The sequence below is a fragment of the Excalfactoria chinensis genome, chromosome 15 (genome assembly GCF_039878825.1).
Source record: "Excalfactoria chinensis isolate bCotChi1 chromosome 15, bCotChi1.hap2, whole genome shotgun sequence".
Taxonomy (NCBI): Eukaryota; Metazoa; Chordata; class Aves; order Galliformes; family Phasianidae; genus Excalfactoria; species Excalfactoria chinensis.
The window spans coordinates 12,361,109-12,478,257 of record NC_092839.1 but is presented as its reverse complement, the minus strand read 5'-3'; the positions used below and the strand labels follow the sequence as shown (position 1 = coordinate 12,478,257).

General features: G+C 47.1%; 1 protein-coding gene and 1 long non-coding RNA gene across 7 annotated transcripts; one reads left to right on the top strand and one right to left on the bottom strand.

Annotated features, from left to right (window-relative positions):
• Nucleotides 1-22,696: 22,696 nt before the first annotated feature.
• LOC140259211 (uncharacterized) lies at nucleotides 22,697-27,141 on the top strand. The gene is made up of 4 exons (XR_011905368.1): nucleotides 22,697-22,752; nucleotides 24,975-25,169; nucleotides 25,987-26,202; nucleotides 27,012-27,141. It is a non-coding gene; the product is annotated as an uncharacterized lncRNA (long non-coding RNA).
• Nucleotides 27,142-31,388: 4,247 nt separating this feature from the next.
• On the bottom strand, nucleotides 31,389-107,376 carry NFATC2 (nuclear factor of activated T cells 2). Of its 6 annotated transcripts, none has more exons than XM_072350303.1 (11): nucleotides 100,288-100,364; nucleotides 99,613-99,854; nucleotides 92,030-93,041; nucleotides 91,514-91,682; nucleotides 79,929-80,131; nucleotides 78,418-78,590; nucleotides 68,887-69,027; nucleotides 56,086-56,141; nucleotides 55,057-55,183; nucleotides 52,786-53,481; nucleotides 31,389-31,528 (listed from the first exon to the last, which is right to left on the bottom strand). In XM_072350303.1, exons 2-11 carry the CDS (start codon nucleotides 99,755-99,757, stop codon nucleotides 31,473-31,475), a joined length of 2,778 nt encoding a protein of 925 aa, XP_072206404.1. In that variant the 5' UTR covers nucleotides 99,758-99,854; nucleotides 100,288-100,364; the 3' UTR covers nucleotides 31,389-31,472. The 6 variants fall into 6 exon arrangements, with proteins under 6 accessions (XP_072206404.1, XP_072206408.1, XP_072206407.1 ...); XM_072350304.1 differs by lacking the exon at nucleotides 100,288-100,364 and adding an exon at nucleotides 34,799-34,884 and having other exon boundaries at nucleotides 31,392-31,528; nucleotides 99,613-99,977; XM_072350305.1 differs by lacking the exons at nucleotides 31,389-31,528; nucleotides 100,288-100,364 and adding exons at nucleotides 33,389-33,502; nucleotides 34,799-34,884 and having other exon boundaries at nucleotides 99,613-99,977.
• Between the last annotated feature and the right edge of the window lie 9,773 nt (nucleotides 107,377-117,149).

The window sequence follows — 117,149 nt, the reverse complement described above, 5'->3', positions numbered from 1 at the left end:
TGGTGCGTGATGCCACAAACTCAGAAACACGAGAATGCTCAGCACTGCTGTCATGCAGCTGCTGTGTGCCTGCTCTGCATGAGCTGGAATGGCTTCATTTGTGTCAGAGAGAGAGGGGCTGCTTAACTTTCCCTTCTGCATTCCTCCCTTCCTGTAGATGGTGGCTGTTTTGTCATGGGAAGGAACTGTCTAGGACCATTATCTCCTTATTTGGCACTGTGTGCACCTTGGAATTGCACTTATCATGGGGTGCAGAGATGAGAAAATCCTTACAGACTGAAGGAGGTAGTTTTTCTTCCTGACTTGCTGTTTAAAAATGAAGTTGGGAAAGAACCTGATTTCCCATCCTCAGAAGATATTTTCATTGTGGCAGAAATGCAGCTGAGCTGTGCTTTAAGGTGGGGTTTCGAACTTCATGTCATGCAAATCTCAAAACTTCAGTGGCTGCCTGCCTGTCTGCAGCAAGGCAACTGCCAGGGTGCTGGGTGCTGCTTCAGGTTGATGTAGGGAGAAAACGTCTGCGAGTGAGGGCTGCAGGCAGCAAACATTTCCCTCTTCTTGATTGCTCTGGAAAGTCCCCACATGTTCTACATTTTTTGAGATGAAATGTCTATAAAATTTGACACATGACTTTGTGGAGCAATCAGCATTTTCTGAGGCTTTTTTCCAGTTGGGCCAACGATAATCACATTTTGTTGTCAAGCCAAGGAGGAGTGAGACTCATTTTGAAGGCAAATATATTAGTTGTGCAGTGACAAGCATTCCCGTTTGTTCTGCAGTATTTATTGTGCTCTTGTTTCCTGGTTCTTGTTAGTGTGTGTTCAGTGGGAGCTGGGAGCCCATTGCAGTGACAAACTGCTGATTCCCCAATGCAGGCAGTGCAGAGCAGCGTGAAACAGACATAATTCATAAAACCAATTAAAAATATTTACCGTACTGTATTCCTTACATAAATTTCAATCACAGCCTTTTCATCTTTCTGGCATTCTATTTTGCATGAATTGCTGGCAGCCTCTGTAGGACAGACACACACAGACACAGCCTGGCTTTTCTTTTTCTCCCGCTGCCCACTTCCTCACAGCCCTGTTCTGCCATTCCCACCTTGCTGAGCTTCTCTGTGCCTCATCCTCACCTTCAACTGATGCACAAATTGCTCTTCATTCTGAACATGAGATATACTGCGGTACTAATCTCTGTGCATGGATATGAACTGCTGTAAGATGTAGGACATGGTACTGGTGTGATGTGTACTGGTGTGTGGTGTTTGAACTGTTGGTTCCTGCAGCACTCCAGACCTCGGCTGTGCTGCCGTGTCCTTGAATGCACACCCTCAGGGCTGTAATTTTGTGGGAAGGATCCACAAGAAGCGCACAGAGAAAGCAGCTTCTAGTACTCAAGGAAAAGTCATTTCTTAGGGACAAACTTTGTTTAGGGACAAACCTCTTTTGCAGGCAAAGATTTGTGACTGGTGATGCTGTCACGTGGTGCCATGGTCAGAGTCAGATTAATGCTCTCTGAAGAGGAAAGATCACGCTCCACTGAGGAGTGATGGCCCCGTGTAACTGTCGGCATAGTTCTGCTTGTACAAAGTTTGGTAGAAAATGCCCAGAGTCTGCAAAAATATGAGCTGGATTTGCCACTGCTTGAGGAATTCAGCAGCGTTTCCCTCTAAGTCTGCACCAGAAGTGGCTTGCACTATGATGGGAATTGGTTTTCATCTGACTGCAGCAAAACTATGAATCAACTGCAGCCCGTTTTTAATAATGAGGAACTAAAACATAGTCAGAAATACATTCACAGTGCTGCAGCTTTCAGCGACTGTGAGCAGTAAATGGTGCCCACGGCCCCTCTGTGGGCTCAGCTTCTCTCCAGCCTTTTTTTTCCAATCCAAGCATTAAAAAGAAATTTAGCATTTAGAGCAGCTGAGTTGGCATGAGATGGAGCAGAATGCAGGAATTGATTCTGCTCCTCTCTGTGCCCCAGTGCAGCACTGTTTGTGACACAGTGCTGGAGGGCAGCCTCCCCTCCCTGCTCCCACAGCGGGCAGCACGGGCAGTATGGGCTGTATGGGAAGTATGGGCTGTATGGGCAGTATGGGCTGTATGGGCAGTACGAGCAGCCAGGCTTTGTTAAGCTGTGATGTTCCTCAGAAGCACTCCTGGAAATGGTGCAGTAACCTTCAGCACTGATTGTGGGAATTTTCCCTCCCTTGACTAAAGGAAGAGATTGTGTAGTATTAACAGATGGGTAAGTTACTATGGTGATGCAGGCAATATAAATAGATAGAAAAAAATATATGTATAGTACCTTTCAGATGCAATCTGACAAGAAGATTGTGACCCGTTTCCATGGGACTTTATGGAGGAATGGAGTGTGTTCATATTAATGCTTTGTGAAAGTTTGATGTGACACCAAAGACCTTGTTTTGTTTCAGACAAGAGCTGCAGGAACTTTGTGTGCTAGATCCACGCCTACAGAATCCCAAATTCCTCCCATGTTTGCCGCAGTCCTCGCGCGCTCTCCCCTCTAACTGTGAGGGCTGTGGCTGTAGTATTAACAGCTTCCTTTTTGTCCGTTGTCCATAGGTGCAGGGTTTGACTCAGGTCAGATCAGCTTAATAGGGCTCTCCAATCTGCGATCTTCTTCCTCAGTTGTAACAAAGCTCCCCAACAGATAACACGATTTAATGCACTCAGACTCTGCTACACAGAGTCTACACATCCTCCATGCGGGATGTGGAGCTGTCTGACTGCAAGCCGAGGGACGGGCAGGGCAGGCAGTGGGTGTCCCTGAGGCAGAGGGTCCTGCAGGAGAGGCCATGCCAACGCCAAGTGGAGAGCTGCCCTGGGCTGCAGCTGGGTTAGTGGCTGCAGCATTGCAGGCTCTCAGAGTCTCTGGGCACAGCTTTAATTGAACAGGTAAAAAGCCCTCAATGAGAATAGAAGGGAGTGTGGGGAAAATGCAAAAATGTACAACCTTGAATTTTTGTTCAGAATTTGTTTCCTTGTCTGGGTGCTCAGGTTTCAGGGCAGACAGACATTCCGATGGGGAGGAAACAACATTTTGTTGTTTTCTCTGTTTTCTCCACCTCTCCTTCCCCCACGATGCTGGATAATGTTCAGCTAACCCTCAGTATTGTATGGCTTTTCTCCTCTCGTATCTCTGCCTACGGGCTAAGGCAGCTTGGCCAGTTGGACTCTGAAACATCCCTTATCTTTATCTGCGGAATGCCAAAGCGAACTGCAGGAAGGATTTAGGCAGCACTGGTGGTGATGTGATGATTACTTAGATTAATTTTAAAGCCTTTTTGGCTTTCAGAATTTTGCTCATGACTCATGTCTTCACAAGATATGATTAGAGAGGTTTATTGCAGCAATGGTGTGTGCGCAGCCTTGGAGAGCCTCTTGTGTTGATTTAAAGGCAATCTCTCAAATGAGAAGGTGAAAAATGAAACCCTGAATGAGACATCAGGACCTGACTTTGCTACCAGCTGGTATTTGTTTGTCTGCATCTGCCATTGCTCTGAAAAAGCTGCTGCCAGCAGGAGCTGTGCTGCTTCCCTGTGCTGTATGCAGGGGAGTCTGCTCCCTGCCTTGGTTCTATGGCACTGAGAAGGTAGAAAACTTGATTTTTGTCTGTAAAACAAAAAGTTATGACTCAAAGAGCAAAGCAGGAGCTGAGTAAGGCTGTTCTGATGCCAGAGCAAGATTGAATGTGGGCTGTGAAAGCCGTGAGTGACTGCCATGTGTTCACAGCACACAGACATTGCGACACACTGTGCCTGCTCTCTTGGTTTCCAGTGCTCCCCATACGCAACCATGGGTCAGTTTACCAGAGATGGCAGTGGCTGAGAGGGAACACATGGGACCCCAGAGCTGCTGAGCTCCATCTCGATCAAAGTCCATCACATCACCCATGGGTGCACATTTGTCTTTGGGTATAGTCCATGTCTCAGTTCCCCACTTGGATTTTTTTGTCTTCTCGGCACTGTTCCTGCAGTGCTGTGCAACGAACTTTTCTGTGTGCTTCAGCCCCAGCACTGCTGTGAGCCCTTCTGCTCTGCAGTGCAGTTGGTGGCACGGGGCTGCCTGCTGAGGGCCCTAAGCAGAGCCAGCTTTTCACATCTCGCTTCCTGATGGTGTCTGGCTATGGCAGATGCACAATTTGCACCCAGTTTCATGCAAGAACCCTGGGTGCCAGACGGGCTCCTGGCAGCCCCGTGCTGAACCTTAGCAGGCTGTTCAGTGAACTCGAGACAGGATTTTAGTTCAGGGCAGAAGATGGCACCTGGCATCCAGCTCCCTTTTTCAGTGGTACATTTCTGGAAGGTGTGTATTTAATGCTTTGCGTGGCTGCTGTGATCACACACATGGACTGGTCAGCAGTCACTGTTCCGGCTGCCCTGGCCATGCCAACGGACTGCTGTACTGCTGCACTGGCACTTGTTGGGCATATGAAACAGAAGCCAATTTGCATCTCCCAAATTTAGTGTATGCATCCATGTATCTGGTCTGTGTGCACAATTTGGGCATGTTTTCATTTGCATTTTAGCACATTTAACTGAAGCGGGTTTAGAAAAGCTGGTTTAGATCAATCTGAGTTGAGCAGGACCTCTAGTGGGCCGCAGTCAGAACACCAGCACTTCTGTACCCTTCAGCCATCCTTGAGAGCTTGCTCAGAAGGGAAATATTTCGATATTTCCAGTTATAAAGTTACAGTAGCTGATATAACATTTTCCCCTATCACATGGAGGTTTATACATTGTGTATAATCCTACCAGCCTGAATTTGTAAACCAGCTTAATCCCTCTGCTTTACCCAGTGTGAAGCTTTTTTTCAGTCCATAATATCATGTTTCCACAGTAGTTTTTTCCCATATACTCTATGAAATGTATTTACTTGACGTTAGACGAATGATGTACCATACATCCACCCCGTAGCTGATCTATGCCCAGTGCTTGTGGAGAGGCCCAGAGCAGTGCAGTGCTGGAGCCGCACCAGGCACAATACCCAGTGCTGGGACTGCTGCCCTGTTTTGTGGTCCCACTCCTGCCCAGAGCCCAGAGGCATAAACCCGCAGTGCTGCTGCACTCTCACGCCATGGGGGAATCTCCGCTCCTTACTGTAAATGCAGGGGCACCCAGGGGAGGAGGAGGCTGAGAGCAGCCACATCCTGGAGCTCTGATTTCACATTTCCATTTTTACCGATCTTTTTCTCACTTTTCTCTATTTGTTCTCTTGAAAACAGAAAAAAAAGCTCATAGGGTCTGGGTTTCTGCTTGTGGAAATCGATACACAAGTTCATACACATTTACTTTCCTGGAGGCGATTCAAGCAAAGGCAGAGTAACACCAGTGTTGGAGTTCATCAAGAATTTACTCCACTAAAATGAAAACTTACCTTGGGGTGTTAGTTCCAAATTGGAGCAAAGCAATTTATGTTATCACCATCGATTCTGATGCTCGTTGTGTTCTTCTGTTATCTTCCCCAATCAAAGGAACCAAGAAGCAGGCAGAGAGCTGGGAACAGGCTGGGAGTCTAGGAAGCACCGCTCCATCTGAGTATAGAGGCAACAGACCTTAAAGAAAATGCTAATGAAGCTTGAAATCATATCTGCATTGCAAATAACATCATTTGTTCCGCCTTTGTACAGAATTAATTTGAGTTGTTTGCTGTTCTGTTCTGGTTGTACAGGTGAACAGTGCTGCCTGTTCAGGTGCCTCGGACCCCCAAGATCTCATTGAGAACCAAAGCAGGGTAAGTGGAAAACCTGGTGCTAACCAATGGATTAGGTGGTGACTTTCCTAAACACGTGCACCTGTCTCAGCTGCAGCTCCCATACTCTGTGAGGACATTTTTGGATAAGTGTTCGGTTGTTCAGCTTCATCCGTGTACAGAAACAAGAGCTTTTTTTGGCGTCCTGCAGACAGAGGCTTCAGAACTGTCACATCTACAAACTATTTCACTTTCAAAGGCTCATTAAATCCTTGGCTCCTTCTGCAGGCTGTGCGAGTGCCTCGTGCAACATTCTGGAAGGGAGCTGGGAGGAGGGATGGGATAAAAGCTGTGTGCCCTTCTTGCCATCGCACCCCACAGAGCACTGCTGTCTGGCCACACACTGCTGCTCATCTGAGGCACCCTGTGCAACACGCAGGGTGTGCTGCGGTGTGTGGCAGCGCAGGTCGTTAAGCCCATAACAAAGCTTAACTCGTGACAGGGTTGGCAATGCTTCGTAGGTTTGTTTGCACCAGAGCAGACTGAAAGGAGGCTGATACTTGAATGCATTTCTGTGCTTCACGTGGGAAAAGCAATGAGAAATAGGTGGCGTCTGATTTAAACCACAATTTTCACCATCCAAATCTATTTTTTATTCCTGCTGCACAGTTTTAGCAAGAAAAGTGAGTGAAAAATTGCTGTCATAAAAGAGTCATCTGCTTCCCATTACACTGACATTTAAGGATTGCACACGCTGAAATGTTCCTGTGTGCCAGAGAGAGTGACAGGGAAAACAGAAGGTTGAAATTCACAACACATGGGGGATTTTGTAATTTGGCTGCCCTGGAGATGGGTGAGGAGCCGGGCACGGGGAGCCATGCAGCCTCCTGCACCTCAACCCTCCCACCTCCCTGCTGCTGTGTGCTGAGGGATTCCATTGCAGGCACAAAGGAGAAGCGTTACTCCAAGCGGCCTTTGCCCTCTGCCTCCTCCAGATGCAAAAAAGGCAACGCTGGTGTTTTCAGCCAGAAGTCAGAGGGTTGGGCTCCCCGCAGGCGGAGCTCTGAAGGCAGGGATTCACGGCTCTGATGGTTCCCTTCTGGTCTTCGCTCCAATGCAATTGTTAACGTTCTTTGAATTGGGAAACTGATTTTCCTCCTGTGCAGATTTCAGCCAGCTGATGTCTTTTGGTTTCTTGCAAGTTGAGCAGCGGTGTTTTTTGTGAGTGAGGTTTCTAAGAATCCTGTCTGTCTCAGCAGTCAGCAGCAGGCAGGCAGCTCAGTGCTCCTGGTGCAGCTGGACTGTGTCTCTTCGGATGCAGCAGCACCGACGTGCAGTACAGAGGGGGTCTCACCTTGCTGTGCCTTTGGATGGCCCCACAAAGCTATGGGAATGGCGTAGTTCTGACAGTACCTCACACCTGTGCTGGTGTTTGAGCCATGCAGTGTGGCTCCAGGCCTGAGGGTCCTGATTGCAGTGGAGTGGTTTCTATTCAGATCATCTTCTCAAAGTTTCAGCTGTTAAAATATTATAAATCTATTTCGAAAAGTAAAAAAAAAAAAAAGTTCCTATAGTCAGAGTGCTGGGCTGTGGAAGCACAAAGACGAGGCTCCTTGTTCTCCAGCTGCCTCTTCTGTATCACATATATTCAATTTACAAGTCCAAAACAGTCGTTGGTTTTTCCCTCTCTGTAGGGCTCCATGCTCAGTCCTCTCCTCATGTTTGCAGCTGTTTGCTCAGTCCCACGTTAGCACTGCTGCCAGCAGGGAACCTGGGTTCAGCTACGCCTGGCTCAGAGCTCCTGCTGCTGAGAGCAGAGATGTACTTTCTCACTTACTGTTACACCACTCCTCTTCCCAAGCATTAAAACTCAGTTTAAAAGTAAACTGTGTGTTTTATCTTAACAGGGAAACTGCAAAGAGAGACGCCAGTGGGTTTTATAGGATTCAGCTTGCACTGTTATTCATGATCCTTTGAAACCCACAGCATTTTTTCTAGCTCTGTGTCCAAACCTGGACTTTTCATTTAGCACTGACCCATCCTGCAGCTGCAGAAGGAATGTGTTTATTGCTCTGCAGCAAAGAACAAAATAGCTAAATGCCCATATTTGAATAAAAACATTCTGCTTCTCTTAGAAATAGAGCTGTGCTTTGCATTTCCAGCTCCCGGCTCCTTCCAGAGTTGGAAATCCCAACATTGGAGCACACTGCTAAGGAAGGGAATTGCCTTCAGCTCTGCAGAATGAGCCCTTCAGCGCACCTAGCCAGGTGGAGAAAATCAAAGAGGAAAAATCACACTGCAAAGTGTGTTAACAAAAAACAATGTTTAGGGGGGAATACAGGTAACACGGAGTGTGTAGGGTAGTGCTTAAACTGCATGAGATATCAAGAGTCCTAATTCTAAGCTTGAGAGCAATGTTACTAAATTACTGTAGTGTAAACCTAATGTGGGATGGGAGGTGTAGATTTAGGTTATTTTGTGCTTATTTGGTGAAGGACGTGCTGCATTCGCCACTTGGGAGACCACGTGCTCAGGAACCCCATCAGTCTGCAGCTCTCTGAGGCTGATGGCACTTTTTAAAGAATGAATTCAGAAATACAAAGCGAATGGAAGTGGCTACAAATACTCCCGCCTGTGCATTGGGCACCACCTCCAGCGTTTGGGTGTTTATTCTTCTCTCCCCCACCCCCTCTGGCAACTCAAGCTGCTGAAGTTTTATTAATAGTGAAAATGCTTCACAATTCCAATCTGCTGCTTTTTTTTCCCAGGCACAATCATTTCCCAAGTGCAGTGTATGGGTTTATGCTCGTTTCCCCACCAGTTTCACAATTTCTGTCCTCTGAATGTTGGCATTTTGATATTAAATGTTATTACAAGCCCTTGTTTTTATGGGTTTTTAGAAAGCCTCCAAATGTTTGCTGCACTGATGTTTGTTGCATTCAGATCTACAGCTTCCTAGCTGCCTACCACAAACTGCATGCTTGCAAATGGTAATTAGATGCTCTATTTTATGAGCATCGTGAATTCAAATGAATGTGCTTACACAAGGCCCTGAGTCACAGAGCAGCCCGGGGATGCTGATAGCGGTGATCAATCAGGGCTGGGCTACAAGCCAGCAGCAGCTCCAGGCCCAAGTTCCCTGCACAGCTCCTGGCTCTGCAGAGCCCCTGGGATTTTGATCTGGGGTTGGTATTCCTGTGCAGAATGCAAAGAAATCGCTACTCACACACTCATCTGGGGCCCTTTGTGTTCTTACGATCCCAAGTAAAACACTGTCCAAATGTGGAGGTTTTAAAAACAGATTTAACCAGGAAAGAGATCTCCTGTTTTCCCTTTGTTTTCCCTAATCAGCCTCACAAACCAGAAGTTTGAGATCACAGTCCTTAGGAAGATGTGCTCGCTGCTGACGTCTCCGAATGCTGTTCTTCCCCAGTTGGTTCTTTCATCAAACTTTAGTTCTAAATGCTTTTCCCCTTCAATCCTAGTAGGACATCTCATGCAGGTACATTTTAATCTTTAGCATTAATTAACTTGGGAAAGCGTAAAGTAGCAGAAGCATAGATGGCAATTGGAAGGAAAGTAATAAAAACTGATTGATGACTAAAGCCAAGGAAACAGAACTGCAGCCTCCCTGCAGATGTGGCTATTAATGAGATTTCCTCCATTTCTGCCTGAGTGGGGGTCATTTCTCACCCCCTGCCGATCACTGCGAGAGTTTCCTGTCTCTGTGCCTGGTCCCAGTTAGGGCTGCAGGCAGATACTGGTAAATACAGCATGATATTGTTAGAAGCAGGAATTTCTGACCTCATGTGCGGATGTGACCCACCAGAGATCTTAATGGTGTGTTCCTGAGGTGGCCGAAGAGGGGGAGGCAGCTTTGCTTTTGGCTGTTCATGCAAACCGAAGCTCTGAGTTTGTGCTGCATGGGTAGGAAACACAAGGGAATAATTTCCCAGTCCAGCTTACTGGGGAATGTTAAGTACACAGAACCATGAAGGGAAGGAAGCAATTTAGTGAGGTCCTGCCATGCCAGCTGCTGGCCTGTCTGTCCTCTCAAAGCAATTGGACCAACAGTGTCTGTGAGGATCTGTTAGCACAACGTGTAAACACCTGCTGGGTATTTTGGTCCTCCCAGCTCACAGCTGGTTTACTGCACCCTTCCCTCATGTGATCACAGCAGGAGAAACAGAAATTAAATTGTCTTTAATGGTGACAGTGCGGCCTAAAATCGCAGAGTTGGTCTGCCCTGTTTCTGGAGAAAAGCACAGTGATGGACTGAGAATTACAACAGCAATACCCTGTAGCACACAGACATGCCTGTGAGTGCCTTCTGCACAGGGAGCAGAGCGGGCTGAGCAGCAGATTCCTTCTGCTAATGACTTGTGATCCTGCAGCAAACCCAATTTGTATCCACAATAAGACCTTATAACGTTAGTGGCAGTGTTAATATCAGTGTAATTAATAATACTATTTATACCATCTAGAGACAGTCACTAATTACGCAGGATACCTCACTAGGCAACAGCGTGAGCTTGTTTTCACTCATGTAACCCATTCAGGGATGTGCTGAGAAATGCTGCTGGGGGTGGGTGGGACAACTGTGTGGGAAAGCACCCGGATCCATCACTGCAGCTCTGTGGGGTGGCACCGCCTGGGGCCGGGCTGCCCGTAATTAAAGCTAAATATGGTTTCACTGCTAAATAAAATCCTACTGCCCTCTAAAAAGGCACCTGGCTTTCAGAAGTAACACGGTGCAAAATCACTGTGTGCAAAGCAGTTTGTTTTGTGCTGCAGTTTTCCTGGAGCTGGATCGCTCCATTACCCCACGTGCACAGCTCTTCCATCCCTCACAGGAACCAGCGGTGCTGCAGCGCAGAACAAACTACCAACGAGATGGGGAGCAAACCAAGTTCACCCATTCCCAGCAGAAACGTTTCTCTTGGTCAGTCGGGTTTCACAGGGGTGAAAAGTGTGTGTGAGCCATTCTGTGCTTTCTGTCTCACTAATGTGGTGCTATTTAAAGAATCTCCAGCGTTTTAAGCTCTTACGGTTCTTCTCCCTCGCTCTCTTTCTCATCAGACTCTTTCTATCCTGATCACTGATAACTGGTGGGACGATGAAGTGAGGCATATTGTGCCAATAGAGCCCTGATCCATTGTGAGGAGCAGAGTCTTTTCAAACTATTTGAAGGATTTGGGGGCCTCGCTAGTTCTGCTTTAACTCAGGTTTCTGACACTCTGAGACATAAAGATGTCTTTGTCAAAATTCATCACTTCTTCCCTTTATTCAAAGGAGAAACAAGTCTGACTCAGACGTTGTTGGTGAGTTGTATGGGAAGGTCAAGATTGATAGCAGTTGTAAAGAAGAATGAAACCACTTATATAGCTTATCCCTTCCTGGTGATAAAGAATATGATCTCAATTATTTTTCTCTTCTATGGACCTGTTTTAAGTGAAGATTTTTCTTGCATGTAGTTTTACATTGGCAATAAAAGCAGTTCTTTTGGGTAAGCTTTGATCCATAGACTCTGACAGCCTAGCAGTCGAGGCTGTGTTTCTCCATCCACAGCCTTGTGATTTACACAGCACAAAGGGCTGTACATGTGTAGCACACAAGAATGACATCCAACAACTGGTGAGCTCCCGGTCTGTGGTAAGCCCACCCTCTGTGGCTGAGCGCTCATCTTCGAACCGAATGACGTGGCCTTTCAGCAGAAGCCCCCGGATTCCGGTGAGCACAGCCCTCTGAACAACAGCCCTCTGAATAACAGCCCTCTGAATAACTATCAGCCCTCTGAATAACTATCAGCCCTCTGAATAACTATCAGCCCTCTAAGTAACAGTGCGGGGTTTGCTGACGCTCTCACACGATAGAAAAAAATAAATAAATAAGAGCTGCAGGCTTCCACATGCGCTGATTTTTCGCGTAGGAGTCCCGGAACAACGCGCCTTTAACGTGCACACGGAAATAATTAGCGCGGTTATAAGTCGGCTGGTTTCTTTTTAATTGACTGCACGTGCGTGCGCGGAGCCGGGCGGTGCCGTCGGGGCGGGGATGTGAGCGGAGCGCGGCCGGTGAGCTGGGAAGGAGGAGGGTCCCCTCTGGCGGCTGTGCCGGAGAACGGCTCCCATCTGCGGCGTTCAGCCTTCTCCCGGCACACGATAGTTACATCCACGGGTTCGGTGTGTCCCGCTCGTCCCGCAGCGAGCCGCCCGGCCGGCCGGGTTTGCCTGGGACACAGCGCACGGTCGGACCCGACGGATTTAGGCCGTGTGAGTGATCAATAAAAGTCACAATCCAACCGATCCACCAGAAGCATTTGCTTCAGACATCTGAGTTAAGGCTGCTTTGCTTTGGTGCTTTGTAAATGCTTTCTAGTGTTAATTTTGAAATCCTGGATGCAGGTGGCTTGTTGTGTCTTCTCCCCGAGGAAACATCTTTGGGCTCAATGTTTGGGCTGTTCTGGAATCAGTAGCTTCTACCCTGGCAAAGAAAACCAACCTAGCAAATACAGCTTGCAGGGTGGCTTGTTTCGTTTCCAGTTGGTGTGAAACTGCTTTTGAATAAAAGCCAAAATTTCACTTGAAAATGACAAATGCAGCAGTTTAAAATAATTAGCTAAAAGCTGCCTACCAGCCCTTCAGAGCCCTCAGAAGGAAACGTGCAGCCACGCATGTTTCATAGTCAAACTGGATGCACTCAGGACAGGGGGAAGCTGTCAGAGCACAGAACCAATTGCTTTCTCATCACTGTGCAGCCAACGTGTCTGAGCCAACAGCTCTCAGCTCTCACACCCATTGCTGTCCGTAAGCTGAAGAAATCAAACTTCTTTGCTGCTTCATCCCCTGGATGGGTTCTACTGTTGAATAACCTCACTGAGCACAACAGTGCTGTGCTTCAGTCCTCTGTGTGAATACGGCTCCATGTGGAGCTCATTGCCTTATTTAAGTGTCCAGTTTGCTGGAGAATAACTGCTTGGCTCCCTTTGCAACAGCAGAGGAAAAGGGGTGTATAGGAAAAGTGCACATGAATACCAAATTTTCATACGCTTATATTGAATTTTTATTTCGATATAAGTTTTTATCTCAGATTTACTTTAAAAATTCGGTTATTTTTAAAAAGAAACATACAAATATGTCAAATAAGCTGATTTTTATTTAAATCTGTTTTATCTACTGCAGGGAGGCTAAAATTACAGGAAATGGTCTGATGAGGGGATTTCAATGGAACCCACAAGAAAACAGTAAAGATTTGGAATTCAGGGCCAACAGCCAAAAGGAAATGGAGGGAAATGCAGCTCTGGACAAAGGCACCCTGAAATCTGAACTGTTTTTAACGCAAATAGAAAGGATTTAGAGTTCAGATTGAACCCTGGTGCTATTTTTATGTTAGAAAGAAAGTAAAATTGGAAAACTTTCTTTCCTGTAATGAAACCCCAAATACAAACAGTTCCTTTTTGATTTCTAAGGCAAATTTCTCTGTTGAGGACTTCTGTCTTTATAACTCGCAGTATCTCTCATTATGATATTAATAAATGATCTCCACAGTGCAGTACATTCAGCCTAACGGTTTGATCAGCGTAGTAGAACCATGCCCTTTGCATTCTGGAATTAAGCCCTGCTGTGTGCCCTGTGATGAGCAGAGCTGCATTTCGCCCTCCCAGAAGACCAGAGATGAAACTGCTTTGTGATTTAGAGCAAGCACGGGAAAATTCCCAGCGTCAGCTCTTCTACCAGATGAGATTATCAGCTGAGGACACGCTCTGTGTGCTCCAGCACCAACCAGCGTGACTGTGGTCAGGCAGGATCTACATGTCCCCATGGCACGATGCCTTCAAGCTCCTTGGAGCTGTGCTTGATTGCCAGGAACTGCTTCTGTATACACAGAGAGAAAACAAACGCTTCTGCCTGGCAGCTCACCAGCTGGGCAGTGCAGAATCTGCACCCTGGGAGATACAAGCATATGTTTTATGAATGAAAATTGGAGCAGGCAACCTAGAACTCAGCATTTATACATTTCAAATGCCTTGGGCTGAAAATGAAATTAAAGAGAGGGGACTGGGAGTTTTAAGGAACATCAGCAGGTCTGAAGGATGCAGCAGTGTCTGGGTTACGCAGAGAGGGGTAAGGTTATGTCTGGGAAGAGATCTGTGGATTGACAGCCATGGAAGTGATCTGTCTGTGACCTGAAAAGGAAAACCACCACCCAACCCTTTACCCTGTGGTTCACTCTCCCCATTACAGACAGGGCTGTGGTTCTGGATGAGCGTAAGAAAATGTAGCATGCTATTGGCTTTGTCCACACTGGACCAATTCCTCTCAGCAAAACAATCTCCTCACACTACAGCAGCCTGGCTTTGTTGTGCTGGGAGAGCTGCAGCAGCATCCCCGTGAGAACCCTGTCCCTCCCCCAGAAATAAAAATACATAGAAAAATAAATCAGAGGCAGCTTTCCGATTGATTCAGTAGTTCAAAGTTTCAGCTGCCATACAATGATGAACCCTACAGGCTTCCTAGTGGGAAAGACCTCTCTTATGAATGAACGAGTGCGGTCTTCTGCAAGGTGGTAATAACTGGAGTGACTTTTCAGAAGTGGATGTTCAAGCACGTGTCTGAATTGGCTTCCAGCAACACCCAAAAGTCTGTGTTAGAAGAAATAACCTGGATTCTGCTCTGTACTGTGATGGTTTTCAGGTATCATCCTTTAAAGTTGTCGTCTTTACTTTTCTTCCATTCTTCAAGATCAAGTTTTTACCCTGATCTCTTGTGGATACAACTGACTTGATTTACTATCAAAACAAGCAACAAAGAAATTCACTTTAGGAAGGAAATCAGTACCATAAAAAAATGAGTGAAAAACCTGCAATTCTGAAGACCACAATTTTTGGAGAACAAATGACGATGGAAGTTAATTTAGGCCTTTGGGTTAAACCAACAGCCAGCCCTATTGAACCAATGGAGCATTCCTAACCCGACATGCTGACAGGGACACCCCTGCCTATTCCAAAAGAGAGTTTGGATGAAGCCAGATTTATCGCGTGTTCCCAACAGGGGCTGGGCTGACTCTAAAGGAAGCTATGCAGGCCAAAAGTAAACAAGATACACATGAAGTAGTTTGTGCCATCAGGAAATCTTCCAGGGGATATGTGCAGAGGAGGAAGAAAGCCAGCAGAAAGAAATGGCTTAAGCTGTCTTTCCCCTCTCCTCCTTATGCCCCGTCTCTGTATTTTCAGAGGATGTAAATGAAGGTCTCCTCCCCAGGAGAACTCTTACCTTTTATGCACTGTCTTTGCCCCTGCTTCCCTAGGAAAGCAACTCTGTGTGCTGCTCCCTCCCAACACAGCAACCCCCTTTGTGGCAGCTGCAGGGAAGTGCCCCCGGAGATGCTCAGTGCCACAGTGCTGCCCCTGCGGCTGTTAGCATTCATGCTTGGATATGGACTCCTGCAAGAGCAGGCAGGGGCTGGACAGCCGTGCTTTTCCCAGGAGCATGTGTGAATGATTTGAATTATGTAATTCTGTAAAGAAAATGTAGCCTTTTCCAGCTGCATTTACTGTGAGCAGACACGCAGTCACAGTAATTGCAAATATCGGGACAAGAAACTTTCGCATTTACATTCTGGCAAACCGGAGCCAACATTTTAATCTGCTAAGAGACCCCAGGAGAGCTGTGCTGGTGGCACACATTGTTCACTGCTGCATGTCTGACCAGAGTCTGACTTGAACTTTGTAATTTGCTGGAGTGGAGTCACTAAATTACACACTGCTATGAGATATACAATCCCACATGAGACACAGAGCAGCTCCTTAATACAACAGCCTTCAAACAGGCATGAGCTCAAATACCACTGCAGAGAACAAAGCTTCCCAGTGTTAGATACAGCATTAGAAGTTCTACCTCGTGAAATGTTATGGACTTTATTGTCAAAGGAAATCCATATTTGTGCCCATAATAATAGTGTGCCTGGAACTCCCTGCCAAAGAAAAAGTCTGTGCAGCAATGTATAGACAAGCAACAGCGCACACAAAAAGGAAAGTTGTTGAGTGTCTGCTTTACAAATGCAGCCCTGGGGTTTCAGAAGTGCAAGATATACATATGCAGAATGGAGACAGTTATAGGCTGCTTGGCAGTGCAGACCGGCGTATAAAATATGGGTCTCAGAAGGTTGCTTTATGGCCTGAACCGAAGATTTTGCAGCAGCCTTAATGTTCTGTTTGCTGTATTTTGGAAATCAGAATCCTGCAGTTCCAGAGATGTGTGTTGCCTTCCAACCTGCATTAACATTTGAATTTTCTGTGAATCTTTCATCATCAGAATGGCAGCAGTCCGGCTCGTCCAGCGCGGTGCTATTGGTAGCGATGGGGGATTGCAGTGCCGTGGGTTGCAGTGGCTGTGCATTACCCGTGTCAGTTGCAGCAACAACTGCTTGTGCCAAAGCAAGGCACAGATAGAAAACTGTTGGCACAGAAAACTGGCAAGAGATGATCAATGATTGTACATGCACATTCACCACAGTCACGCTGGCTTTAATAGCTGTTGCGTGTGCTCAGCCAAGGAAGAGGTTTTCATTAGATAGATGCAGATAGATATAAATAGACTTATCTGTATCTATCTTGGAATAGACAGATCTGTGCATGTGTGTATAAAACACACAGAAATCGCAGCTACTTGGTCTTGTCCTTTTGCCATAATGTCTGACAGCGATTTGTCCCAGTAGTAATTACACTATATTCTTTGTGTGTACCAAGTTATTTACTCATTTTTATTTGAGGCATCGGGAAGGAACAAAGGCAAAAATCTGAGGCCAATCAGATCCAGATTTCATCCTGAGAAGTGCAAAATATACGGCCAGGTCACTCCAACAGCTCCAGTGCAATCACCGCTCTCATCTGTTTGTAAATGTCCTTTGACTTGCTCTTGATCTTGGCAGCAAGCTCACAGTTGAAGCTTTGGCTCTCCATCCAAGTAGGAATATTTAGGCCAATACGGACACTTGAATCGCTCAGTCCTCAAAGGAGCTGATAAAATTATGGACAAGTTCCATTAAACAATACTGCTTTGTGCTTATTGACTTAGAATGAGGCTGTGCATGAGGCTCTTTATCTCCAAGGGGAGTGAGAAATGTGCCGCAGGGAGCAGAGGCGCAGAGCTGGACGTGGTGTCACCACCCACCTCTCCCCAGGCCCAGACTTACAGCTTTACCCACTTTGGCCAGCAGCAATGGAGCCTCTCCCATGGACAGAGTGTGACTCAGAGGGGTGTCTGAATCATCAGGGCTTCCCCTGGGCGAGGCCCCTTGTGCGAACTGCCTGTCCACATGTCTGGGCGTGGGGATGGGAGGGAGGTGTGCAATACAGGGATAGCCCTGTTAGGGAGCCTACAGCTGCAGAGCAGCCACAGGTGGGAAGCAGCATGGAGGGGAGATACGGCATTGGCAAATATTGCTGCTATGACAGTTTGGTGTTTGCATTCAGGGCCTGTTTTCACTTCACTGGTGCTACAACCCATGGCTGCTTCCCTGCTAAGTTAACAACGATGTGAGGACAGAAATGAGGGACTGCTGCAGCCGACATTGGCCTTCTGGCATTTTCGGCTCTTTTCCACCCACCCTTGAAAATCATCTCAGGCCCCAAATGGATTTGTGAGCTGAACCACATGCTTGGAATGAAGTGCTAATTAAATGCTTCTACTTGATGTAGACAACATTTCTTTGAAAAGATGGTAATGTGCTGCAGATGCCATGCATTCCCATAGGGATGGAGGAAGCAAGCAGTGCTGGTAGGTCGCCCTGCTCGAGGAAAGAGGGATGTAACATGGGCTGCTCATGGCTGGCAAGGCTGCATGCTGACACTGTACTCATCTGGACCTAAAACCCTCACGTGGTCCCTCATTGTGAACATGGTGTCACAGATGCCCCACGTACTTCCATACTTTGACACCTGGGCAGTAAGTGGTGGGGCCCTATAGTTTGGCACTCAGTGCCCAAAGTCAGGCAGGTTACAACTGGTGGATGGTTCAGAAATAGAGATGAATCTTGCTGGGTGGAGGCCTGGCCATGCTTTTTGGGATGGCAAGTAGTTCTTGGCTTGGGCTGTCCTAGTGCAGGACAGAGCTCCATAGCAAAGAAACAGAAAGGATTTTGGTTTAGCACAAGAACTGATGTCCATTCTGGCAAGAGGAGGAGGGCTGATGTTCCAGTTCCAGAGCAGCTGGAAGGCTCTGCTGAAATTATTGCCGTTGAAATCATGATTAATCTTTATATTTCAGGGTCAGCAGGCACCAAACACAGAAGAGCCAGATCACCCAGGCCATATGTTTGAGTCCATTTCTAAGTCCAGACTTGCAGATGAGCAGCTTGTTGCAGGCTTGAGGCCAGCTCTTGCTCTGTCTTAGGGGAATATTTGGGGCAAAATGGGTGTCTTTGTAGAGACCCGGGCTCTCCTCAGCATAATCTGGGTGCATTAGACAAAAGCGGCGCTGTGCATGTTGGAGTTCAGTTTCCCAGTGTGAATCCTGAGCTTGGATCAAACCATTCTCTGCACACACTGGATGCAAATTACCAGCAGCCAACAGCCAGCTAAGTGGGCAGAGATTGCACATCATGGGGCTCATCTCCTATAAGATATTATATATTATATATATATATATATATATGCTGTGGAGCAGCACAGTTCATTTATCATTCATTTGTTGTGGGATGCAAAGGAAGTTTCAAGGTGGGATTGTTCTGTCACATGGAGGCGTTCCAGGAGACACCAGTCTAAAGCAGAGAAATCTGTTTTCAGAGTTACAGGCCATTGAGCAGTGTTAACTTTGTCTTTAGCTGGGGCTGATAACAGAGATGGCTGGATAAGGTGGAGATAGCTTCAGAGCTGTTATCACCAGAAAAATGCAGTGTCTTATTGTGTAAAATATATGAAAGCTGCTCTTGTAAACATCCATAGGCTACTTCTGTGTTTCTGTCAAGGGGGTTCTGCAGAGCTGTCGGTGCTTTTGGGGATGGGTGCTCTTGGGAGAAGAACGGAGGTAGAATCCAAGATGATGGAGAAAAAAAGGAAAAGGAGAGAGGGGTGAGGGCGGCTGGCTCAGCAGAGAGACCTCTTCAATGAGATGTTACACACTGAGAGCAAGAATTCCATTGCCTCTTGCTATTTACCATGACTACATACGAATCAAAGTATTCGGCATTTGAATAGTTATAGGTTCAGAAATGAGTCATGAACCAGAGCTGATATTTTATCCATGGCTGTTAGCAAATGGTTTTCTAATGCAAGGATCTTTATTCCACCCTTCCCACTTTACTGGTATTTCTGTTCTCAGATTCTTTTGCTGCAGAAGACCAGTGCTTCTGGGGCTGCCCATTATTATATCTATATATTTTTCTTAAAGCCACGCTGCCAGTCAGTACTGCAGAGATGTTCCAAGTTCCCACTCCCCAGAGAGAGCTAATTAAGGCAGAGAGATACCTTCTGGCTCTGCTTCTATAGGAAACTGTGAGAACACATCGAGCCGCTGGTGGTGAGCAGGTCTGAGTCAAACCTCATTCGGTGCATTGTTGGCCAGGAGGTGACACATGGTTTGTGTGATGAGCACGGCAAGCACTGTGAGCATGGGCACAAACTGGGGAAAAACAACAAACCTGGTCAAGTTGCGTGTGGAAATGGCTGTGTTTCTCAGTGCTTCACTGTAATTCTCCTGGTATTTCTGGGTAGGGCAAGTTAGAATCATCTGAGATGTGCACAATAAATGGAATCATTCGCATACAATTTATTTGGATACAAAATGTTTTCTCCTGCTCCAAACGCAGCCAGCCTCCCCAGCAGCCTGTCTGCCCCTGAAGGAAGTGATACAGAGATTGTAGTGGTGATACAGGGAAGGAAAAAAGTACTTTTCCTGCAAGGAACATCTAAGTTTGAGAGCAGACAGCTCCTGGTCCCGGGAAAGTGTCGCTGATGTGAGCTCTGGACCTCAGGCAGCGGCTGGTCTGGAAGGCGCATGCTGAGGGTTGTTGCTGCTGGAGGGGGAACTGAGTCATCACATCATCAGTTCTCCTCCGCCAGCTCGGCACAAACCATCTCTTATCATCACACGCTCTCTTTCTTCAGCACTCGTTTTTAGTTTAAGGGACCTTCAAGCTCTGCAGCGCACTTTGCTCCAGCTGCTGTCGCATGCCGGGCACTGCAGCCCTCCCCGGCCCCGTGCAGGAGGACCGCCCCCTCGAGGCACAGCCGGGGACAAACCAGGCCATGAGTTCCTTGCCTTGTGCTTTCGCTCTTAGCACTGAGCTGCACACGTACCCTTCAGCTGTAAGAAAACTAAGCTTTCCCATCTGAGCCCTTTGGTCTTGTTCCGTGCTGCGGAAAAGCGCTGTTCGTCCCGACGGGGACGGGATGGCCGCACGGGGGCTGCGGGGCGGTCCGGGCGGTCCCGGTTTGCACCAATACTCTGCTGAGATGTGCCAACAACGAGTGGCTGCTGGGAGAGCTGAAACTGCTGCTTTTTTCTGTCCACATCTGCATCTGATTTTCAATCAAGACTCAGCTGGTGAAAAGCCAACTAATGTACAGCGCTTGGGCTTTTATTCTTGTTTTCAGGGGGCTGCTGTGAGCCAAGTTCAGTACCACAGAACTAGTTTCTAATAGAGCTTTTTTTCCCCTTGAATTACAAGTACTTTGGGGCACTTAAATGGATCTTGTGGGAAAATTGTTACCGGCCGTTATTTCCCTGCAGTAATGCCTCTGTGTGTCTGCCACGAAGGACATGGTTGTGTGTGTGTTTAATCGGAGGCTTTAACAGAACTCAGAAAGGACCCATCTGTGATTCAACCATCTGCATCTTGGGGGGAATTATGGATGAGAAATTCCTGGAGTTTTCAGGCAATATTTTCAGTGTATGACAGCTGGACTTGTGATGGCTGTGTCTGCTGGGGCCCTTCTGCTGCTGCTCACCATCCTTGGTGTACGAAGGCTCACTGTATGTGTGGCACCTGTGGTAGAACTGCCAGCTGACTGTGCAGCTCCTGCTGCTGAAAGGCACTGAACTGGCAGCCCTCTGCAACCACAGCTTCCTCCTAACATGGGGAAATGGCTGGGCACGGCTGGGTGAGGAAGACGGCAAGCTGCACCTATTCACTAAGAACAGCCCCAAGGGGTCCAGGCAACCAGTGTTAGGCCTTGAGAGCCCTGTGAGCCTTTGCTGCACTCCTCAGTGCTGCACAGCCGTGTGTCCCTGCGTGGCAGGGAGGGACCTGCTCACCCTGCCGGAGCAGCCCCATGTCTGCACACACTGCCATCCCTCTGCCTTCCCCACCATGCTGCTATGTTGGCTGTGCATCTCACCCAGCACCAATGGGAGATGAGCAACGGTAGATTTGTGTTGAAGTTTCTTTCCCTCCTCCATGTTTGGCCTTCTGAAAATGGGCTTTTTTTTTTTTTTTTTAATTCTGGAAAGAAGGAAAAGTGCTGAACTTCTGTTTACCTCCTTCTGATTGAACAGAGCCCTGTGTGTTAACCCTCCTCCACACAATGAAACTCTGTACAAGTGAAAATTGGCTGAGAGGGTCCTTATTCAGCATCATTCATCACCACGGCATGGCCTCATGCAAATATGGCAGATTTACATCAGTAAACCTGAGGAACCAAAACAAAAAGGCCCACAATGTGAAGGAAGGGCCAATGTTATTTATGAAGTGCCAGGAATGTGCTGAGGATGAGATGAAGATCCAGCAGCCCGGCCCTTGGCGTGGTGGCAGGGTGACACACAACTCAGGGCCCCCAGTGGGCATCGGCTCCCCCCACCTCTGGGGGCAATGCCTGTGGGGACTTAAGTGAGTACAGACTGTGCAACTGCTGCCAGAGATAGCGCTAAAGGAAACAGTCCTATTTCGTGATGTTGGCCTGTGACATCAGAGGTGGATGCTGGTGGTGTGGCAGCAGGTACTGAACCTTCCCACCAATGTCCTGTTCCAGCACCGCCCAGCCCTGCCAGCCTGGCCCAGGCCATGCAGCGGGTGGGTGCAGCACCACATCATACCCCACTCATTCACAGATTCTCAGCTTCTTCATAGCAATGGCAGTGCTCAGTGCTTGCTCAACAGCCCACTGCCTGGCCATGAGTGTGCCTCAGCCCTCTCCCCGCACCCTGGTGGTTTATGTTAGAGGGGAACTGCATCTCTTGGCACCAAGAGGAGAGTTCTGGTTTCCGAGGCATTGCTTTTCAGTGAGTGTCTCCAGCTGCAGCACACCCCTGCAGTCAGGGCACTGACTCATCCTTTTCACCATCACTATCAGTCTGTTTTCATAAACAAAATTAAGTGCACTGTGTTTATTCATTAGGGAGATTTAGAGTCAGATGTCTCTCAGCAACCAAGGAAAACGCTTCATGGGATGAATCTCCTCTCCTTCCTCCCCCCCCCTTTTCTCTTTCTACAGCAGAACAAAGCTGCTGTGGGATGCTGCCCCAATGCTATCTGCAGCTCTGTGCACACTGCGGTGCTGCTGAGAGCAGCGCTGAGTTGCTCTGCTAGGGCCCATCAGTGCCACTGCTCCAGACATGGGCACTCAGAGCTACGCAGAGATGAGCAAGAAGAAATGGCTGTAAGCTGCTCCATGTAGGCACAGCTCAGCTGAGGGCTCCCAGCTCGTCAGGTGGAGCAGAGCCAACCTCAGCCCATGAGTGACAAATGTAAGGTTGTCTGGGTCTGCAGCTGTGGGATGAAACCTCTGTGCTGTTGTAAAGGGTAAATGCAAAGGAAAGCAGGAACCAAGGGATGGTGTGAGGTGTGTGGAAGCAGAATTCGATTAAATTAATAAATATGCCCCTGTAATTCATACAAGTTTTAACTCCAGCACTGATTGAGCACCTGGGGAAAGGAGCCGGTCAGCCCTGGGAGCACAGGTGGAGGTAATTCAGCTTTGGGGTGGAGCCTGGCAGCACCTGCCTTAGACCTCATTTAATGGCTGACTGCAGTGGGGAAGGGTCATTGTTTGGAGATCCTTCCCTTGTGGAATCTTTCCTCTGAGCTGAGATCTTTGAGACAGGTGAGCACCTTTACTCTTCCTTACATATCTGTGCTGATCCCTTTGTTGTTGTACTCCTGTATTGCCCTTCCACTGCATTAATCTTTCAGATTGTAACAAGGCTGAAGGAAATGAGCTGGATTAGAATTAGCAGGTCTGTACAGGGACCTCTGTCTGCTCACGCAGGTTTACTCCTTCATGTATGTTGCTTATTACCGTGCTTGTCAGAGTCCTGCTTTGATAGAGTACTGTTGCTCCCTTGGAAATTTGGTTTATGCTATAGAATCCAAATCAGGGGCTGCAAAGCATCCTCTGTTCTGAGCTCATGCTTCCATTCAGATTGCTTTAATCCTGCAGAACAGAATCTGGTAGAAGAAACCCCCAAAGCAGCAGTGAGCAGCAGCAGGTATAATGTTAGCGTGCTGGGAGAGGACCTTCAGCCCTTAAAGAGTGAGATCTGGGGCTGAACATTGACAAGACCACATTATCACAGAGTGGAAAACAGACCTTGAATATCTGCTCCTAACAACTTCCCCATGCTGTCTTTATTAGCGTGCAAATTTTGTACCTATTGAAGAGGAAATAAATGTGGAATTTGCTGCCTTTGCAGCAAACGTAGGAGGAGGTATTTTGGCCAGTCCTGAAATCCCACTTTCTACCACAAGTGAATACCTCTCACTTTTACTTTAGAGGGAGCTGTAAATCAGAAACAAAGGACAGCAGAATAACAGGGTTGTGTTTCTCCTTCTCTGCACCAGGCACCCGGTGCCAACAGCAACGTCAGTGTGAATGGTGGTTTCTGTGCCAGACCATTGTAGGGGCCGGCAGCACGGCAGCTGCTCACCTTTCAGGTGCCCAGAGCCAGCCCACATTTGCCAGCCCTCAGTCTTCCTCTGGGACTGTTCCTCAGTACGGGATAGTTGCAGCCTACCGTAATTTTGTGAGTCTGTGTGTTTGCACCCAGAATGCCGACAGAACGCTGGGCTGCATCAGCAGGGGGCTGGCAGTGGGCAGGGAGGGATCGTCCCCTTTAGCTCTGCCCTCACTTGGTCCCATCTGGAGCACTGCATCCAGGTGTTGGTCCCAGCACAGAGAGATGTGAGGCTGCCGGAGTGGGGCCAGATGAGGGCATGGGGGTGCTTGGAGGGCTGGAGCTCCCATGCCATGGAGGCAGGTTGAGAGAGCTGGGGATGTTCAGCCTGCAGAAGGGGAGCTTCCAGCAAGACCTCACTGCGGCTAATGCTAAAATGCTCTAATGCTTAAAAGGAGGGGTCTGACTTTTTACAAGGGTTGACAGTGACAGGACAGCAGAGTGGCCATTGTCTGAGTCTGTCCTTCCTATGCTGGTGTTCAGCAGTGCTCGGCTGAGGCTGCTGGCTGCTCCCAGTATGGTTTACCCATCTGTGAAATGGGGCTGCACGGGAGCATGCAGTGCTGGGAAAGCTGGGATGCCACCCACTGCCACAGCAGCTGTGCTAACACCGATTTAATAAAGAGCTGCTGCAGCTCTTAATTCCTGTTTTATAATTGGAGAGGCATCACCCACTCATTACTGGCTGCACAGAGCACAGCAGCAGAGCTCAGTCCTCTGTTTTCTTAGCAGGGAGCCGAGCGGTTCGGGGCTGCCCGAGTTGCGTGGGGGACAAAACCCACGGCTTTCCGTGTACGATAGAGGGCACAGCCATGACGCCCTTCTGCTCTTGGCATTGCGAGAGCTGGGAAGGAGGCCGTGAGCCGCGGCGGGGCCACGGGAGCGGAGCGGTGCGCTGTAGGGGCTGCCCTGCAGGTGGCAGCGGGGCTCCGCTCCGCGCACAGCCGCCGTGCCGGCCGCACTCTGCTCGATCAGGAGAAGGAAGCACCTGAAGAGCCACTTTGGTACGGACTGTGCTTCGGCCCCAGCCCGCCGCGCAGAGGGAGCAGAGCCGTTGTGAGGCACGGTGTTAACGATCCCCTTCCTGTAAGGAAGAGTAGAAAATGTAAGGTATGTGGGCACGGCTCAGTCGTGTCTATTCCTCCCATTTATGTCTTATTCTACGTGGCCTTTTTAAAGGTAAGTGAAGCCAAAGTGTTTTATTGCAATGCCATGTATAGGTGGCCAGTGAGGATCCTGATTTATAGAACTGTTTTAGAATTGGGAAACCGAAAAACAACAGGGAAGGCACTTTGCTGCTAATGCCAATCTGAGCTGCACGGCGGCCACTGTAACTGAGAAAGGAAAAGGCTCTGTGTCCCTTCTCTTCCAGTCAGCGAATCCAGACATGAAAGCCAAGAAATTAAACAGCTGCCAGCCTCAGATCTCAGCGTTCCTCCATGCCGACCCCAGCAGCCTCGTGGCCACACAGCTCCCAGCCATGTTACAGAGAGTGACTATGATACGTTTACCGAGGTGGACAGAAACCCTCTGGACTCGTCGTCTCAGCAGCTTCCATCACCACCAGGTACCTGGGGAAGGGTCACAGTGGGGAGCTCAGTATCACCAAGTGCCAAAATGCCGAAAGGATCCCCTCCTTTTGCCCTGCCTTTAGCTTTTCTCAAGATACCGACATGCTGTGAGCCTCATGTCACTAAGCTTGGGCCTCTGGGTCTGCTCCACTCAAAAGCCACGGTAGGCTCTGGGAGTTGTGGCCATGAGGCTGCAGTGCACAAACAGATCGGTGTCTGTGCATCTTTGAGGCAGGCAGGCACTGCTCCAGGCACTGCTGTGTGCTGCCTGGCTGAGCTGGGATGGGGCAGGACAGGTGGGGGTGGCTGCGAATCGCTTCTGAGCGGCCGCCTGAGGGAGACAGTGGAGGTGCTGTTAGAAAAGGATCTGGCATGAAGCTGAAGGGCAGCTTCTAAAATTGAGTAAATTACATCTGTATTAAGAAAGAACTTGTAAATCAGATATTTACACAATTGAGCACGCGAACAAGCGAGTCCTCATACAAAACCCAGATGTTCATTAGAAATGTGAGTAGGTCTCCTTTGCTGCTACCACAAGAAAAAAGCTGGCTGTGCTGAAGGGGCATAAAAGAATGAGTGAAGTCTACAGAATCCAGGAAATTTCCGGTTAAAGCTAAAAATGTGGGGTACTATTGCAGTCTTTTCATTTGGACCCAAGATATAAATTAAAGCCAGAGTATCAGCTCAGGTGCTCAAGCCCTCAGCACTTAGCTGTGGAATTTCCAGGTTAAGTTACTTAAATTTTCCTGTTGCTGAATAAAGCTAAAATCCTGTGTGCTGTATATTTGCTCATCATAAAATGTTCTCCCCCAGTCAGCAGCAGCAGCTTCTTTGCTGGCGAAGCCTTTCTGCTTTATGAGCTTCCCAGCCTTTGAATGGGGCACTGCGAGTTAAGAACTTCCACATGGCTCTTTCTCTGAGGCTTCTGTGAATAAGCGAGGCAGCGTGCTTGCTCCATGTCCAACAAATGCATCAAATATGGTCTGAAATCTGTTTTTAAATGCAAAGGATAATATTGATTTTGTTAAGGTAAGTGTCTTTAATTGTATGCTGTATAAACTTGACTCTTACTGAGGCATAATGGGCTCTGGGCATCCTTCCAGTAGTATGAAATGCATTAGAGTGTCTCCAGTAGAGAAATACAGAATGAAGATTTAGATGCAGAAAAACTAAAGAGAGCACATCCCTGTCTCCAAAACCCATATAGTGCTGGGGAAGGACATTTACTTGTTGCTATGAATGAATGCTGTAATGAGGGAAGCCCTGCAGAGTGCCTGTTGGTGGGCACTCTGCTGCTTTTTGCTGGGGTGGCGGTGAGGGGTGGGGAATGACATGAGGGAAAGCGGACAATAACAGCAGATGAAGAAGTTCATTGAGGTACTGTTGTACAAATCAAACTCATCTACAGAAACAGAATGGGGTCTCAATTCAAAGGGAGGCCGGGCATTGCATTTCCAAGGATGCTTTGTGTGCTCTGAGAGCCTTATGCACATCACTGTGTTCTGGGGGGATGGGGACACGTGTGGGGCACTCACCCCCTTGGTATCTGTTTGTCGACGGAGAGAAAGGTGTTTAAGAATACACCAAACGCTCATGCAGCAGATGATATCCTCTCATTTATTGCTAAACTACCACAGTACAGGCAATATATAAAAATATTTTACAGACGATAGCAAAAAAAAATTACATTGGAGGTTAACCATGTTGTTGTAGGAATGTAAATGGTATGAGCTCTTTTTCAGTTCTTAAAGTTAGGACTTTGAACAGTTTGATTAAAAAGACATCTGCTAGAATGATCTGAGAGATGATTGCTTACTTGTGTGTATTTCTGCTAACAGGGCTTTGTCTGGACACAGAGAGTGTCAGCAAGGAGACCTGGGCGACCTGAGCCAGGGGAACACACTGTCATCTTGCACTCACACACAGGTCCCAGCCAGGCCACAGCAGGACCCCTGTGTGCATCCCCAGCTCTCACCACGCTGCTGTGTACTGGGCTGGAACTACAACGGCAGCACTTCAGTCCTTGCAGCTGTGGAGGATGGGGGAACAGCTGGGGATGGCACGGAACGTTATTCAATTGGTGACTCAGCTGTTCTAGAACTTTCTGCCCCATTTGGCTATTTTAAGAGAGTGATTGGAAAGAAACAGGAACTTGTTCCCCAGGTGACCACTCATTTGATCTATTAGAATGTCAGCATCTTCACTTCCAATTTGCACTGCAATGTTGGTTTGGTCCCAATTTGTTTATTTCTGTACACCAGGAACAAGGAAAATGGTGCAACAAATCTTAAACAGACCAGAGGGGTGAGATACTGACGGGCTGTTAAATTGATTCTTACTGGCTGTCACCTGCTGCTCTGATAAAAGCAGCAGACGTGAAGGACAGATGCCAACATCCAGAAAGGTGGATTACGCGTTCTGAACTGAGATGAATAAAGGACGACAACTTCCCGTGTGTCGCAGCGGGCGCCGTGCGATGCCTCACTTGCACACGTATGAAATCAGTGTGATGTAAACAGTGAGGAAAACAGTCCGGTTCTGGGAAATCTGCAGCTTATGTGAGTAACCAGGAGAACTGCAGGTGAACGGGGACAGCAGGTGATTGCACGGGGCGTAAACTTTATGAGGATGAGAATCAATTCAAGATCTGAAAATCAGATGAGAGCCATTTTCTTGAACCCCATCTGGCAGATAATTGTTCCCTATTAAAAACCAATTTGGAAAGAAACACGGGGACAAAAAGATTGAAATATTTAGAAAGATGCTTTGGAAGTGTTTAAAGCTGTCTTTGAAGTCTGTGGAAAATGGATCCAATACGACTTTGGGGGCAATAACAATTCCACAACAATTGCATAGAAAATCAAAAACCAAAGATCCATCCTTTATAAATACCATCCTTACTCCAACAGGCGTTGCATATTTGGCCAGACCAAAAGCACAGATGCTTTGTTTGGTAAAGATACGGTTTACAAAATACACTTTAAAAACATGCTAGCTAATTTGAGAACTGTTTTAGATACGTTATCAAGCAGCAGCATTTTATACAATAGAGAATAACATAGTGCTGTTTTGGGAAATATCCTACATTCAGAAAATGCCGTATCCGTACAGGAAGAATGGAAGTGATACATATTTACATGGATACAAATAAAGCAAGTGCAAAACCCATGGCTCTTCTACATTCTTTCTCCCAATAAAAACACGTACATTAGACTCCTTCATCCCATCGCAGCTCAGATCTTCCACTTTGCTTATTCTCATGGAGAAAAACAAAAACGGGACTTTGTACTTCATTGCATCTTCACGAGCAATTCCTCTCCTGGCAAACTGTGCTTCCAACACTCATAACTGACACAGAAACATCTCCCTGGTATCTGTCCACTCCCATTCCGCTCTCAGACTGTTTACACATCGTGAACGATGGTTTTATTTTACGCATTCATATATTTGATGCAGACGTTTATAGAAGCTCATCCTGTACTTGCAGCCAAAGCTCGGATGGAAAAAATGAAGTAAAAAAATGCACACACACACAGAAAAAAAGAAAGAGATGAACTCTGAGTTCCAATGAGCCCCACGTACTTCGCATGGTATAACTTTGATGGAAAATGCATTAGAGTTGTTCACCCTGCACACAAGGAGGCCTTTGGTACAATGGCAGGAAGGCACTGTGGTGAAACATTCAGATAACTGAGGAAAGACAGAATTTCCTCATGTGCAAATATGGCTATCTTCCAGATAAAGTGAGAACAAATTGCTCACGGAATGGCATTAACTCTTCTGAGGTTAATCTAATGCTTGTACAGAAAAGGAGGGAGGTGTGTTACGCCACAAAGATTAATACTGGAGGAACACTGCTCAGCGAGAACAGGAAATAATTTAGTACTGCATATTCTGAAGTTCTTCAGCCTAGCTATATATCTGTAACATATCTGTTTTCTTTTGAAAGAGAGGCAGCGACGTACGACGCTACGTCTGAGGATGCTCCTCTCCGGAAATAAATATGAAGTGGTTAAAGCTGTTCTATGCAACTAACAGTTGACGTAAAAGCAGGTGAGAGTAGCACAGCCTGACCTGACGTAGCTGTAAATAAAACCACTACAATGTAGTCTGTATTATGTACACGATACGAACCCTCGCTCCAGCAGCTGGCTCCGTGTGGCAGCAGGTCTGTGTGGCTGCAGCCAGCTGTAGGACTGGTGTGTGTGTTCAGAGAGAAGCACAGATGTGTATACATATATATATAACCATCTACACTTACGTGGTTATAGTATATAGATAGACGTGTACGTGCCCCTACACTAACACACATCCAGATTAGTATCTATGCCTTTAAAAATGAGGAGGAAATACAGCTAGTGAAAGCATGAATAAAGCACTTGTAGCATATATTAAATGTACATATAAAAAACACCCTCCTGCTCTCCAAAGCAAACTGCCCAAAAGAACACCCCAGAGCAACCAACCTCCCGGTTCATGCTCAGGTAAGGACACATCCTGCTCAGGAACCCTGCAGGGCTCGGGGTCAGCCTGCGTGGCTCCTGCTGAGGGCTAGATGGCCACTTCTGGTACTTCCAAGCCAAGAGACCCATTTGGGCTCTTCTTTTGCTCGGCTGCAGTAAAGAATTTCTGTCAGGCAACTGTTGGCATTAGAAAGTGTTCAAAATGAAAAATCCATAGAAGTGCAATAAAAATACACAATGGGTGGCAGATTGCAGCAATACGACACTAAGTGGCTCCTCTGAGGCGTGTGAACCTGCTGTGCAGTGTAAGTGCTGTCAGTCACTGAGCTATGCAGAAGGCACTGCAGCCTCAGTTCTATTCCTGCAGCCTGTGGGATTGGTGCAAGCATCTTCCTTGCAGTACGGGGGAGCAAACCAGGCAGCTGCTCTGCTGGTCTTCAATATTCACACAACCCAGTGGCTGCTGTGAGCACGTGGGCACACTGCTGAACTCTGCTGGGAAGCAGCTGAGCACAGGGCAGGACTGCTGTGTTTTCTACAAAGAGCTCAGGCTCAGAGCCCTAACAGTACAGCTTTCCTCATTCACAAAACCACTGCTGCCCACAATGCAGCAGCCTCTTACTGCAGAGATCAGCCACTCCAGGTGTCCTTTCATCCCACTGGGGAAACAGAGATGCACTGAGACATTACAAACTTGCTGGCTGTATGGCTGCAGGCAGCTCTTACCATGATAAGCATTTGTCAGTACATTACATTCAAACACACAAAGCAAAACATAACATGCTAACTCACATGGAATTTTAACCTCTCCCGAAGCTGCTGGTAGCTTTGCAGTGCTAAAGAGACAAAGCATCTATAAGTGAGCATATACTTTTTCTGGAACATACAGCTTCTGTGATATGCAATTATTTCCCTGTGCAGCTCGTGTGGTTAAACATTACAGCTGCTACATGAGACAAGGTACCAGTCAACAGCGGGTTCTATGTGAGAAGAAACAGCAGCAATTCATTAGAGAGAAAATATGTAAGATGCGCTGACACACTGCCTAAGTGAGGGTGGGTCATGAAATCTTTGTGTTTACTGTGACTCCTTTGCATTCATCTGTTTACGTGGGTTTCATTTACCTTCAGATAGGTGTAACAGCTGCTGAACTGCTCTTTCCACTGGCTCTCTGTGAGCATCCTTCTCCATCAAATCCCTGTCCATTCTGACAAGAAAAAATGGAGAGAACTCCGAGATTGGGTTGAAGTCTACTGCTCGAAATACTGATCACAGCGTCTGCTCCCGGAATGGGTCCAGGCAGAATAAGCTTGAGCTGCCTCGGTTTCCTACAACAAAATTTTTCAGAAGGGCTTTGCGACCTGGAAGGCAAGTCATTGTTAGTGAGCTGCAAGTGCTGCTGCCCTTTCACACAATATATTACTCTTTCTTCCCTCGCTTCCCACCCCACCCAAATAGAGACTAATATATAACCTCCCTTGCTTTGTGTGGCGTCCAGGAGTGCCATCTTACTTCTCCCTTACTACTGAGATAGATGCATCGATACGTAGCTAGATTTTTGCAGCAGGCTTGAAGTGTTTCCTCAGACAGATGCTCAGTTACATGAGAACAATGCGATCTTTGGACGAAAGGAAGGGTGCCCTTTTCGATGTTTACAGAGAGAGGTGGTGAGTTGCTTAGTCAAGGCTGTCAGCTTGATGCCAATACATTGTTCCTTGCATTGAACTGGTGCCTTGAGATGAACAGTTAAGGAAGCAGGAGGTTGCAGGGGCACTGGAAGGATCTAAGAGGTCAGTTATGGAAGGATTTGGTCGAAGCTGTCTCACAGATCTTCTTCTATGTCTGATTTCTGGCAGGGAGTCCAGAAAATTCCTTCCTGATAATTTCGTTAACTGTGAAATAAAAGCAAGAGGAAGAGACGTTAAGAGCACTTCCAAAGTCACAAGCAGTAAAAGCAGTCTGCCATGAATTCAGAACATCCTCTATCTGCTCTTAGTGTCACTTTTTGATTAAAACTAGAAAAAAATGTTGGCCGAATAATCCACACCAAGCACTTTTGGTGAGCAAGAGGGAAGGAGAGGAGAGAGGGGGCTGAGCTGGCTTGGCATGCTTCGAGTGCCATGAAAACACAACTGACAACCTGTTCCATGTCCCTGGCACACACTGCACCCCCTACATAACACAGCTCTTCTCCTCTTTCACAGACAGCTCCTCCGCCTGGGCAAACTGAAATCAAGCTGTATCTCAACATTTCATCATTTTTCACTAGGATGAAACAAGAATATCCTGAATGGAGAAGGGCCTGACTTGGAGGAAATCAAGCAGGAAGTGCTGAAAAGACAGAGGCTGCAATTCACCTGCTGACATTTCTTCCCCATTGTTATTTCAAAGCTAAGGCACAGACTGATTCAAAGCAAAGCAACTCCTCACCCAGGCCTGGCTGACAGGTGTGCAGCTGTAAGACTTCACAATTCCATCAATAAACAAGAAATGTTTACGAAAAGTGGCAATTTATCACAGTCATAATATTGCGCCCAGCCTCCTACTACCTCTGGGAGAGCTCGTGCAATAGTTTTTAAGAGGTATGACTATTAGTTTGAAACCTCTCTATAAGCAATGGATCTTATCCCAGAAAAAAAGAAAATATCTGCTTAAAGTGAGGCTCCATGTTGTTGCTGTACAGATATCTGCCGTGGTTGCCTGTACTCCTCACGGACTAAGAGCTGCCCTGGTCTCTGCTGCATGCTGCGACACAAGGAAGGCACTTTCCACCCTCTGTGCTCAAAAATCCCCCCGTGAACAGCCTGGATTTCAGCTCTTCTTTCTCATTCCAGCCAGGAAATGCCTGATTTCAGCTCGATGGGTGCCTGCTGCAGAGCACACCTACCAACAACAGGTGGCTGCCAGCCTGCGCCCTCCTGCTGCACAGCTTTCTGCTCCAGCCCGTGGCTGCACCCGCGCACACGAGGCACATCCCGGCAGTGCTCGGTGCGCTGCAGTGCAATCAAGCAACCAGAGGGAGGTGAGGTTGGTCTACTTTCAGGCCGAGCCCTCCTGCGGCTCACTCCGAAGAGCTTCCTGTTTGCTCTACCCAGGAAATGAGAGGAGCAGGTCTTCAATGGAAATTTTTCAGCGTCTCGGCTAAAAATAGCAGTGAGGTAAAAGAAGTGGGCACCCATCTCACAGGGTCATTTCCTTTCTAAAAAAGAGTGGGCTGAGACTGCAGGGCGATCTATTTATTGACATGCCAGCGTACCAAGCATGCTGTGCAAGTTTCCCTTCTTCTAATACAGCCATGACTAATGGAAACGTCAGAGGCAACAGTCACCTTGGTCTAAGAAGGGTTAAGTATTAGATGAAGGAGCAGGTAATTAAGAGGGGCTTGCTAAGCCTTCTGTGGTGTCCCTTTTTGGTTCTGCTTCTCAGCCTGAGCATGGGGTGAAGTGAAAGCAGCAGCAGCAAACCACGAGCCCACTGAGTGCGGTCCAGCTCACAGACCCAGGCAGCTGGGACAGTGCAGTGATGGGCTTACACAGCCTGCAGGCTTCACTTTCCCTCCTGTGTGCTGCACTGGAGGTTAGCAGCAGGTTTTGTGGGTTGAGGTTATAGAGGGGCAGCAATCTCAAAAGAGCTCCAGTTGCAACAGGCCGGTTGTAGCTGGGCAACACTGGAGCTCCAAGAGAAGGCTGTGTAAATCCAGCAATCCAGTCCTGATTTACAACCAGAGCCCCTATCTGATGACAGCATGCATGCTTGGAGAGATGGATCCCAAGTCTGCTTGGAGTCAATACCACACAGTCTGGTGGCATCACCCATCTTCAGATTTTGGGAGCACATGGATCCAGACTAAGGTGTAATTCAGTGATCTGCATTTCAAAAGCAGGGCAAACAAAATGAGCAAACTGTTGTATCTACACTTCAGAGGAAGCTGAGATCATGCACTGAGCTTTCTATTCTGAGATCCCCTAGATCTCTTTTCAGTAGCATGGTTAAAATGTCTCTCAAGAATGAGAATCACAGAACAGCTTGGGTTGGGAGGGACCTTAAAGCCCATCCATCCAGTTCCAACCTCTTGCCACAGGCTGGCAGCCACTGACCAGATCAGGCTGCCTAGGGCCACATCCAGCCTGGCCTTGAATGCCTCCAGGGATGGGACACCCACAGCTTCTCTGGGCAGCCTGTGCCAGCACCTCACTACCCTCTGAGTAAATAATTTCCTCTTTACACATAACCTAAACCTCCTCTCTTTTAGTTAAAAACCATTCCCCTTGTCCTAAGCACTCAGCTTTGATGGGTTAGAGTCAGTCTCTCAGGCTCCAGTCCTCAGAGATGTTTAAGACTCTAATTTGCATCCTCTCGGATAGAAATCTGGAGCATATTCACTTGTGGGATGATAGTGGGCTGTATTAAATACCGAGCTTCAACTAGTAGTCCAGAGACAGAAATCAGTCTCCAATTTTAGCTGGCAACAAGTCAGGCTCCTTGTAATTGATTATAGATGCACACACACTCATATGCATGCGTGCACACACACACATCCACACACACATTGGAATAACAGCTTTACTGTCTCATTCCACATATGTGTCTGGAATAACACCAATGGAGTCAACACTGTCACTGCACTGTATCCATGGCAGACTGGGGTTTTAGGATCCTACAGCAGTGAGGGTCCCATTAGGGGCATAGCTGACCTCCATGGGTTCCACCCTGCACCGCACTGCTGGGCAGCGATCCCAGGTATTCCACATCTGCTCTGCTAATACAGCCAGGAAGCGTTTTACATGCGTGCAGCACAAGACACGTGGGGAGGGCCTGATGGCACTTCAGGGACTGGAAAGTTGAACCCTGAGCTTTCAGTGTGCCATGAAGACATGAGCAGGCAAACCATGTCCTCGCTGCCACCTGGGAGCAGCAGGATGCTTCAGCCCCGCATGCACAGCCCCGTCTCTCCTTCCCTGCCCACCAAGGCCCAGCTAATTCAAGACAGCTCCGTGATACGCATGTGGGGAAGAAAAAGAATGAGGAAAAAAATTAAATGAAGTGGGATTTTAAACTCTCTAAGCCAAACAAAAAGGGGCTTTTGAATCGAAAAAATAAATAAATAAATAAAGGTCAAGAGAAACACACAGCTGGAGAAAAGGCAGAAAAATACCAATTACCTTTCTTTTTGATTGCTTGGATCAAAGATCAGTCATTCTTTTTCATATAATGTTTTGTATCCAGCTAAGGTGTGTATCTATCAGCTCTGAAAAAGATTTGCAAAACCATTTTTGAGAAAAAAAAGTAACTTTTGACCTATGTTGCAAGGCCAAATGCCAGCGTTCAGCTACTCTTTCATTTTGTGTTTTAACTTATTAAAAGGACATTTCACCATATACAATACATAAGGCAGAACTTAACCGCTGACCTTTCTGCTTGCTCAGATCCAGCACAAGGTTTTACCTTTTCCCCCCATCTTTTCTCAACTGATATTATCTAAAAATAAGCATGCAAAAAACAACCAACAAAAACACAGACCTGCACTGGTCACAACACAGCAGAGCAGTGCTGGCAGTTTGGCCCGAGGCCTCAGGAGTGCAGCTCCTAAGCCAGGTCAGGCAGCAGTCACTGCCTCTGGCAAAACTCACTGATGGGATCATCCTCGTGGCCCAAATAAAACGTGACACATTTATGCCAGACCAAAAGTCAGCCCCTTCTTTTACACAAGAGATCTAAGCACAGTGGCTGTGTAAATTCGACGTGGCTTTGATTGTAAAGAGCAGGAAATATGCCGGTCTTTCCTTCAAACACAAATCAAGTGATTTTTTTTTTCCTCATCAAATGGCAATATTAAAAATTCTGATGCTTTTTTCTGTCTCGTCTTTTCAGATTTCTTTCAAATTTATCATGAAAGCATTTGGCACTTCCTGCCAAACCACACGGAAACTAACAAAAATTGCAATAATAAGGAGGAAAAAGTACATCTTAAGAAGTGAGCTGGTATTGAGAACGGGACTGAGAAGTGTCTTTGCTGCTGGATTTCAGGTGACTATATATAGAAGAGAAATATTTTAGTTGGCTCCCTTGGACTGTGCAGCCACGTATCAAGCACTGGAACCTACCACGCAGTACACAGCCTATTTTATACCCTGCATCCTGGAAAATCAGCCTCTGCACATGCAAGCAGAGCAACTAATTGACTGGTAAATACAAACGTAGGTGTATCGAGCATAAGGAGCCCAGGTCCTACAAACTGGGGAAAAACAGGAGGGCTGGGGGGTGCTTTCATCCATTAATGGCAATGAAAGGCTTTTTCTGGAAAACTGGGCCATGTAACAGCTGCCACGGGGCGCTCAGCTGTGAGCTTTAACTGCCATTACACGTCTGCCACTCTGAAGGCTTTTACTCCTTATTAAAATAACATCAGTTGAAGCATCCTGGAACTTTTCTGTCCTCTTTGTAATCTATGAAATCTGGGTAAACTAGAAACTGCTTCAGCGCCAGCCGACTCAACAGCAATTGTGCCATCTCCATTACTTATAAGATGGAAGAAGTTGGAAGAAGTTACTGATACCAAGACAAGAGAGCTCCAGATCCATCTGAGTCCTACAATGGACGCAGGCTACAACAGTTCCAACAGTCTCAAAACTCATCAGCATCTTGCCATGAATTTAACATTGTAATATAAATATCTGATGGAAAACAGAATCTAAATCAAATACATATTTTTATCCGAAGCCTGTCCCAACTGAAATCAACAGCTAAACTCTTTGTGATTTGCAGGATCTAGACTGCACTCATAACATTCAAATATCCCACCCTTATATTTCAGTGTGGTTCCAGAGTGAGATGCTGTGGCAGAAAAGCTGAGTCACAGCCTGAAGCAGTGATGGAGCACCTGGGGGGAAGGCAGGGCCAGCCCAGGGGAGCCCTGGTATAAGCAATGTACCTGAGTGATGGAAGGGCTGGAGCCAGGATCCACCCCTTGCCAGGCCTCATTTAAGGGTTGGCAGCCCAGATGAGGGCATCTCATTGGAGATCCTTGCATGCTGGAGGCCTTCCAAATGTAAGCAGTTTTTCTTCCTTTGTTTCTGTGTCCACAGCTGCTGCATTTGGGCTTGTTCTCATTTGCTGAAGCCCAGGGTTGTGCCACTCTGCCATTATTGCTGTGCTTTTCACATTATAGCCTTACAGATGCAAAATGATCAGTATCTGTGATACCCAACAACTCTAACAGGAAGTTGGGTGCGTCTGCAGAAAAAGAGCATTTCGCATTTCTGCCAAAAATAACTACCCAGTGTCCTAAAAGCCCTGCACATCAAAAGTATCAAGAAGGAAATGCTCAGTACACAGATCAGCCTGTCACACCACCCCAGAGATCTCATGGGTTTTCTGAGTGCTTCCACTGTACAGTTTGTTTCCAGAAAATACCAAAAGCTTATTGCTGTGCTGCGTCTGTGTTAAAACTGAGGAGAAAGCATGGCCTAGTGGCTGGCGCATGGCGGGACAGCAGGACTGCACTGCTGGGAGTGCTGCAGAGCCCCCACCTTGCTGTGGGGCCCTGGCCATGGCCAGCATACCCCCAGAGGATCAGATCTAGACCAGGTCTACTTGAAGCTGAGAAATGCAGGAAGACTGTGAAGGTCGCACTTAAAACTGAAATATCCCATGCCTAGCTAACAGAAAAAGAGCTTGAAGTGATGATGACCTGCACAGTATGAGCATACACTGAGTGCATGGACATAGTGGAGAGCATTAAAGGAATGCTTTCCCTTTAGGTAGCTTGAATCCCAGCCTACCAAAGGCATGAGGTTCTGAGCTGTCTAACATCCTAATAGGCACCAGTGTAAGACACCAACATAGCATCTATAAACCCATAATCATCAGTCAAGACTGGAATACTCAGCATCTCTAAAGAAACTTAATTCTGAATACTTCAAAGAATCATAGAACCATTGAAGCAGGTAGCTTCAATGAGAAGCAGGTAGCTTCAATGAGAAGCAGGTAGCTTCAATGAGAAGCAGGTAGCTTCAATGAGAAGCAGGTAGCTTCAATGAGAAGCAGGTAGCTTCAATGAGAAGCAGGTAGCTTCAATGAGAAGCAGGTAGCTTCAATGAGAAGCAGGTAGCTTCAATGAGAAGCAGGTAGCTTCAATGAGAAGCAGGTAGCTTCAATGAGAAGCAGGTAGCTTCAATGAGAAGCAGGTAGCTTCAATGAGAAGCAGGCAGCTACCCCAGGACCAAAGGCAGCCCGGGTATTCCTTTCAGACAGACATCCCTCTGTGTTTGTTTATTCCCACATAATCCTTGGGCAGAAATTGTTACTCTGCATATTGTTCCCTCCAGAAAATTCTTCCTCAGCAATACAAAGCAAAGCGGGGTGTAAGGGTGGAGGTAATGGGAGATCTGTGCTGCTCTCCCTGCACCACATGCCACGCATTGAGCTGTGGGGTGCCTGTCCTGTTCTGCCATGCTTCACTTCATCTTGTTACACAAACGGTTACAATCTTGTAAATCAGTAATAAATTGCATCTGAACCTGTAAGTGATTAGTAAGAAATCACTCTGCTTCCACAGCCAAAGGTCTTTCACACAATTAATCAGTAAGGAGAGAACTGGGTGTTAACGCGTTCTTGAATTCCCTGCTAGACCAGTTTATGGAGACCCCCATAACAAAGGAGCTGAAACCAGGAGTGCAAAAAGTGTATGCCTACACACCACACACTGTCCTGGAGGAGCAAGAGCCAAACATTGCATTATGGTGAGCTGAAGGAAGGGACTGTGAGGCTGATCAGGTGCCCCCGTGCCAATCTATTAGAAACCTGAGCTGAGCTTTCCAGGCACTGTTTCCAGGGAACGGATTATGTGATCCTTGCAGGACATATGCACACATGCCCTGGCTTTCTTGTTCTGTGTTGTGGACTGGAGCAGTGAGAGAAACAACTGATTGTGCTCCCGAGTGTGATGTCCTGTTTGCTTGATGGATTTCAGTACTTAAATAGTTGGTTTTTTTATCTGAAGATAGTAAGGTCGGTGCAAACCCTGTCTGCATTAGGGAAGAAGAATCTGTACCAGCTGCCTGTGAGAGAAGTATACCTTCAGGTGTCAAAAGGATGATAGATGTTCTGTTTAGTTACTAGGTAAACCCTTTGTCTGCTCAGTCACTAGGTAAGGCACACAGGGCTGGAGCAGGGCCTGGCAGCTTTGTGCAGCTCTTCTGTGTCAATAGACACTTTGGGTAGCATACCTTGAAAGTGGAAAACTAGATCAGCCTGGGTGTGATGAGGAACTCCAGGCCACTGCGGGTTTGGTTTGTAGTAGCTTTCCATAACAAAGTCTTTTTTTAACTGACTTTTTCTGCTCACATATATTTAGATATGACTTTCATTCTGCAGTACTCCAATGCCAGAGAGTTTTGGCTGAGATTGTACGGGAAGGACACGTGTTTGAGTCATGCAGTTGGCTCTTTCTAGTTGATAGTAAGTTACTGAGAAAAGATGAAGTTTGTATTTAGTTTTAGTGAACGTGCAATGAGACCGAGCAAAATAATCCAAGCAGAAGACTCACATCATAAATAAAGAACTGATATCAGAAGGAGATGGAGTTCATTTTGTTAAACAAGGTTAGTTGGCTAAACAAATACAGAAATACTATGCTGATGGACTGAGCCTTAAGAAATACCAGGCAGAGATCTCTGCTTTCTCACTCCTACCTCCTGAGCTACACAACTGCTGAGGAAAGCAATGCCACTCGGTACTAGCACACATCTCTTCTAGATTAAAAGCAGAAAAACCAAAGGAGGTTGGAGATGAATTTTTCCTACAGCAGCTTGCACCTCATGGTCTGAACACTAATGAAATCTATAACAGATACCGCAGTGCCTCTAAATAGTAACTGCTGGCAGGAAAGGCAAGCAAGTGATAGCACTGCTCATTCACATCACTTTGCAGTTTCATCATTCCCCCAGATTTAACCTATTTACTGATGTGAGTCATTCAGTGAAATGTTTAAAAAAAAACAAAAAAGAATGGACGGGAGAAAGCTATATCTTTTTCAACAGGAAATAAATGGGGGGGAGGGAGGGAGGAACTGAAGAACAGTTACAGCCTGGTCAGGATTAGCTGAAAGTAACAGGAATAGGCAGTGCTGCTGCTTTTCATATTTCTGTCACAAAGGAACTACCAGAACAAATATTTAATTGGAGGGAAACAAGCCATTTAACAAACATTTAATTGAGGGGAAACAAACCGTGTTACCCTTCCCTTCAGGCAGTTTTGTAGGGGATAAACAGTCAATAATGTAATCTATTTTTCTCCCTTGAGCACTAGTGCTTATGTCTATTAATCCAGAGAACTATTTACTGGCTCAGATTCTCTGGCATCTTATCTTGTGGTGTGTCTTAACTTTGCAGGGCTTGTGGATTCTTGCAGAATCTGCTCCTCTCCAGCAAACCAGGTTTCCCTGTGAACAAGTCTGAATGTTGAAGCTGGTTCTAAGGAGAAAATAGCAGAGGCCAGAAGCCTCTGATGGGAAATAGCCTGAATGCATCAGAAAAATGTGCATGCATCATCCATAGACTCACATCTTTCAATCTGAGTCAGCAGCATGAACGATAAAAATTTTGTTTTCAGAATGAGAAGAGAAAAAGGAGGAGTGGAGAACAGAGGGGCTATAAGTTACCAGGCGTGGAACTGAGCTCCTCTATATTCAATGGCCGTTGAAGTGATTAACTTCAACTGAAGTTCAGCCAGGTCTATTCCTATCCTCATCCCAATAACCTACATTTGTTCAGAAATAAGCCCTCAGTTATTTGCAGACCCCCATCCCAATTCTAGATCAAGATGTAGCAACAACCACCCAAAGAGACTGCCCGAGGGAATCCTTCCCAAGATCTAATGAACCAATGAACCATCCCAGATTTTCCTGCTGTGGGGTCTCTGGGCTGTTCGCATCCCAACACAGCTCAGGCAGGATGCAAAATGCTCTGTGCAATGCAGCACGATGCAAGTACCTAGCAAGACTGTCCTAATCCTTCCCAAGTTCTCATCAGCTGTATGACAGCATTCTCCTCTATACAGGATTGTACACAGCCAGCTCATGAGCTCTGCATCTGTAGCTCATATTGAACCTATTAGTTTGTATTTAACCATCCATTGCTACACTTCCTGGGTGAATTCCAAGCCAACAAGGAAGGCTTTGGAACCACGCTATGATAAAACACCCTCTTGCCTAAAATAAAGATAAAACTTTCTTATGTGTGATGTGATCTCATCTGACTACAGAACACATTCAAAAGCAATTGGCAGGCCGTTCCTTCAGCTAGGAACACAGACTGAATGGGAATACTGTTTGTCTTGCAGTTGGAGAACTAGCCACAGACAGCTGGAAGATACAGCAGTAGCAAATTTGAAGGCCAAGATCACTGCAAGTCTTTCTGAGTGGTCTCAGAAGGAGAGTGACTGCCAACGTGAATGAAATGCCCCAGCTAATAAACACACAGCATAAAGAAACCATATGAAGCCTCTGGTATCTTCTGCAAGGCCAGATTCAGTAAGGTATTTCGGTTACTTAATCTCAATTAAACCACTGTAGACGAGACATCTGCCCAATTTAAAGGAAAAAAAAAGAAAGCACAGAGACAGAAGCAGACATTGCCTCTCAGTGAAACTGCAAAACCTCAGTGAGCCTGCTCTAAGCCGGACAGTCTGTGTCCAGGCCAGCACCTTGAGCTCCTGGGGGCAGCTTCCTCATTATCCTTATGGGAACTCCATCATAACCACACCAGAGAAGAGCGGGTCGGTCAGGACCTGCACGAACAGGCATCTACAGCAAATAATATGGCAGAGAAACTGCAAATAATGTGGCAGAGAAAACATCTTAGTGGCAGCCACCTGCATCTTGACTCCAACATCAACTGCTGTTTCTGAAAGTATGGCAATGCCTACACTGTGCCTTAAAGGGCAGGAGAGAGCACTGAGGCTTACCTCCAAGGGAAGAACTTTTAACAGGGTTTGGATTTTACAATGATTAAGTGAGGTTAACAAACAGATAGATAGGGCTTTATTTCTTAAACCATCCCTCCATTTGACAGCTGAATCCTAAGTCTCCAGTTCTTGTCTGCACAACTCTAACTCCATACTCAGTAAGTCAGACAAAATCATCCACGACTGAACAGCCAGGCAGACAGAAACACCACTCAGTGCAGCCTGTGCTGAGCAATGAGGGAAACAATGAGAGGTGATTAATAACCCCAGTGAGCTTCAAAAGAAAGCATAAGCTCTACAACAGTGCATTTGTTGCAGAAGGGGCATTTAGAAGAACGCCAGGGAAGGGCTTGGTGGAGGGTTTACAGCAGGAAGGGAGAACTGGGAGGGATGGAGGGGAGCTGGGATCCTGGACACAGCTCCTTGGCCACTCACACCCATAGGGTCTGCGAGGGGCTACAAAACTCAGCACAATCCTGCAAACCAACGTGAGAAATACTGGGAGCAAAGAAAAAGACCGAAGTCTGTGGGGAAAAGGAGTGGACAAAACCCTCTTAGAGAATCCCAGATTCCTGCGATGATAAAGTGTATCATAGCTGAAGATAAACAAAGTTGCAAAGTAAGTGCACAAATATACAGTGTGGGCTGCTTGGAAGGTCACTAAACCAGAGGAGAAGGGACTGCTTTAATTTCCCCTTTTACCTGGAAACAAAAATAAACCAAGAAAACAAAACAACCACACCATCTTTTTTAAAGGGTTGGAAAAAGCCTGTCTGAGAAGGGGGGCGGCCGGGAATGCCTTGCTGAAGGGCTGCTCTTCTCCACCCCCAGCAGCAACACCTCATGTGTCTGTTACCAGGCTGCTGGATGCATGCACAGTGTGGGAGAGGCGGGCTGAGGAGTGAGAGGACGTGAAGTTTGCTGTGCTGTCCAGAAGACGAAAACACTAGTGCTGTTTATAGAGGGAAACCCGATTCGTCAGCCCAAATGAATTCCTGTGCTAATCCATGCAGGCTTCATGTTTTCCACCAGCCCTAGCCACTGTAAAGACTATCTTTAGGAGGCACAGTGTGTTTGGAAAGGAGCAGCTGGAAAGAGGGGACGCTTATGCCATCTTGGAAGGCTTTCTGGTATGGAAAAAGAGGAATGCTCTCCTGGGTCTCCCCACAAAATTAAAGCATCTTCATCCAGAGCAAAACAGTGCCAAGCACAACAAACAAAAGCGGCTTTCCCCAATTCTCCTGGGCAGCCTTGCTGCAGGATTCACAATGGTTTCCATAGAACTTGTTTTGCTATCAAAACAAATTCCATCCATCCAGGCATGATGGTTCGCACCGCTTTCTGAAGACAAGAAAGTTAATTTTCTCACTTCTTTGTCTGCCAAAGCATTTCTGCCTGTGTGCCACAGCCAGGGACTCCCTGGATCACTGTGCATCTGCCGCTGGCTGAAGGCAGTGTGGGTCCTGAACAGAGACATCTCGAGAGGTGCTGGTGAGGACACACAGCAAGCAGAGCGACCTCTGCAGTAAGGCTGGGGCAGACACAGCCCTTGGTTAACCATTCCCACTCCTCACCCCAGAGTCACCGAGTGCAGCATGGTCATGTGTGGCAGTGGGAGGCTCCTGCAGGAGCCCGGCCATCAGCTGAACGCATCTCTCATTGCATGGGAGGAAATGAATGTCTTCTTATATTGACCACAACATGACAAAACACTTGCAAATATTACAGTCTAACTGGGATCGATGGCTACCCGGTTTGCACTGCAGAGGGGATGCTGCCTATCGAGAATGCTGAATGCAGAAGGGGTTTCTTCCAGCCCTGTGCACAGCCAGTCACACTCAGTGGTGATTTTGGAAGAGCAGAGATGCTTTTCTGCATGACAGAACTGGTAGAAGCACTAAAAGCTACTCCTCCTCCAAACCAGCCCTCCTCACAGGCAGTCCCCTTGGCTTGTCTGCTGGCTGATAGCCCCTTGGTACTCATTCCAAGGAAGAAGACAGCACCCAACTCAAAGCCAATGCATATGTGTAAAGAAGAAACCAGACAAGGAAAAACTAATGGAAGTTTAAAGAAAAAAAGACACACAAGACATAATGTAGTTAAAAACTATAAATCTCAGAAGTCTTCTCTGACTTGCCCAGCTCCTCATCTGATTCAAGCCATGCCAGTCTGCTCCGTGGACCTGCCCAGTGCCCACGTTTTCAGACAATTTCCAGCCTTTAGCAAACATCAATCTGTACAAATACATAGTAACTCCATATCCAAGGACTTGAACTGAAGGACACACCTAAGCCAACAGGACAGCTTCCTCGGGCAGTGCCTGCTACCTACAGAAATGCCAAGCCTTATTTTGGGGTGGTGGGGCAGACCTGTGACTCGTGTGACTGAAGCTGTGCACCCACTCTGTACACACAACATCTGAGGGCAGGAACTGCTCAGCACCAGAATCTCCACGCTCACCTTCAGAGCCTGCTCCCTCCACATAGGAATGGGAAACCCCAGGGGGCTGCGAGCATCCCCCAGGCAGTGGGAGGTATCTGACTGGACAGGAGAGCAGCACTGGGTGCATCATTGTGCCTCCTCCAGCCATGGGGCTACTGAGCCTCCTGGAGCTGGGCTCTTACAACATCCCCAGTGCTGCATTGCTCATAATGACAGCCACCGAACCCAGGGGGAGGTTAACTGTCACAATACTTTCACCATTGACTCCCCTTCTTTTGAAGTGGCTCCCCCCTCATTTAGTCATTTTCACTCTTTCCTAAGAAACTTAGAAACCACCTAAATAAATCAGCACTGATTGAGACACTGCAAATGTCATAAGAGTCATTCATGTGTCTCACTATTTGTCCTACGTTTGACTCGATTCATTCACGAATGAAGTCATTCATCATTAAGAAACTGCACCAAACCACACCGCCATTTGGGAATCTTTGACTAGGCTCCCCTGGCACAGATAATCAGAGGGAATGATTGCAAGTTCACACTCCTCTAATTTAGTGCTTTTGCCCTGCTCCAAATTATCCTCTGCAAGTTAAAAACGAAGGCTCCTTGCACAAAGGAAGAGCAAGTCAACATGGAAGCACTGGAAAAAGATGAAGCCATACAGTGTCACCTGGTTGTCCCTGCACAGCTACAAAGTACCCCTGCCATGAGGTGCACCGTGGTGCATGCCAGGTCTGCTGAGTACCTCCCCTGCCATGAGCCAAAGCGTGCCCAGAGCACGGGATCGGACGCTGTGCCCTGCCCTTCCCTGCCACACCTGCCAGTTATCCACGTGGGAAAATTCTCCCTCAGATGCAAACCTATCACTTGAGTGTCCATGGGCAGAAGGCAGTCATAGTCTTCCTACTGAATCTAGTTCAATGGCAATTTCATCGTAAATAAATGGTGTTTGTTCAGCTGAGGGCAGATTTTAGTCCATTTTGGAGTGCAAACAGTTTCCAAATTAAAAACCCACAAAAAGACGTGGCTTGATTAAAATGGGAACTGTGTGGATTAAGAGAACCTGCAGGGAGATGGAGAGTATTAGGCCAGTTTCTCACTTAGTGAATTAGTGCTGCTCCTCTGAGTCACATGGGCATCACCCCCGAAGTCCTTTGATCCTCAATGCTTCTGCTCTAAGTTGTAGTAGCTGAAGATTTAACTCCTTTATATCTAACATAATCCACTGCTTAACTCTAACTCGGGTCCAAGTTTTCAAAGTCAATGTTATCAGACCATTAGTCATATGAATACAGAGTGGTCAGAGTTTTAATTGCCAGACTGTAGTATTTGTAGTAGACGTGCACCTACACTGAAGAACAGGACAGTTTCCAAAGCTGGGAAGACTTGGATTTGGGTTTTTGCACAGACCCCTTTCGAAAGAGGCTCCATCTGTGAAACTCACAGCTGGATATATGCCCAGATTTCTGTGCTTGCAAAATTGAAGCATGGGGACTTAGAGAGATGATTCAGACACAACTGCATTGTTTACACATTTTAGGTTGGCTTTTACCTTTCTCTGGCTTCTTCTTGGCAAACACAGAAAAAGTTATATTACAAAACGAGGGACTGTGACAGTTAGCAGCTGGTTGAAAGCTCACATTAGAAGCAAGTATGCTGGGAAGGGAACTTTACGGTCTTCGAGCATTTGCTTTCTTTCCCCTATCTCTGACGTCCCTGCTGGCGTGACTACAGATGTGCTGCTTGTTTTTCAAATCACAGAAGTAGTACTGACCTATTAGGTCATTTAGTGCCTCTCATAGCCAATGCATGATTGTCTTGTGCATTTGTCCAGTCTGCTTTTACAGCTCCTCTAAAAGCACACTCCATCCAAGCTAGAGCGTAGAAGTCTCTTGGAACTGGTGAGTAACCAGCAATATCAAGTGACCCAGTACTGTAAGGCCACACCAGCTTCTGCTGGGCAGAAAAGTGGCTCTTGCTGCTCAGAGTTGTGTAAGAACATTGCCTTTGACAAGGAAATTCAGATCATTTGTCCCTTTTATTTTAAATTGCTAAAGATTTATAAATAATGATAGTATAGGAAATAAAGCATGAAAAGCAAGTGAAAGAAAAATGAATTTTAAGTCATTCACCAACAAGGCTTCATTCTTGTGAGGCACAAACAGCTACATGGGCCGCAGGTGCCCCAGCAATTGCTGTTCTGCCTGCCAGCAACTGCCCTCAGCTGCAACAGTGCTGCTGGTGTGAAACATGCTGGGAACCCTGCTGTTCTTCTATAGCAGAAGGCTTTGTAACTGCTTTTCAGTTTGCACCACGAGCAGGCTGTGTATCTTTAAGACTTTTGCCAGGCATCTTATTTCACAACAGTTAAATAAATGTGCAGATGTTGTCTCAACTTTCCAATGCAATGGAGCTCTACAGCTGCCTGCAAGATTTCGGAAGTGCAGTTTGAAAACTGCCGGAGCTGCCTGTTCCCTGACCCACACAGCAGGACGGGAATCCTCCCACTGTACCGGGCTTTCAGGGGAGAAAACATCTCTACCCTTTCCTCACTTTTATGCATCCTTAACACTAACAGCACCTGTACCAAGTGAAACTGTGAAGAGCATCAACACCCCACACGGGTGCTGAAGGCTCGTGAGTGATGCCCCTAATAACCATGAGGCTGGTTTTAAAATCAGGCAGTCAACCCCTGCTGCATCCTTTTGCCTGTCTGGATTCTGGGAGACCAAGACACGGTCCCAGTTTTAATGTTTTGTTGCTTTTCTTGGATCAAATTGAAAAAAATCACTGAGAGAAAAAATCTCATTCTGATGCAGCTGCCTGCACAGGGACTTTCAATCACTACCAGCATTCCAAGACTCACAATGAAATTGCAAAGAATTAGCAAAACCTTCAAGCTGCCACGTGGACGCAGATTGCTGGTTACACTGACACTCAATTGCAAAGCATTGATCTTAAAGGGGAGATAACAGGATACACTGTGAAGACAAGAGAGCACCCAGCTGCTGGTGTAGCTCTCGGGGGAAGAGTTCCCCCCCCACAACACATCTTTCTAATAAATGAATCCAGCACGTTGCATCATCTTTGTGGGAAGTAATGGCATCGGGAGTCATTTTGAGGTGGTAAGCTGAGCTCATACGATTATTACCCATATGAGAATCCACTCTATGACACAGACCTCAGCTACCTCTACAAGTTAACCAGCTGAGAGGCACTGGTGCTGCTGGAGACACCCTCCCTGTGCAGCCATGGCCGTGCTGGTACAGAACACTTCCACAACGCAGCTGGTGGTGCTTCCCTGCCTTGGTAGCAGACATGCTGATTGCAGCGGTTTTGCACCAACAGAGCTGTGTCTGTACAAGGGCTCTTACCATAATAGCTGCGTTAGCAAAAGAAAATCAGCCACCTCAACCAGCACAGTTATGTGGTAAGCTGCCTCAGACCAGCCTTGTGAAAGGTTTCCAGAAAGTGCTGCTCCAGCTCAGTGCAAAATGGTAACTCTAGGAATTAACCCCCATTCCCGCTTTGCACAGTTCTGTTAGAAGCCATTTCCTATCTTCACATTGCTCATTTTCAACAGCCTCCATTTAAAAAAAAATGTTGTCCAAGCAGTTATGACTTGGACTGAACTGAAAAACTCTGTGCAGAACACTCAGTGTCACCCCCAGATGACAGGAAGACCCCTGACTCTCTTTTCCTCACACCCCGCACTTGATTTACAACAGCTTTGCTCTTTCTTCAGGCTGTGTCCTAAGAAATAAGACTAAAAGGAGAGAGCATCTCTGCCAGTCCTCCTGTTGGCACATGTGAGCAGTGGGTCACACCTACACTGTGCCTCATTGCTATCCCTGCACCTGCACACAGGATGTGGCTCGGGGTCCTGGTAGCCTGGGATCCCTCAGGCCAGCTGCCGTTTTACCAGTGACATTCTGCATCACCTTGGGCAAATCACTCAGCAGCGCCGTGCTCCACTCCATCCATCTGTATGAGCAGGGGAGAAGCCCTGCCTGCTGCTTTCTGCAGTGGAATTATTTCAGCTTGTTACTGTTCCTCTGCACTGAGCGAATAGTGTCACTGGACTGAAAAATGTTATTGTTGTTATCCTTTTAAACTGAAAGTGGATAGAGCCTATTTTGGCAGATGTCTTCCAACAGATGGGTGTCTATGGTCTTCTTTATAAGAGCTGTCTGCTGTCTGTGATTCAGACCGTCTAAGGAATGCCATGAGCGTGGAGTAAATGGACAGCAAGTCTGGGAAAGGACTTTATTGTGGTTTAGAAGCTTTCAATTCCTAAATGCATGAACAAGTTCTTTTTTTCAAGTGACTCTGCCAGCATTTCAAAACTATCACTGAGAACTGCTTGATGCCTTCCGAAAACTAAGGGCTTTCTGCTGATAACTGTCCACTGGTTAAACCTTAATACAGCAGCACATCGTGCAGACCAGGCTTTATTGTCCTGGTGCATCAGCTCCTGGTGGGACTCTGCCCATTGAGGCACCAAGAGAGCATCCACGCACCCATCCTGCACTGTCAGTTCTTGGCAGCCGTGCCCGTGGTCTCCTAATGGAGTCTGCATGTTCTTTTGAACAGGAAATGCTTTGTAACACAACTTGCCTGTGGGCACTTACTGCACCAATTACAGATTACTGAGCTCAAGAACAAAGAGGTGCCAGTGGAACTATGGTTTTAATCACTTGATTCATTTTCTTCCTTCCTCCACTGCTGATTTGAGATGTATGGGTTTTTCTTTTTCTCACTTAGTTTCCTTTTGCATGTTTTTAGGCAGCAGGACAGACACTCAAAGTCTACTGGGAGAAGGGCAGTCTTGAAAAGGAGCTGAATTTTCAGTGACACAACACAGGAGACCTGCTTCCCAATACAACCATCCTTCTCCTTCCATCTCTTTGCTCTTTTTTTCATATCACACCCAGCAAAGCAGGTACCTGGCATGTGACTGCAAGACTTCAGTCCTAATGCAACACACACAAGAGCAGCAATCCAAAATGAAGCACGCAGTGTACCCTATGAGTGGCATAAGGTCCCAGCAGAGAACAGAAAGTCTGGAATAAAGTCAGAGCATCAGGGATGGGTCTGATGAATACACAGCTTTGCTGGTGTGCTTGAGCAAAATGCTTCAGAGAACAAACGTGCTTCACGTTTGGTACAACCCTGTCTGAGCAGAAATGACCACACCTATGAAAAGCAGTTCTAATTAAAAACAGAGCATGGCTTTTTGTGATGCAAATTGCTGCCCTCACTGAGCCGACGCTCATTTGTAACATGCAAATTCACTCCTGTCTAAAACACGGGGAAACAGGGACATTTCCCTCCCTGCCCTGGGTCACTCTTTTTCTCTGTGCATTTGTCAAGTGCAGACACACGATGAAGACAACTATAAACCAAACTAAAGCACCCTGCAACAGCCCCCACCTTCTGCAAGGAGAGAGAAAAGCTGCTCAGAAAAAAGTCCTCCTGTCCGTAGAGGAAAGAATTGCACTTGATTTCAGACTCTGGATTTTCTAGTAGTTGAATGACAGAACGCAAAAAGAAAAAGTAGAGATCATACTCCCAAGTGAGGGCAATGGTTACTCTGGTGGGGACGAGCACTTTGCTCACAGCAAAGAGGGTGCGGGTGAATTACAGACACGCCATTGCACACATTGCAGATGCAGAAGAAACTTCTCAGACCAACTGATCTGCAGTTATCTCTGGAATACGTGAGTTCACAATGAAACACCTCTGCCAACCATCAGTCTGATTGCACTGCACAAACATCTGCCTCGCTTCTTCCCATTAAAGATTACTGGTGCACCAAAAATCACTTAAAGATGCTGTATCGCGCAGACAGTTCTGAGTGTCAGATGTGGTTAGATAGTTACCATCTGAATAATGACAGCCTCTTTTCTTTGTAAAGTAAAAAGCACACAGTGTGACAGCTAAAGCCAAAACGACTAAATCTGGTGCAGGCAGGTTGATAAAACAACAGCTACACGTCCATTTATTTGTATGTGGAAAAACCTAACACCACATCTACACCGAACCTCTACAAGATGCTTCCAGATCATGTGGCATCTGAATGCTTTGCCTGCAATACATTCACACTCTTCCTGCTCTTCTCACACCACCCCAGTACCTCTGTGTGACAGATGGGAGCTGTGGCAGGCAGCTGAGCAGCTACCCAGGGCTGAGCAGGAAACCTCTGGTTCTGCAGCAGAAGCACAGCCAGCGCCCCGGGCCACAGCCACTCCTGCTCTCCATTCTGCCCTGTGCAAGTCAACACCGATGCATTTGGGATGGAGTTGCAAATAATCAGTTTTTATTTACAACTTCTACTGCAGTGGTTGGTTTTAGTGACAAGTTTTACAAAATTGAGGCCTTGGCTGAAACTCTACCTTCCTATTGTCTTCACCTGCATTTGAAACAAATTACCCAAGGTGAGAACTGATGGAGCAGGGCCTGTCCGAAGGCACACAAGAAATTCATGGCAGAGCTCAGAACAGAAGCAAAGTTCAGAACATTAAGGCTGTGTGTTAACCATGAAGGCAGAGGACAAGAGGTGATAAGAAGAGGTCAGAGATGCAGAAGGGTTGAAAGCTGGACTGTCAGCAGAAATATGGAGAAAGAAGAACAAAGAGGAGGGAGGAGGAAGATGGGGGAAGGGAAAAGGAGAGAAGGGAAGTGAAAGACACCAGAACAGTCACTGCCTAACATCTGAACATCAGCGACAGGGCAGCGTACTCATGCCAAGCCAGGCTGGGGAACCATCACCTCAGTATCTGTCTCTAAGAGATCACAACAAGACCTAACGGCTTGCTTTATCTCAGAAGAGTTTTCTGGATAAAAGGGATTTGAGGCAAAGCCTCCATAATCCTCTGGGTTTGGTTTCTTTTAGTACTATGAAGCACAAAAATAAACTTTCTAGTTAGGAAAAATATGGCTTTTGTTAAGTTCTGAGTCACTTCTCCCCAGCAGCAAACAAAGTGGCTTTTCAATTCAAGTCTTGAACATTTCAGAATCAAATGTTTTGCAAAGTCCTAAAGTAAATCACAGTTTTCCAAGTCACACTTCTAACTGATGTAGACTCACTGAAGTCAGTAAGGAGCTGGATGTGACCAGTGTCACCTTGCTTGATTTGTGCAGCAGAATTGATAAATTCATCTCTAACACTCAGGCAGAAGCCTGGAATTTCATTTCTAACTTGCTGCTTTTCTGCTTAGTGACTCCTCATAGCACAGAGGTCAAGCGCATCCCTTTGTAAGCTGTGCTGTGTTTACATGTTTCTGGTCTGATTCAAAATCCATTGAAACTCATGTTGTGGTCTGTTTTGGGAGCTCATTTAAGTGAATTTGGGCTTGACTAAAGTTTGCTAGCTTTAACTTCGTCTTTCCTCCTTTCTGTTTCCTTTACAAGGTTTGTGCCAAGTATTTCTACACAGAACCCCTCAGCTAGTCATATTAAAAGTACCTTGCAACACTGCATTCATTTTTATCACCAGAAAGATTATCTTGCTTTGCTATCATGCCCCATTCTCTGAACGGGAAGTGGATTTTCTTAGCTGTTTTCGTGCAGGTCTAGTAAATTTCCTAAATCAAATTCACTGTTGCAGCCCAATTTGACACTTCTCTTCAGACAAAGAGATGACTGGCAAAAACTCTGTATTTTACTGTCACGGCACCAAAACTCTATCAATCACATTTCAAACAGAGACCAATGGAGTAAACAACACATTCTACCTTGTCCACAAAAGCAGCAGAACTGTGTATGACGCAACCACAGAGCACTCAGTACCTCAACCTGGGAAAAGAATTCTTTCATGGGCACAATTTTACACCTCCAGTGGGTTTCTGAAGGAGAAATCTCAAATCATGCATGCAATTACCTAGACTGTAAGGATACGACCAGTGAATACATGCAAAAATCAGGTCTTTACTTTGTAAGAACACTATATTAGCAGCAATACACCAAGCAATCTCACTCTGCTCCAGTAAAATCAATGTGACTAGTGCTAGTGGCCTTCATGACTGCAACAACCAGCAGCTAGTATTAACTTTGCATTGATTTCCTCTTGAAAGGAACAGTCCTACTATTTTATTAAAAGAACCGACCAACCAGTTTGCCAGTATCTGCCTACCTAAGAATAAGCAGGATATGTTCAAAGAAAGCTTTACTCCAGCTTATTTTCATTCCTAAAGGCTAAATCTGCAAAGCTCACAACAAAGAAACAGCGTTGTTTTGCTTATCAATGTCCTACTGTTCATCTAGAACATCTGCAATAGTTTTGCCTGCAGCACAACCCCATTCATTACAGGCCTTGATAGACTGTTCAATGGGGGTTTTTGGTACAAAATGTACAGAAGCATTTTACAGAGTGGACTTTGCCCTGATATGAATAATAAAAAAATAATTTAAAAGTGCATTTTGTCTCGATTTCTCCATTTTCCAAAGTAATGCTTGGCAAATGGAAACAAAATGGCAACAGCTCGAAACCTGACAGCCCACTCCATGTCACAAAGCAAGACAGAGGGTTTCTGCTGAACACTGCTTTTTGCACAGTAGCTGTAGTGCATTGCCATCTACCAAAAATGCAACCGATTAAAGACAAAAACCATGCTTATATGAGCAAACAGCAAATACACACACTCATCAGAAGGAGGCCACATCATTGTTGTACCAAGGTGGGATTTATAAGCCACCCCTTCCTCCAACCATCAGACCCATATAAGAGAAAAGTGGTGCTTACCGTCATCCAGGTATGCTTGGTCCAGATTCTGTTCCTGCTTAATAGTGACTCCAGCTGGTAATACTTCTTTCTGGTCGCTGACTGGTGGTCCATTTTTTGCTGCCCGTTGGCCTGAAGCTGTCTGCTGCTGGATCACGGTAGGATATGAACTCGGACTTAATCTTTGTGCTTGACTGACTTGGGGCTGGCTTGGTCTTGCAACACTGGATGTAAAATTTTCACAGCACATGATGTGCTGAAATTCCTGGTGACTTCCACACCTCAGCTGCTGGTTGGTTGGAGAGTAGTGAATCACTGGAGAAGACTGCTGGTTGCCTGGAGAGTGGTGGAGCACAGCTGACGTTTGGCCTGGGGAACCAGCATGTACTAGCACTGACCTATGGGCATCTGAAATAGCAACAGGTGTAGCCATCAAACTGGATTGCTGGTAGCCCAGCTGGCTTGGGCTAAGGCTCTTGCTTCTTTGGTACACTACTGCAGCTGGGTTCTGCTGATGGTAACGAGAATCAGGAGAAGAAAGGCCCGAGCGCAACTGCTGGCAGGGAGCCATAGTGGCCACAAGACAGGAAGGGGATTCGGTGACCATTGTGTGCTGTGAATAGTACGGCTGTGTTACTGTTCCCAGGCCACTGTGTACTGTATTGCAGATTAAGGCTGGATCATAGTCATCAATGGGCTCTGTTTTGATTGATGGTACTACAATAAAGCATGCAAAGGATGTTATTTGTAACAAGCTGATGAGAAACAGAGAGCTTTTCCTGAAGTAAAAAGAGATTTAAACAATTCACAAGACCTGCATTCGCAGGCTCATATCACACAGGCATTAAGCTTAACAAAACATACACACGCAATTGTGAGAGGCTCTCACTTGAAAGCATTTTGTACTAAGATGTTCCAGAAAGTCTTTAATCAATTATTTAACCATAAATTTCTGAAAATTGAAAAATACAATATTTTAACTCTCATATTAATTCATTTAAGAGTCATTCTGGAACATAAGCAAAATAAGAAACACCCACAAACAGGTGTTTCATGTCATATTTGCATCTGAAAAGAAGAGTGAAAGAACAGGCATTCTGTGATAGGTACAGCACTTCATTTTTCTGCTTAACATTTAGCCAGTGACCAAAGGCAGTGCTGAACTATTTCACAGCTGTCTTTCAGGTCTTTTGCTACAAGTAACATTCTCAGTACAAAGACCACCACTTAGAGAAAGCTGCCTGAATCTTGGTAGGGGTAAATGATGGTCTTCTGGTCTTCTATAGACAAATTCTGACATTTCTAAGGCCTTTTTTTGTTTGCTTGTTTGTTTGGTTGGTGGGTTGGTTCAAACCTTTCTAAAGCTCAGTACAGAAATATCATACAATGGAAACTACATGATGGTTAAGCAACAGCGTAACCTGTTTGGGAAGTATAAGCTTTTCTACACCATATGGTCTGTTTCAAAGGTTGTGCTTAAATTGTACTTTTCAGTATTATTTAATAGGAGAACAATTTAGCACTACGTGAAACCACTGTATCAGTGATATCCTACACAACTCATATAGCTGAGGAGAGGATCAACAACTGTTAAATTGCAGCAGATTAAAACAGAACCAGGATGAATGTCTGCTTGTTCTTAGAAACCAGTCAAATTAAGACATCATTCTGAAGCTTGAAAAAAATCTGGTACTGTTATTTCATGCTTTCTGTTTTCACAAGCACAATACTCTGATTTTCTCACAATGTTTTTCTCCCAGCCAAAGCTAAGAAATTCTGGGAATCTCATTAGTAATCCTGTTGCGTTTACTGTGAGATTGCTCACCAATTCCCAAGAGTTAAAACATCACAAAAGCACTTGTATTTTTCTCAACAACTTCCATTCTGAAGAGTATATATTACTCTTCTTCCTCCATACCAGGCCCTTGTTAATTTTCCCAGATCCAATGTTTTCTTACTGTTGTACACGTCAGCAATGCTCACTGTTATCACAGGGTCAAATCATGTCACAAACTGAGTCTGCTCCCACTGAAGTTGTTGGCAAACTCCCATCAGGCGAATGAGGCAGAAACAGTCCACGGCCTATATAACTGTCCCCTTAAGTTTATGGGAAATTCTCAATCTGAAATCACATGCATCCTTTAAACCAAACAGATATTGAACACTTATTTGCAATTAGCTGAATCAAATCAGCAAAATTTAGATCCTCATATAATAGGGAAACAACATAGTGGAAAATAAAATCTTGCTTATGAGAAGTAGGCAACAACTTGCTCTGTCCTTGAGAATTACCTGGGTGATAGGTAAAGTGCTGGGGTTGGCTTCTTTTTCTTTTACCATTGATGACATAGAAATTCACCTTCACAGGTGTGCGAATGTGCTTGTTCCGGTACTCCGGTATTTCTACAAAGAGCATGCTCTGAAACAGTGAAGGGTGACAGCACAGAGTTAGTAACAGAGGCCAAGAACAGACTGCTGCGTGCATCTCCCCCACTGCGTGCCCAGGGATAAAGGAAGAGAAACCTTCCAGTTCATCCCTAGAAAGAAGAGTATGTGAGGAAGAAAGAAAAAAGAACAGACGGTGAAAAACAGGAATATTTTTAGCATTAGGAAATTGGTTTGTACGTGCTGTATCCTCTCCAGTACTTGATGTTGTCCTCAATTTGCAGAGAGAGATCTCAGCTCCAAAGAAAAGACACAGAATGGGTGCTTGATAAACAAATGAGTATTGTAGATTTCCCTCTCTGTGTTTGAATAAACTGGGTTATTCTATACATTTCTTACTTACAGCCAGACCGTGATTCCATGGAAATTAACAGTGAGTGCCCCATTCTCTTCTGCAAGGGCAGGCATGGCCCATGGCAATGCAAGTGCTAGCTCCTAAACGTGCTGAGCTACTACAGTACAGTCCCAGTAGCAAAGTGAACAATGAGACTCATTCCCTTGAAAGACCAACGTTAATTTTAAATACTGCAGTGCAAATCCTGTCCTGCACAGTACAGTGCACCCAAGACTTCCACATAGGCAAAAGGAAGTCAGGACAGCCAGCATCCTGCAGAGGACTCTTTCAAAACTGGGCTGATACAATAGAGTCTTCTGCGAGAACACAAAATCTAGCAGTCATTCAATTTGCTGTGGGTTACTGCTAAATGAATAGTTTCTTTTTGCAGCACATCTACTACTGAAGCATTTGACATTTGTTCCTCAGAGCAGTCAGATAGCAGCTCTTTCTGTTGAGACACTCTTTGGAAACTACCCCTTGAATACAAGCTGCTGTCTGAGAAGCTCAAGGAGAGGACATCCAGTGTTTTGCATACTTACAGGCTGGCTCTTATCTTTATCCACTGTTGCTTCCATTTCCCAGATCTGCTGCCCATCTAGAAGAACATTACAGTATTAACCTAACAGTATCTTCTTAAAATCATATGGCTTACAAAGAGAAAAGCAACAAATGAAGAGCAAAGCTTTCAAAATTGACTTAATTTCAACCAAAAGGAACAGCTTTTAATTTAAATACATCATTGAACACTTCTGTCACCAGGAAAAGGCTGACATATTAAAATTAAATGTTTATATAGAAATTAAGCAAACCGAGGAATGAAACATTCCACACAGGTGCAACATCTGCTTTTTAGCAGACTTGATTTCAGACAGCTTGACTGAGGGAGGGCACCAGAAGGTCACATACCTCGTTAATGGTCACACTGGGTCAGGGGTGCAGCAAACTTTCTGCTGCTTTAAGCTAAGACCACACAGTTCCCCACCAGTGCAATAGACACAGTGGGGGTGAGGAGGTAAAGGAAAGCCCAAGTAAAAATTCAGCTCTGGTTCACAGAGACCGTAGCATGCAAAATGACTTCTAGAGGTGCTGGACTGTGAAGATGGCACATGCTCTGAGCGTAGGGTTTTTTTCTAGAATTAGTTCAACAGGGACAGATTACTGATATAACTGGGAAGTCAGCTACAGAATCACGGGACCTCAGAAGTTGGAAGGGACCTCTGAAGGTTACTGAGTCCAACCTTCCTGTTAAAGCAGGTTCCCTCCAGTAGGTTGCACAGGAAGGCATCCAGATGGGCTTTGAGCATCTCCAGAGGAGGCTCCCCAATCTCTCAGGACAGCTGTTCCAGTGCTCTGCCACCCTCACAGTAAATAAGATTTTTTTCTCATGTTCATATGGAACTTCCTATGTTTCAGTCTGTGCCCACCTACCCTTGTTCTGCTGCTGGGCACTGCTTGAAGAGCCTGGCCCTATCCACTTGACTCCCACCCCGCAGATATTTATCAGCATTGGTAAGATCCCTTCTTAATCTCTTCCAGGATTAACAGTTCCAGTTCCCTCAGTCTTTCCTCATAAGGGACATACTGCAGGCTCCTATACATCCCTGTAGCCCTCCGCTGGACTCTCCCTAGAAGATCCCCATCTTTCTTGAAGTGCAGAGTCCAGAACTAGACACAGTACTCCAGGTGTGGCCTCACCAGGGCAGAGTAGAGGGGGAGGATCATCCCTCTCACCCTGCTGGCCACACTCTGTGCAATGCACCCCAGGGTACCATTGGCCTTCCTCACCACAAGATCACACTGCTGGCTCACGGTCAGCCTGGTGTCCAGGGCTTCCTCTGAAGAGCTCCTTACCATAAGAGCGTCTTACTATATATACTTACTTCTTGCATGTGCAATATTAAACTTCAGCACATGATAATAAGAAAAATATCTCCTCTGACATAGAAACAAGCCTAATACCTTCAAAACAAGAGCCTCTTATCTTTCTGAAAGTTTCATTTTAAAATGAATAGGGGTCATCTATACAAAATATTATGCTCTGAAATACTGCAGTCATGGGGCTGGATCCGCATTAGAGAGGGAGGAATTGCAGGGTTCCCCTCCTGCATGCCCAGGCCTGGTAGCACAGCATAAAGTCTCATAAAAACACTTCTTCTCAGAGGACTTGTTATTTTTCCTGATTCTTGGAAATGCTGCAAAAGCTGCTTTTGTCCGCTGTTATTTAAGTACTTCTGCTTCTGGCAAAAAGGGAAATGAAAGAGTATTTTTAAATGCATTTTGCATTTCTTCTCTTGCTTTCTCTTTGTTCTCCCCTCCGCAGACACTGAGCTAACAGATGTGCCCAGCTCTCAGGCTATCATCTCCTCGGGAAGGGCTCACGCTGCTGCTCTGCATCACAGCTGCCCCACTGTTTCAGCCCCTGGGTCCCGCTGTGCCCTGTGAGCCCGGCAGGACCATGCCTCCCCTGCCATCCCTTACCCAGGAAACCTCAGCTACACTCTGGCCCCTGAACACTCACAAGGAGAAGGAGGGTTTCCCTGGGTGCCCAGAATGTGCCCCTTCCTCCCTTTGACCCCGATGGGTCCCCCTGTGTTTCTCTTGGCTTTCTGTGTTACTTCTCTCATGCATACACACACACACACACACTTTGGCCACTGGTCTGGGCTGATGCAGGTTAAATCTATACCCCAATTAATGCAGCTAATGCTTTACAATGGCCGCAATGGTAAACACGTTTGGGGAAGCGGGAGACTGTGGGTTTAATCCTGCAGATACCAAATACATCATCTGATGACAAGGCATAAATACTTAATGGGGGGATTCCCCTTCGAGGTAACCCTTGTGAAAAGAAACCATCATAGTAGGTACTAAGGAACCTTACCACGTATGCCAAAACAACTCCAAAAGAACCATTTTTATGGCCCTCTGAGGAAGAGGTGATAAAAGAAAACAGAAAGATAGGAAACAAGAAGATATGACATAAAAGTCCTAATAGAGACATGCATCAGGAATAGTCTCAGCAATGAAATATGAAGACGTCTTGACAATGCCAGCCAAGTGGGAATAGTTGACACTGCATTCCCTCCAGGCAGCATTTTCATCTCTATTTCTATACTGTTAAATTCAAACAGTCTGTGCAGATGCAACAGCACTAACTTTGCATAGAAGGTAGATATCAAAAGGATTTGTCGGTCCAAAATGCAAAAAATAAAAGAGAAATAATTCTGAAAGTCATCTGCCACACTCACGAGGCCTGTGAAGCATATGTAACCGCAGTCACAGTTGATTTGATTTAGTAACCCAGCCACTGAAACTGCGCTAAAAGCTAATGAAGCCAACCATAAAAATCAAATGATGTCTAGGCTGAGTCCAAAGTCTGGGGAGAGTAAGAGTGAGACAAAGCCCAACCAAACAAGAAATAATAGTATCTGGTGTTATCATTCTATCAATGATGGATGCTTCTGTTTGGATATATTAATGCTCGCAGCATCCGAACAGGATCCTAACAAATCTGTCAGCAGTGTCAATTCCTGCTCTTTAGGCACCAAAGCCGTGTTGAATATAAGCACTCCGCAGCTCACTTGCTGACCTCCGTGCTTAAATTCCAATGATATGGCTCCATCTGTCTCACCTGTCACTTCCATAGCTGTGAATGTATGAACTTTACTTCAATTTAATCAATATCCCGTTTCCTTTGAATCCCTGCAGACAGGCAGATTACAACGAGCTTTAGGCAGAAGGAAACGCTATAGTGCAATAGTGCAATAACTGCAGTAGTGCAAAAACTGCAATAGTGTGACAGCATCATTTTTGCTGAAGCATTTTCAAGAAGGCAAAGTGCAGAGCTGTGTTGGCAGCAACACGCCATGCAGAGCACTGCAGGACATCCTGGTACGAACATGGCCCACATGAGAGCTCAGTGTCAGCTCCACGTGTGTGGTGCATCTCAAATTCCACCTCCCCAATGGGGAATTCAACCCCTGTCTCTGAATGGAGCGGTGGTTCCACTCAAGATGATAAAATACTTTTGGATGTAGACCCTGAGGTCTTACCAGCCATGGCTGCCTCATGCAGTATTTTTACTGTTGTGGTTCCCTGCTCATTTAATGGTTTGTCTTAGTTGGCAAGTCTTTAACACCACAGGTCAGTGAAATGTTCAGGAAATAGAGATTTTTGTGCTGCTTCAGGGTTATGAGACGTAGCGTTAAACCCCAATGAGAGATCTGATTGTGTCAGCACTCTTTGGAGGAATGAATGAGTTGCTGGAAGAAAGTAATTCTACCCTATCTAGCTCAAACCGTGATCGTACCAAAAATCTTGCTTCAAACTTTGGGGAAAATCAAAACGTCAGTCTGCATTAGGAACACTTGGGGTGATTCTCTGCAGCCCCTTAAAAGGCTTTTTTTAACTAGCCAATTAAAGGTTTTCTGAACCAGTTACAGCATTTGCACATTATTCATGATCCTTTACTCATGACTTTGGGGTCAGTAACTAGCAGAGAAACAAACTTACTGCTTTATTTGAACAAGTATGACTGATGGACTGAGAGGCTCAGGAAATTTTCTTTGCAGCTCTCTCCAGCTGCAGACTAAGCGCACTATTGTGCTCATTCTGTATGGGATCCTGCGCCTGCATGTGATTTTATGCCTGAAAATGTACACTGCTTTTCAGTCAAGCATTACACAAATTACTTAATGAACAACCTGTTACCTTTTTTCCCAGGCAGCAAACCATGTGAGCTCCCTGCAGAAATCAAGCCTGGTACCTAGTGGGGCAGCTGCCCTCACCATGCGTTTCTGCAGCGTTCCCTTTGGGCTTGCAGTGAATTGCCCCAGCTCAATGTGTTTCTGGGAAGCTCTTCCAAGAACACTCAACAGTTGCCTTTGTCAAGTTTTATCAGTACACAACAGGCAACTCTGGAAACAGGCAAGGCTTTTTAAGCCACCTCAAGAGCAAAGCAAATAACAAGGGCTTTCCAGCAAAACAGAAACTTTTGGGATGTGGAAACCTTACAGACAGGGGAAAACATGCACAGATCTCCTGCTCTTTTTGAGGACTAATTCTGCTTTTAGCAGGGAACTTACTCTGGGTCGTGTCAGAGCAAGTTTGCTGAGCACCCAGACCTAAGCAGTTGTCGCCTCCTTTTACTTCAGAACAGTTTTTATACTTTAGAGCAAACAGCGTGAATGAAATTACAGCTTGCAAAAGAAGAGCTACTGATTTTTCACCGAGCTTGATTTCTTTTTCTTTCTGAAGCAGGGCTGCCCACTGCAGTCAACCAGGCTCTGTTTATAGAGAGCTGAGGCCAGTGCCTTCATTTAACTGAGGACGTGAGTTTGAGTCACCAAGGCCAAAGCTACAAGTCAAGGTCTGGGAGGTAAAAGGCCAACGGATTAGTCATTCGCCATCCAGCCCAGCCCCACATCTGACATTTTGCACAGTGAGATCGAGTCTAGAGGAGATTTCTCCCCAGCTATTGTTGAGGAATTCAATTCACGCTAAAAAGAACCATACAGTAGTTGAGCAGTGAAAGCTGCAGAGGCAGCCTGTCATACCAGAGCTCTCCCAAATAACCCCTTATGCCAACTCATCAAAATAGATTAGTTGTTTTCCTAAAATTATGTGTGTTTGTATGTGTGTCTGTGTGTGTGTGTGTGTATAAATTATTAAACAAAAGCTCCTCTCAAAATAAAACCACTGGGAACCTCCATGTAATAAAATGAGTCACACCAGGATGCGATGACTAAGTGGGAGAATAGGGAATTCCACTCCCCGTGCCAGCTTTTTAAATGATCAATTTTCTGTCAACAGGTGATGGGAGCTCGTCTCCCGGCTGTTTGTTTATTCCCAGAATTATTGCTTTTTAATTTTCTCTTCGAACAATTAACATTCAGAGCTGAATAATGAGGACCAGGCATGCTGCCACTAGGCGCCCCCGTAGCAAACAGCGAGCCAGGGAATCCAGGCCAGTAGGGGCTGCCTGTGTTAATAAGGATTTACCAGCTGTAAAATTCCAAAATCTTGTGTCATACGGGGAAACCTTCCAAAACACTGGATTCCACCCTGTCTCGCTGAGCCTCTGACAGCTATGGCAACTCCATTTCTGCAGCCACACACTCCTTTGCATTTTTGTCTGTGTGATCCTTAGATTTTTTCCTGTTTTGCAGTGTTTTCCTGAGATCCCCACCTTCATGTCTAACAGCTGTCCTGAGGGATTACAAGCACACCTGGCCCCAGCAGCACATTTGGCCACACAGTAAACCTGTGCACAGAAAGGTTTGCTGGGCTTTCAGCAGCTACGACCATAAGAAGCAGCGGCAGATGTCCTATTTACCCCGAAACTCATCTACTAAACAAAAAAGGGCAAACTCAATCTGCCTGATTAACACTTGTTACTCTGCAGTAACACTCATAAATGATGGTATCTGCTGGGTGCCTTTCTCTTTTGCTCAGAAAGAACAAACAGAACAGAAACTCAAAGAAAACAATCCTCTCCCAACCCTCCCTAGTTCTTTTTTTTGCAGCAACAACTACCAAGCAGGTCCTGTGCTCCGCTCTGCAGCCACGTCAATACAGTGCGCTGCAAGGCATAATAAGGAGATTAATCTGTAAGATGATCACTTTTAGCTAACATCAAAATCAGATGGGCCCCCTGATGCAGAGACCAACAATGTACACCCCTGGGTCATCCCATCCAGCGCTCTGCAGGTTTGCAGCTGGATATGCAAATGCAGCTTTTAATGCTAAAGTCTAGCCACAAATTGAGCAGAGCAGAAAAAGCACTAGCAGTGCTTGCATGCTTTCTACACTATCAGGAAAAGAGCAAGATTTGTTTCATATACTCTCTGCAGAACTTCACATATTGTGAACAAATGGAATCATTTCAAACTACAGTATCACTCTTAGTTTTGCTAACTCCACAGATATCCCTGCTTAAACCTTCTATTTCATTTCACTGCTTTAGAAATCCAGAGAGATAGCAGAGCTTTCAGCTTGCATGCTAGCTTTAAGGCTGTTTGCTGAACTGAGATACAAAACATCTCTGTTCAGTGCATATGGGGAAAAAATCGAGTTTCAAAATGTTTTGTGTTTCTCTTTCATCTTTGATTTGCTGAATAAGTTGCATCAATAATTTTGCATCATTAAGTTCAAAGAGAAAACTGTTGAAAGTCGTTTGCTACTTTTGGCATTCTCCAGGACATTTTTTGATCATTACCAAAACCGTCAGACAGATGACTGCCATCCAGCCCCTTGTCTGGAGCAAGGAGAGGCACTTCAGGCTTGTCACAACAGAAAAGGGGAGAGTTGCTCTAGACGATCTTATAATTTCCTTTCACATCTCCCACAGAAGATGCCAATCTTCAGCCCCAGCTCCTCGCTATTATCAATACACAAGCCAACTTCTGTTCGCACTTAGCATTATAATGCCCTCCCATCACAGTTTCCTACAGCAAACTGCACTGTCCAGAAGACTCTCACGTTTCAAGTTGTTTGAGTGACTATGAGCAGATAAACATCAACTCACGTAATTACAAAAAGTATGGGCTACAAAAAGCACTTCCTGCATAGGAGAGCACTTGCAATGGTGTCAGCCAGTGTGTGCCTTGGGATTCACAGATGTGAGGCAACACTGACTCTGGACTCAGCCTCCATAGGGGCTGCAGCTCAAACAACACATCGCCCCTTGTTCAGGCTGCCCTATTCCTCCCTTTGGGGCCTGGCAGCATACAGCTGAGAGGTCACTGCGCCAAAACCACTTCTTGAAGTCTCCCCATCAGCAAAGGATTTGCCCCATCTCACAGGACTCTTTGGCAGCCTTTTATAAGCAAGTCCTCTGCTCTCTTGCTACAGCTGCAGACCAGAAGGGTGGAATTGTAACAAGCTATACATTGTTAGCATGTTTTTATTCAATTGTACATTTTAACCAAATATGTATGTAACAAATAATCACTCTTCCCATCAAGAAGTTGTGAATATAAAACCTTTCTAGGGAGCTGTGATTTCCTTTTAACTTTTGCAGGGAGTGGTGCAGGAAGATTGATAGCATCATTGGGCCCAACGTATTGTGCTTTACAAACAAGAACTTTTCTAGCAAGTAGAAATCTCAGAATCTGCTCCCTTGTGGTACAACAGCAATACTGAAAACTGAGTTTGAAAGCAAAATCCCTACAGATCCTGCTTGGCTGCTTTTAAAATTGAAAGCAGTCTGTTTCAAAGAAATGAAATGATTTTTTCAGAATTAAAACAAAATACATGTCTACAGTAAGAGATGTACAGAAGTGCTGGAAATCGGAGAGGGAGTGCAAGTGGTACGGATACCACTAGAACAGCTAAAGTTGTTGTTATTCTAGTGATAGTCAAGTCATTGCAAGGGATGTAAATGCAAGACACTGAGATAAAACAGGAATCTGGCTGCTTCCGAGTACACAACCCACTGCAGTTAGTACAGCTGGATGTGCAATGAGAGCCTGACTCCCACAGCCACCTCCCATGGACAGCAACACATAAACACGCACGTGAGAAGTACGAAGTGCCCAGCCTTAGGACAGGCACAAGCTGGAGGCCAGATGCTCACCTGAAGCTGCACATGAAGGTGTGTGCTACTGACTGCATGGCCATGGTGGTGACACAACAAACTGTGAACCATGTTCTAAATGTTTTAGTAAAGCTGTCAGATATGCCAGAGGGGTAAAGGATGGAGCTAGAGGAGGTACGGGATAGAAAAGTGAGAGGAAAGAAGAAAGATTGACAGGACTTTCCACTCCTGCTGTTCGGAGTGCTAGCACAAGCTCTGTGGTTTGTAGCTGGGGAACAGAGCTCAGCGCCTCCCTTCACACACAGCGTTACAGGCACTGCACAGGAGAAAGATTCAACTCACTGCTGTCACTAATTCCCAGGGCAGACTGGCGTGCACACTGAGCACAGCAGTCCTGATCCTGCCCTGCAGGGAGCTCTCCTGAAAGCAACAGATGTTCAAGATGTTCAAGTACACTCAGATTCACCTGCTCCAGATAATAGCATCCTAAGAAACCGCTGCCATAAAAATATTACTGAGACAGACACATAAAAGAACTCGAGGGAAAAACAGAACAACAACAACAACAAAAACCCTAGAACTCTATTGCTCAAATCTGGAGGCTGGAAAGATTTATTTCTGTTGAATGGACTTTGACTGTCCATGCTTCAGAGACCTGACAGCTGCATCAGTTCAGAGGGCGCAGAGAGCACCACCTCCTCTCCCTGCACTGCGTTGCTGAACTGGAAGATTTACGGTGGATCTCCTCCAAAGATGAACGCTTTCTGTTTGGGTTGTTCCTCCACCACCCACATTGTCCTAGCGATGATTCATGATGTCCGTGCGGCCACCATTAGAGTTTGGCACGGGAAAGCCAGTCCATTTGCACTTTTCTTCTGGAGAAACACGGAACTTCTCTATCACTCATAGCAGAGCAGCAGTAACCAGTATACAAATGGGAGTAAACAATGCAACCAACAGCATCTGACTTGCAAATTATTACATGATAATTAAAACAAATACAAGGGGGGATTCCCAAACCGCTGTGTGTTGTTTCTTTTTTTAACTGCACTGTAAGATGAGGGCCGTAACCAAACACTAACACCCCTGACCTTTAGCATATTCAAAGCCCTTGGTAGCCACAGGATTGCTTTCCCAGCTCTCTCTTCCAGATCAAAATCAAAAAAATACTTCACAAATTTCTGTCTGGGTGATCCCATCCAGTAACTTCCCCTGACCTATTTTTATTCTGATAGATAGGCTCAGTTAGGTTTGTCTGAGTTCAGATCTTGAACCCAGCTCTGCTTCTGTATGTGCTGCACTGACTCTTTCTAATGCATGAGCTTCCCTGCTCTACAGCAGCTAGAGATTACAATCGTTCATCAGAAAGACACAACCTTAAAATGAACTTAGAACTACAGTGCTTGCATGTTGGTAAACCTTAGCATTAAGAAAATGAATTGTATTTAGGCATCAGCAGTTCAAACGCAAGCACTTCATCCCCTCCATCACACACAAAGCACTGAGCTCCAGCCTCTTCAGTTTGTTTCCTGCTGCCATTTCCTGTGGCAAGCCTAGAATGAGTCTTTCACAGACTTCTTGGTGGTGAGTTAATTGCACTAGTTTGTAGTTAGCACGCAAAAAGGCAGCTAATTTCATAATGAAATCCCAATGTAATTTTGGGAGTATTCTTTATTTTCCAGGTATTTCTAGGGGAAAATGGCATCTATTGTGCTCTGTAACGGAGATGTAAAAACTATTCATCATTGTTTTCAGAAGCATTCTGTATTTTGGCCGCAGGTACAAACAGTTCCACATTTCTGTGTGTCACAATAATGAGTGAACAACTGCCCACAAAATCCAGAGGAAATTGAAGAATGCTTTAAATATCCATCTGAAGTGCAAAACCTATCTGACAGCTGTGAGCCTCAAGAGCAGCCTACTTAGTCCTGTAAGACTTCAACACCAGCACCTGGCACAATACAGACACCTCCACACCCCAGGTAGACCCAGGTGGTGGGATGTCTATGAATCCCTGAACAGGAGAGCACCTCACTGCACAGGAGTGCTTGCACAAAACTTTCTGGGGAAAAGAAAAAGGAATCTTGCTACTCTAATCTTAAATCCAGACAAACAAGACAAACCAAAGACATCAGCAGGGTACAGCATGCCACGCCAAAAGCCAACAGATACTTGTCCACACTGCTGTTCTCACACTTGCAGTTACTGGTAGAGCTAAAACTAGTGGCAAAGGTGGGAAATGAAATAGCGCTTGCTGGCACAGAGAAGGCTTGTGGCTGTTAAAATGAAACTCCGAGAAAACTGTGTTTCCCCCGAGAGCTGCTGCATGTTCCTGCCTTCACAAAGGTACCATTCTTTCAGAGGCTCCCCGGGGCAGCATCATGAGCTGGGAGAGGACGCGACAGGCAGGGTCATGCGAGCAGCAAGCAATCCACCCACCTTCATGTTTATTGTGGTTTAGTTTGCTGCTGAGCAGCTTATCAGAGCTCTCTGCACAGTGCTCTGCAGACAGAAGCTGCAGCAAGCAAGCTCTCTGGGGTGAGCGCAGTATCCACCTCCTACTTCCACCCAGTAACGTTTCTAATTGAGACACTGAGTTGCAGAACTGGCCTTTTTTGCTGTGTCCATGCAGCCTAACACAATGACAACTAGGCACGGCGCAGTAATAGTAATTTGAATAGCCTACAGTTCATAAAGGGAGAAGCTGAAAGTCACAGGTGACTAAGTTCCTGACTTTCAGCCTGGCTGGGACACTCGTTAGTCTGTACAAGCTCTGCAGAAAGGCTTTATTCTCCATCTATTACGTTCAGCTGAAGTCACATCAACCCCTGCACGATTTGCACATCCAGCTCATTTTCTAAACCTTCCTCATCTTAACGTGTATCTATTAAAGAAAGAAGCCTTCACACTAAAAGCACTTCAGGGTGTATCTGAAAGAGCTACTGCTGAATTATAAAGCAGCGCACAGGCACACAAGGAACTACCAAGCTTGTAGCAGAGCGCAGAGTCCCCCAGACACACCACAAACCAGCAAACTGTGTGCACAATTCTCATCCTGACAAAAGGTTTGAAATTCGGCTTCCCAGCCTCCAAACATCCCCTCTGCCAATCATTCCTCCAAAATCCAGCAGCCTGACATTGGCTGCAGAGGTAGCGGGGGAGCAGCGCAGGATATGGAACACCAGCATGCAAATCTCTGCTCCAGACTGAGCGCTGCTGCTGGGATAAGTCATGGCTCTCCACTACCAGGAGGTAAAAAAAAGAAGAAAAAAAAAAAGGATCGGTTTCCCCAGTAGTGAAGAAAAGCTTTAGATTTAGTGTGGAAAATGTTGTTGTTCTTCTTACTTTCTAACATCTATTCCAGACAGAGCCTTCTCTACTCTCATACGGAAATAGGGGCTGGGCACTTCAGCTGTTTCCTCGAAATGGCATTAAGAGCTACCTCCTTCCTAGTGTATCATCTCCTTGAGTTACTGCACAGCATTCTTGGGACAGGTACCATCGCAGGCTGCCAAGCATGTTCCCATGCACCTTCATGATTCGCTGACATCGACGGAACAGTGGCAGCATGGAGGGAAGGAATTAATTCATGGGCTCAAAAGGAAACCAGGAGCGCCAAGAAAACTGCACTGACTGCTCAGGCTCATCAGAGCCTTCACAGTTCAGAGGCCTACTGACTCTTCCTTACTGAGAAACAGCATGCCTTGCAGGTGCTATGAAAAGAAATCAGGTCCCCTAGCATGCATTTTTTCCCCTCAGTTTCACCCGTGGATGCCCATATACATTAGTGCTAGGCTTGATTCTTATTTTTTGCCAAAAGCCTTTCCCAACAAATCACACACATGCAACTTGCCTGGGAAATGAAATTTCTCAAATCCCTTCTTGTAAGTCACTTGAAATAGTGCTTATGCTTTCTCTGCCACAGTTCACTGACAGGCAGTGTAGGAACAGTGTGTTTTCTTAACAGCACAGAGACTGCAAAGTTGACATAAAACAAACTGCTGCTTTTTAGTACTGCTAATTCCTTTATCTCTCTGAAACCAACACGAGTAAAGGATGGCAGAGTCCGGCCTTTCATATTGCTAAGTGCTTTTCTGTTCCCTGCCCACTGTTAACTCCTTACAGAGCACATCATTCAAAATACAAAAATGAAGCCTAAGGAAGGGTAAATTCAACAAGTCCAGACCATCTACAAACAAACAAGTGATCACTGAGAAGTGATGCAGAAACTATTAATGTGGAAACAATCAGTGTAAAAATATCTGAAAAAATATAGAAGATGAAACGATGCACTCTTGTATCTCACTATGTGTATAAAAATATTTTGCTTTGATACTAAAATGCACACCATGCACATTTTTCCCCCACAGACTTCTAAGGGCAGAAAACCCAACCTCTGACTGCAGCTCACTGCAATAAGAAATGCTCATTTCAATTATTATTTCTACAGTACTGTTCACTACAGCACGTAATGGTCATTTCATTTCTTTGATAATACATCCTTTTTCCACTGATCCCCAGTGTCTGCATTCTTGTGAGCCTTCCCCACGACATGGCTTTGATTTACTTTCCAACAGTTGCCTGCAAGGCCAATGATGCAGATGTTTGCTCCCAGGACTAATTTCACTCACATGGTTAACTCAAGTCAAGAGATTTGGTTTTACTTAGCACAACCTGAAGGGGATTACTCACTGGAGTAGGGCTGAGTACTCCCGAGCACAAACCATAGGACAATACCACGAGACACAACAGTGCTGCAGATTTGCCTTATCTCATTAGGGAAGTGAGGAAAAAACTGCCTTACCTGAAGTTTTCTCTGTGAACACGACCTTAGACTCTGCTGTGAAATTTTGTCCTGTCAGGATCATCTGTTGCCCTCCATAGACGAGGCAGCTATCAATATCTTGTCTTTCAACCATCGGAAGTTCATGAGCAGACCTTTGGGCTGTGGACAAAATACAGACATGAATGAAATCAACTCTGTTTTACCAGCACTTTCCAAATCTGCCCAGAACTATCCACAGATTGATCTTGTCATCGTTACCATCTGCATGACTGCCAAAGCTTCTCCAGGGTGCTAAATTTAGGTTTGAGAGGGAAAAATAAACTTACTCAAGGCATTTTATTTGGAAACATTCAGGAGCTGGCGGCAGCGTTCAGCTGTGCTGGCCTTACTCCTTGTCCTTGAAAAAGGACAGCTTGGATGAATGAGCTGGAACTTGCCCATGTCTGTTTCCAAATAAATGGCCAAATTTTCAAGTGCAGGCACACTGCGGCTCTGGAGCCCAAAAATTCCACCTGCAGAGAGGATTCCACTGAATAACACCAAATTCCTTCAGAAAAAAAAAATAAAAATAAACCTTTTCTACAAATGCCCATTGCCTCCCACAGACCAGGCCCAATGTCAGACCCAGTTCCGCACTGTCTCCATGGGCACACACAGAGCCTGTGCATGGCCGAGGGGCAACCATAAAGCCAAGGGCACAGCAGCTCCAGCTTTTTTGTACTACTCAGAAAACCTAGAAAGCACCACCTCTCCACCTGCATTCCCCTCTTCCTGTTAAAACGGCCACATGCAGGGTCAGGAAAGCTTCAGAGGGTCCCGCTCACCTTAATGTGAGCCCACCTTAACACTCTGCTCACATGCAGCAGGAGCCGAAGAAAGTGAAGATGTGAGAATCATTCCCTGCAACGCAGACAGCTGGAAAACATCACGAGCTTCCCTGTGAGCAGACCAGGTGGGCAGCAGTTTGGGGCTGGTGAACTGCGAGTTCGTGACCTACAGTCAAACTCCTCCAGATTCATCCACCCCAACTGGAAAGGCCTCCAGAGGATGCCGCTCATCTATTTAGCAGCTGCCTTGGCTGGATTTTAACTTTCTGTAACAAAAGGTCTGTTCCCAAGAGGCCCTGAGCACTTGTGTCTTGCCTTCACTGAACACCAGTTGCTGCTGGGACAAAATAAGGACATGTTAACTATCCTACACGCTCGGCGCTGGGCTTCCACTCTCACATGGGCAGAGCTGTGGTGCATGCATCCTGTTCATCCTCTTACTGCTCTGCAACCTTGCAAGAGCCTAAAATCTGACAGCTCTTGGCTGCAGAAAGAGCTGCCCAAAGTCTCCCTCTGCAACAAAACAAAGTTGGCATATTTGGAGGGAAAACACAAGCATTAAACCATGTAGACAGCCATACAGGGGAGGGCAAGTTTTCTAATAAAGACAAGCTCAGCAGAAGCCCTTCTGCAGTCTGACAACTTTTGTGCTTGTCAGCAATACAAGTAAGTCAATATCAGTAAGTTTCTTACGCCGTTCAAAAGGCATTTTAAAAAATCTATTTAAAACAACCTTATGACTCATTGTTCCCTTCAAATATATTACAACAGCTGGGCTAAGATGCTGCCAATTAAGAATATATATTCAGATTACTTTCACAGAAGCTGCTAATTTCTTTCACATGGCTGCATGATTAATTCCAAGCCCTAAATCTTCACACTTTTGATGAGTTCATAATTGGATTTATCACAAAGGTTTGGAACCTCAAAGACTTACGAATTAATAGCAGTAATCGTGTCTACAACACTCAAGAGAAAATGTATTTACACTGTGCCCTGCACACTGTTTATTCCTATTCAGTCCACTCTGTTTACTTCCTGAGCATTCCAAATCTTCAAAATTGCAGATTAATCTACATCTCCTACTGACTACAGTGACTCAACAGAGAGCTCTGTAACCTGTCATCCCACCGACCAGTGGTTTGCAAGGCTTTTTAGGGCTGAAGGACAAATTTTAGCCTGGAAATTACCATCTGACTCATCTTAATTACATCTGGATCCAGGCAAGTTGGAAATGGCTGCTGAAGACCAAGACTCGGTCCAACTTCCATCCAGCACAATGTTTGTGTACACTGCAACGACCTACCAGGGAGCTGGGGAGGGCAGCAGGTACACTGGGGAACCCTCAGCCAAGCAGGGCAGCTGAGCAACACTGCCTGGAATTCTGCAGCGTGCAGAGGAGTTCTGGGATTTCCTCATGCAGCCCCACACTGGCCAGCAGCAGGCTGGAGCAAAGCTTTGTGCAGGCACAGCTACAGCAAGCAGAGGCTATGGGCATCTCCAGAAGAGCTTTTAACTAGACCCAGAATTAGAAACTTATAGGTGCATGCTTATAGGTGCCCCAAACCCACACCTACTTTAAACGTGCAGCAGAATCATGTCATTTAGAAATCTTCCAGTTGAGTTTCACAGTGCAGATATCGTGCCAAAGGGAAAGGTGGAGGAATTCATGTACCTACTGAACACCAGGCTTCCTCCTGCATGTTTTGCCAGCACCGTTCTCCTCCCACTGGGTGGTTTGCAAACCATTTTCTAAAAAAGCAGTTTTCATTTTCCAAGATCTTATTTTTCACCCAGGCCTGCAAGAACATCTCACCCCATTCCCCGTCTTCACTAGAAGGGAGGCTCAAGGTTCAGCATGGAACTGCCTCAACAGGATTACTTTATTTTCCTCTGCAAGAAATATTAATTGCCAATAAATCCCCTTCCTCTATGGCTCATGATGGGTGGACTGTATGCAATAATTTCACACTATTCCCTCTCTTCCCCCAGGGGTTGACACTTCATAAAGTGACCTACAGCTACTGGAGTTTATGAGCTTTGAATAAACAAAACACTGTTGATTTAACCAGTTGGGGTGTTTACTTTCAATAGCAACAGTTACTGACATAAGGCAGCAAAGCAAATGCTATAGAAATACTCGCACTTGGCCTGAAGCAGTGTGCCAACCTATTAATAGGGGGCATTATTTTTCTATTTTATTGGACTGTCTGCAAATCAAGATGTCATGGATGCACGGTGCCAAGAAACACAATGCAAACAGTGACACAAAAGAGAAAGGCAGCTGCTGTCCCAGCCACTGCATCACCCCTGGGCAGCCTCAGCTGGGAGGAATGCGGCCCCTGTGCCTCCTGCCCTGCCCACAGTGCCTGCGGGTCCACATGCTGCTGTCATGCCACACAACCTGTTCCCATAGTCCCCCTTGCTGTGTCAGCTGGTGGAAGAAGGGTAAAGACTACCTCAACCTCTAGGCTGCATGCTGCTTGTGGAATGTACAAGCTGACCATAAGCAGAGCACCAAGGCAGGGAGAAGGTTTTTCTTGCTTCCTCACCTCCCACAGCACCTGCAATTGGCCCTTCTTTGGCAGAGAGGCCTTTGGGTTTTTAGGAAGGGGATGTTTTGAGACAATGACTACCTGGAAACATCTACTGCAGCTCCAAATTCCCCCCGGGAACGTGTTACTCATACATGCCCCTTAGGAAATCTCAGCTTTGCCTGAGAGCTCCTCTGTCTCTTTTATCAGCGTGGCTCCTCAATGTATCCCCTGCACGAGCAGCTCAAGTCCTGCCTGAGCATCATGTTTCCTTCCACCGGCTTGGAGGGTTTCCAGGTGCTGCCTTGTCTTGCCCAAAAGCTGACTCGTTTTATGAGGAGTCTTAACTGAAGCTAAATGTATCTTAACAGCCTCCAGAGAGGAACTGTCTAGGCAATCTCTCTTCTTCATGAGCAATGAGAGTGAGGGCTTGAATCAGGAAACGTAGGCAGAGTGAAAACACCAACGTGATCTGCCTCTGGGGAGGAACAGGCTTGTGAACTCCGCACAGAGCACAGCCGCTTGCAGGGCAGACACTCCATAGCCTTTCCATCATTGTAGTTTCTCAATGCCTTATTCTGCAGAGTGGCTGAAGGCTTCCATGCAAATTTCTGTGTAGTACAGGTCAAAGAATAGCTGCTCTGTGCTATCTTGCTGACACTTGCCTCAGCTCTGGATCCAGAGCTTAAACTGCCCTGCTGTCCCTATATCTGATCCTATTGTTGAGCGCAGTTCAGAAGGGATCTTTTATCCTGGGTGATCAAAAGCAGGACTGAGGACCACCCACGACTCACTGAGGACAAAGCTGGCATTACCTTGAAGGCTTTACCTGTAACTGCCACCACAAGCCAAGTAAACTAAAATCGAGATACTGAAAGGACTCCAGACCTGCACCTCCAGCACAGCAGATGCCCCGGGCCAAATGTCCAGGTCTCTCTTTGGGACCTCCTGCTCCCACCTCAACCCAGCTTGCTGGAAGCCTTCACACCATGACTCACCAACCCCAACACAGCTTTTCAAACCCCCAAAGGCTCGTGGCTCAAGCCACCGGTTCCTGCTGGGTTGGAGAAGGGAAAGGAGAGCTGCCTGTCTGATGCTAAAAAAACCTCCTAAACCCTAGAAGCAACACCAGTGCCTTAGCAGCGCCGTAATTTGTTGTGGGATTAATTCTTCCAGCTCAGCGCAAATCTTAATGAGCCAAAGTAAATATCTCTTTCCTCTTGTCACACTGTGTTTATTTATTGCGAACTGCTTGCCTGTAGGAGGATTGATAGGAGCAGCACTCCTGTGCCCTCTGCTTATCCAATGCATTAATGTCCTGAGAGACTTTGATCCCATTCATCACACACTAGAGCACCCTGAGCTCTCTGGGTGGGCAGAGAGGTGAAGGCTGGGAGCTGCACTGTGGAAGCTGGGAGAGGACCAAGGACAGCATGGTGGGATGATTTACCTCCTGGTAAGAGCATGGTGCGGCAGAAGGCTTAAGTGAGAACCAAGTAAATAAAGCAGATTTCCAACCACTGCGTTGCGAAGCCTTGAAATGTGTCGGATTCCAACTTGTTACCAGCAAGACTTAATTGCAGTTTGATCAGAGCCATTCAAGAAAAAAAAGTGCCAAGAATAGAGGACTTTTCTCCTCCTCCTTCACTGCACATAATTTACTTCACAATGCCCATATGAAGAAGGAGTACAAGCACCGATGGCAGCAGTGTCAGATAAGTACGATACTTTCTATGAACTGCAGCCAGCTCAACAAACCAGCATGTGATTAATGACAGGAAAACCATGGCCTCGGTTCACTTCTCTGTCGATCATCTCTGTGGGTATGCACAGCATTTCCCTTTAATCCCTTGTGGAAGAGATCTGCTGAGCTTAAATTATGCTCAGAAATCCACGGTCTGCATAGTAGGCTGGGTTGGTTACTTTCACCAGCAGCAGAACTGCAAAGGCATAAAGTAAACTGGAGTTCACCCCTGCAGCAAGGCCTGCAGCCTGCAGAAAGGGTGGGCATTCTCCTTCTGAATCAGATTTTCCAGGTTAAAATCTTCTGGTTGCAAGATGCCAGAACGGTAACATTCTGTGCTGTAGGAGGGGCAAATTTCACTTCAGGAAAAGCAGCAGTTTTTGCGTGAGCTGCACTACGTACAACTGCACAGCTGTCTTGAAGTTGATGAGAATGGAGGAAATTCCCTGAATTCAACTGGAAGCCATGCTGCTCTCATTATAATCACAGTTCAGCTTAAAACTGCCGACAAGTATCTCTCAGGTGCAAAGAGACCAACTGCTTCTATGTTTCTATCTCAATAAAGCAGAGCTCCTTCTTGCCTGCCATTGTATTCCAGCCAGCACAACTCGCCGCCGAGGAAAAGCGCTGTCTGCTTTGCCAGGACAGCATTCTTTCAAATGACTAGCTCTTTCCTCCGGAGTTATTAATGTGTCAAATATCATAGGCTCAGATTGTCTAATATGGGAAAATCTACTAGAAGGAGAGAAAAATAAAGGAAACTTCCAGGGAAATTGATTGAAGGGAAATAAAATATTTGACCCGATTCAGTGGAACAAAATACTGTCAATAATAGAAACTATTCTAAATTCCTTAGATGGACACACTGTTCTTTAGTAATAAGTTTTGTTTGTTTTGCTTTTACCACCGTGGAACATCTATTATAAGAACAAGGTTTTAGAATTTTTCTCTCTCTCGTGCCAAGTGTCATCATTTGCATTTTAAGGGATTCGTGAGCACAGCTTAGTGTCAGCAAACACAGATTATATGAAACACTTTGGGCAGCTTTGACCACAACCCACTAGAATTAAATCTACGACAATGTGAGTGGGACCTCTACCCTTACATCCACATCTCACAGACATTTGCATTAAGCAGTTTTCCTCTTTCAGCAGCAGGAAGGAAACCAGGCAGTCTCTCACAGGTGCTTTTGTAGGTGCTCTGAAATGCCTTCAGTGCTGCTCCTTCCCCACCCCACGGATATCTCAGCCAAGGAGGAGAGATACAACTCCAGTGATCAACCACTCACCAAGAAACGAGCTTCAGCTCATGGGGAGCAGCACAACAAAGGAAACAAATGGAACTGATATGATAGATATTGTTGGACTGGTTTGAAAATAACAACCAGGTCTGCAAGCACCAAAATTCTCCAGGGGCAACTCACTGTGTGCCTTGTTGTTGTTATGGCTACACACGAAGGGCCAAGTTAACGGCAGGACTCCTCATGGCTGAGATTTCACTCCCTTGTGTGACAGCAGCTGTGTCTGCAGCTCTGTGATAGCTGCTCTGATCTCAGATGTGCTGTGGTGATGATGACAATACTGTATTTTGGCAGCAAAGGGCTGTAACTGAGAAGCGCTTCGTTCCTGTTATATTCTCAGTACTTTCAGAGATTAGGGCTCATGCTTAGACTCAGACTTGAGGTCAGCATGGAGCAACAATCCAAAGAGATTTTTCTCACCCTTCCAGTGCCATACCTCCAAGACAGCAGCTTTTTTATCCTTGCCTAAGTAATAGCCTGTTACAATTATCAGTGGGCTTTCAGATGCCTTTACCTCCTCAGAGGCTTCAGAACAAATCAACAGGCAAAAGGATAAGACCTCTGCGAGCTGCTGAATGTGCAGGCATGTCTGGATCCGAGGTCCATTTCGAGGCACAACCGATCATTTAACAATATAGCACCTCTGTGTTCCTCCCACACAGCTGCCTGGGGAGGAACTTGCTCCGGATGGTTCTTTGAACCTGTGAAATCCCCTCCTAAAACCTGTCAAGTGCTGAATGTGACACAGATGAGGCAGAACCAAATCGCCCCCTAGAAAAGCAGATACTTCACAGTTCTTGCTTCATTGCAGCTAATGATCTGCTGACACTGGTGGGAGTTTTTGGCCGGGATTGGCTTCTGCTGAGGAGAGCACTCAGATGTTCTGTTGGTAGCAACAGCTCTCTCTGGGGAACCCCACTGCTGGGGAAACAGCAGTTATCTATCCTAAAGCTGCTACTTACTGAGGCTTTCCCGGTGAGACATCATTAACAGCTACCAGAAAGAAGTGATCGCCCAGGAGAGGCCGTGGGGAGCAGGGCTCCCATGTGGCCATGTCAAAAAAACAACAAAGAGCAAACAGTGGTGGAAAAGAGAATCCCAGCAGCATGGAAAGGAGGAAACTGGGATGCAGGGAGAAAACACCTTGGAGCCCTAGTGGGCTCCTACTATACCACGGTTTGTCAGGTTATCTGATCTTATCTGAGCACCGCGACATGAGGAGGCTGTGAGAAACTTCAGCTGCCATCTCTGGTGTGATTTAGCCCATGACCGTAGTGCTGGCTGAACCAACTCATGAATTGGCTGCCATCGGGAAGTGCTACTTAAATGCAAAAAGCCTGTAAATATGTAACGCTCTAAATGGAAGAGGCTTACTTCTCCAGATCACTTCACACTCTGTTTCCATGAGTTCAGGAAAACACATTTCTCATTCATGCTTTCTTGTCTGTCTAACTAACATTTCTTACATTTCATTTAATTATAATAGATTTATTATTTAATTATAATAAGCCTATAAATAGACCACTTGACTAATGTCTTCACTCTTGGCTTTTTTTATGCCTCTAGGACTCATCTAAGTAAGCGCATCTCAGAATGAATGCCTAGACATCTTAAACAAGCTGGTGCAAATAGTCATTGCACCGGCAAATTAGGTGTGCGCATATAGTTCAGAAAATGCGATCTTATTCTGTAAACCACGACTGGATTTCTGCTTGAATGCTCATCAGTGATGGACACAAATACAGTGCGTATTTGCGGAAGGGTCTTAGAACTGCCCAGCTCACTCTTTGTGAAAGTGGTGTTTGTTTTTCTGGTAGGAGAACTGGAATAACTGGGGTGTGATTGGTGAGCTCACATAGCCCAGGGACCATCCATCTGGACCTGTGATATTTGTCTGCACAGCTGACAAATGTGTTATACCCAGTTCCCCACCTAAGCACATCCCCATAGCAGGCAAAAAATAGGCTATTTTCACTTGGAAAAGAAACCAAAGAAGAAACCAGGCGACCCTTCACTGCAATTCCTTTCCTGCCCACAGAACGTGCAGTTTACTGAGTGTTTCCTCTAGCAAATGGTCCTTTGTTTCAGCAGGGACACACCTGGAGCCACTATCATTTCAGGCACTTGGTCACATAGAGAACCCTGTTTCCCCTGGAGACAGCTGGTAGTGACTTTCACTGCTCTCCACTCCCATCACAGCGCCCAGAAACTTCTCTTCCATGGTAAAACACTCTGATAGTTGGTATTCTCTCATACAAATTGCCAGGAGAATGTACATATCCATCATTGTCTCCTTAGCCTTGCTTTTTAAAATTCATTTCTACTGTTTGTTTTTATCAGTGATTCACTAGTTACAGTTTGCCTTGATTTTCCTCCCAAAGTTGTCTCCTCTCCTGTTATAAGCAGCTGTTATTTAAGTAAGTCTGCACCTCAATAAATAAATAAGATGCACATGAGAAACTCTTCAATGATTTTAACATGATTTATGGCAAGCCAGGTTCTGCTAAAGGGGTGACTCATTCAGCAAAGGGAGATGAAAACTGTTCATTTTGTATTTGTGAAATCCCCAAACCGCAGAAAAGACACCATTTACCAACAAAAAGCATCACAGGATGCATGTAAACCAGCAGAGTGGGTGGAGCCCTTCCAGAAATGACTGTGACCCTGGGGGCACCTCACTGGAGGCCTCTCTTTCTCAGGATCCAGAACGTTAAAACAAGTGGGAGGTTCAGGTTTTCAGCTTACACACTTACAGAATATGCCCCTAGAAATCAAAACTGTGAGTTTTCTTCTGTCTCTCAGGGGAATACCAGAATAGCCTGGGCTTTCCCTGCTTCAACTGCAGCCTGCCGAGCTGCACACCCCTCAGCGGCACTATCACCTAGAAAAGACAACCAGGATGGACCCAAGCCTCTAAACCCAACCTGCTCTCCACTTCATTTGTGCTCCCATCACAGAGCTGGGATCCAACTCAGGTCCAGATTCCAAGCCTCCAGCCACCAGCTTGCAGATAACAAGCTTGCTGCACCTTCACTCTAAAGACCACTCCTCAGAGCACACATACTCCTGCACAAACAGCAGGATGCATCTACGACCTGTCCGCACATCCATGCTGGCTCCAGGCAGATCTCAGGGGGTACTTACAGCACTCAATGGGGTTCGATGCTGCCTGCAGAGAGATGATGCGGCCGCTGGACTCAGGGATGTGCACGCGGAAGACGAGCCGGACGCGGGTGTTCTTCCTGCCGATGTCTGTCTCACCCTTACGCAGCTCGATGTCCGCATTCCTCAGCTTCAAAATCCCTGCACAGTCAATGCTGCCAAACATACAGGCTGTTCAGAGCAGGCACAACCCAGTAAAACAGAAAACTCTTCTGCTCCCGTTCACCACAGCCCTGCACAAATGGAGGCTGACAAGAGCAGGAGGGGGCAAGTGAGGGGACAAGGATTGCTGTACCCAGCACTGCTGCTCAGCATCGTGTGTTTATGTGCAGGCTGACTTCTAATGAGTCCTGTGTAGCATAACAAACTAGCTGGCTTACAGCAGAGCCCAGGCAAGAGGAAGTGCCAATTCATAGTTACAGGACCTAAGCTCTTCAGCTCAGAGAGTACAGTGAGTGACGGCATGAACAGGCACTGCCAACATCTTTTTGTATCCATTTGAAAGATACCACACGTTCCATGTGAATGGAAATCAAATTTTGGGAGGATAAATCCAGCTCAGCTTCCTACCCCCTCACCACTGCTGATGTGCAGGGGTTTATTATTCTAGGGTTACTTGTTAGGGAGAGACAGTCATGTTCCATTTAGCACTTGGCTGCTCAAATTTAAAATGCAGGCTTTTATTTACTTCTTTGGGTGCAGAGGGAAGGAGAGGCCGGGAGGAAAGGGAGCAATTAGGTTTATATTCTATTAAAAAAAAAGATATATAAAGAAAGAATGTGTATTTTGCGATGACGCAGGGGGGCTTAAAAAGAAAGCCTCTCTGCCAAGTTGGTCAGTATCCTCTGAAGGATGGAGATACAGCTTTTCCCTCTGCAGAGCAATCACTCTCATGCAGTCTGGCACACATCCAAGCCCAAAGTTTCAGACTGGTGCCCACTTCATCCCTCTGCCTCCATAAAACTGCAAGGAATAATACAGAAAAGATGTGCCTGTACTTGCTTTTCTGGTAACCTATTACAACAGAGAGTGCAATTTCATGGCCAGAGCACTTGGCTGAGTTCAGGAGAGATGTTTTCTATTCCACTAACTGTTGTAAAATGAAATGTATGCTTCTTCTCTGCTGTCTACTGCTCCTTGTTCGCATCCCCATGGCATAAGGACTTGAGATCTGAGCCTCATTTTCCTCAGCACCACACCAAACCATTCTGACTTTGGGTACAACAATTACCATACAGTTATTGCAGCAGCTGGGGCAAACAGCAAAAACACGTGCGTGCTTAGCTGATGAATGGTAACTCTGTGAGCAGCTTTCTCCCAGGTACTTGTAACTGTCTGCTCAAATGTTAGTAAAAAGGGCCTTACATTCATCCAAAGGCTTTGGAAAGGGGAGTCTTTCCAGGACAGACATCTTTATCCATTTAAGTTCCTGCTTTCAATGGGAGGAAGAAAATAACATCCACAACTTTGCTAATAAAAAGAAATATGCTTACGTTGCTTTCATGTTGTTTTTGGGTTCCAGCGGGATCTCTAAAACTTTGGTGTTGCCAATAATCTTTTCATAGCTGGTGGTGGTGACAGTTTTTCCTGTAATGCGATGGACTTGATAGAAAGCATGAGGTTTGAGTATCCGTTCGTCTGCCGTCCCAATGAAGATCTGAAGACCCAGAGGTTTGTTCTCCATGTAACCGTGAAGCTGGCAAGACATTAAAAGTCTGTTATCTCACACAGAGCTTCCAATACCCTCATTTCAGGAAACAAAGGAGAGGTACTAAGATGCTCATGGATATGGAGATTGGCAAGTTAGCCTCTCCAAAAGTAATGCCACGTATTTATTTCCACAGAAACTACAACAGATACAAAGAGCAGAATAACACTACTTGATAGAGTAAATTCTCAGCTACAAAACACTGCATTTTCCAACTTAGTCATCATCATCAACCATGCATTTTTGCCAGCGATGAACAGGAGCCTGCAAGTCGCACCCAGAAAAATCTGCATGGCCATCAGGAACGTGGCTTGTCTTTCACATCCCTGTCACCGCTGCTGAAATGCACCACCCACTGCCTCACCGTGCTCATATACACTGTTTGCTCACAGCACCGTATTTTCTGCCCACCAGCTTCTTCCCTTTTAACACCTACATCTCCACCCCACAAAGCTCTCAGTCTGCAAAATTCTTAACTAGTCTTAAAAGAATACATCTTCTTGTTCTTCCACACTCACTGATGTGGGGTTGAGTCCCTGCTCATTGAAATTCATCCTTCCCCCAGCTGCTGGTTCACCTTCAGCCACTCCTTTTGCCTTCCACTAAATACTGTACAGCTAGAGATGGTCTTTTTGTTTTGTGACACAGTGAAGACTTGGCTGAATTAGAGGTAAAGCCCTCTACAGTTCAAAGACATAAACAGACCCTTCCGTAATAAATAACATATTCCTAAACAGTATTAGCTGCAAGAGAAGTGAGAAAGCCAGAATTTCTTCGTAGGCCAGAAGACAAAGAAACTACTTCTTCTTCATTAACATTCAAAATTACAAATCAAATCATCCTAAATTTCTCACATAACCAAAAATGAAAACCAGACATTTATCTACCACATAGCTGGTGATCTAGCTGAAAGGGAACGTTGTAGTCTGAGAAGCACTAAATTTGTTTTCAATTATTCTGTCCACATACAAAAGCTCGATGAAGTTGTGCAAAGCAAACAGTCCGAGAAGATCACAAAAAAAGGAAGATTAAGCTAACAGTAATCATGGCCAAACCTTTCTCTTCTTTCTTTTTTCTTTTTTTTTCTTTTCTTTTTTTTCCTCTTCTCAGCAGGAGGTATCTTTGCATAGAAGGATTAAGCCCCCCCGGAAAGGGACCACATGCAGCATCAATGTGATCCTGGCAACTTTCCTTCAGTATGGCAAATGTAAAGCGACACTCACTCTGCTAAGCTACCATTACTCATCTAGCACATATTTGCAAGGCACACAGAGATGATGTCCGTGCCCCAGAGACCTTACAACCCAAAGCTCCACTGAAGCCAACAGACTTAAGCACAGGTCATGCACAGAAGAACCTCAGAACCCAGCCCAGACACAACTCAGACATCTACAATAACTCACTCACACAAGCGCTCTGCTAAGTTATTAGGAGGGAATTTAGGATCCGAGGCTCTGTGCCAACATGCCAGTTGGCAGCAAGGCAGAGGAGAAGCAAAGCTGGGCTCCAAGTACAAGGGTTGTTGGTAGTGGAGTAGCAATACTGCCTAGAATGTGCTAAATATGATGGCAGCTGTGAGGAGGTTCAGAAAGAGGCAGAGGGAGGCAAAAAGAAGACTAAAGGCAACAGAGGGCTGGATGACAGGTCTATTGGGAACAGACCTGAGTGTGCGAATCATCCCCCTGCCTACCCATTAGGAGGCCCACTAAGTCCAGGTCCTCCAGGAGCAAAACTGAAATGCAGCTGAAGCACGGTACTTCCAAAATCCAGGATTTCCTGGCCTTCAGCAAAAAGCCATTGTATAAAAAAAAAAGCCATTTTGTCTTTACAAGTGGAGAGGGAGAAGAGAGCAGTTTTTTAAGTACTGAGCACAGTATCATCATGCCTGACAGCACAATTCTTTGTGGACACAGATAGGACAATCAGAGGATGCCTTGGGCTGAAGAGTGGCTACAGCAACAGCAATGCAGCATTTGCTCCAACTATGAACCCCAGAGCTATCACTGGGCAACTGGAACAGAGGAAAACAGGTAATAAATACAAAGGAAAATTCGCCTCAAGTCAGCACAGTCAGCAGCTGTAGCAGAACTGGCTCCATACACAGGTTTTAATACTGATCACCTTGAAAATTGACTGTAAGTGGTGGTTTTGATCACGTATAGGTCACGTTTCCAAGATAAAACTATTCCTGCTCTTCTAATAACACACATATATGTAGGAGCACCCCTGTCTAAATGCATACACGCTTAAAAAAAAGAGGAGTCAGCTGTCTGTTCATATGGCAAAGTTTGTGTCACCTGAGGGACGAGAGCAGTAAAACACATCATAAAAGACCTTGTCCTCTATAGGATCAGATTTAAAATAAACGGTTTCATCAGCAGAAGTAAGTAAACTAATTACGTGGTAATTTACAGCCCCGCAGCAATGCTTTGGGATGACATCACTGTAAATCAAAATAGCACTGTATGAATCAAGTACAATGAAAAAAAGATATCATCATCATCATTTAGCACAAGCATTTCCGTCTGCCACTCATACATCAAGAATAAACCAGGATGACTTAGGAACAAAACTGAGGACAGACAGCTCACAGAACTGCTCCAGGCATGTTAAAGTCAGAGTTTCACACCCAGCTTTGCCACTAACTTACTGCATTGCTTCGGTCGTGCCATATAACCTCTCTCCATCTGCAGCAGGGCAGTGGGGAGGCTAAGCCTTCTTTACAGGGACAGGAAGGAATTGATATTTTGTGCTGCCATTGTCATACACAGAAATGCATTGTGAACTAGAACGAAAGAAGACATTAAGGTTTTGTTTCAGGCACACCTTTCCTCAAAATTGAGCTGGGTGAGACTGTCAGTCTGCACTGACACCTCCTCTATGCTCGGCAGCTACCTCACTACTTATCAGAAAGCTGACCTTTCCATTGAAGGCACAAAGAGGGGACAAAAGGAGCTCTTAAAGAACCTTACAGAGAAACTCTAAATAGTAATTGTGAAGTTTTTTCCTCTCTTAGCAACAAGCTCCTCTGACACCTCAGGATTTTCAGCAGTTTCTTCAGCTCATCCCTCGAAGGGCAGAACACAGCTGGCACTGCAGAGCTGCAGCTGCCCAAGGGCAAGGCGCAATGCTTCGCTGCTGAGGTGGACTGGGAGCACACCAGGGATGAGCGCAGAGGACCAGCCCCGCACCAAGGTGCTGCCTTACTGCCTTTCAGTTCCAAGAGAGTGGGAATTGAGAAAGATTTATGAATAGAGAACTCTGGAAGGAAACATGTTTGTGTATTATAAGGTGAGCTATTCACAATAAAACTCCCCCAAACTGTATACAGATCGAGTTGGAAAAAAACCAGCTCCTTTGAGTCACATTTGCCACAAGGGGAATGAGAAGCCAGACATGATGTGTACCTTTCCATACTCTATTTTGGGATTTTAAGATCCTATTTCTTTCAGTTGAAAGATTTTTCTTAAACTTTACTTTTGCATAACTCTTGTAATATTAACATGGCCAGACATGGGCTGGTCTGTGACCCAAGGAAATGCAAAGCACTTCAGCAGATAAACAAATAACATCATTCAGAAACAAGGAGGCTTTTCTTGTTCAGCCTTTGCTGTTACGATTGGATTTCTAAACAAAATGGAAATTTGTGGTATGATTAAAATCATCAGCTCACCTCTCCATAAACAAAATTCGTTCATTCTGCACTGCATCCATAGATCAATAGCAGTCAAATTTGGGAGAAGGGGGAGGTAATCGCCCTTTTCAGAACGGCACATGCAACTCTACATGCAAAACACAAGCAGATGCGCCATCAGCAGCTGTGCATGGGCAGCCCAGTCACCCACTCAAACACAATTCCTGAGGTAGCACTGGCAGCTGCAGCCACTAAGGCCACACATTGGGCACATGAGAGAAGGCATCATTTTTCCTGAATTACTTCAAAACTCGTATCTTATAAACCAAGGAGGCAGACCTGAATACATAACACTCAAAGAGCAAGTCTGAAGTTCAAGTCTAAATCAGTCCCTAACTCACAGTGTGCAGATGAATCAAGCCCTGCAGCTGTACAGTCTGCATAACCTCAGGCTGCGGTGATTTAAAAGCACAGGTTCACCTCTGCAGCACTGTGTAAATAGCAAATCTCTTTGCAAAGCAAAGCCTGCAACACTGCTTGCTTCCACTATTTGGGAGCATGGAGTGATACATGGACAGCAGTCAGAAAAGTGAATTCCTTTAAGGTTCTGTAGGTGGTCAGCCACAGGTACAACATGTGCATACAAAGAGGGAATTCAGAGAAACCTTTGGAACTCAGATTTTTGAATATTGCACGTATCGACTTGAATTTAAATATCACTGCAGCTTATATACAATTGTATTATTGTCAGGAAGTAGGAAGAGCAGATATTCTTAAATGGGGAATCCAGAGCAGCAAGGAGCAGTGACATGCCAGGCCCTACAGGCAGTAAGCACACTGTGAACTCACCCTGCCATGCTGTGCCTTGCTGCAGGAGCTGCCAGCCTCTCTGCAATTTGCGCTATCAACTCGCACCAGCTACAAGATCTTGGTTTCTGCTAGTACTGAAAGTTTCTGCATTTGCTTTTTTAATTCTTCAGGACTTCAAGTTGCACATCTACAAACCGAATGCCTGGTCTGAAACAAACAGTGATGGGCTTTACCAGACAGCAGCAGGAGAACCTGCAAGTCTTAAAGGCACCTCTGGAGAGCCCTGCGTGATGCAGGCTGTGTGATACAGACACTGATGGCCTGTGAGAGTAGAAGGGAATGATTTGTTTCCCACTCATCCGAACAGAGCTTTGCTTGTCGAGAATTGAGGCCTTTCCCCCCTGGGGAATATAAAGCTACACATCTTTAAAGATGATTTTGCACATCTTCCTGTCTAGACAACACAAGCTACTGCCAGAAGGAGAGTATAAAATTGGGGAATAAGGATATTGAGCCTAGTAAATTAATTTGTTCGAAATAAATCAGCTCTTCTGCTTGTTTCAGCTCACCGTAACACAAGGCTCAGTCTATTAACTGCTGCATACTACTTGCTGTCTCCTGGTGGAAGTCATTTCAGCTTCCCTCTGAAAGGGGTGTGCATGTGTGTGGCCATGGTGATTCAGAGGGGCCACCATCAGGCGTTGGTGGAAAGTGGGAAAACAGAACTCAACCAGCAGCACTTAATTAGAAGCAAATAGAAAGCCGCGTGAGAAATCGCTTCCTCCTACTGCTTCCCTTTTCCTGCTGTACAGGAGAAGATAAGAAAGCACTCTCAGGATCGCCCCTCGGCACACACGGGGCAGCATGCAGGCTCAGTGCCGGCTGCCGGAGGAAGGAGCCCCACTCCCCCAACTCCCACCTTCCTCCTGAAGCAGCCAGAGGCTCCAGAGCTAAGCCTGCGCCCCGAGGGCTCTGACACCACCAATGATTTTCCTGTTTGCACTTCATCTGCCCGAAGGCTGCCTTCCACACCAGCAAGCATCTTAGGACAAGGTGCAGCAGAGCAGAGGAAGATGTGCTTGTCTGAACAGACCCTGCTTGCCACAGCTCTTCTGCAGTGCCTGGTCAGTTCGTTTTGTGGTTGAAGGAACTTTGTGTTTTGGATCTGATGGTTAATTCCATCATTAACACTCTCTGGCTGCAGCACTTCCAAGGATTTTTTAGGGGGGCTTTTATTCAACAATATTCTGACCAGGATGGAGAAGTGTATTGTCTCAGGGAGAGAACCATACCAACAGCTGTCAGTAGTTAACAAAAGACCTCCTCCAGACACCGTACCGTGTAGTGGCCCTATTTTTCAATCCATGTCTTAACAAAAGCCAATTTCAGGCTCCTCCATGTTTTCCTGCCCTACCTCTGAATTATCTAGAACTTCCATTTCCTCATTGGCTCCAGTGAAGTTTTAGATTGATCCCAAGGTACAGCCAGGCTACCAGTACATACCAGTACAGTGTCAGGGCACCAACTCACCCACCCTTGTGTTTGATGGTATATTCATTTTGAAGAGAATTTCCCAGATTGATCTAAACCCCAGGTCTCTGTTCTCAGAACTGCAGATCAGTCCCTGCAATAGCACATGTTACTGCAGCAAACAGATGCACGAACCAACAGCTCGGTGCTCGTACAATTGCCACAGTTGTGCAAACAAGCTCAGTAATCGTGCAGGTAAATTAGGCATGAAACACACAGACAATTTGTCACACACGGTGATCTGGGGGCAGAATCCCCAAGGGACAACAGCAGCCAGGAGCCTGTGTAAGGCTTCCCTTTGCCAGAAGAAGGAAGTAAAGGCAATGAGAGAACACAGAAGCATGGCACAGCACGAGCCAGCTTTGCTGCACATGCCCAGCACAGCCTGCAGAGTCCAAACACTACGGAAGTGCAAGCACCAGCACCCAGCTTTGTCCCAGACCTCTGACTTCCCCTTCCCTGAGCAGGGGGACAGGCAGAGAAGGCCAAACTCAACTACCTCTATGTGCCCCCAGCACAGAATCCATCCAGGCCCACTTGTGGGAGGGTAAATTACGATAGCAAGCTGTGATTTAGCTTTGAGTTTCCATCAAAGGTTCTGGTTTCACTAATAAGCAAAACAATTAGTTGACTGTTGGAAGTCGCACACATTTACAAGCCAGAGCCCCACGGGAAGCCTAGACTAGAAAACAAAGTCTTCTTTGACTTGGAAACCACAAGAAAACACATACGGCAAAATTCAAATATAAAAGGAAAGTGCACATACATTTGTTATTGTAAAGCAGCTCCTGTGTGTTCCATTAACAGCTCCACAATTACCGCTTCTTTTTAATAAATAAATAAATAAAGAGGCAGTGAAAGTCACCACAGTTTTAAAAGTGACCACCCAGGGGAAGGAGGGCTATGCTGCTGTGCCACTGCCATGCTGTGCCACTGCCATGCTGTGCTGCTGTGCCACTGCCATGCTGTGCCACTGCCATGCTGCGCTGCTGTGCCACTGCCATGCTGTGCTGCTGTGCCACTGCCATGCTGCACTGCTCTGCAGGCCTGGGTAGCACCACAGCCCTGCACAAAGCTCAGTGCTCGCTAATGCCTCTCACTGTGTTCTTACCATCAAACCAACACCAAAGATGTAATTGCAGCAGTGGGATGGAAGCTCATATCAGGGTTACCCCTCCCCTCAGCTTCTGAAACAAGGCTGACATGAACATTCCTGCAGCTGAAGGCCCGGTGCCCGGTTTGCCCAGAATCTCAATAAAATAATACATCTCAGCCTCTCTATAGACCGTGGCAGATGCACAATGGAAACTGATGCCCTTTGTCACTACTCTCAGTCGCTTTAGGTGACTGCAGTAGTAAAACACACATTTATCTATCTGACCACCTACAAGAACCCTGCGTATTTCAGAACACAACTATTTCTAAGGAAGCAAGTACAGATCTGAGTATCCAGAGTGTGTGGATAATCACTTGCATTAATCAGCTGCTCATTTTCCTTTAAAGCTTTTCCTTTCCATTTCTCTAGCCTTGAAGGAAGGACAAGGGCTCTACTTAGAGCTCCCCAAAACATCACACAATTATGTACAACTTCTGTTCAATCATGAAAAAAAGTTTGCCTTCACACAAAGCAATAGGACAAAAACAGAACTGCTGAGCTTTCTGAATTTGTATGGCTTTTAAGGGACCAGAGACTCTTCTTGTCCGTGGGGAGAATCTCGTTCATATCCAGCCTTTCCTTATCAAATCCCAGCCCTTCCTATCAAATTGGTCATTTTTTTTTCCATCACTGTCTTTGCTGAAGAATTGAGAATCTGTCCCCCTGAAGCACAGAGGTTCTTACTGCCACATTTTCTCACGTGCAAAGGAGAAACATACTTATTTCTAAGCCTTGAGCAGTCAGGTACAAAGAAGCAGCTGTCCCCAAACTTCAGTGAAAGAGATGGAAAGAAGGAAAACAATCACATCTCCTCTGCTGTTTCAGCAACTGGATGGGTCCACAAGAAGCTATGTGCGTGTAAACTTCTTCTTTGTCCCTGCTACTCCGGATTTCCTTGCTGTTCTCAGCAATGTGACATCCAGGGGACACTCAGACTAGCAAAATGTTGGCATTCAATCTACATCTTGAAAAGGCTCAAGTTTCATTTTAGTTGACAGCAAGTTGTAGCTTCCTTCATAGAGTGATTCAGAACTGAACTGGGAGACTTCACTTCTCCATGTCTCTAGGTGGTCTCTGAAGTTGAAGAACATTAAATGAGATTAATGCCTTCTCCCTTCCTTCCCTGGGTAAACAACACAAATGGCCTCTTCTGCTTGGCCCATCTAAATTGTCATTTTGATTGATCAGACTCTTCTCCCACCAAAGTTGGAACACACAACTGGTGCAGAGCACGAGCTCTCAGAGCTAGACATGTGAAGAGGAGGAAGCAGCATCAGAAAGATAAACCACAAGATAAGGCCTGGAGGATATGAGACCTGCTGCTTTGTATCTTCAGAGCGCCCAGAAGAAGAAGCTTGCATGCAAAATTAGTTTTCAAACAAATAAATACTGCAGACCAAGACCAAGTTACAAAAACTAGCCTGCATTTCTTCCTCCAGAGGGCTCAGCTGCATAATGAGCCGCACGAAGGGTTAATTTAACAGGAAATTAGGACAAATATATATTTTAGAAAAAGTATTCAAAACAGAGGAATAGCAGCTTGACAGAAGTGGTTGTAAAATGCAATAACACAAAAGGGATGTTCACTCTTTCTATGAACACCACCACCCTGGTGGGGCTCCATACTCAGGGCACGTTTGGTTTCTCAGTGCTGAGGTCCAAAAGTTTAAGATGGTGCTGGACTCAGGAAGGTTGGAGTGGAGGGATCTGAGTGCTCAAAACAAGCACCCCAACCAACCCGAGAGTGGTTGGTGTGCTCAGTAACGACATTTCAAAAGCATCCAGGCCCCAACACAAGGTCTGAAGGCCGCAGAAGAGCAGCCCTGACATCCCCAGGCAAGCACCACATTTCCGCCCCGGGGCTGAAAGCAGACACAGCTTGCTGAAAAGTAATTCAATTTCCTTGCTATCAGATGCCTGAAACTCATGCACACTTTCCACAGTGCTAAAAATCTCTTCTGTTTCATTTTGTCTGTGATATTGGAATCTGACAGGAACACGAAAGTTAAAATGCTCTGAGGGGGAAGAAGGAAAAAAGCCTTGAAGCCAAGTAACTCATGACATGAAAGCTTTGGATTTTACTAGTCTTCATGACTTTCAGATGTTATAAACTGTACAGGTGCAGCTATCTCACTGCTCTGTACCCATATGAACTCTGTTACATTCAAGTGAACAGAGATCCAACAAATACTTCCAGGTTTATAATAAACCTTCATAAGGAAACTGTCCATATTTTCCCCATATGCAGGCACAGCTGTGCAGAGGCACATCTGCTTGGGAGACTTTAATGGGGATCTTTGATTTCACAGTTTAAGATCCCGAAGTTTGACAGCAAATTATGATAAAACTAAGAATATCAGTTCCTGTCTCCAACAGAAAATATAAATCCCTCTTTGATTGATATTGATTACAGGAAGGAAAGAAAACACTTGTATTTACCCACGTGACAAGAAACTCATTGGCTGCAATAAACATCCAGAGGTCAGGAACATCTTGGGAAGGTAAATGATACTGTTTGCAAGCAACTGAGAAATGAGCGAGTGCTGACTGCATATACAGTTCACACATCCACAGAGCTGCCAACGTACCATGGTGGGTTATGAGCTTGTCAGGTTTATCAATTAAAAAGAATCTCATCTATTAAGTTGCGGCAAACGTGACTGCTATTTATTATCATGCTGTACCCTTAAGCATCCAGTTTACATACACAAGTCCAGCTCAACCAAAGTAAACACATTCATTGATTTAACAATTTATGGCTTGATTTTAAAAGGGGTTGAGCCTGCAGGGTAATATTTAACATATATTTGAAGTCAAGCACAAGTCAACTCAGTGAAATTACTAGTATTGATCACATGCTGAGAACTGAGCAAAAGCCTCTGCGTTTGCCTGGCCTGGGCTTCCTGTAGCAAGTCACGAGTGTGATGGGAACAGCTGTAGGATGCACCCCAACTTTGCTTATTGAAAGCTGTAGCTGTGGCTGAGCCAGACAGGTGCCATGCAATTACCAGCGTTATCACACCAATACCCTGCAATGCCGACCAAAAGCCTGGCTTTCCTTCCTGAGCCATATTGCCTGAAATGAGCAGGAAATGAGTGAAAAGCCTGATGTGGCCCCAAATGGCTACAGTCCAGCTGCTCAGCCGTTTCTTTACCACGGACTTTGCACATTGAATAAGCCCTTCCATGGATCAGCTCATCAGCTGAGGGTCAAATTTGGATACCCTCATCTGTCTCAGCCTGGATCTGGTTTGCTGATTTCAGCAGTATGAATTCCCTTCTCACAAGCATGGGTAGGACCATAACCAGAGTTATGCAGCACTACAAGCAAAATCTCAGAGATAGAAAGTGTTGTGCCTACAGAAATCAGCCCAATTCAGGAGGGAGCTCCTGCTTAAACTCATTCATCCTTTCTCTGTAGAGTCACAAATCTGGTCAACACATTCTCTCTATAGCCACAGCTTTAAAAAAAGGCCAGATGTTTTCTTCAACTCATCCCCATTGCTATGTAATTCTGATGCCCTCCTATCTCCTTATCACACCACAATTACAGCTAGTACCATTTCCTATTGGTGTCACATATCCAGGACAAAAAGGAAGGCAGCAAGTTACCATAGATGATGAGCAAAACTATCAGTAAGCTACACACAAAACAGGCACGAGCCTGAAACAAGTGAAACAAGTGCTTGAATCACACACAGGTGAGTTTCTCTGACCTGCATTTCATGGGAACTTGTTCTGCAGGAACCCAGGGCATCAAGGCTCAGAAATGCTCATCCACTGCAGCTAGGAGGACACAGTACTGTAGATCTAACACAATCTGCTACTGATTTCAAATCTCAGCTTGGTCAGTCACTGAGCTCGAAAGCCAGGCATGATATCTTTACATCTTGAACATCTCAGAACACCCTAACCAACAGAGAGACCATTTTCAAGGTAAAATGGGTTCAGATGGGATTTAGGGCATCTAGATATCTTATGACAGAGATGGATCACAGAATTCAATGTTTAGCCCAGAAAAAGTAGCAAATACTTTTCTTCAGTTCCTGAGTTTTCATAAGCCAATCCAAACCAACTTCTCAAACTTCCAGAAACGCCCCCATCCAACTTCAGACATTTCATAAAGATCCACAATCACACCCAGAGTCACAAGCTCCCCATTTCCAGGTCAGTCCCCTACACAGCTTTCCACCATAAGCTAGCCCGTCTTTCCCCATGCATTTCCTCTCCAGTCCCTTACCTGGACCACAGGATGGCCTCCAGTTGGGGCTTTCACAGCCCCTCGACTCCCCTCGGTCTCGTAGTGTGCACGGTGGTGAGGCTTGGGCTGCACCTCGATGCGGAGCTCGTAGGAGCCGGACTGGCTGGAGAGCGGCCACTCAAGGGGCGGCAGTGACTGGACAGGCAAGCTGGGCACAGAGAGACAGGAGAGCTGAAGCTTCTAGCACTTCACTTCTCAAAGCCCTGATACATTTGCCCATCAAAAACCCCACCAGGGCTGCTTCCACTTTTTATATGGTTAGGCAAACTAATGTGCAGAACCAATGAATCAGTTCAACAATGTTTCTTCCAAACCCATATCTTCCATCCCTCACAGTCATAATGAATTGGACTCCCATTAACCTTTGCTGCCCCTAAGCACGTAGCTCTGCTATGCAGCAGGATCTACCCAGGGAAACACTCCCTATGGATCGCCACACACAGGATAGGGCATCACACTGTCAGAGAACCCACAACCACAAGAAGCATTACATACCTGCAGATAGGTATTGCTGGCATCAGTTGCTTTGTCCAGGATGGAGGAACCAACAAAATCGATTCTGGTGCTGAGTTCCTCCTGTCCTCCTGCTCACAGGGCCCGTGGAAGTCAACAGTCTGAAAGACGTGGCACGGAATGCTGTTTTTGTGGGAAGGCATTGATGAAGGGTCAGGGCTGGTTTTCCAAATTTTGGTGGGAACACCACAGGAAGGATCTGTAGGAAGGCTGCTCATAGCATCCATGGAAAGAGGAGCGCTGGACAACTGCGTGTAAGTGACCGTAGAGCTGTCTTCCCTCAGGGGGATGCGCGGAGAGGATTGTGGAGAGGGGGTCCTTGACTGTCGTGGAGAGGTGGAAGGCTGCTGAGTGCAAGAGTACCTCCGTTTTGCACCTGGCGATGAAGACCTTGAGTTGGGACGTGGTGATGGTGAATGTTGTCCCAAGCAGGTTTCCTCCGTGATGCTTGTTCGTGGTGACATTATTGGAGAGGTTCTAGGAGAATAATGAGTATGGATGTTTTGAAACTGCGGACAAAGGTCATCACTAGGACCATTATTTGGTGAAACACATGGTGATGTGCAAGGAGATAAATTTGTCTCTGAAATGAAACTTGCAGAAGAGCCGCTACTAGCTGGGCTCAGACACAGTGGTTCTCTGTAGCCCTCAAAGCCAGGGACAGGCAGGGTAACCCTTGGGCTAGTGGTAGCTGAGTTTGACTGATGTTCTACCAAAAGAACATCTGTGTCTCTGCTGCGGAAGGGACCCCCTGAATTAATCAGTTCAGGATATGAAGTAATTTCAATCCTAGGACTCGGAGCAGAGGCCCCTGCGGCGCTGGCAGGGTGTGTAGGTGCTGTCCCTATGCTATCTGGCTGTCCATATCTGCCCATGGGATCTGCAGAAAGGCTAGGAAAAGGCAGGGGGCATGGCTTGAGGCCACAGTCCAAGACATCATGAGCGTATGCAACTCCAGAGGGTGGGCTGTTGGTTTTATGTGGAGTCGGTTCTTCTGGAAAAAGAAGGGTCTCTTTAAGACTATAAATATTATTACAGAAGCTGAGCAATCACGGATTAAAAATATGCATATTTATATACTGCTTGTGATCAGGTATTAGGTAAGTATTTGTTTAATTATTTTTAACTGCAATTAATACTTGTGAAAATTACTGGATTAACAGCCAGGGAAGCCCAAGAGCAGATGAGGCACGGACAGAAGCGCTGCCAGCACCTCCATGCTGCCCTGTGGACTCCCACAACCCGAGTCCTGAGCTAGAGGGGTCACCTGGAGGGGTACACAACACATCAGCCTCCCTGCTGGCCTTCCTATCCATTTGGACAACTATGCCCATTAGCATCAATTGGGGTACTGCGATTCTGATCAAATTTTATCAGCTATGAGCTGGAGTGAGACCATCACATCATGAAACTGCTTCCAAGTGAGACTACATAAAACCAAAACATCGAGGAACAGCTTTTAATAGAGAGAAAAATATTTCTTACACATCAAATCCCAGCCAAAGTAAAAGGCTTCATGAAACCAATGCTGAGTTCAAGTTCTCAAAATAAGAAGCCAGTTGTTTGGCTCCGTATCACCCCAATGAGTTTCAGTGACAAGTTTTGCACAAGAAAGCACTGTATGATCAGAAATCAGTACGTGTGCCACACAAGGAGTGCTTCACTGAATTATGCAGATAACCACTCCAACATCTCTGCCTCCCAGCCTACACAAGGGAGCATTTCCCATGAGCAGCACATTGCACACAGAGCCAGGTCGGTGACAACTGCACCTTGTGCAAAAGCAGACAAGCCCAAAGTGATGCTTCTACACACAGTGACTGTGATTTAAGTTCAGGGGTTTTCTGTTAGCTTTCACTATTGAATTCTTCTGAACGTGAAAGCAAAACCCTCCACAGGTGGGTTTGTAATGTAAAAAAGAACAGTTCAAAGCCACCTCTATTTTTTGATGACGAACCCCATTTTCCCCTCCAAAGCGACAGCGTTTCCCAAGTATGGGACTCATCAGCTCTGGAGAAACAACCTGGAGAAACCCATTTAAAGAGCAATTTAACAGGAACTGCTGAGCATAGTGCTTACTGAAAAACAACTAAAGCCACACACAGAATCTACATGGGACAGAACCAGAGAGAGATGACTGGGGAGTCCAGTTGGCAGAGCTCCTAAGGTTCCCTCTGGCACTTAATCCTGGCCATCGCTCCTTGGGGAGTAGAGAAAAAGCAGTGATAACTGAACTTGGAGCCACATATTTCTCAGCACCATTATCTCACTCGTGGGAATTCACGTGTCACTCACATCACCCACATTCTGTTGCATCATACCCAGATATTGGTGTGGCTCACCCCTCCTTAGGGCTCAGTAGAGCAGCACACCTCTTGGCAGCCACACAAAACATCACTCCCACTGCTTTCAGAAGAATCATTCGGATTTAAATTAAGGCAGGAAAGCAAAATTAGCACCAAACAGAGCAAAGCTTGAGATGGGATTCACACCACCATCGCAGCTTCAGCCAAGGAACAGGGCTGGCCTGGCTCCCCACACAGAGCAGCAGCTGCCCCACATATCTGCTCCTTATCTGTGCCACAGCTGCTGGGCAGCACGCAGCAGGGACAACACTGCAGCTCCTCACAACTCGTGCCAAGCACTGAAGCTGGTGTGTTCAGATTGGCACACCACCCTCCCCCCCTTTACGTTCATTAAAAATCAGCCTTCAGATGACTTTAGTTTTGCTTTTCACTGAAATACTGTGTCTGAACGAGCACTTTCACCCTTCATATTCACCCTCCCAAGCAGGATCCATGCTCCAGATGTTAATAACCCCACTTATGCACACCACAAGCTGCAACACGAACCGTGCCTCCACACAGCATTCCTCACAGCACTGCAGCGCTTCACGGCCACGCAAAGCCAGATTGCTCACAGTGCACAGCAGGCACCCTGTGCCAAACAGACAACACCCACAGCCTTCCTCAGAGCAAAAACATTTCTCCACTGCCCCACCATCAAGTTATTGATCCAGCAGCACTGGGATGGGACTGAGCTGCAGACAGCAGCTAGGCTGCATGGGGTTGAGGCTCAGCACCAGGGCTCCAGTCCCCACAGGATGAGGGTTTTTTGGGACATTTCCAGGCCCTGCGTGCCTTCAGAGCTGCAGTGAAGTCACTGTCCCAGGCACTGCTGCCCACGCCTGTGATGCTGCGCTGCAACACTCTGACTTCACCAGGAGGGAAAAGGGGGGGGCTGGGCAAAGCAGCAAGCACTGCATTCCAGAAATAGAATTCTGCTGCTGAAATCAGTAGAAGTTTTTGTTTGTGCCTCAGCAGGAGCAGGGCTGGCTGCTCAGCTCACTGCCAAGGCACTGAGCAGCCTGAGCTGTGGGACCCACATGCAAACACCACAGGGTTTGTTCTTCCAGTGTCAGAGAGAGAGAAAGCGGGGTGCAGGGAAATGTTCCCCTCTGCCTTCCCAGCACCAGCACGAACGTGCAGCAGCCCAGGGCAGGGCAATGCCTCCAGGCACATGGCCCCAGGGAGGCAGCAGCGCCTGTGCAGCTCCACAAGGTGGGGATGAAAAGCTGCCCCAGGAGCAGAGGGCAGCAAACCACTGCCCAGAGCTGACAGACAGCAGCCCCACTGCCCCCCAGCAGGGGCCATTGCATCCCCTCCAAGAGGGCTGTTAGGACCAAGAGACCTAACAGCGGTGTTTTTCAAGATCAGAAATAGCTTTAAAACCATCACGTGGAAACTCTGGATGTGCAGCTTTGTACCCCAAGTTCTGCCATCTCCAAGGATCCACCCATTCCTGCAACCCAGCACACAGACCAAGCTCCTCCTGCCGCCAGCTTTTTGACCACGGGTGGGAAGACGTCACAGGGAGCGACCCAGCTCCTGTGGGACCTCTGTGCCACACGGGTAATTACAGTGCTTCCCCACCTCCCATCCCCTGGGCACTCCTCAGCCTTTGCTTCTGGTGCTGAATCACCCACTGATTCACCAACAAAACGTCCTTCTCGTCTGAAAGGGAGTTTAAAGAAAGCTTCACATCCAAGCCACGCAAGCCGTCACACCCCCTCTGCTACCCACGGCTCAGTAAGCCCCAGCCCTGCTCGGGATGCTCCAAGCCCCGCCGTGCTGCATCCACACTGACACTCCATCCACACTGACACTCCATAGCTCCTGCTCTGCCCTGCAGTCTTTATGCACTGTTCAAAAGACGACCTTTCCTCCTCTCACAATAGGAAAAGAAAGCAGGGCTCTGCTTGCTCCCATGCAATAAATAAACAGCACACCAGACTCCGCAGACACACGACTGCTACCAGCAGCTCAACTACTCAGCGCGTGCCCCCCTCCCCCCTCCCAAAGTCTCCCCAGGTGCTCTCATCAGATGCAATTAACAACGAGAGTTAAAACACAGGTGGAAAAGATCAGCAGACCGAAGTTCCAAAGGATTTCACCTTTTCACAGTGGCAGGACCTGCTGGCCACGAGGTGTTTCTGAGTCCCGGTGTGTGCATGCAGGGTGGCAATGGCCCATCCTCTGCCACGCTTTGTAAAACAAGGCAGTAGCCTCAAAGCCATTCTGTGAGCCAAGTGCCACCTTCCCAATTAGCGTGAAACCAAGGATTAACAGACCGTCAGAGTAGCTGCATTCCACGATGGGTTTACACAAATCATCACCTAAGAAAAGCTGAGGACAGCAGCTGTGTGTGGGATGGGGGAGCTCAGGGGAGAAGCACAGCTTTGCCCTCATCCATTTGCAGCAGCGCATCTCCTGTGATTTAAATGGAGTTACTTATCTGTACAAGAGTCCAAAAGTTCTTAATCTGCATACTGTCATTTCAAAGGGCCGTTGCCGAGCCTGTGGCATTTTTCAAAAGCTGAGCATCCTGCTGTATAGCTGACTGCTTGGAAGCTCAAAGTGAAAGTTGGTTTCCTGAGTGAAATCTGGTATTCTCTGCTACATGTGCATATTTGTTTCCTTGCTGTAGGGCTGCTGCAGAACATCGTGTCCTGCCTTACTGAGCCCGGTGCAGCACCGAGCTGCAAGCGCTTCTTCCCCTTCTGACAGCTTCATACTGAGGAGAAAAGGAGCGATGCAGACACCTACCCAGAGTCTGACAGCTACCAGATGTGGCAATATCCCCGCGTCTGTCTGTGCACTGACAAGCATTCCGAAGAACAGTAACGTTTACAAACATTCCTTACTTCCCCTCTATTTATGATATGCACACAGCCGCTTCCTCATAGGTCCTTACTGCAACATGGAACAGAAGATGGAAACAAGACTAAACTTGGGATATCACCAGCAGTACCTCCATGTGTCTATTGCAAGGAAGCAAATCTAACACATTCTCTGACAGAGAAAGCATCTTCCTCGCCCAGGTGAAACTATGAGCCCCCAGCAGCCAGGAGAGCTGCCCTACAGCTCCAGCAGCACATCTGTCCCCGTCCCCATCCCCATCCCTCCTGTCTGGGGAGAGCAGCAGATGTCTAAACCATGTCTGGCAAGGACAGGAAAAGGCACATGGAAAATGGCACAGGGTACAAGGCTCCTGCTTATGGAAACAGCTGGCTTAATGAGGAATATCTAATATTAATAATATTGACCGTAGGGTTTTTACTGACTCTTTTTCCCCTGTTGCTTTTATAGCGGTCCCTGTTCCTGTTGTCTCAGGCACACATCAGCACTCCTGAACGCCAGCGGCTTTCAGTAAGAATATTTCTGGCATTCCCATGACAACAAGTTGTGGTACCGATCCTACTTTGAAAACATCAGCTTAAGCGGATACAATCAAATCACAGCTTTGGCAACATCCACCAGCAGCGCTTTCTTCCCCCGACCCACCCCCAAAGCCTCACGGTTCCCGTTGTTTCTTTAACAAAAAAAAAAAAGGCTCTGAGCCTGTTTGCAGAGATTTGTTATTGCAGGAGCTGCGAGGTGGGTGGAGCTGCCCAGACTCGGAGGAAATCGGGGCCACTCAGACGGGCCCTGAATGCGGGCAGCAGGCTGCAGCACTGCCATCCTCAGATGCTCCTATGGCTTTGGTTGCGTTTTGAATCCTCCACAGAAAGGACTTGTTTTCCCAACTGCAGTTCAGACGAGGCCAGAATCTCACATGAACAACAAGCATCATTTACCACCAGCATGTGGACAAAAAGCCCTTCCCCAAAATTTGAACATTTTCTGTTCTCGTGTAAACATGCTTTAATCTTTTGTACATGAAAGGTCACGGATGTACACTGGATTGCTTACAGACTTTGCCTGGTGCTTTTCAAAGCGAGAAAGAATGCTCTCCAGATTACAATGCTGGTATATATGGTTGTGATCTTTTTTTTTTATGCTAATGATTTCCATCTTTGGAACAAACAAAATTACTACTAATTATGGTTTGCAGCCATTCAGATGGGGAGAAAGCAGGCTCAAGAAGGAAGTTACTTCTACTACGAGCACACACTGCTCCGCATTTATGCGGTTGAGAAGATTAAAACTTTCTACCCCCCACCTACGCACTATTATGTGCTGCAGAACTTCCCCCTTCGTGCCCCACAGCAGGACGCTGTACTGAAGAAAGAAGTCATGAAAAAACACAAACAAAAAAACAACCAGTATCTGAAGCTTTCACTGAGACTGAATGTATTTCCATTAATATCTCTGACCTCTTCCCATCATGGATTTCTTTCAGTATTTGATCTACATCGAACCTCGAAACAACATCCAGCTCTGTACATCTGCTGCCATCACCCCCCTTGCCCAGCTGCCATGCTGGCAGTCTGTGTGTGTGAACAGGTGAGCGATGGACTCTTCAGTTCACCAAGGACACCCCAGCTCAGACCCACTGGTCTCCTTCCACAAATGCCCTCACAAAACAGCTCCTCAGCTCTGCAGAACTACAACCAACATATCTTAGAAATGACCTGGCAATCCATCCCCTGGGCCCTGCCTTTCAGCTTTGTCTGCTTCACACAAACCTGCATTTCATGGGATAGGAAACACTACTTTTTAGTGCCGCTGACGGTTACAGTTATCATTTAGGAAGTCAGGGAACACATCAGTGCTGGTAGTACCACAGACTTGCATCAGCTCAGGGAAGTAGAACGGGCTGCCTTTTCTTGTTTTTAGGCTGAAGGGTACGGTGTTTGAACCCGGAGCAGGAGCTGGCCGCCCCCCCAGGCCGCTCGCTCCGTGCTCCTGCCCTGCGCCAGCTCCCAGCACACCCGCTAGCACGACGACGACGCTCACAAGGAGACCAACGGAGCCGAGCGCTTCTGCTTCGTCTCTCACCGCTGGGCTCAAGTTCCCACGTGCACCGCTTCTGTAACTAATAAGAAATCCATCCCCCAGCCGCTCGCGGACGCTCGGTCAACCTGCAGGGCTCGGGGCAGCCACCGCCCGCAGGTGCCAACTGCGGCACCGCGACGCCCCACGAGTACCGTGCCGCGGTCCGGGCTCCTGCCCAAGGCCGACCCCGCGGGGGGTCGGCAGCGCCTCGGGGACTCCCGAGCGGCCGCAGGCAGCGCCCGGCCCCGGCAGCGGGGCCCCGTCGGGGCGAGGCTGCTCCTCACCAACCTTCGATCGGCTTCAGGTAGTCGTAGTCGAAGAGAATAGAGAAATCAAACTCCTCCTGCGGGCTGCCGTCCCGGGCCGGGCCGGGGCAGTGCCCGGGGGTCCCGTCCTGCGGGTCGGGCTCCGCAGCTTGAGCAGCGGCGCTCATCGTGGCCACCCCCGGCGGGCAGCGGTGGGGCGGGAGGCTCGTCCGGGGCTGGCCTGCTGCTACAGGAGCCCGAAGGGCGATGGGAACCGGAGGTATCCTTCCAAGTGCAAGTGGAGAGGAGTCAGGGAAAAAAAAACGGGGAGAGAAAAGAGGCAGAAAACAAACAAACAAAAATAATAAGGTCTTCCAGGGATCGCTGAGGCCGGCTCCGCTGCCCCGACAGCGGTCGCACGCGAGGGGGATCGGGAGCCGAACGGTAGCAGCTTCCTGCTCCCGAGCAGCCACCTGCAGCCCGGAGCCGCCCCCGGGGAGGAGGAGCCCTGCCCGACCCGTACCGGCCCCAGCCCCGGGGAAAGGGTGGCTGCTGCGAGAGGATGCTGGAGGAGCGGGGGAAGTGAAACGGGAAAGGGAAGCGCAGGATTGTGGGGGTTGTCGATGGGCTCGCACAGTGCTGGCAGTAGCGGTGGTGTGGGGCACCTCGGGAAGTCCCACTGAACTCCCACGGGGTGAACCACCCTCTGCAATGTTACCCGACGCTGAGCAGTGCTTCGTGTTCCGCTCACAGCCTCCCCCACTCCAGCCATCAGTTCATGCTGGTGGAGCCTGCAGCAGCTCCAGGAGCCCAGGTGCCGCCCTTGCCTTCTCCAGTTGCTTTGTATCCCATGCCATGTGCTCCCTGATCTCTCTGCAAGGCACCAGCAGGCGATTTCTGGGCACATCTCCTCCTGCACTCACAGGTCAACCTCTTTTAACTGGGACACCCACAGAAACACGAAGCTCACCCTGCACAAGGCCTCTGTTCTTTCCCTGCCCTGCTCACAAATAGTATTTCACCAACCAGCTCCCCCTACATTCCACACTGCCAGCACTGCCAGCCATCCTGCTGCCCCTTGTCCACCTCCGCCGCATTGCCTCACTCATCTGCACCTTCTGCAGCCATTGCCCCGCATGCTGGCTCTGCCTGCCTGCAGCCCACTGCCCTCCAACAGCTACTGCCACCTGTGCTGACTTCACCTGGAGATCCTAAATTTGTGTGATTGCAGCACCTGTGGTCAGAGGACTTTCTTTCCTTGCTTACCTGTCTGTATGGTCCCCTTCACTGGTGTGCACATTGCTGTCATTGGGTCTGTGGGCAGAGTAGAAGGGCAAAGGCAGACGGACTGAGATCATTAGAAAAGTATATTAGTATTCACTTCAACCTGTTTGTATTTGCTAAGCCTGTTAGCAGGACAACATCAACTGCATTACAAATCTGACCCCAAGTTGCTGGCTAAGCTCACCAAAAGCCTTTAACATGGTGCACATCAGCCAGGATCTCAGCATAGAATCATAGAATACATCAACAGCATGTAGGCTTGTAACCTGTCCCCTTCATCAGTAATACGGCAGCCAATGAATGACCTCCTCACTGCACTGTTTTTCTCCATCCTCTGGTTCAGAGCACCAGAACTGGGCTTTTCCTGCTACTTAAAACCAGTTCCTCCACTGAGCTTCTGCAGGCTCTCAGCAAACCCCGTGCCAGCAGCTCCGGGTTGCGTTAGGGGCACCTATTGGTGAATGCAAACACTGCACGAGGCTCTCTGCTGCGGAGGGAAGGGCAACTGCAAGGGCACTGCTGTGGGAAATCAGGCCTTAATGACATTAATTCTTTACTTGAATGTGGTTAGGGATAGGGGAAGCAGCCGTCCAGAGGGGCAGGTGATCCCACAGACCTGCTGCACTGAGGTTTATACTGAGACCTCTACAGGAGGAGATAGCTGTAAATAGAAAGGAACCCTACTAGTAAATGCTGTCTACACGTTACACTGGAGCATGATTTAGACAGAGAGAAGCCATTATTCTGTATTCACAGCCATCAGACTAATGAGGGATGTCACTGCAATCAGTGCTGTATTTTAACTCAGCAGAGACTAAAAGAGAGTTGGTTTTTGTTTTTCTCATGAATGTATAATGTACCCAGTAATACAGCTGAATGCTCGCATCAGGCTATCTGAACTTCCCGCACAGCAGCCAGGATCAGCAAGGAGTGGGGTTTCCTCAGGGTCAGCGTGCAGCTGTATGCACACATGTGTGTGTGTGTGTGTAAGCAGTGTGCAAAGCCCAGGGCTGTGTGCATCTCCTGCACCGTGTGCGGCTTCTCCCGCCCGCGTGGCTCCCTGCCTGCCGCGGGGACTGCCGGCGCTCTGCTGAAAAGCATCCAGTGTCTCTCTGCGGTTGAGATGGAGACCACAGTTAAAGTCTACCTCATCTGCTGCAGCGATTCCTAATGCTACACGAGGCACTCGTGCTCTGGAGTTCCTTACTGTCTGCTTCGGCCAGGAATGGGCTGCGCTGCCGCCGGGTGCAGCCAGGGAAGGCTGCGCAGCCGGTGATTAGCGGTCACGGCTACTGAGACCCAGAGCTGGGCCCCCCCAGAAGGCTGCAGCTGGGGCTGAGCTCCTGCCCTCAGGAACGTGCACAGGGAGCGGCCCCGCAGGGAGCGTGGGCTGCTGCGTCTGAGGGCTCCACTCGTTCCCCAGTGTTTAAATTTGAAGAACAAAATATATGAAATTGGCGTGTTTATTTATCTGTTCTGAAATGATGCTTACCATTTGCTGGAGCGTTAACCTTTTATCATTGGCTGTTCTATGTGAAATTTGTTAGAAAAACTAAATATACTTGCTGATCTTGGCTTAGCTCTAAAGGGAGCTGTCAGCCTTCCAGCTCACAACACATGGAGCACGAGTGGATAACATCATTTGTATTAGCCACAAAAAGAAAAGACACAAACGATAACATTGGCCTTTCAAATTAAGATACGGATGACTGGCAGAGAGCATGGGGAAATGACCCCATCTTCTGCTCAGTCTTGATCCGATCCTCTATCCTATGTTGCCTAGCTCGTCTGCAACCCATTAAGAATGTACAGTTTCGAAGTTATCCTTAGCTACTCCTAGAATTAGTAATACTCCACAAATGGAAAATGTACCTTTTGCTTTCCAAGAGGACCATGTCATGCGAAATAGCTTTGCTGCTAATTCATCGAATCATAAATTCTGACACTGACAAGGAATTGGGGTGACAGCAGTGAGAGAAGTGCTGGAGAAAGGCAGGGATTAGCTCAGTTTGTAGGAGTCAGCTCTTCTGCCCAGCAGACAACCTGACAGATGTCAGGGAGCTGCAGCCTCCGGGCACATCGCCGCGTGGCTTCCCCTGTGCGCACAGGGCACGTGAGGACATTGGTCATATGGCAATAACAGCTCCCACAGGCTTCCAGTGTGCAGAGGTGTGAGTTACAGTGCTGCACCCCGTGGGCTGTGCTGGAACCTACCAATGTGCCGTTCCAGCAGAAGTGTTCTAAATCCACACAGTGCAGATCTAAATGGAAATGCACACAACCAACCATCAGTGGGTGCGAGCAGCTGCAGTGTGTGCAGCTTGAGTGACAGCTGCAGCTTTTGGAGAACTCTGAGGACTGAGTTTAACTTAATCGCCAAACATGTTCTTAAGCCAACAGTTAGAAAAAGGTGTTTGAGCTGCTCCAGCTTACAGATACTACCCAGCCGCCATTAATACTTTGCCGTGAAGATAAGGCAGGAAAACTACAAGGCTGAAGCAGACTGTGGGCTCTTCCGCTCAATATGTGCACTCAGAAAAGGCATCCAGCCACTTCAAATCAGAGGAAAAACCCAAACAATGTGACAAATGCTTCCTAATGCTTGTTATCCATTGAGACTGGAGAGAAAGGCTAGAATGCAGCATGCAAGGACTGGAAATACTACTTGCTTTCCCTAACTCTGTTTTTTCCACATGAGAAACACTTCCTCCCCATAAACTCCTCCATCTTTGCTCCCTTCTGTGCTCTCACAAGCAGTGCAGCCCCCAACTCCCCTCCCCCCTGGGCTCCTGATGCCCACAGCAGAGCTCTGGGACTCAGCACCAGCTCCTGGTTTTCTATAACGCTGCTCTCATGAGCCAGAAAGGTGTTTCAAGGAGTTAAGCAAAATCTGTCCTTGGCAGCAGTAACAAAAATTGCAGCCACGTATACTTGCAGCAGCCTCCGCACAGAGCATAACTGGAAATACACTGTGTTGCCATTTCAGGGAACTGGAGAATGGAAGGACTCCTTTTCCACATAGTTGGATGAGAGCTTGCCCTTGGCAGCACTTTGCCTTAATAAACTTCAGAAGTATGTGACTGCAGCACTACCTGGGTACTTGGGGATGAGAAATCCAAAATCAGAGCTAAGAATACTTTTTTAGTGTAACACAAACTACGATTTTAAAAGCACTCAATGTAATTCTCAATGTTTAAATCTGCTGCAGATCCAGCAAACTGCTTCCGAGTTCCAGTTTCTCCTTACAGCGTCCCACTGTGTTCCCTGCACTGTAGCGCGGGTGGTTGGATGATGTTCTGAGTTGAAAGAAGATGTAGACACCCTTCTGAGAAGTGTGCGGACTGCTGATGGCTGGGAGGACCACACGACACGTAACCAGATCTATACGACTGCAGCACACTCCTATTAAACAGCGCTAAAGAACAAGAGCTGGGGAAGGGTATATTAAAAATGCTGCACTTCAGCAGCTGAAACCCAGAGAAAATACAAATCCGTGCTGTCTTAAAAACCAAAGAGTCCTGACGGTCCATGTGGCAAACATCAGAAATTTAGCAGGCAACCAGGACTTGCACGTGGACTTTATCCAAGCGCTTTCAAATGAGCTCAGACTGCAGTGGATGAGCTGCTCAGCCTGAAGTGCGGGGAGTGCTGGGAGAGAAAAAGGAACGGGAGGCGGCGGAAGGGGGGAAATATTCCGGCACTTCTGTAAGAGACGCACTTGCACAGACAACCATTCAATTTTGGGGTCAGGTTGAGTCAGAGATATTACCCCCCAATTTCAGGCTCAAAGCGGTTTGGCAAGAAAGGACGATGGAAAAATTGCTCATATCTCCACGTTCCCATTAAGTTCTGAAGTCTGCTGTGCAAACCAAAGGAATGCGCGTATCATAGTTTAAAAAAATAGATTAAGCCAGTAGTGGAAAAGAAGCTCTGGGATATTATTATCCTTGGCTGTTTCCAAAAAATGAATGATGAAACATTTCAGTTAGAATATCTATTGGAATGTTATAAAAGAGTGCTCCAATTATGTCAGTGTCCCATCTGTGAATGCGATTTCTGCCCCGTAAGAGAGACTCGGAGGTGATTCACTGGCTGTGAGCTGCTGTAACCGTCTCGCCACGCGTGCTGGCACACGGGAAGGGGCTGCCTGGAGAGGCAGAGCATCAGGAATGTGGGAAAACGGGATGACAGAGGGACTCGGTCACCTGATGCAAACCTCTGCCGTGTCCCTGTCCTGCTGACATTTGCAGAAGCTCAAGGGAGCACAGCCAGAGAAGCACCATCCTTTTGCAAACAGCCACGTACAGCCTTCGTTCCCCACTCTGAGCCAGCTCTCATTGTAAAATGCGGCTAGAGCCCAGAATTATTAACACTTTCTTACACACCCTACATTAATGAAACTCCTGCACTGTTCTGTGGGTGCAGGAGTCCTCCCAGACCCAGAGCCTGATCCTGAAAGTGCCACTTGCTATTTATTCCCAGCACTTTCAAGCCGCTGAATCATTATGGACGGGTTGTGAGCAGAACTGACACAACAGAGAATTGCTGTCACACTCCACTCCTATTGCTGCCGTGCCACTAACAGGAGCATGAATTTTGCCTGAGGGAGAAATAGGTGCCAGGGCCCAGGAGTGCAATCGCAGAGCACCTCGGGGCTGTGCCGTGTGGCTGCTGGAGCAGCTGCTGGGCTCTCCGATATTTGATCTGGAAAAAAACTCGGTGCTTTTTGTTTCAGTCTGTGACTGCAGGGCACTGCGGGGCGGAACTGCTGGGGAAAGGGGCTGCACAATAATGGGACAAAGTGCAGCAGCTGCTGCCAGAGTGCTGCCTTGTGCTGAGGTACATGCCTACCCTATAGCAGGTGAGAGCATGACCTTACTTAGGAGAAAAAGTCTCCCGTCTTTCACCTTCCTCCTCTCTCTGCAGCAAAATAAGTTCTCCGGGTTGTTGTGAGAGTGACTAAGAGCAGCTGAGGTGCTCAGGGTAGAGGGAGTTGTGGCCGGAGAAAACCGAGGACCCAGGAGACAAAGCGATGGCCTGATCCTAAGGCGGTGCAAAGCCCGTCAGCGCCTTTCCATTGGCTCTACCGAGTTCTCGGATGATCCCTTTCGGGTGCGTGTATTAATGAGTGTATTTTGGCAGGTGCCTGGGAAGCTTCCTAAGGCAGGAAAAAAAGGAAATCGCCTCTACTACGAGTCCTACCAGCACAGCCCCGTGGCAGCGGCCGCGTCCCTCCAACGCATCCCCGACCCCGCACGGGGCGGCCGCGGGGCGCAGCGGGCACAGACGGCGGCGGGGAGCTGAGCGGGGCAGAATCGAAAATGGAACGGAAAAGCGCTTCCATCCTCCGCCTCCTTCCCCCTAGCGCAGCTTCGCTATCGAAATAGCGACTCACCTGCGCTCCCCTCCCCGCCCGGCCCTCGGGGCGCAGTGCAGAGCGGGCAGGGGGCCGCAGGGCCGGGGGAGCAGCCAGCGCCTCGCGTTGGGATCGCCGACTCCGTACGAGAGCCGGGCCGCGGGCGGCGGGGGCTTTCCCAGCGCGGAGCATCCCGCGCCCGGCTCCGCTCCCGGGAGCTCCGATCACGGCTGCGCCCGCGGACGCGCTCCCTGACAGCCGCAGCCCCGCACGGCCGCACCGCGCTCCTCTCCGCGTCCCCACGCACGGCCGCTCCCGGCGCCGCGCCCACAGCCCGGGCCCGCAGCCGCACTCGCCGCTGCAGGGGAAGCCGGAGCTTCCCCCGGTGCCCCCGGCCTCCGTCCCGCCAGGGGATGGGGGGATCTCGGCGGCGGAAGCGGGCTGGCGGCTCGGGGACCGAGCGGACCCCGGCGCCGGCGCTGACAGCGGCGCAGACTCCTCCTCTCGCCGCGCTTAACTCTTCCTTCCACCGGCACCGAGACGCCGCGGCGAGGGCGGGGAAGCGGAGCGCGTCCCCCGTGAATCTCCGGAGCCCTCCGTCCGACTCGCCCCGAGCGGGGGCCGCCCCCGGGGAGCTCCGAGCCCGCGTCCCCCCGCATCCCCCGACCGCAGCGCGGCCCGGAGCCGCCGGTCCGAGCGCAGCGCCGCCTCCGCCCGCCGGCGGACCCGGGGAAGCCGCCTGCGGAGCCCTGAGATCCAGCCCCGGGCAGGGGGCGGAAGGGTTAAGCGGCCCGGAGGTTTGACAGCGAGCCTCCTCGGGTGATGGCTTGGAAGAGGAGAGCCTCTCTGGCTGAGCTTTAAAGGAGGCTTTTCCAGACAGCTTTGTATCGCCTTCACACCGAACCCAAACCCCGTCCGGTCCCCGAGGGACCCTCCTGTCACGACCCCCTCCCTGCCCGCTCGTCCGCGCTGCCCGAGGCAGAACGAAGCGCCGGGGCCGCGGGGTGAGCGGAGCAGTGCTGGGAAAGGGAAAGGCACAGGGACACACACACAGCGCACAGACAACACAGCACCCCAGCGAGACCCTACCTTGATCCATAGACCTCATGATGTGGTGGTAATGAAGCAGCCTGCAGGCAGTTTCTCTCTGCATTGGGAACTTAAATTAAAAAAAAAAAAAAAAAAAAAAAAAAAAAAAAAAAAAAAAAAAAAAAAAGGTATCAGTAAAAATTTTAAAAAAAAAAAAAAAAAAAAAGTCTTCTTTAAACCATGATCGACCAGTGCTGCCCAGACAGAGGGAACCCCTCCTGCTCGCCTCCTCTGTAAGCGTTTGGAGGTGCTAAGAGGGATCCGAACTGGGCTGAGCTTGTTCCTGAAGTGAAGTCAGTTCTCTGCTCTGAGATGAGGGTTACTAGAGAGGGAAAGGCCACTTCCTTCCCTGCTCCGAGTGTTTATAGTCTTTGAATGCTGTAAAATAACGGGATTCCCTCACTGTTTCCTCCTGTTTATCCCAGTGCCATGGAAACCCCTGGATCGCCTCCATCTCCCAAACCGAGGGCTTTCCTGCAAACTTCACACTCAGGAATCCATGACGTCTCCCAGCTCCGGGCCAAGGCAGCTCTGCGGCTTTCTCAGTCTGCAGCACAAGCACTTAATTGTTGAGCAGAAAGCTAGAGAGCGAGAAAGAGAGAAATATGGATGATGTTAAAAATCCCAGTGTGTGCTTTTTAAACAAAACTCGCAGGCACTGCAAAGCCTTTCAAAGCAACGGGGCTTCTGTGCAGAAGTTTTCCTTCTTCCCAGCAGAGACGAGCTCAGGCTGCTGCTGCTTTTACCTTTGAATAAATCATTGAGAGAACTCGAGTCCCAAGCTTATACTGAAGTCTTTTAAATTTGCCAGCACCCTATTAATACCCATCTCGTTACTGGCACAGGCTTTAGCTTCTAATTACTGCTGCTTCAAGTCTTTATACAGAAGACGAAAAGAAAAGAGAAAAAAAATATAGGGGTTAATTTGTTTGCTGGTGTTTCACAGACCTCTCTGCTTCTATTTTTGGATTCATTTAGAAGAGAGAGGAGCAACCCCACAGCTTTCCATTGATACACGTGGAGCTCAGCAAGAAAGAAATAGCCAAGGAAGCCTCTGAAACCAAGACAACGCGGGTGTGTTTACACGTACTATGTATAAACAGGAAAATAAAGCAAAAGAAAACAGGAAAATAAAGTCAAAGATGTCGCGAGCCGTGTGCTGCCTACAACATAGAGTTTTCATTGCCACGTTAACGAGCATCTGCCTCTTCGCTCGGTGCTGGTGCGGTGCCTGCATGCGCCTGGGCTCGTGCGTGTCCCTCCCCAGAAGCGATCCTGAGCTCCCAAACCGACAGCACCGCTCAGCCCCGCCGAGCCGCGCTGGGAGCCGGGGTGGCTGCCGGGGTCAGCTGGAGCCCTGGGCAGCAGCGGGGAGTGAGTCACCGCAGCGGGACTTGGCCGGCGCTGTGCAGAGGGCTGGCTGGCACCCGCACGCCGTTTCCATTTTTCACTCTCTGAGTCCCAAAATCGACTCGAAGGAGGTATCACAATCAAACTTTCTGCTTCTCTAGTTTGTTGTCTTGCAGGCTAGCAACTGCAGGCAGGCCAGGGAAACTCAGCGCACCTCACTTTCCTAGCCTTTGTCATTTTTGGACGTGCAGGGGCGGAAATACTTTCCCCAGCTCCGCACCCTGTAAATGCAGCGTGCTGCTACTGAGCCCCGAGGGTGCTGGGGAGCGCTGCCCCACCGTACATTCACCCCACGGGGCTGAGCATCCCTCCTGCACACACACCTGGGGCTCCCACGGAGACCCTGCAGAGGATGAGCCCTATTGCCCCACTGCTCTCTGAGCAGCAATATCATTTGCAAGTCTCCCCTTTGGGCTGCAACCTATAAGGTTTCCCTTCACAGCTCACCCCGCACAACAAAGGCACTGCTGAGCACAGGGTGCATATGAGGCAGCATTGGAGGAAGGAGCAGCCATCGGGGCAGCACCACAAAACTGCCCTCACACCTACAGGATTTGCCCTTTCTCAGCTCTGTGCATTGCTGGCATTGTCTGTGATGATGCACCACTGGAGCAATGGGTGTGGGTGCTCTCCTCCAGGATGGAGGCGGTCCTGCTGCACCCAGCAACACTGCTCTTTTTCAGAGCCCACAGGTTTCACCCCTAAAGCCAGCTTTGCACGCTCTCCATGCCAGTTCCAGACCAGATCCCCATTTGCATCACTTGAAGCAAAGTCAGAGCCATTCATTTTCTATTTCCAAATATTAAGGGGCATCTGACAGTACTGCCCTGCTTGGACAGGAGAGCAGCATAGTTCTGCAGTGTTCACCCCCATACTCCTCCCTGCGGCATTGCCTGCTCACCCCAGCCCCTCTCACCGGGGTCACGTAGGCAGCTGAGGAGGAGCTGGGGGGCTTCAGGCAGAGCGCAGCCCTGCAGCAGAGGCGAGGGGGCACAGGGTCCCGCAGCAGAGCAGGGAGGTGGGGGAACAGCCCGGGGGGCTCTGCCAAAGGGTATCCCAGAGTGAGCGGAGAATGGGCGACCCCAATGGAAAGCCTCACCTCATCCCACGCTGAGCTATAATCGGGGGAGCAGTCACGGCTCAGCAGTTATGGCACACAGGTTGGCTTCCCTAGTCTGGACCGTTTAAAAATACAATGTCTTTCTTTTAATAGCTCGGTTTGATCGGCTCCCGCTAGTTCACATGACAGGGTTTTCCTAAAATATCTTCTTCCACCAAGTTTTTTCCAACTTAAAAATGCTGAATCCTGCTACCCAAATTAAACTCAGCTCGAAGCGAAAAAAAATAAATAAAGAACGAAGTGAAAGAGGGCTGGCGGCTGCCTCCGGACTGCGAGCATTCCCCAAACCAGCATATGACACAACTGTCAGATTTCCAACTCTTTTGGAGAGTTCAGCGAGAGAATCCTGTCCTCCACTGGCTGCAGCTTCCCCGCTGAGTTAAACTTTCCTGACGGAACCTTTCTCCATCTGGCTCCGCTCGCAGCGCGTTGTGAGCGGCCGCGGAGGAGAAGGGGGATATAGTTCAAGTCTTATATAACTGTGCAGGCTGGATGCGGGGGCAGAGACTTTCCCTAGAAACGAGAAATTTTTATACATATATAGTTATTTTTAGCTTCCTTTTCAAAGGAAGGCCAAATACCTCCGACTTTCCTTTGCTTTCTTATTTTGGTATCACTAAGGGATTTTATTTTTGGAGGTAAGGAGCTATTAATAGCTAATATTTATAACTATTTATTCCCTCTTTAGGAGAATACTTCCTCTTCCTTTCAGGGGCATATTCTGGACCACATCCCTACCCCCAGCAGCAGCCCCACTGCGTGCACATCACCCTGGGATTTGCCACCAGGACCCTCAGCTTTGGGGGTGGACACATCTCTCCCAGCCTTGGCCCACAGGCCAGTTTGGAAACTGCTGCAGCCCCTGTGGGCTGGGCACACAGCCGAGGAGCTGACAAGGAGCTCCCTGCCTGGCATGGAGGGCTGCAGTGCCAGGCAGGGCCAGTAGCCGGCCAGGGAGCAGCGTGCTGGGTGCCAGAAGCAGCGTGCTGGGTGCCAGGCCAGCCACCCCCCCATCCCCCAGCATCACTCCCCGCTGGGAGCCACGCGGCCTGCCTGGCTCTGTGCCGTTAATTAGCAATAAAAACCAAATTGCTTGTTTAAAAAAAAAAATTCACATGCTCTCCAGGAGATAAGACATCAAGGCTTCCTGAGGATGTGCTCGCCGGCCATCAGGGCAGCTGCCCAGAGAGTTTATCATAATAGACTTCATGGAGACATCTCTGTTTTCCACTTGCAAAGGTATTTCAGACTCACAACAACAGCACTTTGGACAAAAGCTGATGGCCTTTCCAAGGTAAATAGAGACCTCCCCATCACGTACAGCACACACCGGGCGATGTGCTGCAGGCACGGCCCCGCATGGCCACCAGAGTCAGGCACCCGCTGCGCCCTCAACTTCCCCCACCACAGTGAGCACAGGCTGAGCCACCCAGCACTGCAGCATAGCCTGCCTGCTGCACACTGGCATCTCTCTCCATTTCTGTAACGGCCCGGAGCACCGTGACTCCAGCAAGCGTGTAACCAACCAAAGCCTGTTCTGACAATGCACTTGTCTGAATAAAGTATTCGCGCACTTAATTAAGTTGCAAGCGGAGTGTCTGATCTGGTAATGATCTCCACGTGGCTCAGGAAAGCTCACAGCTCTCACAGGCTGCAATCAGAGCTGCTCGGATTGTCCTCATCTGAACGTTTTCTCCACAAGAAAAATAGCTTTTCATCTGCAATGAAAACCGCTCAATCTTTTATTCTACAACATCCAATAAACTGAAAGGCTATTTTTGGAGTCACAGTGATTGTGTTTCCTAAGAACTGGCCTTCAGCAAAAGGACTCTGTGAATATTAAAACTAACTTTTGGAAGTAAAAAGTGATTTTCATTTTTGCCCCTCAACAAAGGCAGCTCCAGCAAACAAAACCACAAATAAGAAAGATGGTGAAGAAAGTGTAGAGAACATTCTTTCTCTTCCCCCTCCCCTCAAAAATTTCCTGTAAAGGAAAAAATAAATGTCTTTCTCCTCACTCACAGAACAATAGGGCCCCACTCTCACTGCCTTTACTCAGGCAGCTCTTGAATTAGTGTCCTCTTAAGGGATGTGAGGATGTAATTATTGCAGCTGACCCCATACAATCCCATCCTGGGCTGCAGTCTTCTCTTCTACCCATCACACATCCGCCTTCTGCAGTTCTCAGGATTCCAGACAGAGCAAAACACATTTGCAAAGCAGACGCACAATGGCACGACGCTGTGTGTATGGCAGTGCCCACCATCCCCACATCAGGCTGCAAGCAAAATTACTACTGGATCTGCACCTGCAGCTGCACCAAAACCCATTCTGAACACAGGCACCCCACAATCACTGCAGACCCCAGCCCCACTGCTCTGCAAGGAGACCATGCTGGATCTAGAACGAGGGGCTTAAGGGCATGTGTTGAGGGAAAGGGGAGGTGCAGGTGGAGCAGGAGCTGTGCGAGCAGCACCCAGACACAACAGCTCAAGGATAAGAGCAATGGATGGATTTACTGTGCTGCAAATGGCTCTAGATCTTCTCCACAACCGACAATCTCCTGGTGCACTCAATTAGCAAACTTGTACAGCGACGGATGTTTACGCACCATGATTTATGCTTCTATCCAAACATCAAACATTGTTCTCAGGGAACACTTAAGCCTTCCACATTGGCACTGCCTTACAAACCACTATCAGTGATGAGGGTAGCAGCTCTGAGGCCCTCTGCAAGCAAGTGCGTAGGATAAAATTGAACTTCCTTTTTAAAGACAAGAGTAACTAAGCAATTAAGAGCCCGGGATGAGACCATAAAGATACTGGTTTTGTGCCAAAGTCATTTTCTCTTTAAGATTATAAAGCCACCGGGTGTTCTTTGTTTTTGTCTTCCAAGTTTTGAAGGTGAGGTTGAGAGGAGTGAGAGCTGAAAGGAGCGATTACACACTGCAGTAATTGGGAGGAACATTAGTCACGTCTGGGAGTTGGAGGGGTGCTTCTCTGTGCAGGGAAAGGCAGCAAACAACACTCTGACTTTTACCTGTTCCTCTCAGTGCTTGGGCTGCCGGAGCTGCGGTCACCAGCTGCATTCTGACATCTCCAGCCAACAGCTGCACAGGGAACAGCACACCTTGAACCCTGCCATGCTGCTGCCTCGGAAGTTCCCGTTGTTGGCCAAACCAGGATTAGAAATGGTTCTTAACATCCTGCCCTGCACAGTGAACACAGTGCACAGAGGAGCACAGAGATCCCATCCCAGGGCGCTGGGACCCAGAAGGATCTGCTGGGGCAGCAAAGCTGCAGAGTTGTTGGGGAAGAGAACTGCTGAGGGATTCTCCTGTGCAACATCAGAGCAAATTGTAGGTTAAAGTGATGTATCTCATCCCTAAAGACAACTGCTTGCCATCGGGGTGCTGGCAAAAACACAACTGTAAATAAGTGGCATTAGTTACATTAAGACAGAAGCTGGCTTATTAATAACAACAAACTAAACCAGTGAGGCACCTGCAGAGTGGGTTTGGGATGGAAACACTGATGTGGTCATTTACGATATCATACGATGGCTAAACTAAACAATGATGATGAAGAAAGGCCATGCAGGTGGTTCTGCGCCTTCAGTATCACCGTCAGGGCTGGGAATCTGATATTGCATCCCAAGCACAATTTACGACTCATTACTGGAGCTCTGGCCACACCCGGCAGCTAATCTAGAATTTCACACGTTTAATGAACTTCATACTTGAAATATGTGGTCTGTAAAATCTGATTTACACCGTTGTTAAAGCGGTTGGTGTTTGAAAGAAAGTGGATTTTTAAGTGCGTATTTGTGCACAAAGATTTTTTTTTTTCCTAAACCCCAACCCCAGGCATTAATTTACCCCAAAGCACATAAAACGTTCCCTACAGCGTAATTTCTAGCGCAATATTTCTTTCAGCACCTCAGATTTACTCCCTACGTTCCTTCAGGAGCAACTGCATTCAGTTACAGAAAGGAGCAGAAAGCACTCGCAATGTCACTGTAGGTACTTGGGGCAGTAAGTCAGCCTGACAGTCAGCCCGTGATGGAGTCCAGGGCTGTAATTAGTGCTTACCTGTCACCGTCATAAAAACGCTGTGCTTGGTCGGGTCCTGCCTCAGCCGTACAAGAGGTACCTCGCAATCCCGGTTCATTCAAGTGTGTTAGCTTTTTATTGGATGTTAACACCTGATATTTCCTTCAGGCTCTGGTTTTACTGAAGGCTTTGCCACATTATGTTCTTCCAAGGCAGAATGGGAACAGGAGCTGAAATAAAGGGGAGGGAGATCACATAAATCACCGCCCGCACGCATCCTTGTGGGGAGAGATCCCAAAAGACACAGAGGCTGCTGAAGGAAATAGCTGTCACTCAGATGCGAAATACAAGACGTTTCTTTCTGTTGAAGACTATTTATGGTGAGCAGCACACCTGTAAAAATTAGTTCCACACTTCAGTAACAAGGAGCTGCAAGAATTAGGCTGGGACTCCAACAAAAGCCGCCGGGTCCCCTGGAGGTGCAGAACAGCGCAGCCCCAGCAGAGCACACCCTGCACGCTTCTCTCCAGCTGAGTTCAGAAGGATTTTCTCCCCTGAGGCCTCAGCACTGCAAATAGCAATTTTACTTTACAAATTTGTTTCCTGGATCATTTCTCCTTGTGTATAGGAAAGATCAGATGTCAAAATGCAATCACAGCAGGAGGCCCGAGGCTGCCTAGGAGCAGAAGTGGGCAGCTTTGAATGAAACTTCTGCCCGGAGGACAGCTGCCCTATCCACTCTGGGACAAATTTCAAGCTAAAATGCAAACTCACACTGGTTCGGTTATTTGGATCCACCTTTGCCTTAAAATCACTTCTCTGTTTGTCACCAGGCTTGAATTGCTGCAGTGTAGAATGAATCCAAGATGGCCTATTAAATATTTGAAGTTATATTAACAAACACCGGGATGCAACTGTTCCAAAAATGAAGGGAAGGACTGCATGTGCAGCCCGAGCAGGTTGTGATGCCCGGGGTGCTCCGCAGGGCTGCAGGGCGGTGAGCACAGCTGGGTTTCCCTGGGCTCACTGGGCACAAGAGCAGCTCCAAAAGCACAGCTCTCCTTACTGGCTCATGCTAAGGAAGCCTTGGCAAGAGAGCAGTTAAAGTGCTGGCTGCTCTTTGCTGGGGCTCTGAAGCTGCACAGCTCATGGCTGCTGGATGTTAAATGTAAGAACAGGATGGAGCCTAACAGAGACATAGCTGGAGAGAGCTGTAGATGCTTCCAGCACCACCTCCATGGTGAAAGTGGACCCACCTCAGTGGACACCTGCTGGCAGCAGCACCTCCATCACTGCAACTCTGCTCTCTTCCCAGAGGTCAGATCCTGCAGAGTGAGACAGAAGGGAATACGATGCAATGAGAGCAACACACTCTGGCTCCCAGCTCCCAGCCAGCCCCGGCTGCAGGGGGAGTGGGCTGATGTGCTGCCCAGCCTGGCAGGCACAGCACAGCAAGGTACCGAGGAGCACAGGGTCACCATCTGACAGAGGTAACACCGGTCCTCATAAAGGGGAATCCTGCATCCCCTACCATGGGCTCAGCACCAGCTGCGCTTCTATTCATGGCAACGCTGCTGCTGGGACAGTTAACGTGCTCCGTCAGCACCATCCTGCAGCACTTTATCTAATAGCCACACTAAGCCTCATTTTAAATATCTGTAGCAATTAGCATCACTTTTTGACAAGTCACATGTTGCTGAAACCCACCACTGTACAGAATGAATCACAAGTGACATGTCTTAAAAATGCAAGAGCCAGCACAGGACAGATCCGCGTCCAATGGCAGAGAAATATAACGCCTACAGCAGAGCTGCAGCACAGCTCGTTTGGAGCAGATGTGCAACACATGGTAAATGTTCGTGTGGTGAAACAATGAGTGCAGAGCAGCCCCATCCCACGTGCCCAGCAAGGTGTGTGCTGCAGGAGCACCTCGGGATGGGGAGCAGGAGCACGCAGCACCATCAATCCACCTCTCTTCGTGCTCTTAATTTATACTGCGAGTAATTCGACTTTTGCCCTTGTAAACAAGTTCCTGGATATGGTTAAGCTACTCAGAGCGTACATTAAAATAAAATCTGGTTCACATAAAAGGACAAATGAGAATGACTATTACCCCCATCCTTAATGCGCTAAATTCTTTTGCACAGATTGTTCTTGTTACTACTTCTTTCTGTGAGAGAATCTGAACAGCACACAATATTCCTCCTTACGTGCACAACTCCAGCAGGCCCAGAGAAGGAGGCTTTAAAGTGGGAACGCAATGATTTGAAAGCCCTTTTGTGTAACCCGCTCAGTCAGTAACAGGTCCTGCACCACAAAGGGAGAAAGCACAGAGAGGGAAGGACATTATTCTTAAGGCCAGGTCCTGCAAGCCTGTCACCATCCAAACCTTCAGCTACAAGAAGCAGAAACTCAGAGATTCAGAGTGTGACCCAGAGAAGCCCCCAGCCCAGAGCTTTTGGGCAAGAAAATGTTTGCTTGTGGCCCCAGAAAGCCACAGCACCCAGCAGCATTAGGCTGATACATTGGTGCAGGCTCAAATTCAAGATGGAGAAACCCAGCAAAATGCCACCATCAGACTGTGATTTATCAAAACTCCACCCAACAGAACAGTGTTTTGTTTTGCTTTGAAGCCTACAATCACACCGCTAATTTAAAAGCAGCCATTGGGATACTCTGTGGAATAAGTATCTTAGCTCTGAGATTGACTTTAAGGTAGGGAAGAAGTCTGACAATCAAAACCAGATTTGTACTCCGTGCTCCAATGTGGGTGTTGGGTAGGGCCCAGGGAACCCCCTCTGCTTGCCCCCATTTCCCAGCTGCGAAACAGGAAGAGCAGCATTACCTTCCTTGCACATAGTTGTCACAGCAGTGATATTGAATGCCACGCCAATGCAGTGGAGATGCAGAGTGGATGAACAGCTGTCACTACTCGAGCCATCAGGAGGACAAGAGAGCACACGGACACGCTTTTCTTCTCTATGAATGGTTGAAGGTAATGTTCTATAGGTTCTCATACCACACACGAGGCTCGGGGCCACACTATGATACCCAATTACCAGCCAGCACCTTTTTTTCCCCCCTCCTCGTCTCTAAAAGAAAAAAGACACAAGCATATAATAATACAACCACAATCTGAAAAATAAGGCCTCTGGCATCCTTTGGTGAAGCTCAGGCTGAAAACTTATCCCAGGATGCGTGATCTTCCAAAAATCTGCCAACCCCTGCAGTGTTCAAACTGCTGGTTCAACCACAGCCAGATGAAGAATG

What these genes read in the sequence shown, in the direction of transcription:
- NFATC2 (XM_072350303.1), bottom strand. Translation starts at nt 99,757, where the DNA reads ATGAGCGCCGCTGCTCAAGCTGCGGAGCCCGACCCGCAGGACGGGACC. An exon ending in GAGGCCATCCTGTGGTCCAG is followed by an intron (nt 80,132 to 91,513) that starts GTAAGGGACTGG and finishes ATGTCTTGCCAG; the next exon opens with CTTCACGGTTACATGGAGAA. An exon ending in ATCGAACCCCATTGAGTGCT is followed by an intron (nt 69,028 to 78,417) that starts GTAAGTACCCCC and finishes TTTTGTCCACAG; the next exon opens with CCCAAAGGTCTGCTCATGAA.